General features: G+C 40.3%; 2 protein-coding genes across 3 annotated transcripts; both read right to left on the bottom strand.

The window, feature by feature from the left end:
* Positions 1–1,341: 1,341 nt before the first annotated feature.
* LOC128741732 (uncharacterized) lies at positions 1,342–29,100 on the bottom strand. 2 transcript variants are annotated; one of them, XM_053837725.1, is made up of 5 exons: positions 28,532–29,100; positions 28,433–28,471; positions 10,322–10,657; positions 3,828–4,703; positions 1,342–3,758 (listed from the first exon to the last, which is right to left on the bottom strand). In XM_053837725.1, exons 3-5 carry the CDS (start codon positions 10,387–10,389, stop codon positions 2,144–2,146), a joined length of 2,559 nt encoding a protein of 852 aa, XP_053693700.1. In that variant the 5' UTR covers positions 10,390–10,657; positions 28,433–28,471; positions 28,532–29,100; the 3' UTR covers positions 1,342–2,143. The 2 variants fall into 2 exon arrangements, with proteins under 2 accessions (XP_053693700.1, XP_053693701.1); XM_053837726.1 differs by lacking the exons at positions 28,433–28,471; positions 28,532–29,100 and adding an exon at positions 11,660–11,760.
* A 14,216-nt stretch (positions 29,101–43,316) lies between these two features.
* On the bottom strand, positions 43,317–44,131 carry LOC128740539 (class E basic helix-loop-helix protein 23). The gene is made up of 3 exons (XM_053836086.1): positions 43,917–44,131; positions 43,587–43,850; positions 43,317–43,530 (listed from the first exon to the last, which is right to left on the bottom strand). Exons 1-3 carry the CDS (start codon positions 44,129–44,131, stop codon positions 43,317–43,319), a joined length of 693 nt encoding a protein of 230 aa, XP_053692061.1.
* Between the last annotated feature and the right edge of the window lie 77,765 nt (positions 44,132–121,896).

Raw genomic sequence — 121,896 nt, 5'->3', positions numbered from 1 at the left:
TCCAAGACTTTGGAATCACGTTTAACTTAAATGCTGAATTAATCACCTTTATTCTTGTTTACGGCCGTATCCTGCATTCGTACGAATAGTTTGCTTCGAACGAATCGGTAAGCACTATTCTCATATTCGAATGAACAAAAGGAAGGGGCCTTCGAACGTTCGAATTGATTCGAACGAAAACAAGAATACGAATCGGCTCAACTTTCGAACGAATATCATTCGAACGAAAACAAGAATAAGGGTGAATTAGTTGTTATTTTTAGCATTAAACTTTCAGACCCTCATTTTGAAAATTCATTGTGGATGCTATCTTTTTCTGGTGCTTAGCGACTTAGCGCTTCGCGACTGACCACCAGTTTCATATATTGTCGGTATTGTCCCCAAAAACACGAACGATCTGGTCCTTTCCTCCCATTTTGCTAAGCTGATGTACTTTCTTTTCTGTTTTTCTACGTCTTTTGTATTGTTTGATGAGCCAAAATGACTTTTTCATTTTGTTCATGTCTGCAGCATGATATGGTGCACGTGGAGTACAAATTTCGTTTCTTAAGTAATTGTTTATCTAATTCTTCGAATTGACCCTGAAAAAGACCTTTATCACGATGCTTTGAAATTGCTAATTGCTCAAAGTCATTCGCTGCTGCTGCTTGTTATATAACAAGTGATTGCGTCATTATTGCATCATACTTGTCGCTGATTGGTTTTTGTTTTGCTTTTTGGTGCCAATCACCGCATAAGACGTAACACATTTGGGCCATCGAGTTTTCTTCTTCTATTTGTTGTAAGAAGTGTCACGTCTAGTGGCCAGCGTTGAAGAAATACTTGCTCTGGAATTCGACCGTGTTGAATTGGGGTTAGTGTCCTTTCCGGGGTGATGTCTACCCGTTGTCCACATCTGAGAAGTTTTTGATCTCTGTGTTTGATAAATTATTAGTTGAAGCCGCCCAGTTAGTTTCGAGGTACGATGCTGGTCTGACAAGCCAGTCGTCGTGTGTTCGAATCTCGGCTAAGCGATGCTCCCAGATAGAGTCAGCAGGATTTTTTCACTAGCTCCGTAACTGTCCTGTAGGTACTCTAATAGCCGGCCGCGAAGCCTGTTGATAAAGAAGGGTCAAGTCTTAGAAAGACGTTTAAACCCACCGCTTTGCTTAGTTGAAATTAAAACAGAAAAGTTTCGTCTTTCGCTATTCACTATTTACGTAAAAATTAAGAACCCAAAAACAAACCAATCAAAAATTAACTGCATGATTGTGATATTCAAACCGGCCAGTGAGTGTGGGTTTCATCCTTTGAATGCAGACTATGTATGTTTTAGTTATTATTTTCATAAACGATGCCATAAGTTTGTTCCATTTCACGTTATTCACATTGTTCATTTGTTTTCTTTTTGTTTAGCTTTTTTGTTTTTCATTTTCTTCAGATCACCATGCTGATATTTAGTGTACAATGTAGCTTATGTACAGTGGACAGTCCCATTTTTTTTGTTCTTTTTCAAATACATTTTCCTAATAGGGGTACTTCACAATTTGCAGATTTCAATGTACATTATAGTTTTGTCAGATTTTACACGTAGTAATTCGAATCAACGGCAGCACTTGTAAAAACGGTACTTTTCATTTCATATTTTCATTGTTTTTTGCTTTTTATCTACCGGTCACTTTACACTAGATTTATTGAATAGTATTATTCTACCTTGTTTATGATAAATTTTAACTTCCATTGCGCATGTTTTAGTTTTGAGTACAGAATTTAATTTACCTATCGTGTCTTTAGTTATATCTATATTTTATGTTTTCTTATTTAGGTCGTTACACATGGGGCGTAACTTTTACACAACTTTCTACAATCAGCAGTTTTACTCCTAATGGTACTTTTTTAAAATATAATGTTTACTCCCATGAAGGAGATTTTGTAAGACATGGTTGTTTTTAAATCAGAGAAAGATAAGCTGTATGAAGAAAGAATTGGTAGTTTGATGAAACGGGAATAAATTATGAGAAACATAACTAAAAATATATTAAGAACATGGAAAAGAATTAACTAACCCTGAAGCAAAAGAGAAACTGATTTGCCCAACAATTAAGCAAAACAAGTGTGAATAATTCGAACAATATTCAACCAAATCAACGCGATTGGTGATTTCTTAGTTAGACACAGTTTCAACAATACTATTCTTGATAATTTCACTTAAGTTTTCGCTTGGCTCGATGATCGGACCGATATCATCGGACGATTTATCCAAGTCTACTACCGTCGTCTCTGTTTGAACATGGCTAAAATTTCCCCGATCGGATTCCGTGGCAGGGGAACTATGATTGGTTACCTCCAGGCCGAAGGGTTTGTCATTTGTCGCGGCCAGACAGCCATCGGATAGCGGAGCGACTGGCGGATCACGGAAATCACTTAGTTCGTCGTCTTCTTCAGCGATGATCGACTGCTTAACGATGCTTATTGTATTTCTACTGCTCTCCAGTAGATCGTTAATAGCCTCTAGCCGATCGCTTCCCGGTGCTAGCGGTGTGTTGAGGTCGATAAAGTCGCCATCGGGTGGACTAGGTGGGTGACTGGAGGATTTGATGGGTTTGGCAGCATCTTCCGAAACCTGCGTGATTCCATTGTCATGGTTGGTACTGTCTGAGGTATCACTCGTGCTCGTGAAAGTTGTTGTTTGGGAGATTGATTGACCACTCTGATCTGGCTCAGGAATTGGTTGAGAGGCACTGGATTGGGTATCAGCTTGCGATGAGGATTCGTCGCAGTTAAAGTTGGGATTGATCGGAGTGTTTAGCGTGACTTCTTCATCAATCATCACTGAACTGGTAGCCGGAGTGGTTTCCATTTGACTGTGGTATGGGGAATGTGGGTCGGTCTGTCTTTGATCCATGACTAAACCAGTATGGTGAGGCTGATGGTATTGGTCCATATTTGTTGGGTAATTAGAGTAATAAGTCGTCATTAGTGAATTGGGGATCGCCAGCTGATCGTTGGCTTGAGGCGAGGGTCCGTAAAAGTCACGGAAAGCGTAATGCAGATCCAGAGATTCACCGGCGGGTGAAAGTCCATTTGAAACCGGATGACCATTTAAATAGTTGTGGTTCGCAGCAGCATATGGATGCTGCTGTTGATGAAGATGATGATATCCGTCTACAGTATCAGCTCCATTAGTTCCCACCATTCCATATAAGCCCGGTAATCGCACTGGACCACTAGACCAATCCTTCCCATTACCGTAACTACTGGCTGAATGAATTCCCATTCCGTTTTGTTCTTCGCTACTTGCTTTGTTGTCTAAATTCAACCTCATGATAGTGTGGATGAAGTGCGTTCGTACACGCGCAGGATTAAATTCAACTCTTCCTACGACGTTTGCGCAGCCATCCTGCGTACAACCGCAAGGGAAACTAGGTCGATCGACTTGACATTTGATTCCCGCTTGGCTACAGGCACATGTATCCGGATCGCAGTAACCCCGACAAGTGCATCCGCATACTTCGCGGGATGTTCGAATCAATCTACACTCGTCTTTTTCGGTGGAATCAATTTTTCTCACTCCAGCTGCCTTGAGCAAGGCTCTCCGTTGACGAGTGGTTACTGGTTGCAAGAACCCGTACGATTCACTTTCCGCTTCCGATCCACTTTCGCTTGGCTCGTCGTCACTGTCCGTTTCTTCGCTTGAACTGCTGCGGGGGTTTAGCTCCTGAAGCTGTGCGCGGTGCATCTTCCGTTGCTCTGCGGCGTGTTCAGCGAGGGTAAAGCGTCTGAAACAAAAAAAAGTAAATGATTAGTTTTTCACTTGATGTCTCAGGAAATAAACCAAATGTACTTACTTCGTGTGCATATGTTGTAACTCCATGCCCAGTGTGCATCCACCTTGCGACGGTACGCATCCGAAGCCTTGCATCCGAGTGAAATAGTACACCGTAACACCGTCGAACGATATGCCCCTCTTTGGTCGCTTTTCACTGGTTGCTTCGGTTGTTTCTTCACCGGAGCGTCTTTTAAGATTACTCTTCACCGGCGGAAGTTCTACGACTTCTACTTCTTTTTCCAGCGTTGATACGTTTCTAGATGGTTCCGATCCTAGACCGGAATCCGAACCATCACTGGCTTCTTCCTCTTCGTTTTGCTGAACTTCGGCGACAGCCGCAGTAGCAGTAACGGCCGTTTCGGTTTCTCCATTGAGCTGAACTGCATCTACAAATTCTGTAGATTCTGCCGCTCTCAAGTCACATTGCATACTAATGGAGCCATTTGGTGTATTGCCGCTGGAGGCAGTCGTAAAGCTATCATCCTCTAGAATGGTAGACTTTGTCTCGTTATTTTCAAGATCCCCCTCCAGCGACAACCCGCTTTCATCATTTCCATTTTCACTAACAATAGCCGTTTCCACCGCACTTTGCACTGAGTTCCCAATGTTTGCGTTAATATCCTCCGTATCGTCATCATTATCCCTACCAGCAGGACTATTCTTCAGACTTGTCACATCCACTAGCACTATCTGTCCGGTACTACTGTCCAGTTCACTACTTGGCCTGTCACCGATCGAAACACTGCTGGCGTTGCTCACATTTAGCACATCCGCGTCGCACTCGTCCAACGCCAGTGGATCGTACAGCGGATCGTCGCCGTTTATCTGCTCCGTTGTCATAACGTCGGCTGCGTCCAACGTCGGTTCCTCGATGGGACCCATTTCATTGGTTAATCTGAAAAGCACAGATACATATTTCAACAATTAGTTCTCTAGTATTCATACAGATACAGTTACAAAAACACGATTCTAAAGTAAAACAGAGCCTCGATGCTACATTCCGTTTTCGGACCCTGATGTTTTGACCCGTAACAGTTGTTCCCAGTCGAGATTCGAACATTCAATGGAGCAATGTTGTATAAATAGGCCAATTTAAAACAAATGAGAAACAAAACCTAGAGAAGGGAACGTTTATATTGACACTAGAAAAATCGATAGGTAAAGCACTTCCCAGCGAGTGCTTCAGTTAAGATTTTTTTTGACGCTTCTGATTTTTTCTTATTTGTGCTTGTGGGTATAATTGAAGCTATCGCGCTTAAGTTGCACATTTAACCAATGGCGGAACTAGGGGGCTTAGGGGTCTGAACACCCTTCCCCGTAGAAGAGATTTAGACCTCATGAAAAAAGGTATTTGCTAACTCTTTAAGTGGGAATAGTAGTTAAGGACCTTTTGGACTTTGTAATGGGTTGTTTCAAGGATTTCAATGTCCTGCCGGCAAAGATAGTGGACTGCAAACAATTGCAAAAAGTACCGCTTGACAAGGTATCAAACTGTACAGCACATCAGACTTGTTTCGGCTCACTTTCGTCGGATCTAATGTCAGATCTTATCTTATCTTATTATCTTATGAAATTTGCAATAAATATACCGAGAAGTGCCTCTACTCCGAAACTATACGCTGTTGATTTAATAAAAGTTCTTTACTTTATTCTCGACACCGCGTTACAATCCTAAACGAAATGCTGGCTTTCCATGTTTCCTGTGTTTACGTGGAAAATGTAGTCGTATTTAGCCGTATTCCGAACAAAGGAAAAGGATTTCACGCGGTGCAAGGCGTTCGAGACCAAGTTAAAAAGGTTGGTCTAAACAAAGAAACGCGGTAATTGGCTCAAGTTGGTTAGCGAGTTATTGCCAGAGCGATCAATGAACACTCTTTGGAGCAGCCATAATCATGTGAAATCGCAATAGGTCAAGGAAAGCCAATAGGCTTCAAGTCGGTGGATATACGCTTTTACTAGGAGAGTATTTGGTTGGTGAATGGCTGGATAACGCGCAACATAGACCTCATAGTGGTTAATAGCCACTTATCCAGCAACTCCTATCCCTACCTCCTCGTGGTGCTAGCCGGAATACGAGCAACCTCAGCGGAGATTGGGTACCCAACCTCGGTCTTATACAGACAAGGGTGCCTCCTTCCTTGTGTTCCTTGTATTGTGTCGGCACTATAAGATGGCAGCCCTATCACGAGACTCAGTAGCGTGGCCCAAGTATAAGGCAACCTACCAATCTAAAACACTACGAATAATCAAGGAAATTCGACTCGGAATATTCAGTATAAACAAACGTGACGAGATAAGGGCATGGAATGGATGTATGGTAGCTGGAACTGCCGATCGCTGAATCTTGTGGAGGATTTGGGGTTGTAAGGCCCAATTTTACCAGAGCGGTGCGGGTCTTGTAGTGATGGGCAGAATGTGGGATCGCGTGATGAACTGGAAGGCGATCAACGAGAGGATTGATGATATGAACGCTCAGATCGGCAGGAGAGCAATGTATAGACCGATGACAGGGCCCCGTAGCCTGCACACCAATCCGAAAGATAATGGTCAGTAATGCATCAACTTTGTAGCATCCCGAGGCCTAGTGATCAGAAGCGCTTTCTTTCTTCGCAAATATACCCACAGTGCCACCGGGAGATCATCTAATCAACATCACCAATATACGCTCCCTATATGGTGCGGATATGGTCTTGAGTCATTATCTAGTAGCAGTATATGAGCGCTTAATACTATCGATGGAATATACCTCACGACAAAGCCGCCCTCCTCGGTTAAACATTCGACAATTAGGCAACCCGCGAGTGGCTGAGAACTATGCGCACGTATTGTATGAAGCTCTACTTTCCTGATCGTGAAGAGTTAGAACAACTGAAGCCTGGTCACAATTAAGCACGACGTGGTCTACAGGTGAAAGCAGTTCTTTGATTGGCATCTCAAGGGTGATATAACAGTTGGAGGCATAACAAAAGTTAACCTAGTGTAAAAATCCTTTTAATTTAATTTTAATTACCACTCGCAAGTGAGAGCCTCCATCGTTCGTTCCACCACGTTGAGTTGCACATCAAGTGCCAACATCTCTTTCTGCAACGCTCAACAGATTATAAGGGGGGGATGTAGCGACCCATCATCATCAACATCGGCATAAAATAACATTTTTAAGAATGGTCACTCACAGCGAAATGTAAGACCAAACAAAGTAAATAGCAAACAGTTTGCATCAGCAGCCCAGAGAAATAGAACAATTCGCCGAGTTGCATATGATTTTTAAGTTCGCTTCGGTTGCTGTTGCCAACCGGCGCAACCCGTTGGGACTTTTAAGAACTTACCACTCGCGCACACGCTGAGCCACGAGAGTGCAACTAATCCGCTTTGCCCTGCCGCATTTAAATTATGCAAAAACACCCTTTCTTCGGACATTAGAGTCCCGAAATGAACACTTGTGAGAATGAATAGGTGAGGGCACTCGGCGCCAAAGTGCAAAATAGACAAGTAATAAAGTAGGATAGCGACCCTTAGGGCTTTATTTAGGTAAGAGTAATCCCTCTTTAGAATAGGACACCACTTCTAGTTTCTGATAATAAAAAACAGAAGTTGGCACTAGTGTTTCATCATGCGTTATGCGTGATGTTAAAACACTCTGTTAAATCAACCCTGTTAAATACAACAGATGTCGTTGCTTGGCAACGCATATTGTATATGTTGCAAAACAACCCAATTTAGCGCGACAATAAATTTACTCAGCGTGGCAACAGCACTTTCTCGTGCATCTCATTTTCCTTTGTTTTCATCGCTAAAAACAATACACTCAAGTCGGTTTTTACGCGAAGGATACGCACCACATAAATCAAAACCGCGTAAATTCCGAAAAACGCGTAAATTTCGCGTAAAAAACTTTGTGGGCTTCAACACTACGGGAAAAAATAGACTATTTGACCACATCCGGGTAAATTCCGAAAACCGCGTAAAAAACCGCGTATATTCCAAAATTCGCGCAAAGAAACGCGTAAATTTCAAAAACCGCATAAATTTTAAAATTCGCGTAAAAAACAAACCGCGTGAAAGCGACTTTAGTGTATAACGTTTGACACCTGAACCAACAAATAGTTCGTTTGGTAAACATCGTTTTTATTTATCCATGTAAGTAACTGCATCACAAATAATATGTGATTAGTGATTGTTTTTTAGATAGGTAAACATAGATAAGTGAGAAATTTCGATTTTACTACCACTAGAAAAGCTCCAGCTTTTGGAAAACAACGGTTCGTCTGGTGTCCTATAAAGTGACAAAACTGTAATCATAATGAAATATGCGAGGAGTTCTCTTCTAGCTGTCAACCAGTCTGGACGGCGCTAGGAATAAGTAAATCGTCTTTCTTTCCTTTAGTACGAAGGGGCCCCCTTAAGACCCGTTTCACTGGGACTGCTTACAAACTATAACAGCAGCGTACGTGTTCCGATCTCGAAGAGATCCGGCGAAAAATCGACCAGCTGATGGAGCCGCCGGATAGGACCGACTTACGGTAGAACTCTATCAAAGATGGACAAAGAATCACTAGCAACGGCACTCTACTGAATAGTTTTAAGGACTTGGGAAGAAATCACCGGAGGAGTGGAAGGAAGGTGTGGTTTGTGCCATCTATAAAAAGGGCGATCGGCTCAATTTAACACCAATGCATCAACGTCGCCTAGAAGGTGTTCTACTAGATTCTATTACGTCGTCTATCCTCAATAGCAATAGAATTCGTAGGGCAGTATCAGGTGGGCTTTATAGGGGTCCGTGCTACTACGGATTAAATTGTCACTCTCCGACAAATCCTGGATTCAGGGCAGTATACGATACAGTCGAGCGCTATGGCTATGGCAGATAATGTACGAAAACGGTTTCCCGGACAAACTGACACGGCTGCACAAACTTACTCCGGAGCAAGTGAAGTGTTATGTGCGTGTTTCGGGGCACACTCGAGTCCCCTTAAAAACCCTGGGGGCAGAGGTAATCTATACCAGTTAATCTATACCATTGGCTAGGACATTTCGGTTACTAGTCAATGCGTCAAAAACTAAATATATGGTAAAAAGAGCCTCCAGAGAAAACGTTCGCCACCATAGATAGTGATTTTTGACGGCGACGAACTGGAATTGTTTTTTTTCTGTTCAGACATTATTACTGCGACCAGCATTTTGAGCTATTGTGATGCAACCCAAGTGTCGTATTCCGCACTTCGTTCTTTTTGCAGTATCGTTATAGTGTGAACGAATTATCTGCTTATTATCCGTGCGTAAGTGTGGGTGTTTTCATCCTTTTATCTTTCGTGCTTTTTTACTACCATTCAGCCAATTTCGCATTTTAGAGCCAGGCAGTGTAGGGACTAGTTATATTTTGTTCTTGGACGAGAGACTTCACTCGCACCCCATGCAAGTACCATTCTTAGAACCTACCAGAAAACCTGGCAGAAGGCTGAAACCTGTTGTTGGTAGATGCAGAACTTAGTAGGTGGGAAATAATACTAATAGATAATACTAATAATACTAATAGGGAAATAATAATAATAGAAACGCTTCGGATGAAGCAGAGCAGTTATTGCTTTCGCACGCTTCGAAAAATGACGGGGCCTAGAATTTTTTTCCAAGTTCTTTCCATCGCATGCTTCTGGTCAAACTAGTCGTATCGCGTTCTTGAAGACTCTCCTCCTAGCGTATTTCACCTTGGAAGAGTTCACATCCCAATGGCTAGGATAGGATTGATATTCAGTTTTTGGCAGATTGCAGATTGTGTAACTGCTCTATGTTCACCCGAGAAGACGGCTTTAATTTGTGCAACATACGGCCAATAGTTTTGAACGCACATCTACCGCTACTAGGTGCTTGTCTGTACTGGTTTTAAGATATTTAAGAGTAAGACAGACTTGATGTATGTTTAAAGACAGCGAGTTTTCTCCCAATATTCGCCTCATCCTGGACAAATAAGTCCTACCTGCGTTGAGTAGTTTACTAGTTAACATTTAATTCACAATTTTGGAGTGAAAATAAACGAACACTAAAATTTTGACAATTTAAAACATAAAACTGCAAGGGCGATAGAGGAGGAGGAGAAGCAGGAGACCAAAATAGGCGAAATATCATGCGATGGAGCTTCAAGGTGCTTTGTAGAACAATGTAACACAATCGGTATCGATATTGTAACAAATTGAACACGAAATCATGATTCTCGTGAATTTTGTGATTATTGTTAATCATTATCAGCAATCTCAGTTTTGTTTTTCGCTGCAAAATATTGAATAACCAGTCACATTAGCATTAAAGATTGATTTAAGCAAATTGGGGCTTTATGTCATTACTAATGTGATTGCCCTGACGGAACCGTAATTTCATTTTTTAGCACCAGGCTGATCGGCTGATTACGTGGTTTAGGAGTTGCACAAATACCGTAAATCAGTAAACGAAAAAATCAAATAACGTAACCATTTTCGATCACACCGTTTGATGCAATTAGAAAAAGGTAGACTTTGCACTTACCCAAAAATTGGTGAACTATTGGCATTCTTCTGCAGATAAGTGAGCAGATTTTTCAATGGTTTCAACATAGTTTGAGCACCAAATGTTTGCACTTGCTACACTATCCTGTTCTGATGGAGACACTTGCTTTTTTCGCCACTCCACTACAAATTTTACAGCCGATGCTGACAAGAACAGACGTGAAACCTCACTTGAAACAGTCCAAATAGAGCAACTCTTGTTGTTGTGGCACTGTACGGATATCATAGAACACATTATGCGTCTGTGGCCATGGCCCGCCAGCGACCGTGTCCTTTACGGGAATCTAGCGGCCATTCCGCTCCGGAGGGCGCTTGTCTATAAAAGAAAGTAAACGAGAAAAACTGAGAATTAGATCGATAGATGGTGTGATAGATTTGCGTTTTCATTGAATATTGGAAAAAGATGATCAAGCCTGATTCAGTGTTTGCTGAAAAAAAGGAATCGATCATAGCTAAAATTATTATTTTTCCTGCCTCTATGTTGGCGCTTATCATCTAGCCAAGTTATTGGTTGGTTTTTACCTCACTTTGTTACTACTCTGTCGGTGAAGATTTACCTATGAACCAACTCCGTACGTATTCCTGTGTACAGCCGTGCCTATGAGAGGCGAGATGGACGAACCGGAGATTATCGCAAAAGACTGTTATCAGTGTCTCCTGACGCCGTGCACACAGTTAATCGCGACGGAAAAGCGAATGCTCGGCAGCGCGCGATTTTTCAAATCAGAAATTAACAGTGCGATTGTAGCTGGTTCGCGATTTTCGTGCTATGAGTAGCAGCAGTGATTAATACACTGCTGAGTGACGAAAGCACTTTTTTGATCACCTTTCGAAAGGCACCCGAAAGTCTGTAATACTGCAGCAGCAGAGATCAAAACTGTTTCCCTTGGTGTTTGAATATTTCAGACAGGTCGAGCGAGTATTGTATTCTCTAACGAAATATCTCACACAATATATTGGCCTCCCATCCCAGCGCTGCCCAACGAGTGGCTAGCATTCGGTGCGTTGGTATAAGTGTGTATTTGGTTTCGTACAAAATACTCAAACAGTTTCCTCTAGCGATAAGGTTAGCTGGCTATTTTAACTCTACTGAACTGAATGAATTCGTTTGTACAAAAATATACAACCGGCCACAAAATTTGTTCATATTAAACAATTATGCGGAAAATTAATTGAAGTGTTGCCAATCATCACATAAGCATTTACAGCCGAACTGCAACTAACTATCGACCAAATAGGTTCCACACCCTACGTGGTTCAAGCACACAGCAGTTTCCATCTACTACTAAACAGTGTTCATCAACCAAGCTGTATTCACCTTTGCTTTGCTATGGCACTGCTGCCTTTGCGACTTCGCGAAATACAACACATCTGGCTGGCGACGACGGCGGCCGTGGCAGCAACACCGAACCGACTGGCTACCACATAGGCAAGGCAGAGGCAAAGCATTCGAGAAGCTTGGGAATCGAGCCGCTCGCTGGTGCTAGTGCTGGTGCAATCCATCGAGAGCTCCAAAGCAAGGCAGCATTTTCTCCCACTCTCGCACTGGGGCCAACTAACAACGATGGCGTTTGTGCCAAAAGATATCGGTTTCAGTTTTGAAAATTCCTACTCTCCTGGCTCTCTGGGAAGTGTGTTATTTCGCTCGTCGCATTGTGAAGAAAATTCAACAGGGTGTAAGCTAGAAGGTTTAACCCGGAAAATGTTGCAATGAAAGTGATCGTGCGAGAGGTTGTAGTTGCGGGAAAGGATAATGGTGTAAATTATGCTATTTTCAAGAAATTAAGTGCCGAAAAATTCAAAAAAAAAAGTCTAGACCAAAACAACATGACGTTGAGGCTAAGAAATGTTAAACTAAATAAAGATATATCGTAACTGTTGACTCAACGAAAAAAATCACTTTGAAGCATTTTTTATACCACTTTTCGATTGTTTTAAAATACTTTATTCAAGAATGAGTTTATTCACTTATTTTCAATAAATGCATTATTTATCAGTTTTTTACTTATTTATTTTTAGAATTAATCTATTTAATTACTTTATTTGATTGGTTTTTATAAGCTCAGAGGTCACTTAATCCAAAATTAAAATTTACCAACAGAATAGTTATAGAATTGTCCATCGTTTGCTACTACTACTGCCATTCCTCAGACAATTTTTGAATTCCATCTAGAAAAAATTTCATCTTTTGAGGTAATCCAAGTTCCGCCCCAATTTTCGAACATTTCGAAATAATTGTGCCAGTGGATGCCGGTTTGTATCCGTCGGAACAACCAATAATCAGAAAGGGTAATATCCAGAAAATACGGCGAGTACGGTAAAATATGCCACTTGAGTATTTACAAATACCTTTTCATGACTTTTGCGACATGAGGTCGACTATTGTCATGCAGCAGAATAATTGTATCATATCTTTTCGCGTATTCCGATCGATTTCCTCGTTGTCCACTACTCAAACAATTTGAAAGTCGAACGCCTGCAATAGAATCGCCAGATCGCTAGACCAGCACATAATACATCCGTCATACCGTTTCGGTCTTACCAGATATACTTCCCTCCCCAAAGCTGCTCTTGTGTTTTACTTTAATTAATTGCTTGACTATTTGACTATCCAGAGTGGGGCTTGTTCTAAACCCTCCCTAGCTACATTCCGTTCTCGAAACTTAACTTTTTGTTTTTATTCGGCAGACTTTGCAACCAACTGTTAGGGTCAGGACAATTACATGGCTAGTGCTAAGCTATTACTGAATCTGGTAGCCACTCCCAGCCGAGCCTCAAGCATATGACGACTGGCTTGTTAGTCAAGCGAAGTACCTCGAAACCTTATTAATAAATTTTGAATATTTTTTATAACGGTAGCATTTCCAATAAGCGGAGGAAATAGTAGAAGAAAGTAGTGATACAAAGGTTTTTTATAGTATCTAGAAGGCGGGACAAGACGTGAAAGAAAAATAGTGGAAAAATAAGATAAGAACAGGGACGTTAAAACAGCACTTACTAGCTTCGTAGTTTGTTCCTTTTTGTCACACTAAAAGGACTGGGATTCGTGGGTAGAACCGAGTTAAAATGGAAGCCTATTGTAACCGGATTGAAATGAAGGCTTACCACGGCCTGCATTATTGCTGTTTTGTCCGTATATACGAGTCTTTAACACCGTCATCTATGAAAATAGGTGGCATTTTCCAACGCCATCAAACCAAACATCATGACACCAGCCAGAACCTAAACTTCACTTTTTCCGGAACATTTTTAAATTTATTCGGTGAGATGAACCGGTCTGAGCGATTAATGGACACAGCATCGATTCTGAATGGGGTTTCATTCTCCAATGAAACAGAATTATCACTTTTTCTTTCTTCAACAAAGAAAATAATCTCTTCGAACGAGTTACTCGTAGTTCTTTAACCCAACCCGTATAGTTAAGTGGCGATTCAATCTAGCTCTAGAAGATGCGTGCAAGTTTTCTTTTATGATTCTTCACATGGATTTTTCAGAAATTTTGGATTCCTTGGCAAATTTCCTTAAGGAACGTACCGGGTTGCGAGCAATCTTTGCACGAGCCGATTTGATCACGTTTGGCGTACGTGCATACCGCGGACCTCCACTTCCAGGTTGCCGCTGTTTAGGACAATCTTGTAGACCCTGCCTAATTAATTTCCCGTTATTTCTCCATCACTCCTTGTCTCTTTTGAGACATTAAACACCTTTGTTTTATTACTTTCTTCTACCGTTTCCTCCGTCGAACACGATACTGTGATACTGATTTGACAAATGCTGTATTGAGACATTCGTCTCGCAGAATAACCTTCAATATCTACCTTATCAATCGTGGGTCAGTGCTATGAAATAAACCGAAAAAGTCAAAATAGTACTATAAATCTTGATAGATTGCGAGGCTTACAGCTGGTTGTCTATGATTTTTAATAACTTTATTAATAAATTTTCCTTTTTGTTTTCTTGTCTTTTTTTCGGGTAATCCAGCTGGTCGCTTAATAGCGTATGAAACTCTATGCCGGGCGCATTTGTGTTGTCATCATTGGAGTACCCGGGGTGCCTCAAACACCAGTTATACTTGACGAGACAGGCAACGTCGCCCACTAAAACATAGGTAGAGCACCAAGTATAGCCGACATGCCTGTGCCCGCAGGCGGAAGCGTTCCAGCCCTGCCCGGACTTCACGAGATCTCTTTGCCAAAGACCGGAATGTCATATTTTAAATATAATGATGACGATGATGATGTATCATAACGATGATGAGAAAAAAAAGATAGTTGAGTTGTAAAATTAGTATAGCGAACAAGTGGAGCGCCAGCCACGGACATTGGTTGTCCTCAATCGCGCACCCATCATCAATTTTCCAACATTAACAATTACAAATGAACCAATAGGAAGGCAAATCTCGTACCATCAGTTATTATCAACTTATCAGGGTTCAACCCAAGGAATATATTTCATCTTTCTTTCCCCTGGCATTTATGCCCTGTTCCAAGACAGGTCTACAAAGTAAATTGAGCGCAGCACGGCCTGGGCGTTCACGGTAGTCGACAGTAGCTTTGAACCATATTGTCGTACCCACCTCCTAACCATCGAGACCAAAGAGCTAGTGCGCAGTATTTATAAAGGGAATCCGTCGCCAAACCCCAAAAACCAACCCCTAGAAATATTATAGTTCTGAAATAGTATTGTTATTGTTACACTAAATATAGTATCGTATTGTTATACTGTTATACTACTGATTTAATTTTCTGCATCTGCAACCTTAGCACCTCTGCCCGTGCTCTAGCCCGTGAACATTATAGAATACTCCTTCGGCATCCAAATCGCGTCTGGTATCCCGCTTACATCCCCTTAGTAACCCAAAGCCACTGGGCCGACCCAATCAATCCAACATTTTTTAGAGATATTTGTGATAGCTGTGAAAAATAGGGATGAGAAACATTCATCTATTAATTAGCAGAGATTCCAGTACTGGCCTTATTTTTAAACAGAATAAAAGCACTACGCAACAATCAAAAATTTAAATCACAAAAGTATTTTGACATATACCCACGTTCAGATGTAAACAGCGGTTACTGTTAATTTACTGATTAGTTAAAAAGCCCTACACCACGTCAAGGTTCAGTTTTATCGTAAGGGATAACTTTATTAACTTTATTAGGTTATAACTCGCTATAATCCACAAAGCAATAAACGAAGTTTTGAAGGAACATTAAATGGACTTTTTTCTGGAAAACAAATCACAATGTATATTACGCTTCGCAGCAGAAATCGACAGGTGAGACTCCTTCGGCATGCCTTAAATCTTGTAGTGCGGAGAGAAAGTCTGTTTTGGCTAATAGTTCGTTAAACTGAATTATTTTGCCATCGTCAGCGAGGAATGGCTTTAAGTTCTCTACAAAAGTGAAAAATTCGAGCAAAGGTCACAGATAATGAAAAAGAAGCTGTTATTATAAATATACCAATATGATAATATTTTTTTGAAACGGTGGTTCTACAATTGATGGAGGGACGGTAGGGGAAAGAAATGAATTCTTTTTGGAATGAAGCTGGTTTTCTCCGAAAACCCGCGCTGGGAATCGCGGCTAACTCGCTGACAGACGAACAGCGCCACGCGCTATCTTGTAACTCGCAAGGGTCTGCATAATGTCGTCGTTCTGCCAGTAAAAACAAGTTAGATTAAAACTACTCAGTCGGTGGTTTCTACAGTAGACGGTGGAAGAGGCACAATTTGTGTCTAAAAGTAACCCAACCACAAACGCCGCTAGCTTAACAAGGGGGTTGCGCAGTCTCCTTTTGCCCAGCGCCTCTGTGGTTCAAAGGTACACGGGTACCAACAAGCCACATGTCCTGACGGGTGTTGGGGGTTCAAATCCAGTTATAATCTTAGATTATAGCTTGGTTCGATCCATGCACCTTCCAGCATTGGACAAAAGGTAGGAGTCACAACGACTACTTGTTAAGCGTAGCTACCAATAACTTTGCCCATAAATTTTCGTATCAAAACTCAGATCCACTATGATATGGTCGGTGTTAAGTCAGACCAAACCAAGTGATAAAACTCTGATTTCGAGAAAAACGCGATCAAAGTTTGCTGCACTGTATGGTTTATAGCTATCAATCGTTCGAAATCATCTCATAACTCTGGCTGTTCGCTTCATTTATGTAGTCTGTTTAGAGTGAAATGTACCTTAGAAAATTCTAGATGGTTTGCTGTCATTAACACAGTTGTTTAAATTTTGCGACTTGGTACGGTCTGATTTAACATCGACCATATGGAAAAGCACGACCAATACGGTTTACCAGTACTTCGGTGGTCTTTTGACATATCAGATGTGTTGCTTAAACCTGTTTAAAGAGCACCTAATCAGAATCCTGATCAGGCCATAATACAGAAATGTCAGGTTTAAGACAAAGTTTGATAACTTCTGGAACTTTCAGCATCCTTGGCTCGAGCAGCACGTGCCTCACAATCATGGGAAAGATTTGTGCTTTTCTGGAACCTTACACTTCTACTACATTCCGAATAGGAAAATCGATTTCGCCAAGACGAAATATACTTTCCATTTTCCAATGAATGTAATCACGAATATTTGACCTATCCAAAAAACAACACTTTCTAAAATAACACAAACGTAGTCGTTGTTTAGGCTAGAAGCAAATACTTTGTCGAGGTCACAGATATTTGTTCATCAAACCGCGAATCATTTTGTACAACACTGATTTTTGTTGTTGCTTGCAGGCATTCTAAGCCATTGATTTAATCTCTCCGCGAGTAGACGCGACCAGACAAGAGAGACAATCACATGAAAGAAGTTTTGGCTTTTAGCGGAGAGCATACTCCCGTCTCCCGTCACCGTCGGCTTGGCACTAACTGGGCAAATCGTAAACATGTTGAACCGCGTGATGATAAGCATGGCACCTTTGCCGATGACGACAACTGATTCGAAATATGTTGATAATTTTTTTTTCCTCTCGCAGTCCGAAAGTGATAATACAGAAACTGAACTTTAGAATGTGCGGCGAACTTGGCGCGACATGAAAATGAAGCAAAAATGATTCACACGACATCGAGAAGCGCAGGAATGCTAGATTAGAAGCTCTGAGCTTTGCAATTGCAAGTTCCCTGATGTAAAACTCATTCACATCGGTTCACATTGCATGCATGCCCGCTCGTTTGTATGGGAGGCTGACTGTGTGCCACAGGCTGGTAATGAATAATGCTATATTGCGTCCAAGTCGTTTCCCCTTACTGTCGGTGGAATAGTGTAAGAGTATTTGTCTTCACATTGCTAGGCGCATAGTATAGTGGAACTATTGATAAATTTATAGTATACTTTTTGAGCTTTATTAAATATTTATTTCCAACTATGCCTACTGGTGAGGATCAAATTTTCACAAACACATTGTGAAGGGTCGACATATGTGAGAACATACGGACGTACTTGATGCTGAAATTTATGGCATTGTTTTGTCCGCTATTCGATAGTTTGGGTCACGTTGTGGCTAGAGGTTGCACTGTGTTACTCGAGTAACGTTTTCCGCTGTGGAGCCCCGTTTGTCGAACAGTGAATATCTACTTCTGTCTGTGGTATTCTCTCATTTGTGCTGATGGTGTGCATATCAGTTATACTAGCTACCTACCTACTGGGTAGCACGGACAGAATGAAGTAAGCAAGGCCCGGTAATTTGTTTTTTTCTTTTCTTTTCTGTTGATGAATGAAGTTTTGCCTTCCTTCAGAGAATAGTTTATAATTTCGAATAAAAAAGGGCTTCCTGATTAGGACTAGCATAATAATATCACATATTCCAGTTGAGTTAATATAATGTTTTAAAAAATGAACTAATATCTCTTGGTCTGATTGTATGAATTTTTGTTTTATTTTCGCTTCATTTTCTCAGCAACAGCGAAACCGATTTCAGTTCTTTTGGTGGCATTGAAAAGGGCCTTGTGGGTTACTTTTGACGGATTTCGTGATTGAGCACTCTTGGTAAGGTGAAATTAATCGTCATCGATTTTGCAAATTTCAAAAGCAGTTTTTTTTTTGTTTGAAACAACAATTTTGTTCATGAAAACATATTCGCTGTGTTCAGATAGGTAAGAAGAATACATTTCTATAAACAAAACCCCGCTTTTGGGCCCAAACACTGCTTCCGAAATTGGGCGCTCCGATGAAAAGTTAATGACTGCTAGTTTCCCGTTTGAAGGTTTTTAAACATGGATGGATCGCTATTGAATAGTTTCGGGATTGGTGGGGTTGCGACCCCTCTGATAACCAAATGAATGTTCAGCAACACCGTAAATACAGCAAAGCATTATTCTATTGAGCAATATTGTAGACAATTACTAGTTCTACAAATGCTCCATACATAAATTTTTCGAATTTTGCTTAGTTGGAGCAGTACAGTCAAATGAATCAAAATTAAGTCAAAATATTCGACCGCGCAGTTATAGTTTTTGGAAGTAGTCAGACCGATTTGCTGGAATATGTTAATGGTCTGAGTCGGGCAGGCCTAATAAACTGGATACCTATAGAAAATAAGCACCTAAATCGTACGGTTCATCTGACATTGACATAAATTTTTGTCAATAGAGCGAAAAGATATTCAAAAGATATACGGGATGATGCAAGCTCGCGGTACAAATGCTACTTTGCCACTTTCGCGGCCGCCTCCCACAGACCCCCGAAGTTTGGCAGACTTAGATGCGTAGTGCACTCAGCGGCACAGGTTAAAATAATTTTCTCCGCTTTCTCTTTGGTTTGATATGGTAATTGGGCCAATTTAAAACAACCGCCAGCCACTATGCACTATGGGAAAAAAACGAAACAAAAAACGAACGCAATTCAGGAACCGCCGGTCGGCTGATAAAATATAAGTGATCCTATGCAAAATTTTCCGGCGAATCGCGTGATGCCCACTCCTTTTCTGTTTGCAATCGGGAAGTATTGCATTAGGCTTATTTTGGCCTTATCATAATATTTAAAGTTATTGTACTAACCCAGCAATACTTGAGAAAACAAAACTTAAAAACTTAATTGATATGTGTAACGAAGTTCGCAGAATCGTAGTGTAACGATCCCAGAATTCGCTAATTTTATCAGTATTTAAAGTTTAAATATGAATAAATCAATATCTATATATATATAAAAGTGAACCGTATGTATACATGTTCTGCCATAACGCCTTGACCGTATTTCACCAAACTTGGTACACACATTCCTTGGGGAGGAATCAGCACTGGGGATTTTGATTCTCTTCAGCTATAGGAATTTTCAGAGGTCAAATAGATAAGATTTGGCTACGTGACAGAAGAGGAGTTTGGGCGACGAGAAACGTGAGTCTGAATGTATGTTCTGCCATAACTCAGAAACGCTTAAACGGTTCTCCATTAAACCTGGAACACATGTTCCTGGACTTAAAAGAAGTATCACATGGGGTTGACAAAATGGGGGATGGTCTGCACCAAGGAGGGGGGATGATCCAAATAAGTAAAAGGGGTTGCGTTTCTCTTGCATTCGGAAAGATAGCAGTTGTACAATACAAAAATTAACAAATGAATAAGTGGCTGAACGACGAGAGAGATTGCTGGTAGAGGGAATAGGGTGACCATTGATATGGGGGAGGTTCAAAAAAGCAGAAAAGGCTTTGTCTTGCTCTATAGGGATTACCAAAAAGAAGATATACAACTGATTGGCGAACAACAGGAGGGGGATCTGATAAAGTGTAGACACATTCAAATGAAGAAAAAGGGTTTTGTTTCTTGCAATATGAGAATTTTTGTTAGAATAACAGATATACAAGTAGCTGAGAGACAAGACAAGATTTTTGTTACAATAACAAATATACAAGTAGCTGAGAGTGAGACCGGGCAATCAGCTAGTAGTATAATAAAACCATGTGGGCCTGAACTCATTGAAATATGACTATATATTGATATTTCATCGATTCTGGCTATTTCGAATAAAGAAAACTCCAATTTGAGAGCAACCTTTATTACCACATTTCGCCCATAGCGATTCCAAATTCGTCCTCCATTTGACATAAATTTCTCCCCATATTAGTGGTTATGAAATTATAAAATACTGGTTGAGCCAGTGCTTGCGAAGATTTATTTGCATTACGGCATGTGAATTGAAAGATCTTTCAATTACAATAATATAGCTCTAAGATCTACATAAAAAATCATATCCCGAAAATGAAACAAATAATTTTTATGCTCGCATTGCGTTTTATTTAACGGAGGGAATGAAATGGGAAAGACTAACAGGAAAGCGACCAACATAGCTTTTGCCAGCCCAAGCTGCTATCTAGCCATTCCACGCGGCCATATCCGGTAATACTCTATTGAGTAGCTAAGCTAGGAGGTACGATGCCGCGTGGTTCCCAGATGCCTGATCTCAAAACTGAGATTTTGGACAAGCAACTGAACCACAAGGACTTAGTACAGGTTAATATGTTATTTGAATTATTTGTTTCGTGTTTTCGGTCGTAGCTCATCAAGTACCTCCTACTATACAATGAAAACTTTGGTCGTAACAAGTTTAAAAAATGCACATGGATATTGTGGAGTTTCCACCTATTTAGAGTCCCACGCGAAAATTATTAGCGTGGTTATTTTCTGCGTTTACCACACATGTTTGCAATTTAGCAATTTGAACCATCAGTTTTTTGTTATTGCCTCCCCACTGCACCCCTCCTTGCTTGACAAGCATAGTTTCAGTGTATTTAGTAAGTACAGGATAATTATTATTAAAAAACATATTTGCGTGGGACTCGTAAAATTGCTGCAAGGTACAATAACAGAACGAAAAATTAAATTATTGGATATTAGATGGAAACTCACATGACGCAATTATATTTCCCTCGATGGATTGCTGGTGAGATTGTTCTATTTTTGTCCCCATATACTCCATTCATACTATATATCATACTTTGTTATTGAATCCTCATGATCTTTATTGTTTACCTTGCCTTGCTAACACGATATCCTCTGTTTTCTTGTAACATCTATGAAAGTAGTACGGGTTCCCTGCACTTTCAAAACTAGATGCTATCGCTAACATTCCTACCCGCTTCCCCTGCGGTTGTTCGGACGTAGCCAGGTATATAATGCGATTATAGAGCCATCTACGATGTGTGCAACCTCATATGCTAATGCTGATGCTAATGCTAATCTCCATTCTACTGATTCTATATATGGACAAAATGGCCCTTTGTGTGAGTGACTCTGAACCCTCCATTTTCTGCTGCTTCAAATGAGTGGCACGTTGATATCGCGACGAGCATTTCGAGTCAAGTAGTCAAATTGAGCAGTTGAACCAAGCTGTTCAATCGAGCAGCTGTCAAGTCAAGTCGAGCAGTTAAATCGGGGAATCTAGTCGAGCAGTGGAATCGAGCAGTCGAGTCGAGTAGTAAGTCGAGCAGCCGATTCGAACAGTAGAATTGAGCAGTTGAGCCGAGTAATTCAGTCGAACAGTTGAATCGATTAGTCTAATCGGACAGTTGAGTCGAGCAGTCGAATCTAACAGTTTAGTCAAGCAGTCTAGTCGACTGGTTAAGTCGAACAGCTCAGGCGAGCAGTTCAATCGAGCTAAGTGCTCGATGCACTCGGGTCGAGTAGTAAATCGAGCAGATGAGTTGAGAAGTTGAAACGAGCAGTCGGGTCGAGTAGTATGTCGAGCAAATGAGTTGAACAGTTAGATCGAGTAGTTAAGTCTAGCTGTTCAGTCAAGCAGTCAAGTTGATCTGTCCAATCCAGCAGGTGACTCGAGCAGTCGAATCGAACAATCCAGGCGAGCAATCAAGTCGAGCAGTTTAGTCGACCAGTCCAATCGAGCAGTCTAGTCGACCAGTTGAGCAATCGAGCAGTCCAGCAGTCGACCAGTGAGGTGACTGAGAATAGAACTCATTGCTTCGAAAGCATGACGACCTGACAGGGGCTGTTTTTTATTACCGGCAAGCCTCTTATGACGTCTTGTCAGTGACCTGGTTTTGGCTATAGACAAGCCTTTTATAAATATAGATAGAAGATAGACAGATGCTTAACTATTTTGTTAGGATCATGTTATTTAACGTTATAATTATGCCAATCAAGTAATATAAGGTGAAAATTGCTTTATATTAGAAATTTAATTATAATTAAATTTCAATAACCTCTTTGGTCTTGATACAATAAGAAGAAAAGATAAAGATGAAGATTTGATAGGAAATTGTTTTGTGATACATACGTTTTAAGCTTCAGTTTTTCATGAGAAATCTCCTATAGACAAGTAAATTGATAGTGTAAGACAAGGTAATAAACAATTGATCAAATTTGAAAATTTAACATTGCATTATTCGGTATAAAATTACAAAAATTGGCACAACACGAAAATAAAAATTATTAAATACAGCAAAACCTAGGTGCTACATTACAATGTAGGCACTTTATATTTACATTTACATTAAAATTGCACAGCAGACAACAGAACTAGTATAAATTTCTCTGTTCAATGTGCATCCTTTATCACAGATAAGTTTTTTCTTAGATCATTCGCTTTTAACCACATGCATACGATAGGATATGAGAAACTATTTGATAGTAAAAACTCATTTAATTTTTTCCGCATGTACCACACATTGCTGCATATCTATACGACCAGTTGCAACTAACTGTCGTACGAGTTTTCCTAACACACAGTTACAGTAGTGCCGCTTGTTATCAGCGCGCAAAGGATATTGCAGTCTGCACTGGTTGGCAGAATCCCATCGGGTCTTGCTGTGCGGATGGAAAACTGGGTGATGCTATGCTGTAAGATGACGCTGCTGCTTCGAGGGATCAATCGGTACTGGTTATAGTGATGGATATAAGGAAAGCCAATAATGCATGTAACGATGAGAAAAAAAACCTAATACGAAAGGCATTGTATGTACAACAGCTCACTGGTCAATGTTATTTTAAACAACTTTCAGGCCTGACATCTACTCTTTTCAACCCTGAACCAGAAATGCATTTGGGCTTACAACAGGCTCGTACAGTAAATACAATTCACATGTAATTTGTGTAATGTTGATCAAACAAATCTAAAAAAGTAATTTTACTCTGATAAGCGGACAAACGGTTTATGATTTCTATTTTGGGTAATACAGTAAACGAAGTGCCAATGCCAAACTGGATGAAAACGGTAGAAAAAGCTATTCTTCTTAAATAACTATTTCTGCATACATTCAGTAATTTGCAAATTGCATGTCATGAGAAATTTTTTGTCCGAAATTTTGCTTGGCAAAAAATGCGATCCTGGAGGAGTTTTGGTGCTGCATGTTGGTTTTACTCAACTCTATTATTAAATGCAAATGTACGAACCTGGTTCTAAGCACTACTAATAAGACCTTGAACAACGTTTGGACCAACTTTTTCGTATTGTACTCCGTTGTTTGTTCGAAAAAAGACGATTTCATTTCCTCAGGATGTTATCGAAGTACTTGTTTCATGATAGCCTTTCACTTTTCACTATCACAATGCGGCCATTGTGATACTTCGGCACCAAATTGACCTCCTTCGCCTTGTACCAGTTCAGAAGATATTTCGAGTAATGGTACAAACCCAGAGAGACGTAGAATCATTCTATGATCTCAAAAGTTTAACTGGATACTTTTAGAAGCATCCCTTTAGGTACACCTGCCCATTGAATATCCCGGTTGTCCCGATTAGGGTAATCCGCTTTCCACAGTAGCATGTTGCTTGCCAAATCAGGTATTTTTTGGCAAACTTTCACATCTTCTGCGTTCAAATATTTTTAGCGACGTCGAACTTATGATAAGTAACGAAGAACTGGAGCCCCGGAGACTACCAGAGCTATTTGTAAAAACTAACGAGGTTAATGTCTCTTGAATATTGGTTACCAGTCTTCTTGTTATGGAGTCTTCCGTTCAATTGTACTTATGTATAACAAATTGACGAAATATTCATACATGAGTGATTCGTACACAAAATATCTATCTTGAAGTATCTACTTTAAAAAGATTGTAAAACAAGGTTACCGGAACGTGCAAACAGTACCAGAATGGATATACAACAAAATTTTAACTTGACAAACATGTCGCTTCGAGGGATAGAAGTTCCGCGCCAAGTTCGAGCAAGGTTAGGAATAAATTTGAAGAGCCACGAAATACTGTTCCCCGGGTTATTGTTAAGAAGTGAGGATTCAACTTCCAAAAAAAGCAAAACCTTGGGTTTAAAACGTGCTTTCTAAGACTTGACCCTTCTTTATTGACAGATCTCACAGCCGGTTACTAGAACATAAGACAGTTACGGGGCTAGTGCAACAATCGTACTAACTTTATCTAGCAGCACCGCCTAGCCGAGATTCGAATACACGACGTCTGGCTTGTTAGACCAGCATCGTAGCTCGAAACCAACTGCAACTTACACGGTGGGCGGTCGAGATGAATATTGTCCAGGGTTAATGGCTGATCTTCATCAACGATATGTTCCGCTACTTTGGCCCTAAAATGACAGTCTCGTTTTATCGTCTCTTTTCCTGCTTTGAAGACTTCGACCACGTGTTCTTCAAAACGAGTTCCTAAGTTTCGTTTAGTTTGTCCAATGTAAACTTTTCACAGTGGCTGCAAGCAATTTTGTGAACCCCTGCTCTGTTTAACAACTCAATTTTGTCTTCAGTGGACTCCAATCTAGTTTTGATTTAGTTATTTCTACTGGTGTATCAATACCTAAACCCAATCTTTTTAATTTTGAATGAAATTGTTATGTTAACATCGTATCATATTCAACCGCTACGTTTTTCAGGTGTTCTTTTCTGTTATGAGCGTTACACCAACATTTTCTATACTAGAGCTTACGTTTCTTATCAACAATGAATTGAATAGTATTTCTATCATAGCCATTAAGTACGGCAATTTCAAAAATATGATCTATTTCGATTTGATTCGCTTCCCTACTGAGGGCCAACGATTGCTACGATTTGACGGATCATATGATGGAAAGACGCCATTTTGTGTTGAAAATAATGATTTGAAGTACTAGGTATTACCCATTTAGTGGTCATGGGTTTCCTATAAACATTAAACTCGAAACTTCAAAATTTTCCTTTTATAATGACGTCTACTACGACGACAATAATTGCTCCACAAATCCTAATCAGACCGCTTACAGCAATGTCGCTCGTGCTTGGAATGTTTACATATCATGGAGAAAATCACTAAAAAGATTTTAACTGAATTTTTAAAGACCAGAAATGACTAATTCAATCTTCGTCAAGCGCACGATTTCAATCGATTGGCGTAAAAATATTAGACTAATCTCAAGATTTTAGTCTTGACCTTGGAATGAGGTCATACATATATTTAATATTTTTTTTTGAAACGATGGTTCTACAATTGATGAAGGGACGGTAGGGGAAAGAAATGAAAATTTTTTGGTGAAGGAGGGGGAAGAGCGGAAAAGGAAGGGGGGGGGGGGGTATTGGTAGCTATGCTTGACAAGTAGTCATTTTGACTCCTACCTTTTGTCCAATGCTGGAAAGTGCATGAGTCGAACCAAGCTGTAATCTGAGATTTCCGGTTATAATCTCAGATTACAGCTTGGTTCGACTCATGCACTTTCCAGCATTGGACAAAAGGTAGGAGTCAAAATGACTACTTGTCAAGCATAGCTACCAATACCCCCCCCTTCCTTTTCCGCTCTTCCCCCTCCTTCACCAAAAAATTTTCATTTCTTTCCCCTACCGTCCCTTCATCAATTGTAGAACCATCGTTTCAAAAAAAAAATAGTAAAAATATTGCAAATCAATCTGTAAATCACTGCGTTATTAGCTAACCAATTATCGTAATGTCTTATCTTTATTATCTTATATATAAAATCTTATCTTTAGATTATTTTGGAACCAATTTTGCGATTCAACCTTGTTAAAATCAATCTTAAGAAAATCTAAACGGAGGATCACAAAAAATATTTTCGGCGGCAGTTAACACACAAACAGTTTCCTTTAAATTGAAGGGATTCACGTAACGCATAATTACGTGCTCTGTACAAATAGCGCGTAAGAAAGTTGAATAACAACTACCGTGAACGTACCATATTCTGCGCAGTTAAGACATTTGTATGATTCTTCCGCTATTCTAAGTATTTTAGATTTAAATTACAAAGTGGATAGCAGCAACGTGTAGTGCTACAGTCTATAATATCTGGTAAAAAATACGGGAATTATAAGTCGACCAACAATTGAGTATATTTTTCGTTTTGTAAACTTATCCACGGTGCCTAATTCTGCGCACTTTCTTGTCCATGTTCCTAATTCTGCGCATGTTTGTTCCTAATTCTGCGCACCCAAAAAGCGAAAACAAATACTCCTGCCATGCTTTTTATGTCTATATACGTTGAAGCACATCAAAAAATCCGACATTAGCCATTACCATAATTAAATCCATGATCCGGCCTTCTTGTGCTGTCCGGGTGGCAAAGGAATATTGTTATCATTTTGATTGCTTCATATTAAATATTTTTTTCTCGATAACGTGATGGGCGAATTGATTCGGGTTTTCTGCATATTGAACATTACACTTTAGACTAATACCAAAAATTGTGTTTTCATATAGAAACCACTGCCCCACTCTCTGACAGCCCCTTGAGGTTGGACATTAAAAAAAATAGAAGACATGGTTTCATGAATTGGCGCTCGTGGGTTCGGACCGAGACACAGCACAGGATTCCAGTCAATGGAAGTTAAAGATTCTACTTGAATTTTCATGCTTCCATACCTCAGCCATTTGGGTGAGGTTCCGTGTTCTTTCGTGTTTTCTTCTTAGGATACATTACTGCGCAGAATTTGGAACATGAATAAAAAATCTGTGCCTAAATCTGCCCATTATTGCATCACATTTTTCTAAGGAAAGCAATGCATGCAATCACTCTTTTTGTCTAAAACATGACTAAAACTAATTATTCTTTCTAATTATGCTGGGTAATTTGATCATTGCAAAGAATTTCGATCATAAATTTGTTAACTTTCTAGCAGGACAATCTTAGCGTTGGTGCTAACGATGATGTTTTCTGCCATATAAAATGCTTTCAGTTTCACGTTAAATTATTTCGCTCTCAAATATTATGGCCCATTTGTGAATGGCGTAATATTCAACAGACATTTATAAAAAATAACGCAATGATCATAGTTATGCACAATCTTAAAAAATACTTATATAAAGAAAAATGCGCAGAATTAGGGGCGGTCACGGTAGGTACATATCTAAAACCACCTTTGCATTGCATATCGCAGCGGAATCAGGTGGTTTTGATGTTAAAATTAATTAGAATTACGCAGTCCATTGTTTGCATCAAAACTCCACTGTATTCACGGTATTCGTCTGAAGTTCCTAAGTCGTATAGGTAGAGAGTAGGCTGGTTTCAAACATTCTAAATATATTTTACCTATACGATTAGGTTTTGAAAACTCATACCTAATTGCAAAAAACTAGCCAACATTAAAAGCCAATGCATACCTTTACTAAACTGGAAAAGGACTCGAATTGATAGAATTTCCGTATAGGTAGGTATAATACATATTATAGAAAATACCCAGGTAACCAATAAGCATTAAAATAAGCAGTAAATCAGTCGTTTATTAGCATCCCTGGCGTTTTATACTGCAGGTTGTTGTTTATCAGCTTTTTGACTGCATAACTGTTGTAAATTGGCATCCACAATTCTATTTAAATTCTTCTTGTTGGTAACTAGTTGCAAATAAGCATAGTCAGCACTATAAGAGGGCTAGCAGTAAAGTGGCCGCATATTTTGCCAAAATAGCATTTAAGTAGCATTTAAGGCAACTTAAATGCTTATCGGCTTGCTTTTAAATTGCATTGGAAATGCTTATTGGTTACCTGGGTAGGTATTGCCAAAGCAGAAAAGTTTGCTGGCCATGTGTATGCTACCAGTGCAGACGAGGAATTATTAATTAAAAATATATAGCTTAATCTAGTAGGTACAAGATGATTACAGGGCATTGCAGGCATGTAAAGAAAGAGGATACAAAGAATACAAAATTTAAGACTTATTTCGAGCAAGATAATAAAACAAATTTTCCTACTTTGTACTAACCTGAAATAAACTTCTCCGGAAAAAACGATTCGTTACTTGCTGAAAGAGAAGATAATTTATTATTACACCACTTAAGCAATGGAAGTTTAATTATATTACCTGTCATAGTTTTACGCAATAATCCAATCCAGAACAGATTTAGGCATTCTGCCAGTAGAATTCCAATATTTTACCAATGCGATGTTTGCTAGTTTGATTACTGTTTTAGTAATATTTAACAATTTGATATTTTTTTCAAAGCACTGTCTACTGCGTACTCTTCTTTAGTGTAGGTGTTTTTTTCTTCTTTTCACTACCAACGTTAAATGTGCTGCTTCAAATAAAATAAATTCTGCATGCAACCCGTTTTAATAAACATTAGCACAAATTTTCCTACTGGGAAAAGACACTTTCCATCGTCACACGCGACATCACACTTCCTTCCACGACAGGAAAGTCTCGGTTTTCACTTTAAGCGTACGTCGAATTGCAAAGGGTGCAAATTCACTGTGGAAGCAAGCAGAAAAAAGCACTGATTTTTCCAACACGACCCGCAACTGTCCGTTCGTTCACGTTTATTTCAAGGAATTCGCGAGCCCGACGGGAACTTTAGATCCTCGATTACCGTGGTAACGCGTTTCGATTGTTTAAAATCCGCTTCACGACGAATCCTTTTCACAAAAAATATATTTTCAACCTGGCAGTTTAGCTCTGACATATATAACACTTCGCACTTTTACTATAAAACAGAGAGACCCCGCAACTTCGTTATAACATTTTTTATGTCCGTTCATCGCTGTTCATCATTCAATCGCATTACGCTGCTGCTGCTGCCTGCAGATGGCTGTGTGTGGGATTCGTTTTGCTGACCATATTCTCGACCTTGTACCAACACTGACGGTACCGTACCTGCAATATGGGACGTTTGTACGATTATGGGCAATACACATACATTCAAATGGCGTATACGGAAACGACGTCAAAACGAAACTTTCCACAGTGTGTGCCGTTCGCACAGAAATAAACGGCGCGAATAAAGTCCTACACTCTCGCACACAGTTGAACGTAAGGTAGCAGTTTCAATAGTAAGGTAGTGAACCCGATTTTGCGAGCTAAACTACATGTTGGTGATTCTAAATGGACGTTATTTTACGAAATATTTAGCTCATAAATCTTGGTTTATAATCAAAAAATACGATATATTATATTAGACATTGATGTGCATTACAACAAATGGCTAATAACAGCACCACTTACCATAAGTGCACTGGTGTGAGAGCACATCGCCGAAATGCAGGGTTGTCCTCGATTCAAACGGATTGCGGTAATAAAATGACGTATGATTGACAGTTACAGTTCGGTTTGCTATAAAATTTTGAAGGATGAAAATGTTGCCAGCGCTATATTTATTTCACACATTCGTGGTAATGGAATGTACACGAAATTCGAAAACAGAGACTGTCGCAAGGCCCGCGCAGAATTTGTACTTTGCGGTTGCGTTTGCGTTAATCTGACGGTTCACCCCAGAGCTGCCACAAATACAGATATTTGTGCATACATAAATTTGGGACCCATTAATTATTTCAGTTGCTGTGATTTCTGGCTCTACTAATGTTCCTGAATTTTAAAGTAGTCCATAAACTATTTATGTTATTTAAAAGATTAGATCGAGAAAATTAAATACTTCGGAGAAAACGGTAGGTTCCCAAATTTATGCATGCACAAATATCTGTATTTATGGCAGCTCTGGTTCACCCATATACAATTTGACAGATAATCTGCCAAAAATCTACGCAACCGCTACCATAAAGTACTTATTCTGCGCGGGCCTGCAGGCGGCAAGTCGTAGGCGAAATACGCATCTGTCGCGAATAAATATACCGTGGACCCCCGTTCGTTTGACCGTTTTTAATTTGAACACTTTTTAATTTGCATCCCGCTGGTTTGCACGACGTGCAAATTAAAAATGGTTCAAATGTCATTCTCAACATGACATCATTTGCTTATGCAGACAATGCACATAAACAGGATTTGTTTGTACTGATCTAGCGTGATTATTCTGTTTCACATTGCGCTTTCCTAACGATTAAGATAAAAATCCGAGCGGAAAATGATATATTCGCTGCTTGCAATTAGAATTATCAACTGAATCAAGCCACCAAAACAATAACAAAGAGCAGGGCGGCCATTTCATACAATTTCGAGCATATTTAGGGTTGCCAGTTGTTCAAATTAAAAACTAACTCCGCCCCCGTGCACTGCCCCGTATCGTTCATAAATTTTGGGTTCGAGTAAGTACGAACCGAGGTTAATTTATGAATTCGCTATTATACTGGTTATGGGGTTTGACAGCTTCAAGATCGTGTAGAAGAAGGTGGAAACTTTCGTAAAATATTTAATACGGGTAAATAAGGTAACCAACCTATTTTGGACCCCTTCAGCATCTATACATAATTTTCATTATGATTTTTCCATTATTCCATTTGATTTTGCTTTAAGTGTCCAAATTATGTACAGCTGCTGATGGGATCCAAAATACGTTGGTTAACCTACATTTAACATCCGATTTAAAATATCTCGCATTTTGCACCTTACTGGACACCGCAGTCTAAAAGTGCGACTGGCACAAAAAGTGCGACAATGAGAATGCTGAGAGTGGGAAAGAGAAAGAGTAACAACTGCAATATTGCTGTTTTGTTTTGTCATATACATTGGCATTAGAGAAAATAATCTGGATTAATCCAGGTACAGCTGCAAAGCACAATATGTAATATCCCAAGTAACAATGATAGCTGAATTGCAAGAGCAATGGCTGTTTACGGGTTGGTTTAAAGCGATCAAAGCTGCATAAAGTAAGCGCTCAAATGGTGTTTAAATAAGCGATGTGCAAGCTACTTTAAGTTTTTCAAACCAGTTCTCTCCCAAAAGCTGATAAAAAAGCTTAATAGCGGATTTTTTTTGCTAAACAATCTGCTTCTAAACAGCCATAAACATCAAACCGTTTTACGGCTACTTAAAGGTGTTAAAGTGTAGAGTGGGAGCTTTCATTAGACTCGCAGCTTTCAAACTACTTGAAGGCTGCTTAAGGGTGTTAAAGTGGCTTTATAAACTTCTACCAAGTTTTCTTTCGGCTCACAGCACACATACTGTCAGATCATAGAATTTCGCAATTCGGCTGACAGCAAAAGTTTGTCAGTTATCGACATTATCGACTGCTTCACGCTAGGCGGGCTAGGCTTCAGGTGTAAAGATATTTTCACTGTCTGTTCTGCAGATGCAAATGGGGCGGATCATACGGTGAGTGCTTATGGATCAAAAGATAGCGGGTTCAATTCCCGGAAAAAAAGGCATGCATTTTTAATTAGTTAGCTTACTTATACGAATTAAAGTTATTCGAAATTAAAAATATCGCGCTCGACAATGTGCACGGCAAAATAAAAAAATGACGCGTTCCATTTTTTTAAATTTAAAAATAGATTTTTTTTTGGCTGCATAAAGGTTGATGAATCGTTGATTAAGCGGCTGGAAGAGCATGCTGCAAAACTATTTCTCGTTCTAAAAATAGAATTGACAGCATTGCGCAAATTGACTATTTAAAAGCGCGCAAAAAACTCTATTAAGCTTCATCGCAGCTTCGAAAGCGGCTTTTAACAAGTCTGAAGCTTGATAAAATCACCAGATTTAGATGTTTAGGGGCTGAAAAAAGGTTTTTATTTCTAAACCTAAACCACAATTCAGTCACAGGTTGAATAAAATCAGCTATAAAAGCGTTTGATCAGCCAGAAATTGTTACTTGGGATGTAATAAATATATTTAGTATATTTAAAGTGATTTGCCCCGTGTGACAGACACGTTTTGACCGTTTTTAATCTGAACACTTTAATTTGAACCCCGCTGATTTGCACGACGTGCCAATTCTAGATAGAATTAACAAAAGGGCGAATGTCGCAAATGTAAACAAAACGGGTGAGAGTTATTTTTTGCTGGACCAGCATAGGAAAATCAACCCTCACTCGGTTTGTTTACGCTTGCGACATTCGCCCTTTTGTTAATTCTATCTTCAATTAAAAATCGTGCAAGTGCCATTCTTAACATGCCATAATTTGCTTATGCAGACAATGCACATAAATACGATTTGCTTGTACTGCCCTAGCGTGTTTATTTTGTATAACATTCTGTTTTCTCAACGATTATGATAGAAACCCGATAGGAGAATGAAATATTCGCTGCGCTGCTTGCAAGTTGCAATTGCCAACTAGGGAATATTTACCAATAGTGGACCCTCTCCCTATAGTGCACCCTCGGGTACAATTTAAACGTTTATTAGTTTGTACTTCTTATTTCTGAGGTTAAATAACAAAGAACAGGAAGAACTAAACATGTTACACATTTTAGTTTATAACATTTAGTTGCATTCGTTTACTTACGCCGTAATTTTGACTTTTTCCACCCCATCGGCAGGCAACCATGTTTTCGCTGCCAACATCTTGTGTGTGCGAAAATGAGCATGTCAGCACTGCGTTTCACTCAACTGCCAGTAGTCTGATTTGGGCCCGCTGTCAAATTTTGAGCCCAGGACATGCTGTCGCTGACGTTCACTGCAGCTCGATATCCAGCTTTTTACGAGCCATAATGGCGGACGGGTTCGTAATATTTGAACAGCATTTTTGACATTTCCTCAATACATCGCACGTTTTCTTTCCCTACATTCCTTTAGTTTTACCGTGAACGCGCGGAAAGAAAACGTGCGATGTATTGGGGAAATGTCAAAAATGCTGTTCAAATATTACGAACACGTCCGCCATTATGGCTCGTAAAAAGCTGGATAGAGATGTCGATGGGGAGACTTTTTCAACAAGCGAGGGTCCAATATAAGGTTGCCAACGCAAAAATTCTCACCATTAGTGGACCCTGTCCCTAAGAAACAAACATGAATTCCTATAATGGACCCGGTGGTTATCCTATTGTAAACCCCAAAGGGTCTATTGAAGGAAAATGGAGAATCCAATTTGTTTTCGGAAAATATGAAAAATAAAGTAATTTGCAACATAAGTTGATATTTTTGTTAGTTTAATCAAATGTTACTGGGTATTCTGTAATGCCAGTTTCAAATAATCCATAGAAGAAGTCAACTCGAGCACTAAAAGTGTCTACTAGAGTGACTATATATAGAGTGGCGCCAAGTCATCCCAAATGTATGCAATGCGGTTTATCTTATAGGTTTTTCTTTCTCTTTCCTGCATACGCGTTGGATAGGTTGTCTGCTCTATTGGAATGACACTGACAGATAATTATCATTCCAATTTTGACATTGTCGCCACTCTGTATATAAGGTTCTGCAAGGTGACGTCACGAATGAACCGGAATGAACGCAATTCACCCATTTGACATCCACTCGTGGTTTGTTTACTTTTTGTTAGGCGAACGCGATATGCATAAATTGAAGTTAAACGTTTTGAAAGCGTATTATCCAGTAGTGTCGCCCTCCAAACTATTCGGAATGGCAGTTTTTGTGCTTTTCTGACTTGCCCTTAAGGCCTTAAGCAATATTCACTTTTAACATGTTAACCCACGTTCTAAGTCCACACGCTCAACCTCGGTTACTCAAAATTGAGTAAAGAACTACTCAGTTTAGGAAAAACCGTGGGTACGCAAAAATGAGTAAAGGTGCTGTCACTCAAAAATGAGTAGCCATACATTTTCTCCAAAATGAGTAGTTTTTACTCAGTTTTATTTACTTGGATAAATGGGTGGAAACTACTCATTTTTGAGTAACCGGGCATTTTGTCAAAACAGAGTAGTTTCTACTCAGTTTAATTAACTAGATTAATGAGTGGAAGCTACTCATTTTATTGAGAGGAATGGTTAGAAACTCATTTCGAATATGTTATTTCAATTAAAATATCTAATTTAGTATGATGTATTATTATGAATATTTATTTGTAATTAATTTGTAAATTAATGTAATGCATTACGAACATCGGAAAAAGTTTCACATTATTTGAACTTAAGTTTTGAGTTTGCCCTCATTCTACCATTTTCAATCCGAATTTCGTTTTCTTTATCTCGTTCCAAAGATATGACCCAAAACTGGCACCTAAAGTAAGTTGAGGAATATTTTGTTGACTAATGGCCACTTCAGCGTCGGTTTCGGAACATCCGGTAACTGTTTCGGGTGACATTTTTGACGTAGGACTACGTCTTTGTTTACATATACTGGGTAGCAATTTGTGAAAACGAAAATAGAAGTGTAACGTTTTAATGAATCTTTCAAATGATATTGTCAATTGCAAGGAAAATTGTCCAATTAATCAGTGCGCAATCGCTCATAAAAGTGCTATTTTAGCTTAAATCGTTTCAGTCTCTTAGGCGCACTTATTGCTTGGAAGATAACGAAAAAGTGCGCCGAAGACACCGAAACGATTTAAGCTAAAATAGCACTTTTATGAGCGATATCGCACTTTGGATGGTACAATTTTCCTTGCAATTGACAATAATAACTACTAAACTACTGAATGAAACCGAACCGGGATTTCTGTCTATCTGTCTGTCTGTTCGTATGTTCCTTATATACTCGGAAACTACTAAGCCGTTCGGCGTGAAAATTTGCATTTAGGGGTTCTTGGGGCCAAGAAAGGTTCTTATGATAATTAGAGAACCGTATCTCTCCTAATACGGGGTGCTCTCATACAAATGAAACACAAATTTTTGCATAACTAGAGAACTTATCAAGCAAATGGATCCAACTATGACATGTGCGGGGTTTTGGAGGCAAGAAATTTTTCTATGGTGAATTGAGACCCCTCATCTTTTTAAGAGGGGGCTCCCATACTAATAAAATACAAATTTCCTCTTAACACAGACATAACTCTTATAAGAAAAATCAACAATAATTATCGTACCTAACATTTAGCCTGAACACTAGCACCATCTATGATCGACATTCCCAAATATCAAATAGCAACATGGGTATCCATCGAAGTAGCAAGTATTTTTTATGGGGAATTCCACTTCTTTCGTCAAAAAGCACCAATTTGACCAAAACGGAGACATTCCCAATTAACCTAAATTTGAAATGACGGTTTAATCGGTACGAAGAATGGAAAACGAGTGTTATGTCTGTTTGTCTGTGCTCTTAACTTGAGAACTAATCAAGCAAATGGAAACAAATTTGTCCTGTGGGGGGTTTAGGAGGCAATACTTTTTGACGTAGGACTACGTCTTTGTTTACTATACTGGTAGCACTGGTAGTCAGATGCTATACATTAGTTGAATAAGCTACTTGTAAACAAAAATGTTTCTCGTGACGTGATTTTGCGGCTGCCGTGCGGGAATGGGATAAGCAATTGCAACAAAATATGTTGGAATGATAGCGTAAACCGAAGATATCAGATGGCTCTGCAACATGTAGGCTGACTGCCTTTTCCCTGAGAGGGCCAGGCTAAAATACTCAGCAGGTTGCTATAAGCATTTCCTTGCAGCATGGAGGATTTCGTCACTTCACAACTTAACTTATCAATTTAATAATTTTTGCAACAAGTATGAGTATGAGTTGCTATTAAAAAATGTGATGTGATTTCATTATTTTTTCGTGCATGAAAATCTTACGTAAGAAATGATTAAACTCCCTCCCCCCATCATGCCTGGAAACAAGCAGTTGTTTTACGATTCATTAATAAATTAATAAATTAAATAACTTATGTAGCCTAAAATCATCCCAAACTCGGGAACCGTATATTATACGACTCCAAAATGTTCCTATTGTACATCAGTCTCATTTCATCATTTGTTCCGGGATCGACGCTGAAGTCGCCATTAGTCAACATCAACAAAATATTCCCCAACTTACTTTAGACGCCAGTTTTGGGTCATATATTTTAAACGAGGCAAAGAAAACAAAATTCGGATTGAAAATGGATGAATGAGAGCCAGCTCAAAACTTGGGTCGTTTTCACCCCAATGAATAATGCTCATGAACATGAGGACCACCTACCGGTAGTGTCGTATAAACATGGAGAAACGCTGGCAATGGCTATAGATTGGATAAATTCCAAGATTTTTGAGAAGTAGAAGCTACCAGAGGACTGGATGGAAGGAATGGTTTGTTCCATCTACAAAAAGGGCGATCGGTTCGACTGCTGCTGACCCTAGAAATGAGCGCAAATTCCGCCAATGATCAATTCCAAACAATTCCGGGGCAAAATTTGTGGTAATAACCAAGGTCAGGCTGCAATAGACCAAGGATACAACATCTTATTCTGCTCCCTGAAAATAGAAAGACGTACCAACTACTAAAGATGTGTAAGAATAAAAAAACAAAAGTAGTAAAGTAGTTGCTTAATAAACCAATACATACATAAAGAAATGATGAGAGTGCATTCATTGCAAAGCTTGGTTAATAAATAATACATATAAATTATTATTGATATTCGTGTGCAATAATTGATGTATTCGAAATTGATGCAAGATTACAGAGGTGGGCACTGCTAATCAGCTAACCGCGAACTAGCTAGCGCATAGTGCGTTCGTCAGGTTTCAAATGGGTTAGTAGTTTTGTTAGCTTGGTATAATAGGTTTTTATAATCTTATGAACGCATAAGGTAAATGGTAAAAGATGGTAAATGGTTGGATAAAGCGCAAAACAGATCCCATAGTTGTGCTTAGCCTCCTATCCCTACGTCCACGTGATACCAGCCGAAATATGAGCTACCTCAGCGGAGATCCGGTAACCAACCCCGGTAGAAACAGAGGTCGTATACCAACAGGGAAGGAGGCACAGTGTTGTCTCGACACTTTAAGATGGCAACCCCATCACGAGACTTGGTAGCGTAGGCCTTAGTACCGTCTAGTAGTGTCTAAATCTAAAAAACTAAGAGTCAAGAAAATTGTACTCAGAACATTCGGCATAGACAAAGGCGACGAAATAAGGACATGCAATGGAATCTTGGTACTGCAACTGGAACTGCAGATCGCTAAATTTCGTTCGGTGGCGACAGAGTGCTACTCGATCAGTTAGAACCCCGATATTTTAGCATCGTGGCACTGCAGGACTGTCGCAAAGGCGAAAAGGTATGCAGGGTCCGTGGCGGCAACGTGCAATTTTACCAGAGCGTCGGAGCGACCAACGAGCTGGGAACGGGCTTCGCAGTGATGGGCAAAATGGAGGATCATAAACATGTATTGTCCACACGAAGGTAGACCCGACGACGAGAAGGAAGCGCTCTATGCGCACCTCTAGGCAACGTACGAGAGCTGCTCACCACGGGACATCAAGATCGTCATCGGGGATATGAACGCCCAGGTCGGCAAGGAAGCAATGTTTAGACACAGAGAATAGACATTCAAGCAAAAGATCCCCACTAGGATAAAACTTATGTCAAATTAGTTGAGAAACTATAGAGATTTTGTCGCTAAAGACGCATAAAATTCTACAATAAACTCACAACAACTAGCTTCTGGCGCTATTGTCACGCTTATATATACTAGCGCCTGAGGAGCCAAAGGTTATCAGTGTGCAAATCAAAAGAGTCATTTAGTTGGGAAACTATAGTCTCTGTGCTATAGTGGTGGTGACGCTAGCACACGCTATGTCCGAAGGTACTTATTATTTAATTTACATACACTTCAGATTTCTCTTCACAGGATTCACAATCCCCCTTGCAGTGACATGCAGTGAAAAATGAGTATTTTCGAAAATCTGAGAAAAATGGAGAAGCGTCACTGCAAGGGGGATTGATCAATCCGTACAAAACTTTGAGAAAATGAATGTGGGGTCGAAATGAGCAATTATCCCAAATTTGGTTGAAATCGGAGGTGGTGGAATACAACGGATATGATCACTAGAGAGGGGGTGACCCCTAAATTACCTTAAAAATTGAATTTTGCAAAAAACCTAAGATAAAATATTTTAAGACCTTCATTGAATTAATTGTTTTGACTAATACTAACATCCTGTGAAGAGAAATCTGTGGTGCATGCCGGTTAAATAATAAGTACCTTCGGACATAGCGTGTAGCATATTAGGTGTTTTAATTTGAAATTTTGTCCGAGAATTCCCGAAAAATTTGAAAGAGTCTAAAATTACTCGAGTTCGATTAGTTGTTGAGTTACGCAAAAATTTCTGTTTTATTTGTATGAGAGTCCTTATCTCCCTACCACAGGGGTAAGGGGTCTCAAACAATCATAAAAAAATCCTGCCTCCAAAACCCCCCAAATGCCAAATTTGGTTCCATTTGCTTGATTAGTTCTTGAGTTATGAGGAAATTTGTATTTCATTTATATAGGAGCCCCACCCCTCCTCAAGTTGGGAGGGGTCCCAATTCACCATAGGAAAAATTCTTGCCTCCAAAAACCTTCACATGCCAAATTTGGTTCCATTTGCTTGATTAGCTCTCGAGTTATGAGCAAATTTGTATTTCATTTGTATGGAAGCCCCCCCTCTTAAAGGGGAGAGAGGTCATAATTCCCCTTCTAAAGAGGGGAGGGGTCTCAATTCACCATAGAAAATATCCTTGTCTCCAAAAACACCCACATGTCAAATTTTGTTCCATTTGCTTGATTAGTTCTCGAGTTATGCAGAAATTTGTGTTTCATTTGTCTGGGAGCAGATACCCCTCTTAATGGGGGGAGGGATCTCTAACCATCATAAGAATCTTCCCCGGCCCCAAAAACCCCTATATGCAAATTTTCACGTCGATCGATTCAGTAGTTTTCGATTCTATAAGGAACATACGGCCAGACAGACAGAAATCCATTTTTATAGGTATAGATTTGTATGGGAGCCCCCCCCCCTCTTAGTGGGGTAAGAGATCTCTAACCATCATAAGAACCTTCCCTGGCACCAAAAACCTTTACATGCAAATTTTCACTCCGATCGGTTCAGTAGTTTCCGATTCTATAAGGAACATACGGGCAGACAGAAACCCATTTTTATAGGTATAGATTATCAACAAATGCATATTTAATTTTTATCGTAGAAGCCACTCAAAAATCAAAGCGCAGCCTTCACGGTTTAATTGGCTTTGTAAGCGAATATCGTTTGCCAGACACCCAAATAAGTAAAACTGTTTTTAGTAATCATTATAAAATAGATACGATAATAAGAAAACCGCTTAAATAAACAAGAGATAATTTGACAAAACAGATCTTAAAACATTTAAATCAATCAAAAACTGAATTGCTTTCCATCTGGTTCCTCTCTGACGTCACTGTTCTGGGGCAAATTAAGCAGTGTCGTTTAGCCGACTGGCATATAGGCAACACCTCGCGATATCCTCTGCAGCCTCAATTCTTCGCATTTCTACAAAACCGTCATCGCCAATTTAGCCAAAAAAATTCGCTGCTTCAGCATTCCCCTCCGCCGATACGACAGCTGTTCGGCATTCTCGATTATGAAACGATCTTGTCAGCTTCCCGTTAGGCAACTTGTTACATTTATATCGCTTGGGTAAATTCATTGCCGAAAGTCAAATGAGTAACGGAAATGTGAATTGGCCAGGCTGAAGCCGACTTGCGTGTGTCGAGACGCACAATTAATTGGCTACGAGTAGCGCAGGATTAAGTACAATGGAGAGGAATTCTTGATGCGGCAAGAGCCACCGCGGCTCTCGGCTGGTAAAGAAAAAAGAAAGTTCTGGAAGCCTCCGATAAATTAAATATTTTCAAAAGAATAACAAAAATAAGCATGAGATGGAAAAAATGATAAAATTGACCATTGGCGGTCGCGATGCGAGTAAATCTAATTGATATAAATAGATAGTTGCATTATTTCCAAAAAAATCCTATACTTATTTAACTAAAGTTTATTTAATGGAAGCTAATTGGAAGCGTTAACCCATTTAAAACCTAGTGAACACACTATTCGTTAGCTAATTCGCGGTTAGCTGATTAGCGGTGCACACCTCTGCAAAATTAAATTAGTAAAACATAAAAAGTCAAATTTAAAACTATACAATTTACGATTCTGCGTTTAGCACGCAGGACATCGTAGTTATGTGAAATAATTAAGTTCAAAACAATCTCACCGGCACTTACAATATGTTCTCTTGTCCGTTTCATCAGCAGCAGCACATCTATGAATTTGCTGCAGTCCAAGGCAGGTCAAGGTCATCTCCAACAGTAATTAAACAGTCAGCTCTAACCGCTCCAACTCGCGATTTGCACCGAACATCCACCAGCAGTATTTAAAAAGTTTGATGACTCGTGCATCTTGCGTTCACTTTTGTTCACAAAAATAAACCAGTAACTACTTTAAAAAACTTAAAAAAAACAAACGAGAGCGAACAAGCGTTAAATCAACAACAAATTTTCGCAAAAAAATCTGATTGCGGCAACACTCAATTTTGAGTAGTTTTTGCACAGTGACAATATGCAATTCTACTCATTTTTTGACAGCCCCATACAACGGTTTAAAAATGCGTAGTTTCAACTCAGTCACTGAGTAGCCCTGGCTAAGCGTGCATGCAAACAAACCACTGATAGACGTCAAAGAAGTGAGGTTATGCTCGCCCGTGCAAAACTTTATAGTCACTCTAGTGTCTACTACTGGTAGTTATACCCCAAAACAAACCACCAAAATAATAACAAACAGCAGGGTGACCAGTTCATACAAGTTTCAGCATATTTGTCGATCAACATTTGAAGATAGAATTAACAAAAGGGCGAATGTCGCAAGCGTAAACAAACCGAGTGAGGGTTGATTTCCCTATGCTGGTCCAGCAAAAAGTAACTCTCACCCGGTTTGTTTATATTTGCGACATTCGCCCTTTTGTTAATTCTATCTAGATTTGAAAGGGGCGGATAAGCCAACTGTCAAACAGAACGAGTGAGAGTTATTTTTTGCTGGAGCAGTATATGAAAATGAACTCTCACTCGTTCTGTTTTACAGTTGGCTTATCCGCTCCTTTCAAATGTTAGTCGACATTGAGGGTTACCGCGGTTAAATGCGCGAGTAACTTACGAAAAATGCAGGAAAAATTGACTCAGCAACTTGTATGCAAGAAAATAGAGGAAAATCGCAGACGGAAAACTGAAAATAAAATCCCTGGAAAATAACAAATTAATTGAAACACTAGCAATAAATCTTTTATTGATAATCGCTGCAATTGAAGCTGCAGGGTAATTCGCATAGCCACTAGGTGAAAAGCTCGTCGATTTTCTCAAAACAGTCGGGTTCTGAGAAAATTCTGAGTATGAGCGAAACTTCACCCAATAGTGGGGCAACTTCCAGGAAAATGTCATATTTGAAAAATTCATTAAATTGAAGCAATATTTAAACAAGTGACGTAAGTCATATCGCTATCCACCTTTTCGCGTGCGTAATGGCGGCTAGTGGGTACAACTTTCGGAAAACGTTAGCATGCCTCTGGCAACTTTATTCACATCAGGTTGACATTTCCAGCCTCGATGGTTGTTGTAGAACTTTCAAGCGTACGTGCGCGGAGTTCCCAAAAGCAAAGAAACATTGTCGAAAAGTATACCCACTAGCCGCCATTGCCCGCGCGAAAAGGTGGATTACGCTAGTACTGGGGGAAAATTCTCATTTTTCTCAGAACGGCCGGGGTGAGGGAATATTGTGAGTATAAGCGAATGTTCATCTATTAGGGGACCAACATCCATGAAATTTTCATAGATGTTAATTTCCTTAAATATGAGCTATGGTCGATAGAGTGTCGCAAGTCATACGTACATGGCCCAAATCGCCCAGTTAGCTTCGAGGTACGATGCTGGTCTAACAAGCCAGTCGTCGTATGTTCGAATGTCGGCTAGGCGGAGCTTGCTAGATAGAGTCAGTAGGATCATTGCACTGGCTACATAATTTTCCTGTACTCTAACAGCTGGTTGCGAAGTCTGTCGACAAAGAAGCGTTATGTCTAAAGACGGTATAAACCCAAGGCTTTGCTTTTACATACATGGCCCTAATAGGGAAAACTGCGATTTCTTCAGAACGGCCGGGGTGGGGGAAAATTGTGAGTACGACAGGGCCCGCTAGGGCAGTACCGTGGTAATCGATGGGGGCGAAGAATGAACCACGAGCTCGCGCGACTCTACGGCAAACCCAGTATTCAGAAAGTGGTTTAAGCTGGACGGATACGTTGAGCAGGACATGTTGTTAGAATGCCGGATAGCTATCCAGCAAAAATAATTTTCGCATCGAATCCGGTAGGAACAAAACGCAGAGGGGCACACCGAGCGACGTGGCAAGACCAGGTGGAGCGAGATCTGGTGAACACTGAATGCCCACGGAACTGGAGACCGGCTGCCATGGACCGAAATAGATGAAGAAATTATACTACGCAGGTCTTATCGTAAGACGTAAGGCCAACTATGTAAGTATAATATCCTACGTCACCGTTTCGTAGATTCAATGTGGATGTGTATCTTGAAAAGTTTCCTCCTTCCTATTGGTTAACAAAACTCTGCTTTACTATTATGTTTCCCTCTATACACAGATAACGAGCATTAATGCATTTGTGCATGAAAATTTCTGGAAAATGGATATCGGTGAAATAGTAAAATTCTGAGATTTTGGTTTTCTTGGAAATACTTTTAGGGAATGTTGGAGCATTTTTGGAAATAGTTATTGGAGAAATTCTGGAAAATGAATTTCTGGAGAATTGAAGTGATACCTCAACTATCAATGAATCGAAAAAATTTCATATTCTACTTTATTCAAAATACGTATTGTGGAATATGCCAGCTTCTTTTTCTCTCATTTCATCACAAAATCGACTAGCTTAGTATTTGCTTCATATATATTGCTAACAGGACTGTTGCTCAATTCTTTCCACTTTTGAAAACATGAAAAAATCCTATCGATGACTAGTATATAAATTCACAAACGTTTACATATATGGGGTTCGTTAATTGTTTGGCATGAACTGGAGTTTAAACTTAAATTATTCGTTTACGGATTTGGGTTAGGTGGTGGAGGACCACTTTGTTGTGCGAGTTGCTGCTGCTGCTGCTGCTGCTGTTGCTGTAGATGCTGTTGCGCCTGTTGCTGTAGCTCCTGTTGCGGTGTTTGCAACAATTGCTGTAATTTTAATGCCGAAGGCATGGTTCGTAAATCGACCGTTGGAGCTCCTGCTCCGGCTGCGCTCTGAATGTAGGCCAATAGTCTAAAAACAAAAAATTAAATAATTTTAAAACAACTATCTATGGTGTCCGATACTACCTTCGTAGCTCATCCAAGGCATTCGCCTGCATTAGGATGTAGTTTTTCGCCAATAGCAGTGTGGCAATTTTGGACAGCTTCCGAACCGAAGGTGAGTGAGCGTAAGGGATTACGCTACGAAGTTCATCAAGGGCATCGTTTAAATCGTGCATTCGTCTTCTCTCTCTGGCGTTGATGTTTAGTCGAACGGTTTTACCCTGGCGATTTTTCTGTTTGCCTCCAGCGACCGGAGCAGCCGAATGGCTGGGCGGAGGACTGAAATGACTTCTTCGTTGTGAAATTTAAGTCTTAGGAACACAAAACTTATCCCGATTGTGTGCTTTTCCTTACCTTTCGGCACTCCCCGAAGGACGGTTTTCATCGGTCAGTGCTACGGCACCGGACGCATGCGGTTGGGCGTAAAATCCACCCAAACCAACAGTTCCCAGGGGGGTTCGTCTACCGGGAACACTCTGCGGTGGACTTGGTGTGGGCTCTGGGTGGTGCGAGTGAGCCGCGTTGGTTGGTGGGCCGAGATGAAAATTGAAAGGATTGTGTGGATCCATTGTAGTAAGCTGACAAAAGAAGTTGAAAAAAGATTGGTTGGGGTATATCGGAAAAGTACATCTATCATGTCAATAATTCTAATTCGTTTTTTGGTCCATTGAAATTGAATTTCGATTTTTCTTAAAGTTATTCATACAGAATCTTCCAGCTGCGATTAGAGATGTGAAAATTCTAACCATATCTTAATCTTACGTTGAAAAAAATAAGTTTTCTATCATTAGGGGTATTCACGTAGCGCTTTCTTGTTGTTGCGTAAACGGTATATTCCGTGTATATACTACCGCTATTCGCATAACAGTCCCAATTTCTATGGAGATGGAACTGATATGTGAGTAGCGGCAGTATAAATACGTAATACGTCGTATACGCAACATAGCAAGCGCTTCGTGAATACTCCTATTGTCTTTGAACAGTGGGAAGCTGGTCATGCTTAATCGGATAATCCAACTCGGATCTTATCGCTCTACAGCATACTTATCCCAAGCAACCAAAAGTTCGAATATTACTTAACACGCGAACTCGAAAGTTCATAATTAGTTCAGATTCAGTTCCGTGGAACTTTCTTGCTGATTAGTAGTGTATATCACGTATACGTGGAACTAAATTCTTTAAGAAGTGCTGTGAGTACTTAATAGATACCGTCATCCGGGGATACTTGCAACACGGGGGTTACTTGCAACACTTTGGCGCATCACACTTTTGACAGCCCTAACGCATTTGTTTGTTAACATAACCATTTGTACCCAATGTCATTTTAAAGAAGGGACGTTTACCTATTGTTTAGTTAAGTTTAATCCATTACATAATTGTTTTGCTTGTTTCTATACGATTGGAAAGTAATACCACTTTCAGTAGGAAAAATGGATGTGCAAAGTTGCGTCAGTTCATTAACATGGAATTATTTTTTATTGTTTGGTTCCTGTACGCAATAAGTGCATTATATTAGCTAACAAATAGCAACTTTGAGCTTTGTTTATATTTTGAACTTGGAGAAGAAACGATGAATTCGTGTTGTTACTTCCAATATGGCGCGGCTTGCAGCACTTGTAAAAATGAAAATTATCGTAATAGACAGTATGTACAAAGTAAGTTTGCATCTGTACGATGTTATTTTGTCTACCACCATCTCCAGAAAAATTAAAATTGTGAAAAATTTCACGTGCCTTGAAACGGCAATTTGGAGTTCGCCGACATGCTACATTTTCACCGAATATCTTTAAAAAAGCGATAGACGAAATTGGGAAACAAAAAACGCCTCCAGTATCTCTTGTTTTACTACAAATACATTCAAAATGTCTCAAAATAGTCATTCGCGGTTTGAAATCAGGTATAAAATCATAAGAAACGCAAAATCAGAAAAGTGTTGCAAGTAACCCCGTTTACTGAGTAACTTGCAACACCCCTATTTTCGGAACATTCTACAGATTCATTTAGTTTATATTTTTTCTCATAATCATAAATCAAAAGTACTCTCCACTATACACGTTTTGGCTACTTACACTTGGACCTAAACGGTATACTTCGAAAGTTATACTAAGTCAAAGTTCAAAAGTGTTGCAAGTATCCCCGGATGACGGTACTTCAAAGCTATTAGGATGCTACATGAAGTTCTGAAGTAACTTTAGTTGCTAACAAGTTCTGCGTGCTGCTTTTTTTGTTTATATTTCTGGTGATGAAACCAGCAGAACCTAAAACTAATAACCTAAATTTAATCCTCGCCACAATCTAATAACAATGATCCTCGCACATTTCTAATTACAAATATAAATTAGAATGCAATGCTCTTCATTATTGTGTTGTGTTGTGTAGCATATGGTGTCGGTATCTCACTACTATAGTTAATTGCCTGGTTCCAAACTTTATGTTCTATAATTAACTCGCGCTGCATAAAGCTGCTGCAAGTTCTAAAACGAACTTTTACTTAAGAACAACTCATTGGCAAAATTCACATTGCTTGTATACGACAAAGATGACGCAGTGGATCGGGATAGGTTTACAACGCGGAACACCCGGGTTCAAACCCAACAGCAGGCAAATGCAACGAATATAGAAATCAGGTAGAAGTATAAAAATAGAACATAGAAGTGCTGCTAAATTTGTTTTTTCTTAGTTTTTGAGAGTTTATTTCGAAGCTGCTTAGCGTTCTATGCAGCGAACCCAAGACAGCTTGAAAGTTCGATTAATTACTTAAAAGTGACGCTGCTTAGCAGGTTATAGATTAATATACATAAAGCTGTTTAACCCTTGTTAGACACCATTATTCGAGCTCTTGGTTACTTGGGATATGTATAAATGAATTGGTTAAAATTATTCTTCAGCGCGCATATTGCCTCCAAAATAGCACGTATAAACTGGTTTTACACATCAAATATGATTTCGGTGCGTACATATTGGTACGTAACACAGATAACACAAGATCGTAATAGAAAGTCTACATTAAGTCATATGCATGTCAATTTTACATTGGAATTGCATAATCATTAGAGTATGACAATGCGAAGTGTACAATAAGTTGTTATGCAATCATGCGGGTCGTCATATACAACTTATGGCTGTGAACTATAAAGCAGTATAGATGATTGCAACATTTAGTTATATCTCAATCGTATATTGAGGAGTATTAAATTACATATTCCAAAAATTGTTGCATTGAATGCAAGATAGAGTTACAAATGATTGTCAAAATTTTGGACGTATATTGCCCTCACTTTGGTACTTATATGTTATTATGTGGTATGAAATATAACTTTTTCGTATAGATATGATTTGGTATCTCTCAGTTACAACCGAGATACACAAACCAAATTGTTTGCTGTGAATTATTATTTGTAACCTTAATATACATATGAAAATGTTAGCTGGGCGTCCAATAATAAAGAAAAGGGGACAAACTGTCTCAAGTCGGAGCAAACTTAATGTTATTGATAATGGATAAGGAACGTAAACTGTTGGACTGGATCGTTGACCCAGATAACACAAGATCGTAATAGAAATTTCACATTAAATTGTATGCATGTCAATTTTACATTGGAATTGCATAATGATTAGAGTATGTCAAAACAAAGTGAACAATAAATTGCTTTGCAGTCGTGTGTGTCCTCATATACAGCTCATGACTGTAAATTATAAAGCAGTACAGATGATTGCAATATTAAGTTATATCTGAATCATATATTCAGGAGTATTAAGTTGCGTGTTATAAAAACCACTGTATAAAATGCAAGATAGAATTACAAATAATTGCACAAATTTTCGCATGTATATTACCTCCACTTTGGTACATATATAACTTTTTCGTTCAGATATGATTTCGAATATCTCAGTTGCAATCGAGATATACAATGGTTTACTGGGGATATGCAGCAAAGTGGACCTCCCAAAGAACTATAGCGCTTCTAATAGCGCTGATAAGATAAGGTAATTCTTAGAAGCGAATCCCCGATTCAACCATTTCGACCATTATTCGTCCAAATCTGTTGGGCATAACCATTTTTCATATATCACTAAAACCTAGCGCTAATTTTTAGGTAAAAAATGACTACGATTGTTTTTGAATTGTCATTCCAGTATTTCCTTGATGGTGATAAAACCTGCTTCCAGCTGAACTCCGAGAAAAAGACAGATAGATAGATAGCCGAAATGTTTATGATGTCGAATGATCAAGCAGTAAAGTTAACATAACGATAATGTTCTCTTTCCACGCTTCTGGGGAAATGGTGCCTCCTACTATCATTTACCCTTATAAAAGTGTTCCTCAGGAAGTAGTCAAGTCAGTACCTTTGACACGGGGAATCGTTAAGTCAGATAGTGGATGGATGACAGCTGACGTGTTCCGAGATTACATTCTCGTCCTAACGAGATTTCTTAGCACCGCTATAAACATAGAACAATTTGAATTTGAATTTGGCGCTAGGGAAGTGCGCCAGAAAATGTCATAAGTCTCTTCAACTAGTGATGTCCGTTAATCGTTCGATTAATTCAACTAATCGAATAACACAAGGAATATTCGAATAATTTTTAATCGAATAATGCCAGCACGAGTAGTTGAATTAATCGAACAGTTCAATCAGTACGTATAATCCCCGAATAATGCTCGTTAATCGTTCATAATCGTTCGATTAATCGAATTATTCAAAGAAATATGCGAATATTTCTAATCGAACACCACTAGCACGAATAGTTGAATTAATCGATTAGTGCAGACAAGCCTCACCGATTAATCGGTAATCGAATAATTGAAAATTTCGGACATCACTATCTTCAACTCAACAAGTTTTCTTGGGACCGCGATAAACCTAGTCCAATTTGATGTCCTGATAGTGAACAGCTATAAAAAGGTGGGCTATCAACCCTATCTTTCGGCCGATTGTATCCACATACTACAAAGATTTTTTTCAAAACTAGCGTCTTATACGAAAAAGGAGCTGACAGAATATTCATGCATGTGACGTGATACAGTAATTTTCAAAGTAAGAAAGAATTAGCGACAGTCTGGTCCGAAAATACATTATTTCGTTTGTATTACTGTCAAGTGTGAATTGACTGATAAACAGAGTGTCAAAAAAAACTATTAATGTGTGGAAAACGTTAGCTGATTGACGATATTTTAAGCGTCATAATTTTATCGCGTTTGAGATTGAGCCAAAAGTGTAATTACAGGTACAGTACCATTAATTTTGATATAGGAGACATGAGGATTAAAAATTTTTCGGTTGAAGATAGTCCCATGTGCATGTGGCCATAGTATTAGTTTGCAACATTTCAATATAGAGGACACATATTTCTTATTGGAATCTAAGCAGTTACACAAAGATGGCAGTGTGCCATGTTCATGCTTAGAGTTTTCACCAGTAGAGGCAGCACTATATTCACCACTGATGCTCTCACGAGAGATAAACTACCCTTCGTGATTTAAATGCCACGGAAAATGGAATCAGATGATAACACAATTATCGACTAAAATGATGCTGTAGAACTACTCAAAAACACAACTAATAATTAAAATATACAGAGCAAATACATACCACTTAGAAGAAACTCCTTTATCTGTTTTGTCGAAATTATCTATCCCAGGACGAAATTGTATGATGCACGAAAGTCTTCCGAATCGCAACAGCTCAGCGAGCGGTACAGTATTTCATCCTCCAGCTCTCACTGGTTTCTCTGACGCCCGTTCAACCTTTTTGGGTGGCAACTCTCGGGGGGTGGTGTTGATGCTCGCGTCACAAAACACTTGAAAAGTTGTCAGCCACTTTTCGACGGGATACTCTTTTCCGGTGAACTTAAATTCAGATCGTTAGTTTCGAAAACTCAGTCCGCCGTCGATTATGCCGAAGTGGTGGAGTTTTCTTCGCAGCAAATCTTCTATCCTCTGCTTCGATTACGATTTCTGCTCGTAGTGTCTCGCGTCGTTGTCCCTAACGACCTCCACCATTGATGGCGATATTCTGTGGTTTGTGTGAACCTGCGGTGGCTGCGCTCTTCTGTTTTGTAATTGTTCCTAGCCGTAATTTCAGTTGATTTCCGATGATGGCGCTGCTGTCAGCTGTAGTTGCGATATATTTTAGGGCATTTAAACGAAAGCTCCTGGGAGAGCGCACCTACACACGCGCGCACACAAACAAATGACGAACAAACGAAGTAATAAGGGATGTTTGCATTCGCTTGAATTGTTGTTTGGCTTTCATCCGCGTTTTCCATCCATCAGGCCCGTCGTCAAGAGAGCCCTTGGCTGCTCCGGTGCGCAGAGAAGAACCAAAATTAATTAGTTTGCTATTTGTTTTAATTAATTAATACTTGATCAAATACTTGTCGCTTCGGTGGCAGTTTTGTGCTGCAGGAACCACTCCGACGCGATGGAAGCTTGAAAACTGTATTGTAAACACTAAACTTATCTAGCCCGGTAGCAAACGATCACGGTGTGCAATGTTTTGTAAAAGTTAGAGCAACAACCGAAAAGGGAAAACTAGCATCACCGCACTACACGGTCGGTCGCTCAAGAAACTGAAATTTGAGGGATATCCTTTGGCAGACCCCTTCTTCCCGGGTTACGTACCGGGTTTATGATTGTATGTGCACAGGATTTTGCGGTTGGTATGGTATTGGTAAATCGCTGCCGGAGATGAGGAGTGCACTGTATGTAGTTGCCGATCCTTGCAGGAAGGAAAAAGAATCTGCACAGTTGGTCGATGGTAGCAACAATAGGAGAAAAACTATGCTGAGTGTGGTACGAGAGGGTCGGGCAATGTGGCTTATGCTAAGGGGTACAGACAGGGTTGGCATCTACTGTATGCAGGTTTTTACAGTATGGATGATTTGTGATTGAAAGTTTGAGAACGAGGCGCTGTTGTAATATGAAGCATTTTTTTTCTGAATTGCTGAGATGATTTGCTAACATGTGCATAATATAATGCGACTGAAACAGGAAAGCACTCATTTTCGTGTCAATTTTGTACCCTGACATTGGCGTTTGCATTTTGTCTCAGTTTCTACTTTCATTTTGTTTTTCTTTAAATTTTGTCTAAATTGTTTCGGAAAAGTTTGCTTTTAAATTTGCCGGAGGTTTTGTGAATTTTAGGTGATTCTTTATCAACTTTGTCCTTGTTTATTTAAGTTTTTCTCATTATTTTTTCGTTATTAGAGTGTTGTTCTATCTATTCATTTTTTTAGCACTTGATACTCTATTGTTTGTTGTTTTGTAGTTTACCGCTTTAGTTTCTCTTATTTATCGGCAATTTGAGGAAAAAAGTACAGTCAAGATTTAAAAGCATTTCGATATTTTGTTTAAATTTTGTGTACTGGTTTCATTTTGGAAAAATTTAAACCTTCTTTGAAGAGGTCATAACACTTTTTACCACACAAAAAGATTCTTTCGGACGGCCGGTTTCATCCCTGTTCGTTTTTACCCATAAAGGAAAACTACAACCAATGGAAACTCCCCGTCTTTATTCCTTGCAAGCATTTGCTTAAATTCCAGTCATACAGAAGAGAATTTAAAGTCGAAGAATGTGTCGTGAGTAGCTTTTTTGTAGGTACATAAAACTTTGTATTGTTTTCGAATTGTTCGTTCTAGATCTATTATGTTGCGCTTTGAAATATCCCGAAAACAAGTTATTTCTTAAGGCCGTTAAGCAAAACAGTCGGTTTATATACTGCTCTCGTGGGTAGAGTGAGTTCAACTTGCACGGGTGGAAATGGTGGTGGTGGTGGTGGCTTGCCGAAAGGGGGAGTGAAATAAATTAATTTTGCACTCTAAGAAAGAGCAAACTTCGCTATCTCGACCGGCGGCGAGGTGACACGGGTTCTTCGCTTTTCAGGCTACTCGTTTTTTACTATTTTTACTTCAAGAAAAGCAATGGAGTTAATTTACTTGAATGCTTGGGCGTAACCCATCCGTCACCGGTTGTTGTTTACAAACAGGTTCAGACGTGTTGTTTCGGTCAGTTGTCAAAATTGATCTAACTTGAACAACATGACAAATTAAATGGCATTCTGAAGTGAACATACAACTCAAACTCAGAGAAAACTTATGCGAGCTTTGGCTATATCGAGGAACACTCGAGAGAACAGGAAGAGTTGTCTCATTCTAGTTTATATTTCACAACTGTTAATTTCTAATACGAATAAATTAACATAGAAGTGAAGTCATTGTAGTCAAGTAGTAGTTAAAAACTGGCTACCCAAAATTTATTTAAGGTCAGATTTTCTTCAAACTATCAGAGAATAAATTTCAGTTTGGTTTGGTTTCTACTTATTAGTCTATCGAATGTCCTAGTTTTTCTAACACCATAAATGTTTCACGGAAATTGGCCTCCATGATGGCCTATAACTTCTCAATCGGGCGAAGTGTGGTCTGTCGGTTGACGTCCTCTGGTAAAAAACAACATTGTTATCTAGCTGTAGCAGTCTAATATCGATCACGTGCAGTGGCAGGATGCCAAACAGGGATGGTTCGATGATTTTGTCTAAATTTTGATCCATTTGAGAGTACCGCCTCAGCCGAGCAAAATTCGACAAACTGATGTATAAGACATTTATAAAACTGGTTATTATCTACAATATTGCTGAAGAAGGTTTTGCTGTATCTTTTGTAGTTACAGCGTTATAATGCTAGTAACTCTTTAGTGACTTAATGAACGTTCATTTAGTTACTAAAGAGGTACTAGCATTATAACTCTGTAACTACAAAAGATACAGCAAAACCTTCTTCAGCAAAATTGTAGATAATAACCAGTTTTATAAATGTCTCATATATCAGTTTGTCGAATTTTGCTCGGCTGAGGCGGTACTCTCAAATGCATCAAAATTCAGACAAAGTCATCGCACCATCCTTATGCCAAATGCAGCTAAAACAGCGTTTCGCCTCTGTGAGACCACAGTAAGGGAAGCGGGGCTCGTCCCGGTAGATTTGTACGTTGCTGATGTACGGCTGGCTCAGTTTGCAATATCCACAGTTGGCTTGCCAAATCAAGAACTTATTCACAGAACAGAAGTGGAAGTCCGAACGATTCGACGATCAAAACTGGTAACAGAGTCTTTTTTGTTTTTATTTTTCTTTGGGAAGGTTTTCGCATAGAAGCAAATAACAGCAATATAAGCAGAACGCTCGCTGCCAATCGCATAGCAGCTTTCACATGCTTTCGTGTGCATTCGTAGGCGTTCGTGTGTTTTCGTGGAAAAAAGAGACTCGCTACCGCCAGGTTCGCTAGTATCTGTAGAAAGTAGCATGTACCTGTATGGATTTCTGCTTCCGCTTCAGTTCTGTGACTTATTGGTAAATTTGTTCACCTTCTTCTCTCTTACCTCCTCAGAAATGACCAACCATGATATGGCAATGCCATTCATTCTTGCTCCAACGACTGCTTTATGTTCACCTTAGTGTAAGTCTCGTCGTCCATAAGGATGCCGACTATCGGTATAGCTTTCTGGCGCGGGATTTGGCCACCGTGTTTTGTTTGTCGTTCCGGTTCGATGCCTTCCGGACTTTGAAAACGTAGAAGTAGACACGTTTCATCGTTCTTCGGACATACCGGATGAAACCATCCATGGACGCTTGAAATGATTCAACGCCTTCCAAGTCTTCAGTTGGTTCAGTTGTTTTCGACTTTCTGTCAGTGCCTGGTCACCACTGGGTCCTCTGGGTCTCCTTGAAAGACTTCACTATCCAAGAAACCGTCCGGATGGATGCATTTTTAGGTGTTTCCCTATCCATTCGTAGGACTCAGATTTTTAGGCGGTTATGCTCGATCTTGTAGGAGTGTATACAATAGCAGCAAGTTTCTGCAAGGGTTTGCAGACGAAATACGGTTGTGTTATATTGGATGATTAAACGTACTGCGTTCATTTTCGGACTAATGTCGACTGAAAAGTAACGTTTTCGTATCCGAAATTTTATCCAAAGAAGCGCCTTTAGAAGAGGATACTGCCATTGCTGGAGCAGCATGAGATTGATTGCCTTTTTCTGACTTGTTTAAACAAGATTGCGCTTTTACCATTTTTTTAACCTTTATTGGACTATACCAAACAAGGCTTTGAGAAAGCAAAATTAAACACTTAATAATTTTGTGTAAAGAAGTTCGCAGAAACGAATAGCGCTTATCCCATTTAGTTTAGAGCACAGAAACTATTTTGGTTGACCAAACCGACCATACTAAACGGGAACTCAATCAAATAAAATTCCTGTGCTCTAAACTCTAAACTCTCTAATCCAGGCGGTTCTTCTGAGATTTTTTACATAAAATTGCTTATATTTTGTTTGCCTGCAGGCCGTTTATTTTCAGATTCATTGCGTCCGTTTTTTTGGTTTGCTTTGCCTGTAGTGCAGTGGTACAACGACAATGGCGTCACTGCGCTTTGAAAAGATACACTGAAGAAGAAGGGGGGAACTGCAAGTGTTCAAGCGAAAATGGAATCTGACTGCTAAATAAGAGGGAAAACAGCACCTGAGTTGAAGGTATAGGCTGTGGTAAAAAGTAAAGTTGAAACGATTGTCTTACAAGAAGCATAAAACCCAAAAATATGTATTTGATAAATTAAAAAATGAAGTACATAATTTTACTCGTACTCTTACCTGGCACCCCTGACCTTCCTGATCCGTGTGGCTATATCAGTCTTGGTACCACCATCGGGCGTTGTCTGGCTACTAAGTAGCAGTATATGTGCGCTCAAAACTATCAACTGTCTACCAGGCACTTCGAAGCCGTCCTCCTCGGATAAACATCTGGCAACTAGATAATCATGATCCTGAGAAAAGCCCCAAAAGGAGGACAGAGATCGTAAAGAATTAGAACAACTGTTTCGAGCTGATGACATTAAAGTTTTACGAGAAGGTGAACGATTCTAGAAAGGACTACACACCGAAGCCTGACATGCGGGGGGACGAGGGAAGGAATCTAATCATAAACGAGCGCGAGGTGGTCGACAGGTGGAAGCAGTTTTTCAATGACCATCTGCATGGCGAAGTTTCAGAACGAGGCAGTACGGAAGTTAACCTAGGAGTGCCCATGGAAGATAGTAATGCCCCAGCATCAGATCTTCAAGAAGTCAAACGAGAAATCGGGTTGCTGAAGACCAACAAAGTTACTAGTAAGGATCGTCTATCGGTAGAGCTTTATGAAGATAGCCGAGAAACGCTGACAATGGCTCAACATTGGGCAATTTCCATGATGATTTGGGAGGAGGAGAAGCTACCAGAGGAATAGATGGAAACAGTGGTTTGTCCCATCTAGAAAAAGGGTGACCAGCTTAACTGCTGCAACTATCGTGGCATAACGGCTCTCCCAGATCCTGTTACGCCGGCTCCTGGCTGTCATCGATAGCACAAGGTTTCGTAGGGAATTATCAGGCGGGTTTCATGGGGGCTCGCGCGTCTACGGACCAAATTTTCACCACCCGGTAGATCTTGCAGAAATGTCGGGGGTACAGCGTGTTCACGCATCACATCTTTATTGATTTCAAAGCAGCATACGATACAGTCAGTCGAGACCACCTATGGCAGATAATGCACGAGCACGGTTTTTCGGATAAACTGACGCGACTGATCAAAGCTACATTGGATCTGGTGATGTGTTTTGTGCACATCTCGGGAACACGCTCGAATCCCTTTGAGATGCGGCGAGAGTTGAGACAAGATGACGGCTTATCTTGCATGTTGTTCAACATCAAATACATGACGGTAAGCGGTGACTAAGACGAACTAGAAGTGGTAGATGAATTCGTGTGTTTCAGATCACTGGTGACCGTGGACAACAACACTAGTAAAGAGATCCAGCGGATCATTCAAGCGGGAAATCGGGCCTATTTGGCCCTTCGCAAAATGCTACATTCAAGAAGCATACGCTGCCGTACGAAACTGACAATGTACAAAACCTTTATCAGACCGGTAGTTCTTTATGAACTTGAAGCTGTGACGCTGTTCACGGAGAACATACGCGCCCTTGTCGTGTTCGAGCGGAAGGTGCTGCGTACGATATTTGGCTGAGTACAAACTGAATGCGGAGAGTGGCGGAGGCGTATGAGTCTCGAGCTACACTGCTAGGCACTGCTTGGAGAGATTCCTCCGCAACCTTGTATAGGCTACATCAGTGTCCATTTTTATATAAAATATAAAGCTAGGTTTGTTCACGTTTGGCCATAACCTTGCGCGGACAGTATCAATCTGTTTATTTATTGATTCTTTGTCTTAGAAAATATTCGCACAGACTGTTGCTTAAATTATATTTTTAATTCTATTTACAAAATCGTTCCTGCTAATATGAAAGTCAAACTGATCGTGGACAACGTTAAAAGCACAAATGCAGGCACTGAATGGGTTACTGTACACATAGTTTGTTCTATTGAGTGGCAACAGAAGTGCATCATTAGTTTGGAGAATGCAAGCTGGAGTAATTTTATTAATGCTTGCAAGTAATGAACAGTCTCTGCCGTTTGTGAGCACGTCAAAGATATGCACTCGTTGCAATTTTAAACAGAAAACAGCGAGAGGTATATGGAGGCAACTCTGTAGGTAGGATTAGTCCAAGGGAGTTGATGAAGGGCGAACCGTATTAAGTGTTTTGGATTTGTTCTAACTTGAAGGCGTGCGAGACGTAATAAGGTACTCACACTGGTACTGCATATTCAAGTATACTCCGTACCAATGAGAAATGACATTTCTATCTCTATCGGGTGCAGAGCTACAGAGCATTTTCTTTGGAAATTCTTTAAAAATAAGTTTTTCATATTTAGCGTATCTTGGTTTCATTTTACAAGAGTTTATGGCTCTAGGCGATTATTGAAAGACTCAAAACACATGCTTTTAAAGAAGGTTGCAAATCTCTAGAACCTTTCCTTACAAAGTTATGGCTTTTGGCTCGTGAAATTAAGGAAAAATAAAGCTTAAAAAAGCGATAAGTTTGTAAGGAAAGGTCCTAAAGATTTGCAAGCTTCTCCAAAAACATGTGTTTTGAGTCTTTCAATAATCGCCTAGAACCATATACTCTTGTAAAATGCAACCAAGATACGCTAAATATGAAAAACTTATTTTTAAAGAATTTCCAAAGAAACTGCTCTATAGCTCTGCACCCGATAGTGATAGAAATGTCAATTCTTTAGCAAAAATGTGTACCTTTATATTTTCTATAACTTTGCCGAAGAAACCATGTGTCTATCGACGAACACAAAAAAATGGACGTGTATCGAACCTGTAGCGAACGCGAGACACATAAAACGTGTCGTTGCCGTACTCTCATTTGGGTGATTGGGGATAAGCGAAATCCAGACAGGTTTATAGTACTCGATTTTAGCTTTAAGCTGAAGCACTGATTTCATAAATCCACTTGCTCCATTTTACCCCATAGGGTCGTGAAGCTATGAAAATTCAAAGCTTGAATATGGGATAACTCAGCAAGTAAAGGTCCAAGAGATTTGCAGTTATCTACCAAAACGTGTATTTTGAGAGCTTCGATAATTGCCTAGAACATTGTATTCTTGTAAAATGCAACTAAGAAAAGCTAAGTATGAAAAACCAATTTTTAAAGAAGTTTTAAAGAATATGCCTTATAGTTCAGCACTCGATAAAGATAGAAATTTTATTTAATCAGCAAAGTTGCTTGTTTTCACAATATTTACAACTTTGCCGAGGAAACTATGTCCATATTTTCTAACACAAAAAAGTTATTTTTTTATTTTCATTATAGTAAGCGATGACTAACTTTTGACAGTTTTAGATTAAGGGGGATATTCATACGAACAAAAGTGCTGAAGATTATAAATGATAAAATGAAAACAAAAGGCACTAGAAAAAAAGTTCCATTTTTCGCCCTTTTGGACTACTGTGCAGCGTCATACCTCGAAGCCAACGATGGACTCAGGAAACGATGCACGACTGTTTCGAAGCCCAAGCAACAAAGTATCGACATTGCACGATATTTATCGGTCAGTTGAATGCTTACTGCTTTGTAAATTAGGACCATTTTAGCAGTTTTCCAAATGGACGGGAACGAACAGTTAGCAAGGGAACGATTAAAAATATATGATATCAGTGCAGCCAGTTCTACTGCAATGGAGTCAATCAATCTCCTCCAGGACATTTTCCTTCATCTAAATCGTTCAGCACTTCAAATACACCCCTAACCGAGAAACGGAAGCTCGGGATGTTCACATCGTATGATGGTACCAGACGAAATCGTTCCGGTTTGGATGCGGGCGAACTGGTGCGGAACACGCTTCTGAAGAAATCAGCAAACAGATTGGTAACTTCTTTGACCGAACAGGAAACACATCCTTTGTACACCACATTATTCGGTGTGCGTTTTTTGATCATAGGTATGCAATCCAAGGTCAACCACCACTAATTTCATGCGCGCCATCTCACCTTTGCTCTAGGAAGTCGAAACGAGACGATTAGTTGATTAGAAAAGCTTGTGTCACTTCACCTCGCATTCTAGTTATCGACTGCTTGAAGCACGCAGGCTTTCAGGATTGCATGATCGAATGGGTTATCTTATATCTGAGAGAGCGCACCACTTGCATTGTGCTAAAATCCGCTCACTTTTATGCATTCCTATTTTTTCTGATTTACTCCAGGGCAGCGTACTCGGACTTTTACTCTTCACCATTTTAAACGATTTAGCTGCTTTTACATCACTCTTGCACCTAATTTTCACGTTTAAACATTTCGAAACACATCTGGAAGAAAACAAGAAATAACTTGGGTGCATGAAAATCTTGACACATGCCACTAGATGAATAGAGCTGAATTTTTGAACGTACAGTAGAGGAAAGGAAAGCAGAGGCGGCGTGGCGGCGCGTCAGTTCGGGAGAAATGCAAACTCATTTAAATTCAATCGGGAAATTTTTAATTTGCTTATTATTGGCATTTCTTGTTTTAGGTACGGGATCGTTCAACCGTAACTGGACCGAGCGCTGCCATCAAGTAGTAGCAGTAGCTAGCGATAGCACGGGGTCAATCACTTTCAGAGGTTTATGTTCCGAGCGAAACTTTACTGATGCTTATAAACTAGTTGAGATGGCAGAGGCGATTCAATAACAAGGCTCTAATTATCGACCAAAAAGCTGATGCTTACGTAAACTTTTTCGTAGCGCACCCTTTCTTTTATGCTGAGTCAATTGTTTCGGTCTTAACCGAAAAGAAAATCATTCGCATTTTCCATGGTCTCTGCCAAAATAAGTAAGCCGATTACAACAAGAGCTTAATAGTTGAAAACGTTCTTCCTGCCAGAGCACTGATTTCAGAGGAAAGTTTCTCGATTTCTCCAGCATCCTGGGGTTGCGTTGGCGGTTGCTGGAATTTAGCCAGTGTGCAACATAATAACAATAAGAGCGAAAGTGTAACTAACGATAATTACTTCCGGAACGACGGTCATTCTACTTATCGTTTCCATTCCAAAGACGATATCCATCAGTGAGAACAAAAATTGCTCGTCAAGATAAAGGTACCGGATGGAAAATGAGGCCATCGATACTATCAACGCGAATAAGCAAATAGCGGTAATTATCGTAAAAAGTAACAGCATCTTATGAACCGATGCATATCGAATGGTAACTGTCTTTTGTGGAAAAAAAGCCTCGAGTCGTTTCAAAATCTCAGTTCCATCGGTTAATTTCAATTCAATGGGATTGAATGGAATTTAGGAATACCTAGCTCGAAGCAATAGGGAACCATCCTGGGGCGCGGCTGGGTAAAAAGACATTGCATATTGGTTATACAGCATATGGTATCGTGGTAAAAGTATGCATCAGCGAGGGTCGAAGGGATTAGAAATATCATCCGCTACACTGTGCTTTCGTTTCGCTGTTCCGTTCATTATGCAATGCACAAAAATAGAATTTGCTTTACATCGCTGACAGTAGTGATGCAGCGAGGGTAGAGTTTCAAATTCAAATTCCTAGCCTCCCCTCGCTTTATTCCTGTCGCTCTGCGTTGCTGAAGGATATTGCAATCTGTCCAGTTTTTCTGTTGTTGTTATGATACAGCACCCCCTTGATTATTCGCTATTCTAGTTTTCTCGTTACTTTGCAGATCTCTGTCAAAGTAAGATCCTGTGGGCTGCTGCAGCGAGAAACGTTTGATTGATCTTCGCAAGAGTGGCCTATTGCCTATTGTAGTTTTAAATTCTCCCTCCATCAACGTTAAAGTTCACGGTTAATCTTTCGAGTTTTCCACGATATGATTTTGAATTTAATATAAAACTTTCCCACTTTTGCCGTTTATTCCTCTTTAATAACCACACTGGTCGGTGTCAGGGTGCAAACTCCCAGCCCCTAAAGCAGCTCGGAAATATGCAATTACAACTGGGAATAGGTTAGTTAAAAGGATACAAAGTGCATTTACCGCACTTATTTTCTGACAATATTTCACTCTTCTCCGGCATATCCACGCCAGTAAAAACGAGCGCAATGGCACGTTGTGAGATTCCTGGAAGTTTGTACCGGAGCATCCTTCCACCCACGCTAGGTTGCACGAGAAAGACACATACATGGTACATAAATATCGTACACCATACGGGGAGGTTCGCAAGCATAACTCGTTCGATTTTTGTTGATTCATGTATAAAAGATGAAACTTTCTGGCATCTGGCAGCTACGGAATAGAGCCAGTCAAGAGTCCGTCTCTAAATCATCCCGACAGCAGTCGGTCTTATGGTTACGATGAAAGAAGATGATTTGAAGAAATCAAATCATCGGAAATCATGCTGTGTGGGTTGCTTCCGGGAGTAGTGGGAGTTGGCTGTATGTATGCACACATTCGTCGTTTATGGCATATCTTTCGGTACTGTGCCCCATTAGTGAACCTCGTTTGGGTACGATATATGGCAAGCCACAGAGCTGGGAAAAGTTGCAATCAAGCAGCAGGGGAAGCGCAAAATCTACATAAGACAAATTGTAGCTTAGCAACATTTCCCTAATCGAAGTCGTACAACAGCGGCGACTATTCTCTGCGGAAAAAGACATTTCCATTTTTGATTTCTGACATTTAACATTCAGACACATACACACACACACATACTGCAGTGGAGAGCTGATTCTGATGAAGGAGTGGCAAGTATGCAGTGCGCAGTTTTGCATAATTACATGTTATTAAATTGTCTGTCAGTTTGAAATTTCTGATTTTTTGAGAACGGCCAGTGAGAGAATGGGTGGAAATTATGAAGTAATATATAAGATTTGCAAAGATAACGCTGAAAACTAATGCTATTATTTATATTATACATATATTGTACACATAGATTATGATTTCATGTTTTTCGGTGACAATCCGCTTATCGAATCTGTGCCGAATTCAGGAGCCGTCTCCCCGTTTGTCGGTCTTGGGCTGTCGCTCTTCAATCGCCTCTAGCATCCACTGCTCTGGCATCCTCGTCAACAGTGCTTGTCCAACGGGTTCGAGGTCTGTCTCCAAGCCGTCGGCCTCTGGTGTGTTCTCTGCAGAATAATGTTTTCACTAGTCTCTCATCCGGCATCCTTGCTACGTGGTCAGCCCATTTTAGCCAGCCGTGTTTTAGTCGCGTTACAATATCCGTATCTTTGTATACTTGGTATATTTCATGATTCATGCGCCTGCGCTACACTCCTACTAATTTGCCACCAATAATTTATCGTCGGATCTTAAAATCCAAAACTCCAAGAGCTCGTCGGTTGCTCTCTCAATGGCCAGGCTTGATGGCCGTAGAGTACCACTGGCAGAATTAGCGTCTTATAGAGTGCGAATTTCGTACTGAGTTGCAGGCTACAACGGGACCTCAGCTGGATAATGCGGAATATAGACCCCATAGTGGTCGTTAGCCTCTTATCCAGCAATTCCGACCCCGACCTCCTCGTGGTACCAGGCGGAATACGAGCAACCTTAGCGGAGATCGGGTGACCAACCCCGGTGGAAACTAAGGTCGTATACTAACCGGGAAGGAGGTATAGTGAGTCTCGACAATATAAGATGGCAGCCTCATCGCGAGACTCGGTAGTGTTGCCCCAGTACGGCTACACACCTAAATTAAATCACACTTACAAAATTCAAGCAAATTCGGAGCGGAATATTCGGCATCGACCTAGGCGACGGAACAAGACGACGAATCAATTTCGCAGGTTGCGAGCGGGTGCTGATTGAGCAGCTAGAACCCCGCAAACTCGGCATCGTAGCTCTGCAGGAAATCTGTCACAAAGGACGAGAGAAGGTATGGAACACCCGTGGCGGAAAGGCCCAGTTTTACCAGAGCGGTGGTACTATCAACGAACTGGGAACGGGCTTTGTAGTGTTGGGCGGAATGCAGGATCGCGTGATAGATTGGAAGGCGATCAACGAGAGAATGTGTGTATTGAGGATAAAGGGTCGTTTCTTCAATTATAGCATCATTAACGTGCACTGCTCGCACAAAGGAAAACCCGACGATGAGAAAGAAGCGTTCTATGCGAAGATGGAGGCAACGTACGACAGCTGCTCGTCACGGGACATCAAGATCGACATCGGGGATATGAACGCCCAGGCCCAGGGAAGAAATGTATAGACCGGTGGTAGCCTGCACAGTGCACACCGACACGAACGATAACGGCCAACGATGTATAAACTTCGCAGCTTTCCGAGGCCTGGTGATCCGAAGCACCTTTTGACGTAGGACTACGTCTTACGGCAAGTTTTGAGATAGGGTGTCATTCCAAAAAATCGAAAAATGCGAGCGTCACGAAAAATGAAAGGTTTTGAGCGCTAATAGCACAGCGGTTTTCCGATCGATTTTCAATATTCTTACACCAATCGATCGGAAAATCTTCTAAGAATTGACCCAAATGAAGAAAAGTATGGATTCTTGATGCTGAGCTATTGAAAAATTGAAAATAATGAACCTATGTTTTACCAGAATTCTCGCTTCGTGATTGGTTGGAAGATTCTTTACGATGATCTAAACCTATACCAATTTGATATCTGTGCTTGGGAAGTAAACCAAAACAAGTGACAAAGTTTCCTTATTTCAACAAGATTTCTTAACACCGCGGTTAAACCTAGACCATTTTGATGTCCTTGCTTGGAAAGTACGCCAGAGAGAGTGGCAAAGCCCCCTCGTGCCAACAGATTTCTTACGAACGCGATTAAACCTAGTCCAATTTGATGTCTGTGTTAGGGAACTGTGCCAGAAAAAATGACACAAGTTCGTTGCCCCAACAGATCGCAAATTCTTTACTTAGAGACGATTAAACCTCGGCGAATTTGATATCTGTGTTGGAAAAATATGCTACAGCTGTAGTGTTCGGTTATAATACGACTCTGTATGAATACGCATGCTTGCCGTTTCATTAGAAATGTAGTGAAAAGATGTGCTGTTGATAAAATATGATTGAATTGGTAAAATCTCTTTATCGTGGGAAACCATGGATAATAAAAATAATCTTTAATTCCAGTAAGGTAGCAGGAAAGCAATAGTTTGTGTTCTTGATTTTGTTAAATTGTTTTCAAATACACAATCTTTTGAGAACTGAACGTATGCAATGTTACTACTTTGATAAATGTTACATACAACGCATGTAGCATGTATATATGTTGCATATAGCATGTATACTTGAAGAATCGAATGATTACAAGCATGAATACATGCTACTATCACTACAAAGAGACTTACGTAGTCCTGCGTCACCTATATATGCGGTCGTGTCTTGTACACAACCCCTCTGATTTTTCCCACGTAAGGATATCCACAAAGCCACCTGAAGATCACCTGACCAACGTACACGGAACCAAATTGACCACGTTCTCATAGAGGGCCGGTTTTTCTCTAACATCACGAACGTACGCTCCTGACGGGGTGCGGATATCGATTCTGACCATTTCCTAGTAGCAGTACATGTGCGCTCAAAGCTGTCTACCGTATACCGGACACGTCAAAGCCGCCCTTCTCGGCTGAACATCAGGCAGCTAGATAACCCGCAAGCTGCCGAGAACTACGCGCGAATACGGAATGAGGCACTGCCTTCTTCCGAGGAGTTAGGTGCTTCAAACTTCGAAAACGATTGGGGCAGAATGCGCTCGGCCATCGGAGAGGCACTAGATATTGGGCCTCGCAGTACACAAAATGATTGGTTTGATAGGGAATGCCAACCAGCGGTGGAGCGGAAAAAACTGCTTGGAAAAATTATCTAAGTATTGCCACTAGAGAGAACCTGGCCAAATACGGACGAGCTAGGAACCAGTTGAAAAAGCGCCAAAAGGAGGACAGAGATCGTGAAGAATTGGAACAACTATTCCGAGCGAATGACACGCGTAAGTTTTATGAGAAGGTGAACCAAACTCAGAAGGGCTACACACCGAAACCTGACATGTGCATGGACGAAGGAGGGAATCTAATCACAAAAGAGCGCCAGGTGGTCGACAGATGGAAGCAGTTCTTCGATGAACACCTTAATGGCGAAGTCGCAGAAGGAGGAGGAACAGAAATTAACCTAGGAGCGCCCATAGAAGATAGTAATGTCCTAGCACCTGATCTCCAAGAAGTTAAACGAAAAATCGGGCTGCTAAAGACTAATAAAGTCGCTGGGAAGGACCGCTTACCGGCAGAGCTTTAAAAACATGGCGGAGAAACGTTAGCAAAGGCTCTGCACTGGGTTATTTCGAGGATTTGGGAGGAGGAAAAGCTACCGTAGGAATGGATGGAAGGAGTGGTTTGTCCCATCTACAGAAAGGGTGATCGGCTAGCAACTATCGCGGTATTACGCTGGTAAACGTCACCTACAAGGTACTCTTCCAGATCCTGTTACGCCGGTTGTCAGCGATAGCACAAGGTTTCGTAGGGAATTATGAGACGGGTTTCATGGGCTCCTCGCGCAACTGCGGATCAAATTTTTACTATCCGACAGATCTTGCAGAAATTTCAGGAGTACAACGTGTCCACGCATTGTTCCACATCGCTTTAGAGCGGAGTCTAGGAGAATTGGGCTAAAAATAAATGCGTCGAAGATCAAATACATGATAGAAAGAAGCTCAAAGGAACCAAACGCGTGTCTCCCACGCACGGTAACCGTTGACGGTGACAAACAAGAAGTGGTAGAGGAGTTCGTGTATTTGAGATCGCTGGTGACTGCGGACAACAACACTAGTAAGGAGATCCAGCGGCGCATCCAAACGGGAAATCGGGCCTACTTTGCCCTTCGTAAAACGCTACGATCAGGAAGCATACGCCGTCGCACGAAGCAAACAATGTACAAAACCCTTATTAGACCGGTAGTTCTTTATGGACTTGAAGCCGTGACGATGCTCACGGAGGACATACGCGCCCTTGCCGTGTTCGAGCGGAAAGTGCTGCGGACGACATTTGGCGGAGTACAAACTGAAAGCGGAGAGTGGCGGAGGCGCATGAATCACGAGCTACAGGCACTGCTTGGGGAGACTCCCATCGTACATCTAGCGAAAGTTAGCAGGCTACGGTGGGCCGGACACATCGTGAGGATGTCGGACGACAATGCGACGAAAATAGTCCTCTTCAATAACCCAACCGGCAGCAGGAACAGGGGGGGCCCAATGTGCACGATGGCTCGACCAGGTCGAAAGCGATTTGCGACTTCTGAGATGACTAGGAAATTGGCGACGAGTGGCCCAAGACCGAATTGAATGGAGACGAGGGCTCTATGCTAAAGAAGAAGAAGAATATAACGGGCGGCAGTGGGTATGAAATCGGAAAGGCAAATGAGGAAGCGTCCAACATAACATAGCTCCGGCCATCCCAAGACCCTACTAAGCGCCTCCACGTGGTCTCACCCAGTAATGCTCTATTGAGTAGCCAAGCTAGTAGGTGCAGGGATGATTCCTCCTCAGAATAAAAAAAAAGAGAAGAGAAAAATTCACACTTTACTCAGTCGTGAATTATTGTGCTCCATTTTCTTTTAACTTTTCTCTTTTTTACTGACTGCGATTCCTCAGCAACCTGCACATTAATGTTCTACCTTCTACTTATTGAGGGAGTGAACTGAGCAACAAAATGTTAATACACTTTTTGGCTGCCCATGATATGGGACACAAAAAACTGTTTAGACTTCTCGCAGCGGCAACAGTGCAAAAAATGCTGCATATGACGATAGTGGATGATAGATATGGCAACATTGGAATTCCCGTGCAGTTGCTTTTTCGCTCAATGAGAAACTAAAGTTTGTTTATATTTCTCTTTATTTTTGGCCTGTTTTGCTTTCAGTGGATGGATTTTTCGTTTGTGGCAGCAGTTCTGCTCATTGTATTGAACAAAAAAAGATGCACTTTTTGCACAATGAGTGAGGAAGTGGTGGCAAGCCTGAGTAGGTGCAATGCTGGGTGGTTCCCGGCTGTCTGATCTCAAAACTGCGGGTTTGGGTGACGGCTGAACTACACGACCTTGTTAGTCGGTAAGCTTAATATAAGTCATTTTAGTTTTTTGTTTCGTTTTAGTTCCTGAAGCACCTCCTACTGTACAGTGAAAACTCTGGTCGAAAAAAGTTTAATTAATGCTCATACGAAGAAAAATTAAATTAATAATGGAAGCACTTATGGAAACTCACATAAAGCAACTCAATTCCATTCGAAGGACTGCTGATGAGATTGTTCTATTTTGCCCATATCTTCATATATTGTATATTCATATGACACATATTTTATTACACTGCCATATACCATCATTATAGAAAAGTGGACGGAGCATCAGGGTATCGAATGAATTGAAGACTGGATGAGGGATGTGGTAACCAGCCTCATTTAAGGTCGGAGAGGATTTTGACGCGCTCTTCTAACACACAAATCACCTAGACTAATCTCAAGTTTTTAGTCTTGACCTTGGAATGAGGTCATACATATATTAATATTTTTTTGAAATGATGGTTCTACAATTGATGAAGGGACGGTAGGGGAAAGAAATGAATTTTTTTTTTGAGGAAGGAGGGGCAGAGCGGAAAGGAAGGGGGGGGGGGGGTATTGGTAGCTATGCTTGACATTGGACAAAAGCTAGGAGTCAAAATGACTACTTGTCAAGCATAGCTACCAATACACCAATACCCCCCCCCCCCCCTTCCTTTCCGCTCTTCCCCTCCTTCACCAAAAAAAAAATTTCATTTCTTTCCCCTACCGTCCCTTCATCAATTGTAGAACCATCATTTCAAAAAAATACACAAATCACCACGTAAGATAAGTTTGCACGGCAAAGTTATGTATCTATACCCGAGTAGGAGCGAAGAGCAAAATGATATCAAAATGTGTTATGGAAATCGAATAACTCGTATCAAAATTTGGGTTTGTTTTGGCTGACATAGTTGGTAAAATAACAAAAAATAATAACAAAATTTTGCTCCTTTAAGGCCTAAAGAATAACTACTTGTGTTATTTGAATAACAAAGCAATAACATGACTTTATTTAGAGTTTAGAATAACATATTTTAGTATTATTAAGATATTGTATAACAAATGCAGTAGCATATGAGATATTAAAAAATCATTTTATAAAATATTTATAATCTAAAATCTCTTTAATCAATAAAAAAAAAATTTATGAAAATTATCGAATGTCATTTTCAGGTCAAAATAAGATATGATAACAAAATCAGTTATTACACTCATCTTACAACCACTGTTTAAAATATCTGCTCAATAACAAAATGTGTTATCAATGTATCTCCATATCTATTCAATAACTAAATATAGCATTATAACACAGTTTGATATTGTTTTTATATTATTTTGCACTTCGCTTCTGCTCGGGTAAACCGGAGGTCTATGTTGGAAGGAGTGCCTTATATTCCCGTGGAATCATGTAAGCGACATTGCTTCGATTCTGCAGTAATTCTACTTGCATACAACGGGAAACCCTGAGGTGATGGTGGCTGTCCCCATACATACATACCTAATATAACGGGCAGCAGTGGTTTAGTCAGTAAAACATTCGGGTCCCAACCGATAGAACGTGGGAGCGAGCCCCACCTGCCATTGGACAGCCCAATATATTTTTGGTCTATATTGAAATTTTCCAGATCATTCAATTAACCATTCTTCACATCAGACACTTCCTCCTTTTTCAATAAAAATTCTACAATCCTTGAAAGTTTTATTGTGTATACTTGCCATTCAATTAATTGTGGTTATCGAAAAGCTGTTACATTTTTTATCAAATTATTAGTAATTTGTAAAAGCAGTATTTTTGTACTTCTTGTAGACTTCCTCGCTTAACTAAACAGTACATGAAATAATACTGAACCCATTCTCGACATTACCGTATTTCATCATAGGTACTTCTACTGATATTTACAGCTTTACGGTGGTGCAAGTATTACACTATAGCAAGTTTGTTTATGTTAAAACCCAACCTAGCGCTGCGGCCGATGTGGTGTTTGAAGTAAAATAATCCCGTTAGAGCGATCCTGAGCTGAATTTCAATAGGAAACTAATTCGATATAAGCAAGCGTGACGAAAAAGGTACAAATTTTGACACAATTCCTAGAAAATTCATTCACCTCAAAACCCCTGGCAAAATCAGCTCCTCTGCGGTGTTCAATCACGCACACATACTGACAATCCACTATGGCCAAATCCACCTCCCTCCACCACAGAGCGGAGCGGCGGATTCTCCCCCGCAATATCATCCATTCGCACGCATTCCGGCAAGGATGCTGTTTAGTGCTCACGGCTGACAATGTAAACATGATTGATTATAAGATTAGGAACGAATTTCCTTTGTTCTGTTGCTTGTGGTCGTCTGTCTGGCAGAATCAACATACAAAACTAGCGAGCAGTTCGAGCTGTTTATGCTACCCTACTTTTTTGGACTGAAACCCCTCCAAGCTTTTTCCTCCCGCGTGGTGCTCCTTGCTGCTATACTATACTAACGGTGTGGTGGACGTGTAATATCTCTAACAGGACTCATTCTTTCGTTTGATCGTAAAATCCAATAAAAATCACCGGAGGCGAAAAAATAACCTCGGCCCGGCAGAGCCGGATCAAGAGACAGCCATGAATGCGTCTATAGAATATATTATTATTTTACTATTTTATTAAATAAACCGTGAATGAATCCTGTATTCAGCTTTTGTGCCTGTATCACACTAAACTTTATCGAACATGATTGTTATTCATCTCTGTGGGAAGAAGGAGGTCTCCTAGTAATCATGAACTAATGCAGTGAACTGTGATTAAATGTGTCTACAGGGTCTTTATTACCGTGCTGTCAGGTAGATATCTAATGAAATGATAAGAAGTCCAGCGCAAGTCCAGTGGATGGGTACTTTTCAACAGAGCAACCAAGCAAACCATTCTGGAAATAAAGCTCAAACCATTGCTTATGTAAATTTTTATCGCAAAACCACAAACTGTACAGCAATGTAATGGAATAAACTTGGCGGAATCAATTGGCGCAGTTAACAAACCGTGAACCCAAATGCCAATCCAATCAAATTTGTCATCAAAAGTACCTGCCAGGCCGACAAAAGCAATCAAACATTTTGGTTTAACTTTTATTTTCCTGCGTTCATCTGTCCAAGCCAACAAGTGCAACCATCGGAAAAAGCCTTTCACCATCCATCCGACCCATCCTACCTCCCTGCGTTCCCAGCCAGCCTTTCGCTATTGCTGACGGATTCTGTTGGTCCTCGTTCTACCAGCTGCCACACACCGCCACCAGCAGGCGGTACAAGTACACGCGCATTATGAAATTGCATCAGCAACAGAGCGCACCCTTCGCTTCGGAAATAAGCTCCCTGGCCATTGCCATGGCAACGCTCTGGGATTTTGCTTGAACCTAGCACGTGACGTCAACAGCAGCTGAGCGAAAACCTGCTGCAGAATTTCGTTGGATCCGTGCGGCGGCGATGTGTGTTTGTATGAAATCGTGCGAAAGCGAGCAGCAAAGACACCATCGCATCGTCAGAGCTTCGAGCTTCGCATGGGAATAGCCTTGCCAGCCTTGCTTGCCAGTTGCCACACTCGCTGTCGCTGCAAAGCTCAACATGCTTTCGGATTCTATGTGGCAACAGCAATTTTCACTTCAGTAAATTGAAACAATATTTAATAAAAGGCTTGCACAGGGAAAAAACATGAACTTGGTTTGATGTGGGTTTGGCATGCCATTGTAGGGATTTTAAACGAGTAAGGGTTCTAAAGGAATCTGGATTATTTTAACGGAGCATTAGTTGAATTCAGTTCATTTACCACAGTCTATTTTATCTAGTTCATTTCCAACAGCAAGAATTATCAGCAAGTGGGGGCCTTTAGCCTCCAGAGGTAAATGCACTGGTGTGCCCAGCCATAAATGGAAGGTGGGTTATCGAACATTTACTGGAATGTTTAGTCTAAAAAAAGTTATGTAACCGTAGAATGGCGGATCTAGTTTTACGCAATTGATTTACTTATCGCCAAATTACCGGCCGATTATATTAATAAACTTCCGGGACATTTTGAAGATTTTTTGCATTATATTTCATATATAGTACTGGACACTTGCCCCGGCCTGGGCACCCTAGTGGTCTTGAAACTGAACATAAAATTGGACTTGACATTAAATTAGAATTTGGCGAATGAATGAACCGGGCATGAACTTGGACTTAAAATGGGAACTAAAAACGAACTTAAAATTGAACTTGAATTTGGACTCAAAATCGGTATGAAATTGGATATGAAATTGCATTTAGATTTGGGCCAATTCATACTGGAAGCCTGATTTCAAATTAAACTAAAAATTTAACTTCGGTTTGAACTTAAAATTGGACTTTAATGTGGTCTACGGATTCGAATTGAAATCAGATATAAAATAGTGCTTGAAAAGGGACATAAAATTAGACTTGAAATAGGGTTTAAATTGAATTTGAAATCCCATTTTAAATTGATATTAAAATCGGAGCTAAAATTGGACTTGACATTAAACACAAAATTTTACATGAAATAAGACATGAAATCGGACCAAAAATTGAGTTTGATATTGGACTTGAAATCCTGCCTAAAATTGAGCTCAAAATTGGAATTAAACTTTACCTGAAATGTGACACCTTCAAATTTTACTTGAAATTGCACTTCAATTTGACACAAACTTTTACTTGAAATTGGACGCAATATAGGACATGATATTGGATTCAAAATGGACGTAATGTGGGAACTGAAAAGGGAATTAGAATTAAAGTTGAAATTATGTACATAAAGTTGGACGTGAAGTCAGACATAAAATAGGACATGAAATTGATAGTGAAATTGGAACTATATTAGACTTAAAATTGAACTTGAAATTTTGCTTAAAGTTGAAGACCAATTTAGACTTGAAGTTCTAATTCAAACAGAACTGGAGGTTGGATTTTAAATTGAACACGATATTGCATTGGAATTTAGACTTGAAAATACACATGAAGTAGGACTTCCGTCTGTTGAAATGGGACATCAAATTGAAATTGTTATTACTTGGTAATTGGATTTTAAATTAAACTTGATATTTTGTTTGAAATTGGATTTAAACTGGACTTAACTTTGGACCAATTTAGTGTAGAAAGTTCACTTCAAATTAAACTGGAGGTTGGACTTCAAATTGAACATGAAATTGGAGTTAAAGTGGACGTGAAAATGGACCAAAAATTGAACGTGAAACTCAACATGAAAATGGATTTGAATTTGGATTTTAAAATTGATTGGAAATTTGCCATAAAAATTCCAATTCCAATTCCTATTCCCATTCCCATTCCTATTTCTATTCCTTCTTATGTTCCTTTTGATTTTGCATTCTTCTTCTGCATTCTTTTTTCGTTTGCTTTTTTTTTTCTTTCATTTTCCTTTTCCTTTTCCGTGTACTTTTTTGCCAATCCCGTTTCTTCTCTATTTGCTTTTGCTTTTGCTTTTGCTTTTGCTTTTGCTTTTGCTTTTGCTTTTGCTTTTCCTTTTGCTTTTCCTTTTGCTTTTGCTTTTGCTTTTGCTTTTGCTTTTGCTTTTGCTTTTGCTTTTGCTTTTGCTTTTGCTTTTGCTTTTGCTTTTGCTTTTGCTTTTGCTTTTGCTTTTGCTTTTGCTTTTGCTTTTGCTTTTGCTTTTGCTTTTGCTTTTGCTTTTGCTTTTACTTTTGCTTTTGCTTTTGCTTTTGCTTTTGCTTTTGCTTTTGCTTTTGCTTTTGCTTTTGCTTTTGCTTTTGCTTTTGCTTTTGCTTTTGCTTTTGCTTTTGCTTTTGCTTTTGCTTTTGCTTTTGCTTTTGCTTTTGCTTTTGCTTTTGCTTTTGCTTTCGCTCCTTTTCCTTCTTCATCTCCTTCTGCTTCTTCTTCGTCTTATCTCTCTCCTTCTTCTTCGTCTTCTCTCTATCCTTTTCCTTCTCCTTTTCCTTCTCCTTCTCCTTCTCCTTCTCCTTCTCCTTCTCCTTCTCCTTCTCCTTCTCCTTCTCCTTCTCCTTCTCCTTCTCCTTCTCCTTCTCCTTCTCCTTCTCCTTTTCCTTCTCCTTCTCCTTCTCTTTCTCCTTCTCCTTCTCCTTCTCCTTCTCCTTATCCTTCTCTTTCTCTTTCTTTTTCTCCTTCTCCACCTCTTTTTCCTTCTCCTGCTTGTTTTCCTGCTCCTGCTCCTTCTCCTTCGTCTTCTCTCTCTCCTGCTCCTAAGGTTATCCGTTTTCTGTTTTCTGTTTTCTGTTTTCTGTTTTCTGTTTTCTGTTTTCTGTTTTCTGTTTTCTGTTTTCTGTTTTCTGTTTTCTGTTCATTCTTCATTCTTCATTCTTCATTCTTCATTCTTCATTCTTCATTCTTCATTCTTCATTCTTCATTCTTCATTCTTCATTCTTCATTCTTCATTCTTCATTCTTCATTCTTCATTCTTCATTCTTCATTCTTCATTCTTCATTCTTCATTCTTCATTCTTCATTCTTCATTCTTCATTCTTCATTCTTCATTCTTCATTCTTCATTCTTCATTCTTCATTCTTCATTCTTCATTCTTCATTCTTCATTCTTCATTCTTCATTCTTCATTCTTCATTCTTCATTCTTCATTCTTCATTCTTCATTCTTCATTCTTCATTCTTCATTCTTCATTCTTCATTCTTCATTCTTTATTTTTATTTTTTTATTCTTCGTTCTGTCTTCCCATTTCATGTTTCTAATACATTTATATTGCATTCCACTGTTCCAATGTTAATAAAACTGATTAAAATTTCGTTCAGTACCGTTTTGTGTTACTTTTACGTGAATTTCCTACTTGTTATTTTGTATTTTTATACAGCTTTATTTTTTAATGAAATTGTTTTCATGATTTTCCTAACTTTGGTAGAGAAAACGGAAAAAATAAAACGCAACTACATACTAACAAAATTAACCGACTTTTCTCGCTGGAATTAAGCACCTTATGATAATGGAATCATTTTTCCTAATGGTTGCCTGCGAGAACCGAACCATTTTCCAGCACCCACATCACGCATACCCCGACCCATCCTGGCCGGTCGTTCCTTCTCGAGAATAAAACATTAAAATTCCACTCCAGTCTGTGTTCCAGTTGTTGCGGCATTTACTGCGATCCGAGAGCAGCGACAAGCGAAGGCCACCGGCCGTTTTCATATAGCGCCATTTTGTGTTGGCCGAGCAGAAAGTAGTCGTTCAGATGAAAATGGGCTCTCCGGCCGGGGCTTGTCGGTTCGCTCATGTGTGACTGATTTAAAGCAAAACGAGAAATTTCCCTCATCAAAAGTGACTGCCAGGGATGAACGACCATACCATGTGGCATGGCAAGGCAGGTTCGAGAGCGAACCGTTGTTGTTGGGGGATTTCATTTGCAATGGCTACACACGAAGGACATCCGCTAGAATAGTATCAGACTTTTGTTCCCACACAACCATGCATGGCAAATACAGCTTCCAGCTCGGAAAAGTCTACTATTTTCAACCACATTTGGTCCATTCCCGATTCAGAGCATTAGCATGTGCGGTTTCCTTTCCGAAGACTGGCTCTCCACATAACTGGAACGGATTTTCAAAACCCATTTGTGGTGAAACGACTTCAAATGAAAATGCTGTTCTCATGTTCGGAATAACTTAATTTCGAACAAGGCTAGTTTCCCACTTTCCCATCTGTGTGAGCGTTCCACGGGGCCGGCTGCTGCCGTCGTCGTCGTTCTTCGGTTGAAAATGAAACCGATATTTTGTCGTGCCAAATAGAGGAAAAACGTCACACAAGACAAGCCCGCAGCTTTCACCATGTACAACATTTCATTAAAGTTTGATAAGGCATGAACATGTGCATAAAACATGACACAGGTTGATAACAAAATATTAAGAGAAATTTAGGAACGATATTTGATGTCGGTCACGGCATTAGCTCTGCCATCGTATGTTTAGAATTGGCAGTGAATCTGAAGTTAAGTACGGAAAGTTATTATAGTACCTTCGCTTATCTTGAGTTTATTGTACTTTCCTTCACACAGACATGGTTGTTTGCGATATAAATTAGCAAAACTAAATATGGAATAAGGAGCGGCAGAATTTAATGGACATGAATGAAATCTTATTGGCGCCTGTTAAATTGTTATCCAAATTATTGGTACAGAAACAGACTTGACATTTTTGTATTTCACAGCATCCCGAAGGATACGGATCTGTAAAATTTGGCTCAGCTCCTGCTAATTATTCCAACCCCCAGAAGCACACTTATCCGTATCAATCGAACACAACTCCATCTCCAACGATGCCATGAAAAACAGGAGCAAGGGTGCTCCGGCCGACAGTGAAAAGTGACACCCGACCGACACGATACGGTTGCGAAGCGACCAACACTTTCCAGGCTAGGCGCTTGTTTCAATTCAACCCGCTCCAACCCGTTGAAGCATCAAAATGCCTTCCGGCGGATTCCCGTCTTGTTGCTTGCTGCACGACGGTGACACCCGGCTAAATCTGGGCTTGCTTTTTTACGCCCAGGCCCAGCACAGCATCACCACCGCCTGTAAGGCGTAATTAATCCGGAAAAGTGACATTCTGGTGTGATTTTCAGTTTCTCCGTAAAACTGGTGGGGTTTTACAATGTCAGGATAGATGAGTAAGTGAAAAACAGTGTACTGACGTTGTTATTCACGGAATCTTTTTGGGAGCTAATCCTTCTTTGCCATTATTTTCAGCTATTTATCGAGGGGAGATTTCGGAGAATTTTGGTTGGAAATTTATTTAGATAGAATTAATTTTCTTGCGGTTGGAAATAATTTACGAAAGGCGTTTTCAAGGCTAGAATTCATGCCTGATCAAAATACGTGGAAACAGTTTTTGACCATTATATGTCCACCAAGGTTGCGTTTGACTCAGGCTTCAGGGCCAAGGTTGATATGAAATCCGAAAAGCCAACTAATCTCGACGAGGGGTTATCAAGTTGCATTGGACCAGAGCTACGTAAAGCCCAACTCTCTCAGTATGACGTACGTATCTACGAATAGTGCATATCTGCGCTACCGAACCACTCGCGAGGAATTACGTGGTACGACGGATGCTGCCGCGTTGCTTCGATATTTCGAAATTGCTAATGCCGCTGGCGATGGAGCCATAAAGAGGATCAAAAGAAGAAAAATGGTTGCCAATGATTTCGGCGCTGTCGTATGGATGTTGTACGTAATTTCCCGTTCTCTCGGAACCGTATGTTACGCTCCGTTAGTGCTGCAGCTTAATTTAGACAGGGGACAGTTGGCACCCCATTCGATATATTATGTCATTCGGAATGATTAATGGTACGTGGCCGTTCCGCGTGTGGTGATACTTTTTGTTTCTACATGAATTATCACGCGATCGTGATACCGTTGCTAGAACCCCGCACAGCTTCCTCTCAGGACCATAGATAACATAAAAAAATGTAATATAATTGGTAACTTTCGTTCCGGTATAATAATTGCTTTTTGTTTTTCTTGTATAGAATGATTATAGAATCATATGGAATGTACCCAGTGCGGTCTCTAGGGAACGGATGTAATAAATCATTGCATTCATTAAGATAAAAGCATATCGGAAATGACAAAACAGGTTTAGACATTTGGTACTTATGTACTTCAGAGCCACCCAGGAGGCCTCGAGGTACAAAACTGGTCTAACATGCCAGACGTCGTATGTTCGAATCTTGACTGGGAGAGGCTGTAATAGTCATTAGAATCGTAGCACTAGCCCCGTAGTTGTCCTGTACTCTAACAAAGTTTGTTGAAGGTCAAGTTCCGAATGCGGAATGTAACACCATGGCTTTGTACTACAATCATATTCATATAATATTTTGCGCTCGGTTTTCATGCTTTGATATATTTGATATTTGAATGGAAATACGATTGATTATTTTGTTGCAAATCAAGTGTAAAAATATTTTTTGATGTTTTTTAAAATGGTTGAGTTTTCCGCTTATTTTTGCTTGGCTGAACGGTCCCCAAATTGTATACAGGCATACCTTATGGATTTATAAACAAAAATTTAAAGCAAGGACACGCACATTTTTCTCAAAAAGATATATATTTACTTGATTTTTCAGTAAAAGTGTTGTACGTGAAGTACGCTTGAGTACCGCCTCAATATTTTGCGTACGTATCGTACAAATTTGAATTACGTTGTTGGTGTCGTCGTCAGTTGCTTAGAGCCGGGCTGGCACAGGCTGTTTCGAGCAGAAGTCTCCATTCTATTTGATCTTGGGTCACTAGTTGTCAATTTTACAGTCGTATCAGAAGTTGCAAATCACTATCGACCTGGTCGAGCCATTTTGCACGTTCATTCCTGGTCCTGGCTTCTCTATTCCTGGTGCCGTTGGGATTGATGAACAGAACTGTTTTCAACGAATTGTTGTCCGGCATCCTTATGACTTGTCCGACCCATAGTAGCCTATCGACTATCTTCAGATATACCATGGGAATTGCTCCAAGTAGTGCCTGTAGCTCGTGAGTGCCTCCGCCACACTCCGCTTTCTGTTTGTACTCCATCAAATATCATCCGCTCAAACACGGCAAGGGCACGAATGTCAGTAGGCCCGATATCCCACTTCAATGAATCGCGGGATCTCCTTACTAGTCTTGTTGTTCGCGGTCACCAGCGACCCCAAAAACACCACCTCATCTACCACTTCTAGTTCGTCATCGTCAATTATTACCGTCCGTGGGAGGCGTGTGTTTGTTTACTTTGAGCCTCTTCCTTTCATCTATTTGGTCTTCGACGCACTTATTTTTTCCCAAATCCTCCTAGACTTCGCTTTCAGTCTGGCGTAGACTGCCTCCGCCATCGCAAAGTTACTGGGTATGATATCAAAGTCATCGGCAAAGCCTTGGAGTTGGCTACCCTAGGTGAAAATCGTGCATCTCCTTTCGATACCCGCTCGTCGGATCAGCCCCTCAAAAGCGATGTCGAATAGCATGCAGGATCAGCCGTCACCATGTCTTAACCCTCAACGCGTCTCAAAGGGACTCGAGAGTGTCCCCGAGATGCACATGAAATACATCACTGGATATAATGTCTGATGCAATGTGCTCCGATCAGTCGCGTCAGTTTAACCGGAAACCCGTGTTCGTGCATTATCTGCCATAGCTGGTCTCGATTGACTGTAGTGTATGCTGCTTTGAAAACAATAAAGATGTGATGCGTGGGCATGTTATACTCCCAACATTTCTGTAAGATCTGTCGAATGGAAAAGATTTGTTCCACAGAAGCGCGAGCCCCCACGAAGCCGCCTGATAATTCCCGACGAAAAGTTGTGCTATTGGTGATAGTCGGCGTAATAGGATCGGGGAGGGTACCAGGTGGCGTTCATCAGCATTATGCCGCGATAGATGCAGCAGTCGAACCGATAACCCTTTTTGTAGATGGGACAAACTACTCTTTCCATCTATTCCTCCGGTAGCTACTCATCCCCACAAATCTTGGAAATAACTGGGTCTCTACACCTGGTTGCTAGCGTTTCTCGGCCATGTTTAGCTCTACCGGCAGGTGATTCTTGCCAGTTGCTTTATTGGTCTTCACCAACCCGATTTCTCGTTTGACTACTTGGAGATCAGCTGCTGGGACATTACTATCTTCAATGGGTACTCCCAGTTCTAGCTCTTCACGATCTCTGTGCTCCTTTTGGAGCTTTTTACTCCTCGGGATCGTGGTCAACTGGTTCCTTGCTCTCCTCTCATCGTCGAGTCTACCTTCGTGAAACTGCCCTTTATCCTCAATTCTCTCGTTGATCGCTTTCCAATCTATCACGTGATCCTACATTCTACCCAACACTACAAAGCCCGTTCCCAGTTGGTTAGTATTGCCACCGCTCTGGTAAAACTGCAGTTTTACGCCGCGGAGCAGCACCCGGTCGCCACCTGCGAAATTTAGCGATCTGCAGTTCCAAGTATCGAGTATCCTTACTAGGGCCACGCTGCAGAGTCTCATGATGGGGCTACCATCTTATAGTGCCGAGACAGTACAGTACCTCTTTCCCTGTTAGTAAACGACCTTAGATTCCGCCGAGGTTGGTTACTCGATCTTCGCTAGAGAGAGTTGTTCGTACTTCGGCTGGCACCACGAGGTGGTAGGGATAGGAGTTGAGTCTTACGCCCATTTAGTTTGAGTCCATTCGCATTGCTCCACTCAATTATATTTCGAATGTCAAGATTAATCTTGTTGACAGTATTCGGTAGTTCAGTCAGTTTTACCGATAACTATATTTGAGTCGTCGGCATACAAGTGTGACTGACAATGATCTATTTGATTAGGTAACTCATTCATAAACATTGAGAATAGTAAGGTTTTGGTAGCTACGTTTAACCAGTTGTTGTCGTCACGCGCAGTACCTTGCAAGTCGTAAGGGCCTGCATAGTGTCGTCGTCTGGACAATAAAACTACAAGGTATACAGCCCTAAGGGTTGTACGAATGGATGACGTAGGACTATATCAGATTTTTAGATCCAAGACTAATGTTAACTGCATTTCTGGCATGCGTATGTTTATAAGAATCTGTGAGTGCCATTGTTTAAGTGAATGTTTAAAAGAGAGCGAAATATTCAGATGCAATGCAATGGTGGCTTTGAAAATACGTGGACGGGGTTTCATAAGTTCAACGCCTGCAACCATTGAGCCATAGAAGATTTCTTTTAAAAATCACTTGTGTGCATCATAAAGGTTGAAATAGTAATGAATGACCAGCCTCCAGATTATTGTATTAAATATGATTATGCGCTTGACATGTTTCAATAATCTTACTTTTACTCGTTTATGACCTTTAAAAGAACCATTAGTTACAAATAACATTAAAGCCAAAGCACGTTCATCGCAAATATGACGTGCAATTCGAATATCCTTCTCTTTTGACATGAATGGCAACAGGCACGTAAGTTAACAGCGTCGATTCAGCGTCGTCTTTTGCTCCGAGAAGGTTCTACTAGTGTTGGCGATAGAACTCGAAGTTTTGATTTTGTGAAGATTTTATTCGAAAGAGAGATGAAGAAGAATTACAAAATCCCTAAGAAGGGCAAAGATTAGTTTGATGTTAACTTCTAACGTGGTTTTTACCTACTGTAGTAGATTCTTCGCTACCGCTCAACAATTTGCTCAATAAACCTTTTCCTGGCCAGTGCAAACCCTTAATAGAGAGTAATAATAGTAATATTTTTATAATAATTTGCATGTGATAGCACGTTTTATCGAACTTTTACCTCGTAGGTTTTAATTAACAAATTTAGCACGTAAGCACTTAGGTGGGTTTTCCAAACTTTCAACTTCACAGAGATTCCTAGTTTTTAAGTACTTATTACACATTATTTTAATAGATTTAAGTTAACTGTAGATGCCTTACCAGTTATTTAGGTAAATAAGAGGAAAGAGATGATTATTAATATAGTTTTCCTTTAGATTTAAGTAGGAGTAACAAATTTTAGCACTAGTTTCACTCGTGTTCAGTTTTGTTCTGCCTCCGTTTGTATTATTGAAGCGTCATTCAGACATCCGATCCCTGCGCTGGTTGGTGGGTGTGGTTGACGTATGCGTTCGGTGGTAGTCGACTCAACCAGGGCTGGGCTCAGCTCGCTGGTCGACGTCGCGCATTTAACAATTAGTTTACTTTCACAGCTTACCGCTTGTTACATAGCAGAAAATATGGAACATACGCAAAAATTTCTTTTTTATTTGTATGAGAGTCCTTATCCTCCTACCATAGCGGGAGGGCTCTCAAACCATCATAAAACAAATTTATGCCTCCATAAACCCCCAAAAGCCAAATTTGGTTCCATTTGCTTAAATAGTTCTCGAGTTATGAGGAAATTTGTATTTCATTTGTATAGGAGCCCTCCCCCCTCTTAGAAGGAGAAGAGGTCTCAGTACACCATAGAAAAAATTCTTACCTCCAAAAACCCTCACATGCCAAATTTGGTTCCTTTTGATTGATTAGTTCTTGAGTTATGACGAAATTAGTATATTATTTGTATGGGAGCTCCCCCTCCTAAAGAGAGGAAGGATCTCAATTCACCATAGAAAAAAACCTTGCCTTATGAAACCCCCACACCCGAATTTGATTCCATTTGGTTGATTAGTTCTAGATTTATGAGGAAATTTGTATTTCATTTGTATAGGAGTTCCCCCCCTCTTAGAAGTGGAAGAGGTCTCAGTACACCATAGAAAAAAATCCCACCTTTTGAAACCCCCACATACCAAATTCGGTTTCTTTTGATTGATTACTTTTCGAGTTATGAGGATATTTGTATCTTATTTGAATGGGAGCCCCCTCCTAAAGAGAGGAGGGTCTCAATTTACCATAGAAAAAATTCTTGATTCTGAAACCCCCACATGCCAAATTTGGTTCCATTTGCTTGATTAGTTCTCGAGTTTTGAGGAAATTTGTGCTTCATTTGTATAGGAGCCCCCCTCTTACGCCGTCCATAAAATTGCTCTCTCATAAAATTGAATTGCTGATCATTTTATCTTTCCAACGACATAAAAATTGTTCAGTTTCGTTCAGTAGTTTAGTAGTTATCAGTATTTGAAATCTTTCACTCCAACGTTACACTTCTCTTTTCGTTTTCACAAAGTGCTACCCAGTCCCAGATAGTAAACAAAGACGGAGTCCTACGTCAAAAACAAGTTAGATTAGAAAAAACTTTTCGGTCGGTGATTTCTACAGTTGACGGAGGAAGAGGCACAATTTGTGTCTAAAAATAGCCCAACCACATACGTCGCTACTTTATTAAGGGGGTTGCGCAGTCTCCTTTTGTCCAGCGCCTCTGCGGTTCATAGGTACACGGGTACCAGCGAGCCACATGCCCTGGCAGGTGTTGTGGATTCAAATTTATTTATTTATTTATTTATTAGGGATATTTCATCTGACATAAAATATTGAATCATAGCAAATCCGGTTATAGCCTCAGATTATAGCTTGGTTCGACCCATGTACCTTCCAGCATTGGACAAAAGGTAGGAGTCACAACGACTACTGGTTAAGCGTAGCTACCAATAACCCCCCTTTCCCTCACCTTTTCGCTCTTTCCACTCCACTCTAAAAAATTATCATTATTTTCCCCTACCGTCCTTCCATCAATTGTAGAACCACCGTTTCAAAAAATATTAGTAAAAATATTGCCTGACCGCATTTCAAGGTCAAAGACTAATCACGCCTTGTTGAACGGTGATAAAAAAATTACAGTTTCCCAACTAGAATGACACAAACATGTTAACTGAGGAAAAAATTCAAAAATGTTTGAAAATATAACAAAGGAGAAGTGAAAATCAATATAAAAGTGATTTAAAATACGGCTAAGATGACGTAAAACCTATGAGTAATTTTCATTGAGACGGGGCCACTACTGACACGAGGTCTTCAAATATTGGAACTTTCGTACATGATTACCTAGTTGAAATTGGTTAAAAAATGAAAATTACACCTTTAATACTTCGAAACAGTAGACCCTTCGTTTGCCAAGGGACCTGACAGTTACAAGAAAGGTGGAATTTTGGTTGAAGGTTGAAATTTAACCCTTAAATGCGCACGCTGAAAAAATTCATTTAAAAAGAAAACTTACTTGTCTAAAGGCGTTAAACATAATTTACTTTGGGGATGTTTTTCACTATGTTGTATTAACGCAACATGGCGCATTTAAGTGTTAAATGAAAGGCAAGGTCTGTATCATGTGATATTTCCTAAATTTGCAATAAAACAGGAAGAAGTAAAGAAGAAGAACAGGGCTTTCAAAAAATCAGATGGGTTGTGCACAAGACACGACTGCATAGGTGACGTAGAACTACGTAAGTCTCTTTGTAGCGATAGTAGGATGTATCCATGTATGTAATAATACGATTCTTCATGTATACATGTTACATGCGTTGTACGTAACGTTTATCAAAGTAGGAACATTGTATACGTTCAATCCTCAACAGATTTGGGAGTTATTTCTATGAATTGATTAAATCTATTTTATTAAAACGAATCAGTCACACTAAACCAAACAGTAAATAAATTTTCATGATCTGTTTCTACGTTGAATAGTGCTTTTCCTTTGGTAATCGGTGCAAGTTTTCAAAAAGCTGAACATTTTACGCAAAACTTTTCTGCGGCTTACAAAAAAAGAACACTGATTTACAAGCTGCAGACGTTCTGGAAATGGTAAAAAATGTCGTCGTGACCAGAAAACTTATTCCCGTCATTTGTTGGTCGTCTGCAACGGCGAAAAATTCAACTTTTCCCTCGTTGCCTGTGTTATTATCGTATTAACTGGACAAGAAAATATAATAAACTCTTCAATTGTTGCGTGGTCCTTAAAAGAATTGATTGTTTGATTATCATAACTGCAGCTTGCAATAAACTTGCACTAACACACTTAACGTAATTTTCTATTCGGTAAATTGGAGTACCGATAACCGCAAACCAGGCACGGCTTGCAAACCAGGCACGGCTTGTTGCAATGAACCAACCGGAAAGCCACAGCAGCTATGCGATCGACGAAGCCGTTTGTGTATAGTCAGGAGTCACGATGAAATACCAGTCCAGGTGGCCAGCGGCATGTGACGTGTGAGAATTCTGGTCTTTTTGTTGTCGTGAGTAGCACTTCCGCAGTTGATTATTCCATCACGGTAGCCAACTCTAGCTTCAATAGTTTCCTTTCCACAGCAGCCGATGAATACGACCGACCGGGAACTGCAGACGTGCACGACTCGAGCGTGACTTTCGTTTGCCCTTGATGCTTTCTCCTTTGTCGCGTCCAGACATGCCAGTAAGACATTGGCAGTAGCTCAGCTAGCGTTTGAATAATGCTATTCGTCGGCTTACCTCGCGTTATATATCAGAGCAAGCGACAACAATCGGTCCCGCTTATTTTTCGTGGTTCTTCATTCTATCATCTACGTTGAAGAAAATGGAGCATTTTAATTTTAGTCTGAACAAAAGAGCAAAGTTATCAGTGACCCGTTCACCTTTTGCTGCCAAAGAAAAATTACGCTGCGTATTACTGTAGCATTGGTGATGCATAGATTTTTGTTGTTAAAGAAAACCGAGAGGAAAGCCCCAAGTTCCAAGTTTCCTAAGTTTCACAAATTACCGAAAACTGTTCTTTTAAGAATGAACAAATTCTTATAGGTCTGAAGATGCAAAAGATGCCACTAAAAAAATTTCAATCCATAGTTTTCAATGCATTTTGACGTTCGACCGAACACATTTACTTAGAGCTGGTATATTAGTTGACTGCTTTAGTACCTTCCGAGACGGCCAACGGGCCAACTCAACCAGTAGCAATAAACGAACAGAAGCGCGAGAGGTGATCGGTTAAAATTATTTGATAAGAAGCGAACAATTAGAATCAATCGAATTAAATAGAATTAAAATCAGTGAGCGAAAGTCCTCAAATCTTCATGAACATTATGATTCGTCCTTAAAAGAACATTTTTTCGACGTGAGATGTTGGAAATTTAAGCCTTCTTTTCCGTCTTCTTGGGCAGCAACAAAACAGCTTGGATGTTCGGAAAGACACTTCTTTGAGCAGTGGTGACACCGAACAGCAATTTGTTCAACTGTTCGTCGTTGCGGATGGCCTGCTGCAAGTGACGACAATTCTGGTTGTTTTGTTATCGCGAGCAGGATATTTCCTGCCAATTCCAGAACTTCAGCAGCCAGATATTTCATTGGAAAACTGAGAAAAAATGCTTTAAAATATATTTATCAAATCAGGTTGGCATTAATTGAATGAAACAACTAATTAAGGTTCGCGATTCTCACATAATTATTGTGATAGTTCCATAAATTTGTTATCAAACAAACAACAAACGACACGATTGTTGTTTGTAAAAAGGAAGGGCTTTCTAATGAAGTAAAAAAAATTAGCGGTCATCTTGGATTTGGTCGCCACATTGGATTTTATCTTAAAATTGCCTTTTGTGCCAGGAGCGCACCAAACGATTTTAATTTGAAGCTCACCATTGGAAAACCGAGAAAAAATGCTTCTAGAAATATTCATAAAATGAGGTGTGTAGTAGAAATAACTAAATTAGAAAATTAATTATCTGTAGCAATTTTAGAATTATTAGATGATTTTAAGTGCGTTCAGCAATACCTACTGAAATCTAATATAAGTTTGTCCATAAAGAAGAATTAAGTTTTTAAAGACGTTTAAACCCAAGGTTTTGCAATTGTATCTAAATTTATGGCCACTTAACTTTATTTTCAAGCTTGTCTATGATAACGAAAACGTTGAAAATAGTAGCACACTCGATTCAGTCCAATTCGTTTTATTACATAGATACCGTCTTACACCACCCTCCGAAACTGGGTTAATTACAATTAAACGATAAGGAAGGTAAATAAAAAATCAGGAAACGTATTTTTAAGTTCAGAAAGCAGCTCGTGAATTTTCCCGTGTGCCTCATATATTTTCATCACCGGATTCTCATCGCTATAAAGCCATTAAATGAGTTCAACGTTTCACGTTTCCCACGAATGTGGCATGGAAAAAAGAAACTTTACTCATGAATCTCTGCAACTTTTCCGCAGTCCGTGCTGCGCTAGGTGCATCCGCCAACCAATGTGCAACCACGAAGCTGTCCCATTTTTTTTCCATTCAACCGTCCCGATAAGCCATGGTGTGTCGTTTTTCCCATTGGATTTTACCATCGCTTTCCCGCGGACTGCACTTTGACTTGCGGGCTAATGTGCGAAAAACCATTTCCATTTTAGCTTATGTGCTCTGTAGAAATCTAGTTCGATAACCCCCTCCCACTATCCCACCAGGTCCCGAAAGGTGGGAGCAGTTTTGGTCAGACGTTTTGGACCTGGGCACGCTTCTTCCTTGGGAATACACCGAACAACTGTGTGGTGCGGTGAGGCGTGACTCCAACTCTCAATGGTGGTTGTTTCCCAGTCAGTCAACCGGAATACACGAAAAACATGAGTGGACCAACCGTGAAACTAGTGCTAAGCTGCACTGTGTATTTCGGTGCAGCAAAACATACACTGCAGGTTGCATGATCATACGAAAGTTACATGCTTTGCTTGTTCAGCACAAAATTATGCTTTACCTTGTCAACAAACGTAATCACGGTGCCAATAGTGTGGATGATGTGTTTGCATTATCTATCCTCGTATGCAGAATGTTTGATTTTCAAATAAATTAGCTTCCATTAATCAATCCTATTCGGAAGCATTTAATCTGTGGTGAAATTTACAGCGCAAACTACAGTGCCACGTCCATAGTAACTCGGTGCAGCGCAGCGCTTCCCACTCCCCGAGGAAATGAGCTGTACAAGTTTCGGAATGTGAAATTTTCCTTACCAACCATTTAGCTGATGCTTTCGGGCTGGTTTCCTGCTGTGTGCGAACGAGGCTGCTCCCACTATTACTGGCAAGACATTGTTTCCCACATTTAAACTGGAAAATAGGGCGCGAAAATATGAAATGTCGGCAACAGCTGCCAGCCAGCTCTGCTCGGCAGGGCGGGTTGGCTGGGCGACTCGAATCATTTGCAGCGTTTAAAGCGGAGGACGAAAGTCATTTTTAAAAGTCGCATTGAGATTTTTTTTTGTTGAACGGATGTGAAATTCTTCCGGATGCTTACAAAATGAAATATTACGCTTGCTGATTTTGACAATTGCGTTGAAGGCTTTTTCGGTAAACGACTTCAAAGAAATGAAAGTGGAACAGTAAAGTTAAAACGCTAGCCTATTTTTCTAATGCTACTCCATTTACCAGTTACATCCTCTGGCACAAGTCTTTGAAACAAACGGAACAAACTACGTGCTAGAGAGAAGAAATATGTGCTTCTTGTCCCTCGTTCATCTTCATAAAATAAATCTTTATTCAGGGTTACTTCTGTACATTTCCGAAACGTTTCCTCCTGCTTTATGAGTACGACGAGTATTTTCCACCATGCTTTTAATCTACCTTTTACCTCTTTTCATCGCCTTCCAATTCACCAGCACTGCTGAGCCACAGCGTTTCCAGCATTTTTAAAAATAGGGGGCTTTCTTATCTCGACAGAGCCACGCTAGACGGCTAGAACTAAGCTCGGGCTAAATGGGTACATCTGCTGCTTACACCCACTGAAGTGGAAGCTGCACCCGGGACTACAGAAACAGATGAAGAAGGCTTACGCTTTTCCTGGCCGTTCCAGCCCGTTCGTCCTATTTTCCTCTCATCAGAATCAGTGCTACTTCTTCGGTTTGATTCCCCTTTTCATCTTCATCTCGCTCACGGCATAGCCAAAGGTATAATCGGCTTCGTTTTTTTTCGATCCGTCGGATGAATTTTCGTCGTCGTTCTCGTCTAATCAACTCCTCGGGGAAAATTCCCCGAAACAAACGCGGCGGATAAGATTTAGGCATTATCCTGTAGATTTCCATTAGGAATTTATTTGCTTCTGCCGAAATGTGAAAATAATAGCAGCTCGGATGAAGGAAGCCCAAGCTGGCACACGTGTCGATTATTACCGAGAATTAGAAGAAAAAACCCGGCAGTCGGTATATCAAACAGGGGAAGTCTAATGATCCTTTTTTCTTGGATCTTCATGGATGTTTCTATCTGTGCGCTTCAAGCCATAGCAGTGGGCCTGGATTTGTCAAAACAAGTGTTTGAATCTCAATGTATATAAAACTAATATGTACATATATTATTTTGTTTTGTTAAACTAGATACTATAAATATCACTCATTATAAATATTACTGAAAATCGTGATATGATGTTATTTTTATTTGTTCCTTTAATGAAACTTAAAAAAGGGCGGTAAAATATTTTTTTTACTATCCTGCTTGCTTCAAAACCAAACTATAAGTAAAATTGTCTGAGTCCTCTATTAAATACATTTAACGAGCTAAACCTTTCACACTTTATACCAATCTACAGGAGAAAAGTTTACCCATGAATCTCCCAAGTTCCACGCCAGTTGCCTCCAGCTATTGCAACCTTAGATCAGCTCTATTTTTTCACTCAATTGTAACTTTATGTTGGATGTATGTGAATTCTTTTAACATGTGACTATCGCTCCATTATTTTTCTAAAATGAAGTGTTGTTATAGATGCTATGTAGATAAAAAAAATATCTTTCCAAGCGTTTTGGGAAAATCCTTAGTTGTATAATCTTCTGCGATGGGATTACGTACCATTGAATGAAAAATTCCTACCTTGTTAGTATTACTAGTTTTCTACATTAAATTAGAGTTTAAATTTTTCACACAACCAGACGTAATCATCTTCAAATTAACTTGGTACAACTCAACCAAGTTTCCGCCAGGTTTTTCTTCGTATAGTTTGCCGTCAAGTAATTAGCTGAACACAAACTATTTTAATCAAAAGAAACCTGTAGACCGCCTTACCAGCACCTTCTGCTTCCCACCTTTCAACCGTTTTTTCCCCAGCAATAATTCATATTTCATTTTAATTAAATTTCATCCTCTCGGCAAGACGCGATGTCTAACCTGACTGCCTGCCTGCCTGCCGGCCGGCTTGGATGGCTTATGCGATGTGCAGCACCGCCCGTACAGAACTTGAGAAGCCACACGAGAAGCCCACTTTCTGCCGCACTTTCTGGCTGGTTTTTTCCTTTTTCGGATGAGCATAACTTGTCGGAAATCTTAACTACCAGCAAATGTTGCGCCAAGCAATAAGCCACTTGAGTAAATAAGAGTTAAAGTTTGCTATCTTACCCGCTCCTCTCCTTTTCCTTGCCATTTGGATGTCTTCTTAGCATACGGTTCCGGAACGGAGCGAAACTAAACTACTGTGTTGTAAGGATTTTCGCTAAACAGAGTCTTGTTTTTCCTATATTTTTTCCGTGGAAACTAATTAATTTTCTAACATTGCTCTTTTCTGGAAATACGTCATGTTTTCTTCATTTGAAGATATTAGTTTAAAGAAAACGTGAACATTTTACCAAATTCAAGCGGTACTCTTCAGAAAGAAAAAACGGAGTTTGCAAGAAAAAAAAATCAGAAACAGATGCGTGAAATTAAGTACCTACCTGCAGATTTTTTTCGATTCTAGCAATCAATAGGATTCGTGAAGAACACATAATTGAATTCGTTCGACACAAAGCGCGCACGAAGCGGCACACTCCGGGCTAAGCCTCAATTTCCATTATGTTTCTTCATAGCAAAAACCAAAACAACATGCCCAGCTGCCTTCCTATCGAAGCAAATTTCATTAAAAGGTAATTTTCCACCTCAACACTCACGAGTGAAAAATTCAATCTACCTTACCGCACTCGGGGGCAGCCACAGTGCATTGTGGAACCGGCCACCGGTAAAATGGGACAAAACATAAGATGCGGAAATTTAACATGCAAACCAAAATTCAAGAAGTTCATGGAATGGGATGGAAATATAGGGTTTTACGTTTCTTGTGATCTAAATTTAGTTATTAATATAAAACTGTTGTTTAGTGCAGTAGTGCCCAGGTGTAGGCATTGTGCGGGCTAGCCCTAGCCCTAGCCCTAGCCATAGCCCTAGCCCTAGCCCTAGCCCTAGCCCTAGCCCTAGCCCTAGCCCTAGCCCTAGCCCTAGCCCTAGCCCTAGCCCTAGCCCTAGCCCTAGCCCTAGCCCTAGCCCTAGCCCTAGCCCTAGCCCTAGCCCTAGCCCTAGCCCTAGCCCTAGCCCTAGCCCTAGCCCTAGCCCTAGCCCTAGCCCTAGCCCTAGCCCTAGCCCTAGCCCTAGCCCTAGCCCTAGCCCTAGCCCTAGCCCTAGCCCTAGCCCTAGCCCTAGCCCTAGCCCTAGCCCTAGCCCTAGCCCTAGCCCTAGCCCTAGCCCTAGCCCTAGCCCTAGCCCTAGCCCTAGCCCTAGCCCTAGCCCTAGCCCTAGCCCTAGCCCTAGCCCTAGCCCTAGCCCTAGCCCTAGCCCTAGCCCTAGCCCTAGCCCTAGCCCTAGCCCTAGCCCTAGCCCTAGCCCTAGCCCTAGCCCTAGCCCTAGCCCTAGCCCTAGCCCTAGCCCTAGCCCTAGCCCTAGCCCTAGCCCTAGCCCTAGCCCTAGCCCTAGCCCTAGCCCTAGCCCTAGCCCTAGCCCTAGCCCTAGCCCTAGCCCTAGCCCTAGCCCTAGCCCTAGCCCTAGCCCTAGCCCTAGCCCTAGCCCTAGCCCTAGCCCTAGCCCTAGCCCTAGCCCTAGCCCTAGCCCTAGCCCTAGCCCTAGCCCTAGCCCTAGCCCTAGCCCTAGCCCTAGCCCTAGCCCTAGCCCTAGCCCTAGCCCTAGCCCTACGATCCTAGATCCTACGATCAATATTCAGCAGAGAATATGACAGAGGCCAACAACTTTGAAGCGGACTCCGTGCCCGTTGGATTAGCACTGTTGATGAGAATGCTAGAGCAGCAGATGTTAGGAGCGATTGGACCGCCAGCTGCCCAAGACCTGCAAGCGTTAAGACGACTACTAAATGTGGTACTGATTAGATAAGCGGATTGTCACCGAAAAGGTAAAGTAAGGAAGTGAGAGCGCCAACTTTGTGTGGCGGCGCATGCTCCTCGAACGAAACGTTTTGCGGAGGGAAAGAAGAGGGACTTCCAGCTTGAATGCGTCGATTCTCCAAATCGTAATACTGTCGGAGATGGTCAGAGATCCCAAATATATGAAGTCATCCACCACTTCAAGTATACCGCCATCAATAGACACCTTCTGTGAGAGGCAAACAATGTTTTCGCTGGAGCCTCTTCCTACTACAGATTTGGTTTTCGGCGATATTTTAACTCAATCCTCCTGTCCTCCGTTTTTAGTCTGGCGTAGATTGCTCCAATATTTTGACTGAAGACCACGCGGTGATCGAAAGATGGAAGCAGCATTACGATGAACATCTGATTGGCGTGCAGATGGAAGACCATGATAGTGGAGGAAGTGACCTTATTGGTGTAGCAAGCAACAGAGATGTGCCAACCCCATCGATAAGGGACGTTAAAGAACCCATCTAGCGGTTGAAGAACAACAAAGCAGCGGGAAAGGATGGCATTGAAGCGGAACTTGTCAAAATGAGCCCTGAGCTGTTGCATTAATTAATAGTTAAGATTTGAGATACGGAACGACTACCGAAGATTTGGAAAGATGGGATTATTTGCTCAATCTACAAGAAAGACGATAAGCTGGATTGTGAGAGCTACCGAGCGATCACTATCCTGAATGCCGCCTATAAAATGCTATCCCAAGTCATCTTCCATCGACTATCGTTAATAGCGAATCGATTGTGGGAACTTATCTGACCGGCTTCATGGAGGGTCGGTCTACAACGGACCAAATCTTCCCCTGCGGCATGCAGGTCACGATGTTCAATAAATCCAGTCAATTTATTTGCTTTCCTGACGACGTGTATGCTGTCGGTGGAACATTAGAGGCGGTGGAAGATCAATACGCCAGACTGAAACGTGAAGCAGAGAAAATTGAGGTAAAGATAAAGTATATGCAGGTGGGCGGGACCGAGCGCGACAGGGCCCGCATACACAGTACCGTAGTAATCTATGGAGATGAGTTCGTATTCCACTACGGGCATGAAACGTGGACCTATGAGTACTCAGAGTTTTCGAACGGAGGGTGCTAAGAACCATCTTTGGCCATGTTACAAGAATGCCGGACAAGTATCCTGCAAAAATGGTTTTCGCATCAAATTCGGTAGGAACAAGACGAGGAAGGGCACAGAAAGCGAGGTGGCAAGACCAGATGGGGAGAGATCTGACAATCGCTGGGTACCCGCGGAACTGGAGACCAGCTGCCATGGACCGAATTAAATAGGAGAATTATGCTGCGCAGGCCTTGTCTTAAGACGTAAGTCCAACTAAGTAAGTAAGTAAGTAAGAGTAATACCTGTACCAACATTTCTGGAAATGATTTCATGGTCGTTTGCAAAGGGTAACTTCGGGTCTGCGAAGCGTAACATTGCCAATGAGTCTATGAAAGTGTTCAGCAGAGCTCGAAGGCGATAGTAATCCGCGATAGACTAAACTACGAAATACACTATAAGGTCACCGGTATAAAAGAGGCTGCATTTAACTCCCAACAATGCTGCCAGATCGTTGAAGAATAACATGCGTAGAAGAAGCTCCAAGTAGCTTCCCTGCGGTACTTTAGAAGTGCTATGGAACATGGAAGAGTCACACGAACCGAGTCGCACCCGAAGACGGATGCTCCAGGTTGCAATAGCTTGCATTAGCTTGCATAGCACAATTTTATGGTAGGTCTTATTGAATCAGCTTTCAAGACGGTGTATTTGCGGTATTTGCGTTGGCGCATGTGCTAGGGAAATCCACAAGAATAGTACTTACCGCTCGACCGAAAAAAATTTATGCTGGTTTGTTGAAATACGATTTTTTGTACAGTTCAAATAACTTCACTCAAGATAATGCCGAATAATTAACACCGCCGAAAGAAAAGTGATACCACGATATTCCGTTTGTCCCCATCTTTGTAGACAGGAGAAGTATTTGACTTCTTCTAAATGTTGAGATATGATCTTGTTCGAAAGATGCATTGAAAATGGCTGCTAAAAGCACGGCTAACATGCCATGGTTAAGCACCCACAGAACACCATTACCGACCCATTTCTTCCGGCCTAGGATTAAACGAATTCTTTAGTCTTCTTGTCATAGAAAGCACCATAGCTGGAGGAAGGGTACGGGTGGGTATTTCTAGCCCATTAAGCGGTAGCTTGAACAATATTCAGGAATTACGTTGAAACTATATTCATTCGAGACAAGTTTTTTATACCAGTTGGTAGAATAATATTTACTGAATATCGGCGTGTGTTTTGGTATTAATAAAACTCTACTGAATTTGAGTTATAGTCGCGAGAAATGATGAAGTCGCTGCGGCTAAATTGAGCCCATTTTCTAAAGTGGTTTCTGTGTTTTTTTAAATCCGACAGGCCGAAATAGCCAGCACAGCGATTAAATGCTTTTCAAAAACAGACCAAAAGAGACAAGAAAAGAGAGACCGATGGATAACTTGTCGCTATTGCCTACATTCCGGGCTCATTGAAGATAATTAGTTTTGCAGTTACAACAGCTTGCTGCTGGCGCTAGTGTATCATTGAATCGTTCATATACATTAGCGCCAGTTGTCACTCAAATACCAGCTATGTCAACACGATAGAAGCATTTCTGGCGTTTTAGGCCTCATATATTGGTAGTAGTGTAAATAACACAATATGCTGGAATTGAAAACAAAATGCTGCTAATGGCTGGTGAATGAAAATTGATTTATATTTTCATATCAGAGTGGAATTGTTATGTTCTTCCGTGATAAAAAGAAGTAGAATTGTTCTGTGACAGCATATTCACAGCTGTTTAGTTTCTAGAATAAGTAAACGTGATCATAATTGTGTGTTTCCTAACCATCATTAAGAGCGGATACGCGTAAGCGATTGCTGCTGGTTTTTTCAGCCTGATTACGTGCCAATGGAAAAAGAGTGATTTTGATGTTTATTGATTAAAATTTAGCAAATTACTTACATTTTTATGAAAATGGTTATAACACATTAAAGCCTATGAGTGCTACATTCGTTTCAGTATTGTTATATAGCGGCAAAGTTTTACTTGGGAAAGTGTAGCCAAAAAAGGTAATGTATGCCGAAATTAGTAGCGTGATGGGAATACCTTCCCGTGCCCTACTACGAAGGTGATCAGATCCCAAGCAGCAAATTTCACTCCGTTGTTCTTTGTTCAAAGATACACAAAGTGCGTCGCAAACATCTCACACCTCAGGGGATGTTGATGCATTTCCAACGTTAATCTTGTTGGACGAGATGCTCAAATGTTTCCTTTTGCTGTCTACAAAATCTCAAAAGCCTCGAGGATTGCGTAGCAAATTACACTGGACTCCGAGAATGTGATATTTGTGCAAAGTACCTACTATTTAGTCTACGATAAGTCAGCGCTAGCACGCTTAAAATTACAATTAGTGGCAGGTAACAAACACGTTTCAGCCCATTTGAGTGGAGTGGTACTCTAAACAGGAGAGATAGGACATTGTGTGGGAGGAACATTTGATTCCAAATTGGACATTTGATTAATTTGATGCCGGTTTCAGTCAATCTGACAACGTCGAGTTCGCAGTCAGATACAACTAGAAATAAATTGTCTTTTTTCATTGGAGTACCACGTACATCCTGGTACTAAACTTAGATGCAATTGTCAATTGAGCCTGTCTATTTTTGGTAAACGCCCAGCTAGCATTTTCATATCTATATTAAGGTTACAAACAGGAATTACGTACCGATATGCATCCAACAAAATCGTACTCGATGCACAAAACCAGCTTGTACGTACCATTCTGGAGGCGATATACGTACTGAGGAATAATTTTAAACGATATACTTATATAGGTATTTCTATACGATAAGATCCGATTAAGGGCGACCAACTTCATATAGCTAAAAGACTTTCTGCTGAAAACCGTATGTTTGTCAGCTACTATCATTATAAACGATGGAATGTCAGCTTGTGAGCTCGTTATTAGGCTTTATTTACGATTCCCGATTAGTTAAAAGATATTTACTATAACTTTCGTACATTGATATACGAGTTGGTGCTGGTTGTGTGGTCAAATTAGGAGCGGAATGGATTAAATTTCGATTCCACACCCAGGATGACTGCCAGTAAAAATAAGTAATAAGTAAAATAAAGACAATGAGTAAAAAAAGCTCGACTGTGGCAGGGAAAGACTATGCTTCTAAACTGCCACTTTTAGCCGCAAGGTTATTGAGTCTGCTTTGACAAGCGAATGGTCGTGGATTCGAATCTTAGTAGAATCAAGCCATTCGATGTCAAGTGACTTTAGCATGGGTTTATTCTCAGGCCCCTCCTTTTACTCTTCCTTCATGCTGAATTCTATATTTACCCTCTGAAGCCTCTTGACAGTGCAAATGTCCCTCCTATAGTTTAAGTGTACTGGTCAGAGGAACGAATGAGTCCTCGCCAGGGACGGCTATAATATAGGATAGCGAGGAATAAGTGGGTAAAGTAGATCAAGCTTTGAAGGAAGGGTAAACCCCAATACACACAAGCACGCATAAAATTTAATAAGCATATCGCTCATTCAATAGCGATTATAGCAAAACGAAATGCATTGCAGGTCATACAGCAAACACCCGGGCGAAATCACAATAGATCAACTATACTGGTCGCAGTGATAAGTCCGCACATAAAAAAACTGCCACTTTTGAAGTGACCTTCGCCAGCAAATTTGATTCAAAATCTGATAAAAAAGGTCCAACATATTGACCACAAACTAGTCCAAAACTGTTCCAAAATCTGGAATGAGATTTGATAAAAAAAATGTGGTCCACGATACAGTCCAGGTCCAGTATCTGGTTCAAAATCTGATCCAAAGTCTTATTGTTGGTTTAAAATCTGAATAAAAATGTGGCCCAAATGGACTCAAATTTGATTTAAAATCTGGTCAAAAATCTGAAAACAAATGTGCTTCAGAATCGGGGCAAGGTGCACAATTTGGTCCTAATATTGATCGAAAATGCAGTCCAAAATCTAATCAAAACTCTGATTCACAATTTGGTCAAAAAATCTGATCAAAAACCTGGTTTAAAATTTGATTCAGAACCCAACTAAAATCTGTTCCAAAATCTGAAACAAAAGTTGATAATAGTTGATGTTAGTTGGTGGTTTAAAACTGATAAAAAACTGGGGTCCAAAAATTCTGATCAAAAATGTGCTGCGAAATCCAAAATCTAATCCGAAATCTGCTAAAATAATGTGAACCAAAATGTGGCTCAGGTTTAGAATTTGGTCCTGGTCCAAAATCAGGTTTTGGTTCAGAATGCGGTCCAAAATCAGATCAAAAATTTGGTCCAAAATATGCTTCAATCTGGACCAAAATCTAATCTTGGTCCAGAATGTGGTTCAATATGTGGTCTCATATCTGATCAAAAATCCAAAATATGGTCCAGAACTTAGTTCAAATCTGATCCTAAATTTGAAAGAAAATTTGATAAAAAATGTGGTTCGTAATCTAATTCAAATGCAAAATACGGTCCAGGTCTATAATCTGGTGCAAACCCTGATCCTAAATCTGGTTGGTGGTTTGCAGTCTGATCAAAAATGTGGCCCAAAGTCTGGTTTATAGTTTAGAACAGTTCCAGAGTCTGGATTAAAATTTGATTCAAAAACTGATAAAAAATGTGTTATAGAAGCGGGATAAGTTTCACAATCTGGTTCAAAATTAATATGGTCCAAAGTCTTATCCAAAATCTGCTCTAAATCTGATAAAAATGTGGTTCAAAATATGGTTCAGAATGATACCAAAATGTGTTCCAAAATCTGAAACAAAAGTTGATGCTAATTGGTTTAAAAATTGTTCAAAACCCTGGGGCCCAAAAAACTGGTCAAAAATGTTGTCCGAAATCTGTTTTATAACCTGATCCATTTCCACAATTTGGTCCACAATTTGATCTAAAACCTGGTCCGAAACCTAATAAAAAAATGTGGACAAAATTTGTTCCCAAATTGTTAACAAAATCTGATAAAAAAATGTGGTCCAGATGTTAATGAAGTTCAGAATCTGGTTGATAATGGATTTTGATAAACAATAATAAACTTGAAAGGAACATTTATTTAAGAAATGAGAGAGCGCCAAGGGCGCTACAAAGTCACGCTACGGCTCTGCGTCTTTGAATGGTCGGACGATAGGTAGAAATCGGTTGGGAATGATCAATAACCAACCCTCCAACGGTTTGTTAGAATGCATCTGAATCTTATGCTTAAATGAGGAATATCTTTTGTCCTCAAAAATTGCTTCCTGAAAGCATGTTTGAAGTGTTAATTAGGAAAACCGTGAAGATGATCTAAACCAAAGATCGAAACGTTGGCGTAAAATAAAACAAATCGTCTACAGCATTTAAGACTGAACAGCCAATTCTTCAACCTGTTAATTAGGAACACTGAGAAGCAACCAAAAACATCTAAATCGAGTAAACTGAAACCCCCAATACAATTTTGACGGCTTTGTCAACGCTTCTTCTCCACTGTGCGCTGTCGGGCTAAAATACGGTCGTTTTTGTTTTTCGATTTCCTCCCGGGGCGGTGGTAGTGGCGACAGAATCCTTCCAACCACTGCACCGGCTGCCACCGCGCCACGAGCTTTATTCGAGTAAAAACGAGTTCACTTTGATGTGCTTCACAGGTAGGTAGGTACGATCGATTGTCATCATCACCATTCGTTGTCGTCACCCCAGCAGCATCATCGCCACCATTATTAAGCCGTCACTATGGTAATGACGCGCAGCAGAGCGCACAAAATGATTTGAAGAGGTCAAAAGGGCTTATAATAATTTGCACAAAATTTGCGACTGTTTTTAATGATACCTGATGGAAGGTGTTTGAAACTGAAGTATTTTATTTTTATTTTACGGTCAAACATACGCAATTTAATTTAAATTTAAGTTGATTGAAATTTATTCAAATCAGATAAAACGAATCGAATGTCAAAGAAAGGTTACGTTAACCAACCTAATATGAATGATACTTTTTACAAGTTATCTTCACAGTAATGAACCTCATAATGCGATAAGTGAAACACTATAGCTTCTATGTATATCATAACCGTTAAAATTATCATCATTCCATAACAGTTTCAAATAAATCTCGCACTTTCCTGTGTGCTTGTCATGATACTTTTCGTTGCTAGCAGTTGCCCCCTCGGCAGAGCACCCCACGCACGAGTATTTCAATCAATTTTCGTCAATTCTATCGCGATTAGATTTAGATGAAAGGTTTTTGATCAATCCCGCGGAAAGCGGATTCACCGAGGGCTATGAGTGGGTTCCGTCTACCTACATGCTCCTAGAGCACGTTTGCCATGCACGCATCAACGAGTCAACTGGTGTCGCGTGTCGTAGCAACAGGAATTGAGTTTCAATTTAAATTCTAGGTACTTGGTATTATTTGACGAGTCGACGAGATTTGCTTTGTTCGGAAAGTGACGATTTTCAGATTTATTTACCTATTTCCTTCATCTAAGTAATGAGCAAAATAGGGCTTGTAATTATCTGAGTAGAGTTAAAATCAGGATTGTAGCGAGTATCAATTACTCAAGATTAAATTTTAAAGAACCTCTTAGTTTTCATATAGTATACTGGTATATATTTCTCATGGACTGATGTAAAAATCTGGTGATTTTGTTAATAAATGACTGGCGTTCAATCCATTATCACTTGTAAGTAGCAATGACCGTATCTTTAGATTTTCATTTTACTATCATAACTTCATAACCCTCATTTTTACCTTCATATCTTTCCGAAAGGAGCATCGGTTTTCTATAAGGTATCAGAAAATATGATGTCAGTGGTTTATAAGACGCAATGTCATACACTAGTCAACAAGATATAACATCCCTGCATCATAAAATATAAAAGTTTAGTTGTTTACTCTTCAATGATGGCTTGAAAAACATCAGTTAACGAATAAAAAGCAAAAGTCGCTATAAAATCTTTTACTGTCCTAATTGTCAGTAGCATTGAAGCAGCAGTCGTTTTAGAACGCTATGTCACACAAATAACCAACATTCTCAGCCATATAATGCTATTAATTTCGCTGGAAAAGCAGTACATCTTGAGTTGAAAGTTGGCGACGGTAACCGCAACTTGCTCGCCACATATTCGCAACGGTAATAAACTTTATTTTTTTATTAACGTTTTGAAACCCACCCAATCCACTGTAAGGCATCGAAATTTAATTAAATTTATACACAGCAAAGTCTTCCACCACAGCGCTGCCACCGGCCAGTGCCGCCGCTGCTGCCGGCTGTGTGGTGAAAGTTGAGTGTTGCAAAATGATGAGATTCGCCCCGGGAGGCAACTTTCCCATCAGAGCTTGGCCGGGTCGATTGGTCGGTCTGTCGGTCGGTCGGTCGGTCGATCGTTCATAGCAACCGTGGAAACCCAGCTGAGACTTAGACTTCGACTTGACTAGCCAAGCCAAGCCAAGCCAAGCCGGTGCAGTGCGGTGTGGTCACCCTTTTCTCCGACCATTTTCATCGGGGCTGCGAGAATATCGTGAAAAGTACCCGGACCTTGTCTGCCGTCAGTTCCGGCCAGGCCACATCAGGATAATCAATTTATGTTTAAAGTTGGAAAAACAATTTCCAACCAGAGAGCCCGATGAGAGACAGGAAGAGAGAAAAGTTTTGCCCTGTGTGTCTTTCGCCGTTGCCGGGCCCGGGCGGATGGCATAAAACCGACTAGGCTGAAGATGCCAGCCAGTAATGAAAGGCCAAAAAGAACTTTTTCTTTCACTCCGAGGTACAGCATTACAATTCCCTCTGGTGTATGCAGCTGGCGTGGTTGTTGTTGGGGGTTTGCATCAGTTAACGAGTGGCAGAGCGAAACTCGTTAGAGTTTTTTGCTCGTTTCGAGAAAACATTGGAGTGCTTGCTGGTACTGCTGCTGATGGCATGAAGGTTTCTCTGTTGAGATGCTGGAAAATGCCAAGTAATCCTAGTGGCATTTACAATCAGCCGGACGGCTCGAAATCGCCCTCGACGGAACAAAAAGTTAAAGTGGGAAAGGCTTCCAATTTAGGTAAAATTAAACGTCCTTAGGCTGGATTTACCGGTTTGATATACAATTTCGACACTGACATTTACGACAATGTAAGTTTAATATCCATCGAACTTAATATTGGTGCATTCTGAAGATGACAGCTTATTTATTGTTAAATTCGATAGGATTAATGAAAATAAGTATGAGTGAAGGATATGACAATAATTACTGTTCATTGAATGTCATTAAATTAAGATTGGTATTAAGAAAGAATATGACAATTCTGTGGAAACTTTTAACTTATGACCATGCACCTCCATCTATTTGCACGTAATGGAGGCGCCTTTTGCTAACAAAAATAGAAGTCAATATTGATAGTACATGTAATTTTTGCAATCAATTTCTTTTTATTTCAACTGCTAACTTAACCAAAATTAACTCGCACCACGTAATCAAAATCCATTATATTGAGATATCAATCTTTTGTTTTCAATTTTCTCTAAAACTTTTAGGTTACTAGTCATGATCAACTGTTAACATGTCAGAGGGAACTATTGCGAATTAACATTTCTTCAACCCAACGAATCCCTGTAGCCAGGGTCCGGCATCGTCGAAACAAATAAATGAAACTGACTTTCTCTTACCTTCGTTTCATACATGAAGTGACTTGCTTCACTTGTTGAACAGAACGTTTCAAGCAAGCTTCAGTTGAAGTTGGTGGCTGTTTCAATTGACGACGACAGAAAGTCAGGCACGATTTGTCAACATTGACAAGGTTAACTTTAATGTGCGTTGCATTGTAGGAAATGTTACTCAAATTCAATTCATTTGCATTCACAGTTACTGGCCTTCTTCTGAATATTTGATAGAAAAGTACAAATGAAAAGTTGAAACCGATAGTCATAACGAAGTGAAACTTGTTTCGCTGACGCCGACCGAAGCCAGTTTGAAACTGAAGCGGTCATGCTTCTGTTGAAACCGAAGCTTCACTGCTTCATTGTTGAGTGACGCTATGCAATTGAAGGTGACATTGTCGGGCCCTGCCTGTAGCCCAGGTCAGGAGCGGCTAACGACAGTGTTGGCAGCTGCAGCATGGCCCTAGTAAGGTAACCTATCTAAACACATTTACTACGTACGAACCAGTAAATACGGATCGGAAGATGGAAAACAGACAACTTGCAAATGCAAATCGTCGAGTTTCATAGGTGAAGAAGGGGTGCTGCTCGAACAGCTTAAACACCGCGAATCCTGCATTGTAGCTTTACAGTAAATCTGTCGCAAAGGAATGAACGTTAGGAAGATCCGCGGTGGGGAGGCGCAGTTTTACCAGAGCGGAGCCGACTAACGAGAGAATGTGTGTGTTGAGACTAAAAGACCGTCGCTTTAATTGGGGCATCATCAACGCGCACTGCTCGTACGAAGGAAGATCCGAAAGATGAAAAGGAAGTATTTTGGGTGAGGCAACGTATGACAGTTATCCACCACGAGACATCAAGACCGTCGTTGAAGATATGAACGTGACAGAGTCCGATAAGCTGCATACAAATACGAACGATAATAGTTAGTGATAAATAAACTACGCAGCTTCCCGAGGCCTGGTAATTAGCAGCAACTTGTCATCACCACATAAAGATAGCCACAAAGCTACCTGGAGAGTGAGGATCACCAAGGTTAGTCAAGAGAGGTTTTCTGATGTTCAAATTGGCTTTTCACCCCCGCTGGGTCACCCTTGACGATCACCGAAATTTTCAAAGCGGAAACTGTTGAATGTATAAACAACGTCGATCGTTGCTAACCAATCGTTCCGCGCACTTCTGTTCTACCAACTGTGAAAACTAGAGCACCTATTTAAACTCACCTTGGGGATCACCTAACCAACGTTCTCCACGGGGTGAGGATATTGACTCAGACCATCGCTTAGTATATCTATACCTATAAAAATGGATTTCTGTCTGTCTGTCTGTCTGTCTATCTGTATGTTCCTTATAGAATGTGGGTCCTTTTGGGGTCAAGATTTTTTTCTATGATGCATGGTGACCCCTCCCCCCTCTAAGAGGGAGGGCTCCCATACAAATGAAATACAAATTTCCTCATAACTCGAGAACTAAATAAGCAAATGGAACCAACTTTGCCATGTGACGGTGTGATTTTTTTATGGTGAATTCGGACCCCTCCCCACTTTAGGAGGGGGGCTCCTATAGAAATGAAATACAAATTTCTTCATAACTCGAGAACTAATCCATCAAAAGGAACCAAATTTGGCATGTGGGTGTTTCTGGAGGCAGACATTTTTTCTATGATGAATTAGGATCCCTCTCCTTTTTAGGAGGGGGGCTCCCATACCAATTAAATACAAATTTCCTCATAACCCCAGAACTAATCAAGCAAATGGAACCAAATTTGGCATGCGGGGGTTTTTGGAGACAAGAATTTTTCCTGTGACGAATTAGGACCTCTCCCCATGTTAGGAGGGGGTGCTCCCATACAAATGCAATACAAATTTCGCTCACATACCGTTCCTAAATATCAATCTGCCGCTTATACAGTTTTCTGCAGACGAAGTTCAGAACGCTCTGGAAGATCTCGACTCAACGAAAGGATCCGGAACAGACGACCTGCCTCCAATTTTTCTGAAAAACTGTGCCGTTTCGCTTGCGTTACCGATTGCCGCCGTTTTTAACCGCTCGCTCCAGGAAAGGAAATTCCCAGACACATGGAAAATGGCATCCATAGTTCCAATTCACAAGTCGGCATGTCACAATTTGGTTGCCAGCTATCGGGGTATATCCATCCTTTGCTGCCTTAGTAAAGTATTTGAAAAACTGATTCACAGAACTTTGTATAGAGCAGTGGTACCGATCATCTCGAACCGTCAGCACGGCTTTATGAAACATCGCTCTACAACATCGAATCTAATGTGCTATGTAACAGCGATATCACATGAGATCGAACTTAAGCGACAAGGGGGCTCGATTTATTTTGATTTTGCTAAAGCCTTTGATACTGTCCCACATAATCTCGTCATCGACAAATTGAACCACATGGGATTTCCATCATGCTTCACTGAATGGCTAGTGGATACTGAATGGATACTTGTCTAACCGCAGAGCCTTCGTTAAAGTGAATTCTGTGCACTCCAAAATATTCTGCATGTCATCTGGGGTACTCCAAGGCAGTGCGCTTGGCCCTCTCATCTTTATTATCTAAATGAACGACTTAGTGGAATTGCTTTCATCATCAAAACTTTCTTTTGCCGATGATCTAAAAATTTTTCGAGGGCCAGATGGTCGACAGTTCGTTGATGATTACCTCAATGGCGCAGTAGCAGGTGGAACGGAAATTAACCTAGGAATGCGCATGGAAGTATCTCCAAAAGGTCAAATGAAAAATCAGGTTGCTAAAGACTAACAAAACTACCGATACGGCCCACGTACCGGCAGGGCTACGCGGCCAAGAAACGCCGAAAATGACACTACACTAGGTTAACTCCGAGATTTGAGAAGATACATAGTTATCGGAGGAATGGAAGCAAGAGGTTGTTTGTCCCATCTACAGAGAAGGTCATTAGTTTGACTTCTGTACCTATCCCAGCATAACACTGGTCGACGCTACCTGCTGGCAGTACTCTACCAGTTGCTGTTACTCCGGCTATCACCGATAGCACAAGGTATCTCAGGAAATTATCAAACGGGCTTCATAGGAGCTTGCGCCACTTACTTACTTATCCTGGTGCGATGTCCTTCTGGATTTGATCTGCATAATAATGTTCCGCCAACAAACTCAGTCCACGGCTGTCAGTTTCCAATTTCTCGACTGTTCCACACTTTCCAGATCATACTCCACTTGGTCTAACCATTGCGCACGCTACGCACCTCTGCGCCTGGTACCAATCAAATTCGAAATGAAACCACCTGTGGCGATAGACGGCGAAAGATGATCTGAGAAAGCACTTTGCAGGCGGTGTTGAGAATGGTAATCGCTCGATAGTTCTCACATTCCAACTTATCACCCTTCTGGTATATTGGGCATATTACTCCATCCATCAACTCTACAAATATTGGATCGACATGTTTCGTGCGTGTCTCGTGGACATTCATGAGTCCCTTTTTAGAGTCCAGGTCATTCTTATAAGTGTGACCCGACGAGTTGGCATCGAAACGAGAAGAATGAAAGACAAACGGAGCCTGCTCCTGTACTTCGCAAATAACGAAGGAAATCTAGGACAGATTAAAAATGGAGGCTAGGAAGATAAGGCAAAAATTAAATGCGTTGAAGACCAAACACATGAAAGATAAAGGTTCAAACGAAACCAACGACGTGGTTGAGTTCGTGCATCTAGGATCGTTGGTGACCGCGGATGCACGTCCACGTGTCGAACCACATTTTTTTATCAAATTTTGGATCAAATGTTTCTATTTGGGTTCCATCGAAGTTAATTATTTTTAACAATTAGATTGTCATACATGACTCATGTAACTCGCTATATGCAGTACTCAGCCCCGTAGCGTGCAGTTGAGCAGACAGGCCTCCGCCAAGGGCGGTAGCTCTAGGAGCCGCCAAAAACGACCTGAACCTTTGCAAGGCACTTTCGATTGTAGCGAAGTACTGGATATAAGGAGTTGCACGAATAAAATATGACAGTGTTATTCTAAAAAATAATATATTTCCAAGAACCACTTATCTAAGAAAGGAGGGGGCGCCAAATCGGGCCTTCGTCATAGCTACCACAAAGTCCCTGTTACGGCTCTGGAACCAGGTCTACAATTTGAATTCAAAAACCAATAAAAAATGTGGTCCAAAACATGGTCCACAATCTAGTCCAAATCTATTCCAAACTCTAGAGCAAAGTTCTCTAAAAGATTTGATCTCCGATATAATTAAGATCCAATGGTCCAGGTCTAGAATCTAAATGAAAATCTGATTCAAAATGTGGTTGTTTGTTTAAAATCGGATTGACAATGTTAAAACTGTGGCCCAAAATCTGCCCCAGGTTCAAAACACTGTGGTCTAAAATGTGGTCCAGGTCCAAATTCTGATCAAAAATGTGTACCAAAATTATTATCCAAAATCTGGTCTAAATTTGACAAAAATGTGGTCCAGAATTTGATAGAGACTCAATATCTCGTTCAGGTTCAGAATCTGGTTCAAAATATGACCAAAATCTAATCGAAAATGTATTCCAAAATTTGGTCCAGAATCTAGTTCAAGTCTGTTCCAAAATTTGTTACAAAATTTCGTAAAAAATGTGGTCCGCAATCTAGTCCATGTCCAATATATGGTCCAGGTTCACAATGTGGTTCAAAATCTGATCAAAACTGTGGTTTAAAATATTATTCAAAATCTGGTCCAACTCTAATAAAAATGTAGTCCAAAATCTGGTCTAGAATCTGATGTAGCTCCAAGGTGTGGTTGAAGTGTCTACAATGTGGTCCAGATCCAGAACCTGATTCAAAATCTGATCAAAAACAAGGTGGGAAGTGTGATCAAAAATGTAGTGCAAAATCCTATCCAAATCCGATAAAAATGCGGTCCAAAATGTGGTCTAAAGTCTGGTCCAAAATCTGTTGCAGGTCCAGAATGTGGTTCAGATCAGGTCTAGAATCTGGTTCGAAAATCTAAACCAAAATCTGATCGAAAGTCTAGTCTGATCTGATGAAAACGTGGTTCAAAATTTGATCCAGAATCTAGTCCAAAATTTGAAACAAAAGTTGATAAAAATGTAGTCCACGATGCAGTACACGTATAAAATATGGTCCTTGACCGGAATCTGGTTCAAAACCTGGTCCAAAATGTGGTTGGTGTTTAAAATGGTGTCTAGGTCCAAAATTTGGTGCAGCTCCAACATCAGGCTTTGGTTTAGGATGTCGTCCAATCATCCTTATTCTTGTTTTCGTCCGTATGATATTCGTTCGAAAGTTAAGCCGATTCGTATCCTTGTTTTCGTTCGAATACATTCGAACGTTCGAACGCCCCTTCCTTTTGTTCATTCGAATATGAGAATAGTGCTTCCCGACTCGTTCGAAACAAACTATTCGTACGAATGCCGGATACGGCCGTAAACAAGAATAAAGGTGAATATCTGATCCAAAATCGGATTCGAAATGTGGCCCAAAAACTGATGAAAATGTCCAGCATTTAGTCCAGGTTTACAATCTAGTTGGTGGCTTAAAATCTTATCAGAAATAAACAACTTGAAAGAAACTCTGTTTTAAGAAACGTGGAAGTGCTAAATTGGGTCTTCGCCAAGGGCGCCGCAATGTCACGCTACGGCTCTGGTAGTACTTCGCTACATTCGAACGTGCCTTACTGAGGTTCAGATCGTTTCTGGCGCCCCCTGGAGCTGGCGGGGGCCAGTCTGGCCATCTGCACGCTACGGCGCTGTTACTTGTGCACACTCATTGCAAAAAACATGACTCTGAAATACCTGATTTCGGATATGCACCTTTATTCTTGTTTACGGCCGTATCCTGCATTCGTACGAATAGTTTGTTTCGAACGTATCGGGAAGCACCATTCTTATATTCGAATGAACAAAAGGAAGGGGCGTTCGAACGTTCGAATTGATCCGAACGAAAACAAGAATACGAATCGGCTTAACTTTCGAACGAATATTATTCGAACGAAAACAAGAATAAGGGTGATGGTCTCATTTGAAATCCTCTTCCAGAGGAAAAGTGCCATTAGAACGTTAGAACGAAGACATTTTTCAGAACAACTGCATCCCTTCTATTGATAGTTATTTCTTTTTTCAGTAGTATGCAATCCTAAGCACATTACGGATGCTACACGACAAAGTTTTCTTTTCAATAGCATTGTCATTACCTGCTTCCGTTTTCCTGCGCATGAACCAAATGCTGTCCGCATCAGCGACCTTTACGAATCGGCAGCCCCGAAAGTAATTCACAGTACACAGTACAAATGTTGCAAACGTTGGCAGTACTTACATAGCACATTGTTAGACTCTGAAGCACCTTCAGAGAAAACGGAAAACATTTTTGTTTTCGAAGGCAAAATAATGACTGAAGTTTCCTAATGACAACCATTTCCCCAGCTCAGGTGGAAGCTCAGTGCGGCATCGATTTGGTGGAATGTAGATCGGAAACGGGTACCCGTATTGTAAAGTTTTAGGATCGTGCAAGCAAAAAGTAATCGGTTTCTTAGAAATCGACAGCATTATCTTCCAAAGCGGGGGTTGGAAGCGTTCAATATCGTTCCAGTTTTGAAACTTTTTGTCTATTCTTCTTTTCGAAACAACGTTGGAAACGAGCGGAATTTTCACCGTTATGAAAATTATCTACCCCATCAAACATTCACATTGAGCTGCTCAAGACATTGCCCGCAGAGGGAAGGTACTTTGCTCAAACACTTCTGCTAGAAACTTCCCCAAAAGTATAGACGAAGCGGAAAGGTAAAAACAGGGATTACATTGCCAGCTGGAACAACGATTAAAACCACACAAAAGACCCGTCTCAATGCCCTTTCGCCGTAGAAACTTATCTGCCGGTTCCCGGAAGGCTTCACTTTCTTACCGTAAGGGCTTGCCATAACACAAAGTGCGGGCATTTTCTTGAGACGAGTTTCATTAAAACTACGCATACCATCATAACGACGAAGAAGTGTGCTCCTTTCCGCTGCCAAAACTTCAACCAGAAGTCGGAGAATCTATTCGTCCCATGCCGGGAAAATCGGGGTTGGTTTATGTTTGCGGCTTGTGCTCCTCGCCCGGAAGCAGCCTTTGTAGTAAGTAAGTACCGGTACCAGAAGAAGGTGCGGTTTATTTCCACCTACTTCCGATGGATGGACCGCAGTAGCAGCAGCAGCAGCCGCACTGGGAATGATGCGGGGGGCACGCAGGTGGTGAAAATTACATTGCTTCGGTTTTCCTTTGTTACAATCAAGCTGACAGTGAAATTTAGCATGCGACGTTCGGTTATTACTCAAATGTTCAAACTAGCAGTTCCGGTTTGCTGGCTTCCATGGCACTCCTGGTGTGGGGGGGTTCTTTGCATTCTCCACCATCCGACACCATTCAAGATGTACCTAGATAGAGAGAAGCAAATGAGTTATTGCTCTTTTCTGGAAGACGTTTGTCGGGTTCTTTTGTATGATCTGTGTACGTATACAAAATACAATACATGAAGGCAAGCTCTTGTGTATTAGCAACATTTCTGTACTGTATTTTGAGTTATATTTTGGAATAGGAAAAATATCAACGTGAATACGAAACATTGTTTGTTTATGACAAATATTAAACAGAATTAGAACGTCAGCTAGAATAAATTATTCCTAGCTGACGTACCAAAAACATATTTTTTTCCGATAAACGACGACCAGCAGCAAAACTACTTCAGATTTAATATTTTCCCAATAAGAGGCGAAGTTATTTCTATTTTGCTATACCTATCCCGAAGAAAAGCATCTTTCTTATTCCACTTATCGGAAAATCTTACCAAACATCCTCGACATAGGCATATAATAAATAAGAGAATAGGCTTCCTGCCTGCGCGTCTGTCTGCCTGCCTATAGTACCGTGCCGATGTCATGCCATTCGATATTTGGTCGGAATCCACCGGAAAAAAGTCACTTCAGCTCGAGAGTGGTGCTGCTGCCGAGTACCTGCTGGCGCACTCGGTCGGGCCGCTTCATTGCTAGTGTGCTGGTGGGGGTGATGGGGGAGAAAACTTTTTTGAAGGGTGCCTACGACGACGAAACTGTGCCTACTGTTCGGGCACGACAGCAGCGTTGAAGGAGGATAAACACAAAGAGTGAAAATGTCATGATAAGTAACGTTATTTGACAGTTGATTGATAAAGTCTGACTCGGGAAAAACGTAGATAAAGGAGGACGAGAAGTTTTGGCTCTAAAATGTGAACTGGAATTCAATATGAAAAATATCACAAGTGCTACGGGAGAAAAAAAGAGAATCTCGAGATAAACGCTTTTCTTTTGTGCAGTGTAAACGATGGTGAATGACTTGGGATCAACTGTTATTGGAAAAACGAATGTAGGTCGATGAAAAATGGCGGTGACTATCGCCAGCTGGTAGCTGGGCTGGTTTGAGGTTAGATATCGAAAGTGCCGGTGTGTGTTGTGCATGTGCGTACGCGGGACACCCGCTAGGGTGGTTCGCTTTGATAGGACCACCATCACAATCCGCTTGACTTTAAAACTTCTGTAATGACAATAATGAAGATAACATCTCGTTCAAGACCAGAACAGTTTCAATGAGTTAAACGAACACTGACTTTCAATCAAGCTCTGGTTGAGCACCGACATTGTTATTTGACTGAAACGCTTGCCATCATCACGTGGCGTGGGTTGGATGGAAAAATAAGATAAGCTTTCGTCAGATGCACATTCATATACCTACATATGCTTTGCTCTAATACGTTTTAACAAACTGTTTGCGTACATGCGCGTTGAATATCATCGTTGGTGGATCCAAGGTGAGTTAAAATAGGTGATCTAGTTTTCACAGTTTGTAGAAGAGAAGTGTGCGGAACGATTGGTTAGCAACCATCGACGTTGTTTATACATTCAACAGTTTCCGCATTGAAAATTTCGGTGGTCGTCAAGAGTAACCCAGCGGGGGTGAAAAACAAATTTGAACATCAGAAAACCTCTCTTGACTAACCTTGGGTGGATCCTCGTTTGCTTCTACTTTGCAGCTAACGGGAGATACTGAAATTCGCCAACTCCCGCCACAGGGCAGGTTGACGCTTGACAAACCTTGCTTTCCGTTCGGTACACTCAGCCAATGAACGGATTAGTTCTGCCAGCTGCGCTCCCGTGGAGCCCCACGAGCTGCTACTTTCAAATGTCGAACGAAGGGGATGAATCCGTACAGGCGATGATGCTTATCGAAAATTAAATTTCCATATTGTTACCATAAATTATATTTTTGTCAGGAAGATTTCTCACTGCTACGCTGCTGTGTGCTGTGGTGGGAGCCACTCTGTACAGTTCAGCTCGTGAAGGGATCGTACCGAATAAGCAAGCAGCGAATGGCACTACCTAGGTGATTCGTGGAAAGTGCCTGCACATCATAAAAAGAAGCTGTTTGACACCGTAAGTGGTTTTTTATGCCCGTTCGGGGGACACTTTCGATCGTGAAATGTACACCAGCGGTATGATTAGCTTACTGCAGGGCGGTGAATGTTTGGCCAATTTAGAGGGAAATCTAGCAGGAAGTTTCGAAAGCACGTAAGATACTTAGTATATAGGAACATCACTGTGATGACTGTAAATATTTTAGATCTTGTTGGTATTGTATTGTGTTATACCGGATAATTAGGTAAAGAAGTTCAACTGTTTTGCCAGAGTTTCGATAATATGTATAACTGTATATTCATTCTTTAGCTCACCACTGTTATTATTTTATTTTATTTACTTACTGTCTTACGACAGGCCTGATGAACAGATGGGGCGTGAGGACTCTATATTCGCGGACTTTTCGGAGGATCTGCCGTCAAGTAAAGATTTAGTCCAGCGTTGGCCGTATTTCAACGAAGCCGACCTAATGATTTGTTATCAATTGTAGAGAATTGGTAGAAGCTGCTTTCTAGGCGGAATTCAGAACCCGAGCCACCGACCCAACGTTCTCTTCATCCGTCATTCTCCTTACTTACTTAATTGGCTTTGCGACTTAGACATAGTCTGATAAACAAAATTTCTCCAATTCACTCAGTTGTAGACTATAACTTTCCAATGCCTGGTATTGCCCGCCAGATTTCGTTCTACCAGGTCTAACCATTTGGCTTGGTGTGCCTCAGGTCGTATTGTTCCTACCGGATTTAAAGCAAAAACCACTTGGTAGGGTAGTTGTCCGGGATTCCTGCAACAACCCGGTCCATCGTATTCGTCCAGCTTTTCCCACCTTTTAAATACTGGGTGCACCAAAGAGCTGTGCGAGTTCATGATTCATCATCCGCCTCCATACTTCGTTCTCCTTTGCGCCGCCGAAGAACATTCTTAGCACTCGCCGTGCGTAAACTCCGACCCCTTGCTGGTCCTCCTCTACTTACTTACTTACTTATGTGTCCAAGTCCGCCGGTTCGGCAGAACAAAGGGATGAAATCAGAGATCTCCAGTGCTGACGGTTATCCGCTATGGCCATGGCCATCGCCAGGACAGGTTCTTGGGCTCTTGGGCTTCAAATAGTGAATTGACAACCTGAAAGGAGTGTCAAACACAGCTCTGGTCCTCACAAGCTCCCGCCTCACGCCTCCACGAGGCATATGATACCAAATGCAGCGTAGCCTGGACAGTGTTGTCAATCAGACAATAGCGAAGTGAGGAGGTGCGACGCGAGTACTGGCGCGGTAACCATAGCGTGGCGGTAGAGAAAATGCTTCGTTAAACACGAGCGTCTGTTCACCAAGGGCGTGTGGCTCAAACAGTGTCTGTTCTCCATGTAAGGGGCGGCTGATTATCATACTCGTCCTCGTGCCTGCGGGGACTCTAAGCAGTGCTGTGCACGATGGTCCTCCGGCGAGGCAGGGGGTTAGGGGCAGGTCCAACAAGCCGCCCGGTAAAATAAAAAGTTACCAACAACGAAGAAGAAAATACGGATCGGAACAATCGGCGTCGACCTGCGCGACGAAATAAGGACTACGATTGGAAACTCGGGACATGGAATTGCAAATCGCTCGGCTTCCCGGGTTGCGATAGGATAATCTATGATGAACTACATCCCCGAAACTTCGAAGTCGTAGTACTGCAGGAACTTTGCTGGACAGGACAGAAGGTATGGAAAAGCGGGCATCGAGCGGCTACTTTCTACGAGAGCTGTAGCACCACTAACGAGGTGGGAACCGGCTTTATAGTACTGGGAGAGATGGGCCAGCGTGTGATTGGTTGGCAACCGATCAACGCAAGGATGTGCAAGTTGAGGATTAAGTGCCGTTTCTTCAATTGTAATTACCGCGCAATCACTCTGTTGAACGCCGCCTACAAGGTACTCTCCCAACTTTTATGTCGTCGATTAGCATCATTTGCAAAGGAGTTCGTGGGGCAATATCAAGCGGGACTCATGGGTGCCCGTGCTAGCACGGATTAGATTTTCGCGCTTCGGCAAGTGTTGCAAAAATGTCGGGAATACAGCGTGCCCATCATTTATTCATCGACTTTAAATCGGCGTATGACACGATCGATCGAGATCAGCTATGGCAGATTATGGCGCGATTGGTCAAGGCCACGACGGATCGAGTAATGTGTGTTGTTCGAATATAAGGGGCAGTCTCGAGTCCCTTTGAATCTCGAAGAGGGTTACGGCAAGGTGATGGGCTTTCATGTTTGCTGTTCAACATCGCTTTGGAGGGTGTGATAAGAAGAGCGGGGATAGACACGAGTGGCACGATATTCACGAAGTCCGTCCAGCTTCTTGGTTTCGCTGACGACGTTGACATCATTACACGTACCTTTGAGAGGATGGCGGAAACGTACATCGGACTGAAAGCTGAAGCCAAACGGATTGCACTTGTCATTAATGTATCGACAAAACAAAATACAAAATACATGAAAGGAAGAGGTTCCAGAGAAGTGAATGCTGACCTCCCTCCCCGGATTCATTTAGACGGTGATGAAATCGAGGTGGTAGAAGAGTTCGTGTATCTCGGCTCACTGGTTACCGCAGACATCGACACCAGCAGAGAAATACAAAGACGCATTATGGCAGCATATCGTGCCTACTTTGGACTCCGTAGGACGCTGCGATAGAGCAAAATTCGCCACCGCACAAAGTTAACAATCTAAAAGACGCTGATTAGACCGGTAGTCCTTCACGGCCATGAGGCATGGACTATGCTCGTGGAGGACCAACGTGTTTTCGAACGGAAGGTGTTGCGCACCATCTACGGCGGAGTGGAGATGGAAGACTGAGCGTGGAGGAGGCGAACGAACCATGAATTTCATCAGCTGCTTAGGGAACCACCCATCGCTCACACTGCAAAAATCGGTCGCCTGCGATGGGCTGGGCACGTCGTGAGGATGTCGGACTACAGGCCTGTTAAAAAAGTTCTCAATAACGATCCGACTGGAACGAGACTGCGGGGCGCGCAGCGAGCAAGATGGATCGATCAAGTGGAAGGCGACCTGCGGACCCAACGCAGACTACGTGGCTGGCGAATTGCGGCCATGGACCGAGTGGAATAGAGACGACTTCTTCGTACAGCAGAGGAAACTACGGCCTGGAGCTGATTAACTAACTTAACTAGGACAGGTTCTCGTCCCCTTCACGGTTCGATCCTATCGACTCTGTATTTCATTGCTTTCTTCTACAGTTCCCTCCGTTAATTGCAACAAAACTACCGTTACAAAAACTTACTTATATGCCTGACCTCACTTCAAGGTCAAGATAGAAAGCTCGAGGTAAGTCTATTAAAATATTGCATACAAACCCGTTGATCTCGTTTTTCCTGTCTGGAAGAAGTTCTATGGCTGCTATTATCTACTGCAGTGATGGCTCCTTCATATTGTTGCGCCTGACTTAAGACGATAGTTGTCGGGGTGGCAGTAGTAGCTTGCACTTGAAACCGCTGCTCAAAACTCACGACCCAGCATTTCAGCTGGTCAGTAGAGTCCATTAGCAAATAACCAGTGGCGTATTACACACTTACACAGGATCTGTTGAACTTCTTCTCGTTCCGTTCAGGTATCGCAAGACATTGTAAGAATTAGGGGAATTGTGTATAACGTGCCCCCTGTGGCCAATGTGCCCCCCCTTCGTTTTTCGCTAAACAAGCGAAATTAAAATGCAAAACCATCCAGAAACCATAGTATATGATGGAACTAGCCTACTATGCAAGTATGACAGTTGTCACATGCTGTAAAAACAAAACAAAAATAAATTTGTTTTTGAGCAGCTTCCGATGTAACTTTTGGCGTCATTTCCATAAGCTATTTTCTTGTCAAAATCTGTAAATAACCGGTTGTTGCGATTCGATTGCGTAAAGTGAACTTCAAAATGACATCCCTGCTAAAAATAACGGTATGAAACGCTTGATTTGCTTTAGCATTTAATATTTTTTCAAATAAGTAAAAGCAGGCCAATATGCCCCACTTGCGGTGGTGCAATTTGCCCCCCCTTGCAAATGTGGCTATAAACATAGGTAAACAGATCTAACTTGAAGCCAATTGCCATTATTTAATTCAATTAGTATTGTAGAGCAACCGTGGTGGGAATAATTTATTACCAACTTCCAAATTCTAGGTAATTCAACTACCCGGTACAAAACGCCACAGCTGCGGTATAATGTGCCCCATGCAGAAAAGAAAAAGTGCACCAGAAGGCCGAAACTAGGTTTATTTTACATAAAATAACGATATTTTGCAAAACAAAGGAAATAGTTTTACTTTCTACAAAATAGAGTTGGTCTGTCACTGGTAGAAATACTCAAATTACCGCATTGGGCACATTATACCGCAGGTGGGGCATTTTACCCTGCGCAGACGAGAAACACAACATTTAGGTGCTTTTATTAAATAATTCCTAGCATGTTTATTCCACAATACCAAATGAAATAAACAATTGCAATTGGTTGTCAGCTTAAGTACCAACATATACACGTAGTTGTAACGTTAATTTGGGGAAGTATAACGGAGATATATTAATTTATTCTTAGGGGGGGCACATTATACACTTTTCCCCTACCATTTGCGGAAGCTCTGTCTATCCATCAGCAATGAAGTTTGCCAAGAGGACAACACCGCTTGACAGATGACGGACTGTATTCAGGCCTAATTTTACTCATCTTAAGGGGGGGGCCTACTCTGGAAGACCGAAAAATAATATATTTTCGTAAATGTTTTTCAGATGCTAGAATTATAGTTATGTGTTGGGGTATTTCGGTTATTGGTTAAGGTATATTTGAAGATATATTTTGTATTTTTTGGATACCAGAATAGTAATTATTATGCTGGTAGCAGGTAGGCGCGTGAATGCCCTCTAGAAAATAGTTCCTTGCTGGCGGTACGTGCCGGGAACCAACGGAATATCGAAGAACGGATTTCAAGGATGATTTCGAAGCTTTAGGTTAATACCTAAATTGTTACGTAGCGGTTTTTTAAAATTCGAAAAATTACCAAAATGGCGGCAATTTTTCCAAAAGAAACGTATTTTTTCATCAAAAATCGCCAATTAAAAGCTCATAAAAAATTGAAAAATTGAGATATCAAAAAACGGCTACGTAACAATTTAGATAATTCATTTTTACACGCTGAAAAAAAATTTCAACCGAATCGGTTCACTAGATTCTGAGATACACGTACCGTCAGCTAAAGAAACATGGTTTTGGGGAAAACGCGTTCAAAGTTTCGTACAACAATGAACTTCCCTTTAGGTGACTCCACAAAATTTGCCATAAATTTTCAACGAGATCAGATAATAAAAAATCCTTTTGGCATAACATTTCTGAAGGGGTAAGCATCTCGAAAATGCAAAAAAAATAAAATTCGATTTTTGCGATTTTCCAGAGTAGGGTCCCCCAGCATACAGAGACCGAGCAAGCTGCTTCGCACAACGACCAAGTGCTATCGTGTTCTGTTCAACCGTTTTCTCTCCCTTTGAATGATACCTGAATATTGTTTTCTTTTTTTTACCACTCATCTTGCACAGAAAGAGCACAACTACAAACAGAGCGAATCTTTTCTTCGTACACTGGAAACAAAAGATTATTGCTTCGTATCGCAAAGAGAATATCGAACAGGCAATTATATGGACTGAAACGATTTGCTCCATGACCTTGAGAGCATGCCCCAGCTAGCATTTTCATATGTATAAAAAAGATAAAACTCAACATTACGTACAGATATACATGCTAATAAAACGTATTTGATGCGCAAAATTGGCAAATTTCGCGAGTCGCTCTTTACTACTATACGATTTTGTGCTGAAAATCGTATATATGTCAGTTATTATCATTATATACGATAGAAAATCAACTTGTTCCCACTTTATCCAGCTTTAATTACGATTTAGAATTTGTTAGGAGAAATTTACGATAATTTTCGTACATTAATATTCGAGTTGGTGTTAGCTGGAGCATTCGGTAGTGCTCCGGCAGAAAATGAAAGATTAAACAAAACTGACGCTCATTCGGGGGTAGAGCAAAGCAGCAAAGCACAACAAAAGCAAAAAAAAAAAAGAACTTGTCACTTGTCACCCGACTGAGCGAGAGAGAAAATCGATTCGTCTTTTGCGCTTTGTCAGTAAAACTACTATTTTCAGAGCACGGCGGAAGTCTGCCTGTATGTGTCCAATTCCCTATTTTCTTCTAACTGTTCTAAAGATTTATTTGTTTCTATATGTGTTTAATTCACTCAATTTGAAGTGAAAAGTGAGAAATGAAAAGTGGGTAGAAGTGCGGACTGCGAAGAGCGAAGCGTGACGTACAAAAAGCGTGGTGCAAAGTGACCAGCTGGAAGTGAGAAGTGAAAAGTACGAAGTCCCAAGTACCAGTTTGGGTTTTATTACATTTTTATGATGGCGTTTAAGACCAAAATTGGGCTTGAAAACCGCAATAAGAGTACAATAAAACTAACATTGTTAGTTGGGAGTGACAAGTGCGAAGTGCGTAATACAAAGGGCAAAGTGAGAAAGGAGACATGAGAAGTGTGAAGTGTGAAGAACGAAATGCGAAGCGAGAAGTAAGAAGTAGAAATATGCAATGTGAAGAGTGAAATGCAAAGTGCGAAGTGCGAAGTAACACGAGTGCAAAGTGAGAAGTGACGAGTGACAAGTGTGAAGTGCGGAATGTGACGAGCGAAGTGCAAAGTGAGAAGCGAGAAGTAAGAAGTTAGGAACGGGAAGTGCGAAGTAAGAAATGTAAAATGAAGAGGGAGAAATGATAAATGAGAAGTGTGACGTGAGAAGTGAGAAACAAAAAGTAAAAAGTGAAAAGCAAGCAGTAGGAAGTTAGTTCGATATCTCACATTCGACTTGTTTTTCAAACTGAGTCGAGTCGACCTAAAGCCGAGCTGCCCTACCATTCCGATATTAGTATTTAAAATATACCATTTAATGAAATAAAATGTTGCCAATATTACTGTGCTTTATTTCAATTTTAAAACACTTACTACGAAACACTTCACCTACATACGTGCAACACTAATGGTAACAGGGCTTATGCCAAATTCCGTGCTCGTTACCGACAAGCATTTCGTTGAGTGCTGGTTCGAAACCGTGTGTAACATGATTAAACCATGAGCGGAGATTGCTTAGAATGGGTTTCAAGTGTAGAACGCGTATGGTGTTTGTGCCTGTACTGTATGTTCCCTTATTTGCCACAAGCGATTTAATTAAATTGTAAACCACGCCGAAAGCGCTTTCGTGGGTGGCACAAAATTAGTTTCTGGTAAACAACGAATTTCACTTCCACTCCATTAACTTATTTTTTCCCGGTTATTTACTCTAGTCGTACACAAAGTTTTCTGTCGACACCGCACTATATAGCGCTGGCTGCCTGTGTGACACTTGTGGCTGGAGCCTCGATGCCCGGAGCTCAAATTCCTTGTTAATTTTAGATTGTAGAACGTTCACGTTCGCACGTTCGCTAAAATTTACCATTTTCGGATGCTCGGCGGTGTCGGCTTGTGGATAGTTGCAGTGCACTTATAGTGTAACAATGGGCATAACTTTTAAACAATATCAGTCGAGATTCTACTCGAAAAGTATCAAATCTCGAATGAATGAATGTGTTTTCTATCAAAGAACCCACAACCCGTGGCGAACACAAATCATAGATGATACCCCATCTCACCCTACAGAACTGCGCATTGCCCATTGGAACATAACCCGACCGAATAACATTCGCTAAATTACTCTTTTTCAATAAATTTTGTAAAACGAGCAGAGAGTATCATTTATCGATGCACGTACTCTGTTTCAGTTTCGCTATTTTTTCGCCCCACATAAATATTCATTCACCATTAAACTAACCGCGTTACGAAATGTAACGCTGGCGGCAGCAACTACAATGGAATTCCACTGGATATTACCATATCAACAATTACAGTCCTTCTGTTTTGTATAGTATAAAGGCGAGAAAAAAATACGAAACCAGCTGTTTCAACCGCTTGTTGTATCATCACAGGACCACATACACACGGACACGTTGTCGTAATTTGTTAGCCAATGGCGGTCTGTTCGTTCGGTCAGTTTATTGGTCAGATAAAATTTGTTTTGATGATTTTTCATACTCAACTAACCGCACTGTCAGTTATCGGGGGACATATTTTTTGCCTACATAACGGGCTTTCGGGCTTTTATGGGCTACCGTTTTGGAGAAAGCGAGTAATGGGCTAAACGACCGTAAAACACGCTTCTGTGTCCAGTGCGGTGATGTGAATTTTCCTAAAACGAAACCGTCGAACGGTGTGGCACTGCTCTGATGTGGCATGGCCCGGTTTTGAAAGTGGTACAATTATCCGTTCATAGCAATTTCTAAGCAAATAGGTAAGGTACAGAGCTGCGCAAACTTGAAATGCAACTTCTACAGAATCGAAAGTTGGCTCTATAAAATCGAGCATTATTGTCTTATTTGTAGTGCAAAGGGGCTGGTACCGTACCGAATGGCCGAAATCCAAATGGCCGAATTCCAACAACAGTCACAGAAGGCCGAGTCAGGAAAGGCCGAATCGCGAAAGGCCGAATCACGAATGGTATGGGTTTATTGGTCATTTTGTAAGACCTTACACATTTTGAATAATTTTTTTCATCTATTTCTCTCCGCAAATTTGAAACATCCTACTGAAAAACCTTTAAAATTTTCCCCTCTATTGCCTTTTGTTCCACTCGCAGCTCTGTGATCCGCGTCATTGATAGGTGAAGAAAAAAGCTTTTCGTATAATTCTATACCTTAGTTTCAGAGAAACAAGGCATATTCTGCATCTATTTTTTTTTGGTAGATATAGTATAGATGATTGATAGTTGTTTCTTCCCTTAAGCGCGAATGATTTACGTTTATTATAGGGTGCGAGGCCTATTGATCGTGTCAGTAGCAAATATTTCCTAGATGATTCAGTGTGCGCCGGTGACCCGCCGTTGAAAGCGCCGGCCACTGCGGGGAAGTTGCCAATCTTTAACAATTGCTTCACTATTCGCGGTATCCAACTCCAACACGCTCAAAGCTTCTAGTTCCTTAGCGATTTTAAGACTGGATAGGACTAGGAGTCTTCGAACAACAGTCGTAAGCAATTTATCGCCAATTTATCGTTCGGGGAAGCTCCTAATTCTTTAGTCCCGCTTCTGTAATTTTCAGGCGATGATGAATATTTTCCAGAACTCGGTGGCGAGCACGCGAGATACATTACTCATAAGCCGAAACTGCATTTATCATTAAAACGTACGTGGACAACAATTTGATGACTATTTGGTTGTTGTGGATCTATTTGCTGGTAATGCTTTTGCAGTTTTTAGAAACGTCTGTAATAGTTGAAGCAGATCCTGTGGCTTGGAGATTTGACAACATTCACTCCTGACTAGAGCTGTCACGCTCTTTGTGCATCGATTTTACTTATTTGTACCTCATCAGCAAAGCAAAATTTGCTTTACTGTATTTCACAGTGCGGTTCACTGTATTCTCTCTCTCAATGTCTTTCTCTCTCTCTGTCTCTCCTGTTTCTCAGATTTTTCTATTTTTTTCTTTCATCTTCTTGTTCTTGTTTCTTTCTTATCTTTATCAAATATTTTTATCATCTTTTACTCATTTCTTTCTCACTTTTATGTTACCTTTTCTTATTCTCTCAATTTTTTCTTATTTTTCTCATCTTTGCCTCGTCTAGCTCCTCATCTTGCTCTCATCTCTTCCATGTCTTTTACTCATCTTTTTCTATCCGTTTTGTCCAATTTTTCTTATCTTTTGCTCATCGTTTTCTTATATTTTGCTCATATTTTCCATGTATTTGTCTCGTATTTTCTTGTCTTTTGTCATCTTTTCTTCTTAGTTTATCTCGTTTATTTATCACCTTTGTGTCATCTTTTTCTAATCCTTTTCTTTTCTTTTTCTCATCTTTCTCTCGTCTTTTTTATGTTTGTTTCTTATGCAGGTACAACCACCTAGTTTTCATTATTTTTGCGCATATTTTTTTTCCATATTTTTGATCTATTTCTCATCTTTTCGAGATATTTTTCTCACTTCTTTCTTATCTTTGTCTCACGGTTTTCTCATCTTTTACTCATCATGTTCTTATCTTGTTCTCAATGCTTATTCATCTTTTTCTCATCTCTTTGTCATCCTTTTGTCATCATTCTCCCATCTTTTCTCACATTTTGCTAATTTTTTCTAATCATTTTATTTTATATTTCTCATCTACTTCTCATATTCTTCTCATTTTGTTCTCAATCTTTTTCTCATTTTTCTCTCAGATTTGTCTCAAACTTTCTACATTTTTGTGACAATTTTTTCAACTGCATTTCATGTTTTTCTAATCTCGTTAACAACGTTTACTCGTAACTTTATAATATCTGTGATAGCTTTCGCATTATTCCTGTCTTTTCTCATATTTTGATAATTTTTTCACATCTTTTTCTCAACTGTTTTTATATTTCTTGTCTGTTTCTCTTATTCTTCTCATTTTGTTTTCAATATTTGTTCATTTTTCCCTTCTTTGTGACGTCTTCTCATCTCGTCTCTTTTTTCTCATCTTTTTCCAATTTTTTCTTCGTCTTTTTCACTTCTTTACATCTTTTTCCCCTCTTTTTCTCATTTGTTGTTCATCTAATTCTCATATTTCTCTTAACTTGTTCTCAATGTTTGCTCACCTTTTTGCTATATTTTACCTTTGTTATACTATACAACAAAGGTTTAGGAATTGGTCGAAAAACACGAAGTTGATCTAAGGCCCGGAGGGCCGAGTCACATATACCAATCGATAGGGTTCGACGAATTGAGCAATGTCTGTGTGTGTGTGTGTATGTGTGTGTGTGCGCTGCTTATTTTCTATCGCCTATTTCTCGGAGATGGCTGAACCGATTCGTCTGCTATTACTTTCATTTGAAAGGTATTATTACTTAGTATATCACTTTAAAAATTGTTTCGTGATCCGACTATTAGTTTAAGAGTTATAAGCAAAAATGCGAAAATTACGTGACACGATTTTCTCCGGAACCACATAACCGATTTCATCGATCTACCACCAAATGGAAGCTCTTACTATCGCTAAACTTCACACCAATTTTTATTGAAAACAAACAAGTGGTTTAAAAGTTAGCCTTAAAAAACCAGTTTTGACAAGGTTCAAATGATCGCCTGTTTCTCAGAGATGGCCAAACCGATTTACCCGCTACTAGTTTCATTTGGCAGGTAATATAGCCGGATAGATCACTATTGAATGGTTTTTTGATTGGATGTTTAATTTGAAAGTTATGAGTATTTGAATACATCACACCAAAAATAACAATAATTTATAATGATTTTAACCAAGATAAATAACCTAATTTCAATTATTTTAATATCAAACGGTAGGTTTTCACACTACGAATATATATGCAAAATTTCATAAGAATTAGTTTTGCCGGTCAAAAGATATTAACCCTCGAACACTAGCACCAACTTTTATAACACAGTTACTCGCGCGCACAATAGCCCAAAACCAAAGAAAACGTGCGCACTAGAGTTTTGACTAGGAAAACTTGGTTTTAAGTTTATCAAACCTTTGGAAGAGTTTCTTAAAATTGAAAGCTCTATCGTCTGGTGGAATCTGAATTTTGATTAATCCCCCTAAAAGTGAAATAAAAAAAAATATTTTCCATCAGTTTCAATATAACACATTGATGTGTTCTGCAAAGTTTTAGAGCATATTATCACAAGAAATTTGGCCGAGGATTGTAACCTTCTATCCCTTCAACGAAGAGATCTTATTTATTGTATATAAGTTTGTAAAATCAGTTTTTCTATTTTAGCTCTTTTTGTAATTGTTTTATGACTTTTTCAAGTATTACAAAGTTGTATAAATAATAAAAATACACAACTTTGCTGAACATAGTATACCTCTATGTTTGCTTGTTTACGAACTGTAGAACTTTGATTATAAAAAATACCCTGATTTTGACCCCGAATTACTCAACTACCAACAGACGGATACATTTTACATTTGCTGGTGGTTTTGCTGCATACAGCCACCATTTTTCCATATGAAGAAACGAGAGAAAATTCCAGTTGGGACCAATTGCGGTACACCTCTACACTTGCTTCGTTTCTGTGGTGTCGGGTTATGCTAATCTATTTTCCTAACAATTTAAAGTATTAATGCATTGAATAATTCTGACATTTTGCTCATAACAAGTTGATTGAAGAATATACGTTAGTATGTACGTAATACACGATTTGTAACTTTATAACAATATGGCATTCAAAAACCTACACATGGTGTACAAAATACAACAACGTGAGTAAGCGTGAGTAACGTGAGTGAGTAATAAAAATTGATAAAATTTATTCGAGAAAACTTTATTGATGTGAATCAAATAGAATGGCAATACAGGAAATTATGCATAGTTCAAAAACCTACAAACTAGACCTTTACTACGCAATGTATATGTTAAAGAATAATATTTCATCTTACAACTTACTTTTACTTGCACTTACCCTCATTAGTAACAACTTGCATAGCAATTTCATGAGAAAAGGATCTATCAAAATTTATAAGTGCTTCTATTTGGTTCAAATTTTGTAAACTTATTCAATTTCCAAAAATTTCATGTAAACCAAACGTGTCGATTTCTATCTCAAATAGCAAGTAAGACCGTATAACAAAGGTTCCTTTCACCACTAGGTGGATTCAATCAGGTTTTTCTTCCTTCAGATATTTGTCCATATTTTTCATCTTGTCATCTTTTCCCCTTTCTCTTCTTTTCTTTTCTTCATTTTGTTCGCTTGTTATTTCTTTTGTCTAACCTCATCTAGTAGTTTTTGTAATTTTAGACCTTTCTGTTGCTTTTCCTCATTTTTTGTCATCCTTATATCATGTTTGTTTCATCATTTACTAATCTTTCTGCTATCCTCTTTTTATTCTTTCTTATTATTCTCGTCTTTTTCTCATTTTTCCCATCTTTTCCTAGTTTTCTGCTCATGCTTTCCTTACATTTTTTGCATATTTTTCTCGCAATTGTCTCATATTTTCTCATCTCTTGTCATCTGATTTTTTCTCGTCTATTTGTCACCTTTTGATCATATACGCTTCTCTCTTAATTTTCACATCTTCTCTTTTCTTAGTTTTTTCTTTTCCTTGTTTTCTTCTTTTTCTTTTTCTTGTCTTGCTCTCAACTCTTATCCTATTTTTTTATCTTTTCCTCGTCTTTCTCTTACACGTTTCTCGTCTTATGTTCTTTGTTTTCTTTTCTTTTCCGCATGTCAGCTTTTCCTTATCTGTTTTCCATCTTACCGAGTAACTTTTACTCATCTTCACAGTATTTTCCCCACATCTCATCTCATTTATTGCTCATATATTTTCGTCCT

This window comes from Sabethes cyaneus, chromosome 3 (genome assembly GCF_943734655.1).
Source record: "Sabethes cyaneus chromosome 3, idSabCyanKW18_F2, whole genome shotgun sequence".
NCBI lineage: Eukaryota > Metazoa > Arthropoda > Insecta > Diptera > Culicidae > Sabethes > Sabethes cyaneus.
The sequence above is the reverse complement of the archived record's forward strand: the minus strand, read 5'-3'. Positions and strand labels throughout refer to the sequence as shown.

Coding starts and splice junctions, on each gene's coding strand:
- LOC128741732 (XM_053837725.1), bottom strand. CDS start 10,389: ATGTTGAAACCATTGAAAAATCTGCTCACTTATCTGCAGAAGAATGCC. Junction 4,704..10,321: donor AATAGTTCACCAATTTTTGG/GTAAGTGCAAAG, acceptor TGTGCTTTTCAG/ATTAACCAATGAAATGGGTC. Junction 3,759..3,827: donor TTACAACATATGCACACGAA/GTAAGTACATTT, acceptor TTTTTGTTTCAG/ACGCTTTACCCTCGCTGAAC.
- LOC128740539 (XM_053836086.1), bottom strand. CDS start 44,131: ATGGATCCACACAATCCTTTCAATTTTCATCTCGGCCCACCAACCAAC. Junction 43,851..43,916: donor CCTTCGGGGAGTGCCGAAAG/GTAAGGAAAAGC, acceptor ACAACGAAGAAG/TCATTTCAGTCCTCCGCCCA. Junction 43,531..43,586: donor GCCTTGGATGAGCTACGAAG/GTAGTATCGGAC, acceptor TTTTGTTTTTAG/ACTATTGGCCTACATTCAGA.